At 48.6% G+C, this 137,029-nt stretch overlaps 9 protein-coding genes and 2 non-coding genes across 38 annotated transcripts in view; 5 read left to right on the forward strand and 6 right to left on the reverse strand.

Moving 5' to 3' along the window:
• Positions 1 to 6,912: 6,912 nt before the first annotated feature.
• Positions 6,913 to 10,358, forward strand: MRPL52 (mitochondrial ribosomal protein L52). Of its 9 annotated transcripts, none has more exons than XM_060619193.3 (5): positions 7,188 to 7,286; positions 7,391 to 7,451; positions 7,530 to 7,597; positions 9,373 to 9,437; positions 9,804 to 10,358. In XM_060619193.3, the coding sequence occupies exons 1-5, from the start codon at positions 7,259 to 7,261 to the stop codon at positions 9,951 to 9,953; spliced, it is 372 nt and encodes a 123-aa protein (XP_060475176.1). In that variant the 5' UTR covers positions 7,188 to 7,258; the 3' UTR covers positions 9,954 to 10,358. The 9 variants fall into 9 exon arrangements, with proteins under 9 accessions (XP_060475183.1, XP_060475176.1, XP_060475182.1 ...); XM_060619199.3 differs by having other exon boundaries at positions 7,232 to 7,286; positions 7,394 to 7,451; positions 9,373 to 9,444; XM_060619194.3 differs by having other exon boundaries at positions 7,232 to 7,286; positions 7,394 to 7,451.
• Positions 10,359 to 11,850: 1,492 nt separating this feature from the next.
• MMP14 (matrix metallopeptidase 14) lies at positions 11,851 to 22,495 on the forward strand. The gene is made up of 10 exons (XM_060619187.3): positions 11,851 to 12,245; positions 16,245 to 16,393; positions 16,773 to 16,895; positions 17,276 to 17,583; positions 18,080 to 18,241; positions 18,684 to 18,844; positions 19,022 to 19,160; positions 19,293 to 19,443; positions 19,920 to 20,035; positions 20,415 to 22,495. Exons 1-10 carry the CDS (start codon positions 12,141 to 12,143, stop codon positions 20,747 to 20,749), a joined length of 1,749 nt encoding a protein of 582 aa, XP_060475170.3. The 5' UTR covers positions 11,851 to 12,140; the 3' UTR covers positions 20,750 to 22,495.
• A 7,278-nt stretch (positions 22,496 to 29,773) lies between these two features.
• On the reverse strand, positions 29,774 to 29,879 carry LOC132670519 (U6 spliceosomal RNA). The gene has a single exon (XR_009606755.1). It is a non-coding gene; the product is annotated as a U6 spliceosomal RNA (small nuclear RNA).
• A 5,035-nt stretch (positions 29,880 to 34,914) lies between these two features.
• On the forward strand, positions 34,915 to 40,415 carry LRP10 (LDL receptor related protein 10). Its single transcript, XM_060619186.3, has 7 exons — positions 34,915 to 35,555; positions 35,951 to 35,995; positions 36,516 to 36,648; positions 37,382 to 37,572; positions 37,689 to 38,706; positions 39,040 to 39,169; positions 39,299 to 40,415. Exons 1-7 carry the CDS (start codon positions 35,522 to 35,524, stop codon positions 39,884 to 39,886), a joined length of 2,139 nt encoding a protein of 712 aa, XP_060475169.1. The 5' UTR covers positions 34,915 to 35,521; the 3' UTR covers positions 39,887 to 40,415.
• A 2,019-nt stretch (positions 40,416 to 42,434) lies between these two features.
• REM2 (RRAD and GEM like GTPase 2) lies at positions 42,435 to 49,116 on the forward strand. Of its 2 annotated transcripts, none has more exons than XM_060619202.3 (5): positions 42,435 to 44,870; positions 46,108 to 46,449; positions 46,688 to 46,764; positions 47,491 to 47,698; positions 48,057 to 49,116. In XM_060619202.3, the coding sequence occupies exons 1-5, from the start codon at positions 44,768 to 44,770 to the stop codon at positions 48,350 to 48,352; spliced, it is 1,026 nt and encodes a 341-aa protein (XP_060475185.1). In that variant the 5' UTR covers positions 42,435 to 44,767; the 3' UTR covers positions 48,353 to 49,116. The 2 variants fall into 2 exon arrangements, with proteins under 2 accessions (XP_060475185.1, XP_060475186.1); XM_060619203.3 differs by having other exon boundaries at positions 46,691 to 46,764.
• Positions 49,117 to 49,993: 877 nt separating this feature from the next.
• RBM23 (RNA binding motif protein 23) lies at positions 49,994 to 70,523 on the reverse strand. 5 transcript variants are annotated; one of them, XM_078448407.2, is made up of 14 exons: positions 70,301 to 70,516; positions 65,456 to 65,531; positions 64,768 to 64,883; positions 64,240 to 64,287; positions 63,934 to 64,107; positions 63,627 to 63,680; positions 63,357 to 63,474; positions 63,110 to 63,262; positions 62,887 to 63,024; positions 62,214 to 62,279; positions 60,497 to 60,692; positions 60,286 to 60,405; positions 60,106 to 60,190; positions 49,997 to 50,813 (listed from the first exon to the last, which is right to left on the reverse strand). In XM_078448407.2, exons 2-14 carry the CDS (start codon positions 65,519 to 65,521, stop codon positions 50,765 to 50,767), a joined length of 1,383 nt encoding a protein of 460 aa, XP_078304533.1. In that variant the 5' UTR covers positions 65,522 to 65,531; positions 70,301 to 70,516; the 3' UTR covers positions 49,997 to 50,764. The 5 variants fall into 5 exon arrangements, with proteins under 5 accessions (XP_078304534.1, XP_078304533.1, XP_060475189.2 ...); XM_060619206.3 differs by lacking the exon at positions 49,997 to 50,813 and adding an exon at positions 58,817 to 60,009 and having other exon boundaries at positions 70,301 to 70,510; XM_078448408.2 differs by lacking the exon at positions 64,240 to 64,287 and having other exon boundaries at positions 49,994 to 50,813; positions 70,301 to 70,523.
• Positions 70,524 to 71,753: 1,230 nt separating this feature from the next.
• PRMT5 (protein arginine methyltransferase 5) lies at positions 71,754 to 81,016 on the reverse strand. Of its 2 annotated transcripts, XM_060619204.3 has the most exons (17): positions 80,801 to 81,016; positions 80,010 to 80,128; positions 79,618 to 79,703; positions 79,311 to 79,445; positions 78,621 to 78,733; positions 78,426 to 78,475; positions 76,321 to 76,484; positions 75,675 to 75,836; positions 75,424 to 75,501; positions 75,273 to 75,331; positions 75,067 to 75,189; positions 74,805 to 74,980; positions 74,139 to 74,248; positions 73,801 to 73,894; positions 73,507 to 73,623; positions 73,234 to 73,298; positions 71,754 to 72,308 (listed from the first exon to the last, which is right to left on the reverse strand). In XM_060619204.3, the coding sequence occupies exons 1-17, from the start codon at positions 80,908 to 80,910 to the stop codon at positions 72,156 to 72,158; spliced, it is 1,914 nt and encodes a 637-aa protein (XP_060475187.1). In that variant the 5' UTR covers positions 80,911 to 81,016; the 3' UTR covers positions 71,754 to 72,155. The 2 variants fall into 2 exon arrangements, with proteins under 2 accessions (XP_060475187.1, XP_060475188.1); XM_060619205.2 differs by lacking the exon at positions 80,010 to 80,128 and having other exon boundaries at positions 80,801 to 80,915.
• A 249-nt stretch (positions 81,017 to 81,265) lies between these two features.
• On the forward strand, positions 81,266 to 81,338 carry TRNAR-ACG (transfer RNA arginine (anticodon ACG)). The gene has a single exon. It is a non-coding gene; the product is annotated as a tRNA-Arg (tRNA).
• Positions 81,339 to 85,014: 3,676 nt separating this feature from the next.
• Positions 85,015 to 104,702, reverse strand: HAUS4 (HAUS augmin like complex subunit 4). 8 transcript variants are annotated; one of them, XM_060619210.3, is made up of 12 exons: positions 104,487 to 104,701; positions 103,328 to 103,864; positions 102,880 to 103,010; positions 102,452 to 102,536; positions 100,183 to 100,325; positions 99,962 to 100,093; positions 99,364 to 99,498; positions 98,310 to 98,406; positions 97,259 to 97,404; positions 96,764 to 96,894; positions 96,351 to 96,419; positions 94,660 to 95,133 (listed from the first exon to the last, which is right to left on the reverse strand). In XM_060619210.3, exons 4-12 carry the CDS (start codon positions 102,504 to 102,506, stop codon positions 94,950 to 94,952), a joined length of 1,092 nt encoding a protein of 363 aa, XP_060475193.1. In that variant the 5' UTR covers positions 102,507 to 102,536; positions 102,880 to 103,010; positions 103,328 to 103,864; positions 104,487 to 104,701; the 3' UTR covers positions 94,660 to 94,949. The 8 variants fall into 8 exon arrangements, with proteins under 8 accessions (XP_078304530.1, XP_060475193.1, XP_060475197.1 ...); XM_078448404.2 differs by lacking the exon at positions 94,660 to 95,133 and adding an exon at positions 85,015 to 85,489 and having other exon boundaries at positions 102,880 to 103,864; positions 104,487 to 104,702; XM_060619214.3 differs by lacking the exon at positions 103,328 to 103,864 and having other exon boundaries at positions 104,495 to 104,701.
• A 9,119-nt stretch (positions 104,703 to 113,821) lies between these two features.
• On the reverse strand, positions 113,822 to 124,980 carry AJUBA (ajuba LIM protein). The gene is made up of 8 exons (XM_060619218.3): positions 123,177 to 124,980; positions 120,275 to 120,376; positions 118,530 to 118,597; positions 118,335 to 118,397; positions 117,455 to 117,585; positions 117,320 to 117,371; positions 116,494 to 116,562; positions 113,822 to 115,998 (listed from the first exon to the last, which is right to left on the reverse strand). The coding sequence occupies exons 1-8, from the start codon at positions 124,210 to 124,212 to the stop codon at positions 115,873 to 115,875; spliced, it is 1,647 nt and encodes a 548-aa protein (XP_060475201.2). The 5' UTR covers positions 124,213 to 124,980; the 3' UTR covers positions 113,822 to 115,872.
• A 3,011-nt stretch (positions 124,981 to 127,991) lies between these two features.
• The window catches only part of CB3H14orf93 (chromosome B3 C14orf93 homolog), a 22,751-nt gene continuing 13,713 nt past the window's right edge, over positions 127,992 to 137,029 (reverse strand). For 6 of the 7 annotated variants that reach the window (XM_060619221.3, XM_060619219.3, XM_078448401.2 and 3 more), the window contains 6 exons: positions 136,565 to 137,029; positions 134,055 to 134,375; positions 130,605 to 130,666; positions 130,276 to 130,379; positions 128,982 to 129,094; positions 127,992 to 128,730 (listed from right to left, as the gene is read on the reverse strand). The exon at positions 136,565 to 137,029 is cut by the window's right edge. In XM_060619221.3, coding sequence (XP_060475204.3) covers positions 128,311 to 128,730; positions 128,982 to 129,094; positions 130,276 to 130,379; positions 130,605 to 130,666; positions 134,055 to 134,375; positions 136,565 to 137,029 — 1,485 coding nt within the window. In that variant the 3' untranslated portion in view covers positions 127,992 to 128,310. The remainder of the gene's footprint in view (positions 128,731 to 128,981; positions 129,095 to 130,275; positions 130,380 to 130,604; positions 130,667 to 134,054; positions 134,376 to 136,564) is intronic. The other variant, XM_060619222.3, reaches the window with a different exon arrangement.

Below are 137,029 nucleotides of genomic sequence, written 5' to 3' on the forward strand. Positions count from 1 at the left end.
CCCTCACTAAAAGAAAGCACCACCGGGGCGTTCTTCACCCTGTATCCCCAGGGCAGAGCACATGTCGAGAATAATTGCTGGAAGAATACAGGAATGAATAAACAATGCTGTTCCTCCTAGACTGATTTCCCAGCAGCCTCGGCTCTGGGAACGTCCTTGAAATTGCCCTTCTGACCCACTTATATGCGTCTGTTGCTCTGGCTCCTAAACCAAGCAAGTCGTATCTGGAAGTATTTATTCCTTTTGACAGTAATGGGTTGAAGGAGTGGGAGGGTATCATTTTGTTTTACTGGGAGGCCTAGAATGGTTCGGATTGAACTTGTTTCATTAATGGGAAAACAAAAGGCCCCGCATCTAACGCGCTTCCCCGGATCCGAGAAGCTCTCGGCCGCTTGGTCCCACGTCCAGGCTCAGGTGACCGGTCTGCGCGCTGCGAGAGCAAGATGCGACGGCCGCTCAGCGACGACTAGGCAGAGGGAGGCGAGGCTCAGGTTCAGGAGAACGCAGGCGAGTTCAAGAGTGGAACCGCAAACCCCGTAGGGGACGCCCTCCCGCAGTTCTCCCCTCCCCCATGACCCTGGCCCCACACTCCTCCGCCCCCGCCCAGCCAGCAGGCCGACCTCACCTTTGCCCCTTTCTCCCACACTCCCCAACCCCCAGCCCCGCCTCGCCTTCCCCTGCCGGCTCCCTTTAGTACCCTCTTTCCCTTGGCCCCTGGGTGTTCCGTATCCGCAGCCCCGAGACCTCGCCTTCCCAAACCCCGACCCAGCCGCCGCCCACCCTCAATGCTCCTCTTAAACGCTTGGTCGCCCCCGATGTCCAGGTCTGGATACGGATGCCAAACCGGGGTCTGCCTTGAGGGACCAGCAACCCACCCCACCCGGCGTCCCCTTCCCTTCCTTCCCCCTGGCCAAGCAGCCCCCGCCCCTCCCCGGGCTTCAGGAAGCGCTGGAGGAGGGGAGCGTGGTGGGTGGAGGGAAGGGCGCCAGGGTGCGAGAGCCGAGGTGGCCTGCAACCCGCTCCCCTGCCCTCTCTTCGCTCAGGCACAGCTGCGCTACCCCGGGACAGGGAAGTGTCTGCGGATACCCTTAGGCGCGTCCTCCGCCCCAGGGACGCTCAGCTTCCTCTTCCCTCCCTCCCAATCCCGCTCGCCCTGGCTGCCCGACGGGGGTCGGGCCAGAGCCCCAAACCCTGGCAACCCCGCCTCCAGCCCCGAGATGCAAAGCTGAAACTCCGGAGGGACTCTGGACTGCAAAATCCCGTGGGGGAGGAGGAAGGGAGCGGCGCCCGCCGGGAGCCAGGGGAGGGGTCTCTCGGATGGGCGTCTCAACTCCCCGCCCCCTCGGGGAAGCTGTTGCATCAGCTTCGAGATCCCCAGTTAAAGAAAGTGGTCTCCACCAGAAGGGGAAGGTGTCGGGCAGTAGAGCTGCCGCCAGGAGGCAGCACTTAACCAAAAATATCCCGTTCTCGGGTGTCGGAGAGGCTGGAGTGCCCAAAGCATCTTTCATCTGAAGTCTTAATGGCCCCACCCATTTGTTGTGGGGTGGACCCAACAACAAAGGGTGTTGCTGAGCTGATTCAAGGAAAGGGATCTGGAAACGCCTAAAAGATGACTTGTAAATAATACGATTGTTTGTACACCTTTTGGACAGTCCAACTGTGGCATTTTTAAAGCCAGCATTGCCACTCTGCAGAAATTCACCAAGAGCTACCCACCTTCAAGACCAGTCTGGTGTGGGGCGCCTGGGTGGTTCAATCAGTTAAGCGTCAGACTTCGGCTACGGTCATGGCCTCACAGTTTGTGACTTCGAGCCCTGCATCAGGCTCTGTGACTTCTTTTTAAAAGACCACTCTGGTGAAATGACACACAGCTGAGAGATTTCCCAGCTGCAAGAAAAAAGAGTGTAGCCCAAGGTCATAATTTACCCATCTTGAACCTGGATGATTTAACACAGAATTTAGCCCGAATTGATTTAGCATCCATGGGGAAAGAAAAGGAATGTGTTACAATAAATTGTCTGTTAAGGAAATAATATGCAAAGCAATATATTGTGTAAGGGTGGCCTTTAGTTGCCACATTTCTTGCATGGGTTGACAGTGATCATTGTTGAGTGGTCCTAAGGAGGAAGATAATGAAGGAAGGTAAAATAAGATACTTCCCAAATAGTTTGCTCTTCAAACTTCAGTTTGGTCATAAGCGTGTAAAAAGGAGAACGAGTTACTAAATGAAATGGAATTGGTCACCCTGAGTCAGTTTCACTGATATTTTCTCCAACATCATCATTATTCATCTCAATGATTTAAGAAGCACCTAGCTTCCCAGGGGCACCTGGCTGGCTTAGTCAGTGACTCTTGATCTCGGGGTCCTGAGTTTGAGTCCCATGTTGGGCATAGAGATTACTTAATTCAAAAAAAAAATTGGGGGTGTCTGGGTGTCTCAGTCAGTTAAATGTCCGACTTTGGCTCAGGTCATAATCTCGTGGGGTTCATGGGTTCGAGCCCCACATAGGACTCCGTGCTGACAACTCAGAGCCTGCTTGGGATTCTTTCTCTCCTTCTCTCTCTACCCTTCCCTTGCTCAAGGTCACGAACTCTCTCAAAATAAATAAATAACCAAAAAAAATTTTTTAGTTTAATAAAAATAAAAAATAAAAAGCATGTGAGGCGCCTGGGTGGCTCAGTTGGTTAAGCATCCGACTTCTTCAGGTCATGATCTTGCAGTTCCTGGGTTCTAGCCTCACGTCGGGCTCTGTGCTGACGGTTCAGAGCCTGGAGCCTGCTTCGGATTCTGCGTCTCTTTCTCTCTCTGTCCCTCCCCCACTTGCATTGTGTGTGCGTCTCTCTCTCTCTCTCAAAAGTAAATAAACATTAAAAAAAATTTTTTTAATAAATAAAAAGCACCTAATTTCTTAGAACAGTGCATTTGTACAAAAGCTAATGTGTACGGAACACACAGAAGGATATTTGAATAAACATACTGGACAAAAACATGAGTGGGTGGCAAAATATTAAAACCAAAATACAGGCTGTATTCCTTGAGAAGCAAGGCGTTTAAGAGAGGAAAGACATGAAGCTCAGATTCCTGACGCTTCCCATTGCTCTTAATTCCAGCCTTTGCCAGATGAAGTCCAGAGGTTGAAGAACATCTAGTTTGGAATGACAAAGCCATTTTCCTGTGGTTCATGAGTCTAATGAAGTCATTAAGGAGAGCTGTCCAATTGCCAGACCCCTTCCCCTGCCACAGTGTTCTATGAGGTCCCTGAGAAGGCTGCTGATGTTAGCTGTCAGCACTAGTGTTCTTTCTCTCTCTCTCTCTCAAAATCCTAAACCATATTTCCTGCTATTTACAACCCACAGATTGTCCACAGCATACTAACCACGTCAAAAGCTGAACTCGTCTTCCTTCCAAAGACATTTCCCCTCCCACATTTCTCAGTTTTCCCAATTAAACTTCCCATCCTGTCCCCCAAAGTTCTCCAGCTCTGGCTCCTTGACTCCCATAGATATTCAAGTATTGCACGTGTTCATTTTTGCACACAGAATTTATATTGTTCACCTTCATGTGTGTGCCCTTTTTTATAATTTTGCAAATTCAGAGCACCTGGCTGACTCAGTCAGTAGAGTGTGTGACTCTTGAAGTCAGGGTTGTGAATTTGAGCCCCACGTTGGGGTAGAGATTACTTTAAAATAAAATCTTTAAGGGCGCCTGGGTGGCTCAGTCGGCTAAGCATCTGACTTCAGCTCAGGTCATGATCTCGAGGGTTTTTTTCTGGGGGGGGGGGGGGTTGTTGTTGTTTTGTTGGGGGTTTCTTTGTTTTTGTTTTATTTCTAGGTTCTTGACTTTAAGCCCCGCAATCAGCTGCTCACTGAGGTCAGTGCAAAGCCTGCTTTGGATCCTCTGTTCCCCTGTTTCTCTGCCCACACCCCACTCAATACGTGTTCTACCTCTTTCTCAAACATAAATAAACATTTGTAAATAAATAAATAAATAAATAAATAAATAAATAAATAAAATCTTTAAAATAATAATAATAATAATAATAATAATAATAATAATAATAATTTTGCAAACCGATGGTGTCCCCCAAGTGTGTGAGCTACTGAAAGAGAGGAATATTGCTGGTTCAACTATTTTATATAGTGATGGTGGTAGTCAGCTTGTCATCTTTCCTGTCAATCTTGACTGTTGACACGAAGGTTGTTTTTCCAGCCCCTGGCTTCTACTATTTGATTTGCCAACTGGGAACTATGTAATGGGATTCCAGTGCTGTCTACCTCAGCTGTCTATCTCAGAAACAGCCAAAGATATACAGAGCCAGGCTTGGGAAAGTGGCATTCAGTCACTATTGCAACTGTCAAACTATAAATCCACAGCCATGTTTTGATTCCATTTCCTGATCTCTGAAAACTACAAGCAATCTGTACGATTGCTTCCTGGACTGTCTTATCTACTTTACAGATGTATTATGAAAATCATGTGAAATCATTTATATAGAAGTGTTTTGATAGGTGAAAATGAAGTGTATGAATGCAAGATGGTAATAGTTCCTTACTGTCTTATTGCCCTTGCCTAGTATTTTGGGATCCATTTGTTGGCTTATAGTCAAGGGTCTTTTGTTCCCATCCTTTTTTTGGTTCAGCCCTAGCTATACCACTCTTATTGTTATTGAAACAGCTGCTTTTACTTCTTAAACCAGGATCCACCCTTCCCCTCTTTCAAAGCACAGCTCAGAGCCACCTCCTGTGGAAAAACTTCCCAGTCTTGCAGAAGGAAATGATAAACTTCCAGATAGGCCATTGCACCACTCCCTCAGTTTCCCCCAGTCAGCACGCATTAAGTGTCTAGCCTAGCACATGGTAATGGGCACTTTTGTAGGAGCTTCACCATTTATAAAGCATCTGTACTTACTTCAGTGTTTTAAGATGTGATATATTAAGGGTTTTTTTTTTTTTATTTTTTTAGTGTTTATTTATTTTTGAGAGAGAGAGAGATTGAGAGAAGGAGTAAGAGCAGGGGAGGGGCAGAGAGAGAGAGAGGGAGACACAGAATCCAAAGCAGGCTCCAGGCTCTGAGCTGTCAGCCCAGAGCCGACGTGGGGCTCGAACTCATGAACCATGAGATCATGATTTGAGTCAAGTTGGACACTTAAGTTGTTTTTTTTTTAAGGTTATTTAATTTTGGGAGGGGAAAGGGGGAGGGAGAGAGGGAATCCCAAGCAGGCTCTACGCCATCAGCATGGAGTCCAACTCAGGGCTCATACTCAGGAACCATGAGATCATGACCTGAGCCAAAACCAAGAGTCACACGCTCAACCAACTGAGCCACCCAGGTGCCCCTAAGCTTTTTATGAAAAAATTAAAGATAAATGAATTCCCCAAGACAAATAAATTATTCAAAAGAGGGAAGGAGCCACAGATCTGTGTTTTCTATGTACCGATACAGTAGTCCCACCTGATCCACAGGGGATACGTTCCAAGAACCCCAGTGGATACTTATAACCGTGGTAGTACCAAACCCTGTATATATTATGGGTTTTTTTTCCCATATAGACATACGTATGATAAAGTTTAATTTAAAATCAGGCACAGTAAGAGATTAATAACAATAAAAATCATAACAGTATATTGTAATAAAAGTTATGTGAATGTGATCTCTCTCAAAATGTCTTATTGTACCATATTCATCTTTCTTTTGTAGATGATAAGATAAAGTGAGGTGAAATATGGGCACTGTAACTTAGCGTTAGGCTACTATTGACCTCACAATTTGTCAGGAGTATCTGCTTCCATAGGGCAACTGAATGTGGATAACTGAAACTGCAGAAAGTGAAACCATGGTTAAGGGGGTACTTCTGCCTTGTTGCTGCAAGGATTATATTAGACAATATGTGGTGGTAGCCCTTGTAAAACTGAAATCGGATCTTAGCTCCAAAACCTATTCCCCAAGAAAGCCTTCAGCTCTCTCCAGATCAGCTTCCCATCATAGCTACAAATGGGTACTTGCCAACACTCATCTTGGAGAACTTCTGACTTCTGCTGCCTCCATTTTGACCTCAAACTTTTTTTTTTTTTTTTCATTTTTTAATGTTTATTCGTTTTTGAGAGGGAGAGAGACAGAGCAGGAGCAGGAAAGGAGCAGAGAAGGAAACACAGAATTCAAAGCAGGCTCCAGGCTCTGAGCTGTCAGCACAGAGCCCAACGTAGACCTCAAATCCACGAGCTGGGAGATCATGACCTAAACTGAAGGCAGATGCTTAACCGACTGAGCCACCCAGGCGCCCCTTTGGTTGGGTTCTTTCCAGCCAGTCTCTTGGCTCAGGTGGAAGACCCTGAGGGCATAGCAACCTCTGAGGAGAATGAAACAACCCAGTCAAGCAATAAGCACTGTCCCGAGACACAAAACACCACCCATGATTGACTCTAAGCAAAACACTGATAGATTTGACCTTCACTGCCCCCCTGCAGGTACTCGCCCACCTTTGCCCCTCAACTTTCCTTGTATAAACCTGGAAGTATTTTCAGCGCTTTCAGACACTTGACCTCTGTCTTCCTGGTGTTGGCCTCACTGAACTAAATCCCTTTCTGGTTTCACCACTGTTTGCCTTTGGATTTTTGTCAGTGGCAAGTGGCCAGAACCTGATCTGTTTGGGATCCCCAGAACCAGGTGCTCTTGCATCCCTGTGCACCTGCTACCATCTCAACGGTACTGTTATAGTAATGTGGGTGATCATCATTGTCTTCTCTCGCTAGACTGGGCACGCTATCAGAATAGTGATGACGTCTGTTTTGCAGAATCCCCAGCACTTAGTACAATGCTTGCCACATAAGCTCTTCAATTGTGTTGAATAAATAAGGACGGAGACCCAAATTTTCCGATTCATTCTAGATTTGACACCTAGGCTGAGGAAAAACATGTTACAGTGATGCAGAAGACAGAATAAGGGAACTCCTCTAAGATAATGACATAAATTTCAAAGGACTAGACACCGCTGCGCAGAGATCGCTGGAGCTGCTCAGAACGATTCAGTCTAGGACACGACTTCCACTGAGGATGTAACCAGTACTGACGATTCATACACAGACCAACCACTGTCGCCTAAATACTAGGGCCGCAGTTTTCTCCCGCTCTTCCGTACAATGGCCCAAGATGGCGGGGCCCGTGATTGAGAACCAGATTCAAGATGGCGGCTTCCGACTTCCCATGCGGCGTAGCGCGTGACACCGGGGTCACGCCCACTTCCGGCTCCGCGACTTCAGCATGGCTGCTTTAGGTACCCTGCTTTTGAGTAAGTGGGTGTGGAGTCGGTGGGCTCAGGGGCCCGCGGGGGCAGGGCTAGGACCCCTGAGTCGAGTGCACGGCGTCTCTCCCAACTCTGCCCTGTTTTCCCAGCAGGTGTCCGGAAGCTGCACAGTAGCGTGGCGGCTCGGGCGGGCAGTCAGTGGCGACTCCAGTGAGTTACTGGTTTAAGGGGGTCCTGGGGTGCCAGAAGGTGGGCTGAATCCTCACCGGAATGTTTTTCTCCACCCAGGCAGGGCCTGGCTGCTAACCCCTCTGGCTACGGGCCCCTTACGGAGCTCCCAGACTGGTCTTACGCGGGTGAGCGCTGATCTGACAGTTAACTGTCCCTAAGAGAGTTTCGCCGAGATGGAACGTCCCTGGACTGAGGGTGGGAGGGACAAGGGTAGGTTAAGGCGGGGATGTGTGTGAGTGAACATAGTATTGAACTTTATATTTGGAGTTGGGGAAAAGCAGCCTGAGTACTTTGTATTTTAAATTATGCCTATAGAAAGTGCAGCTAGACAGGATCTTGTGGGGTGAGAAGATAATTCTAACTTGGGGCGCCCCGGGGGAGGGAGTGACAAGATCTTTACGCTTCTCAGGGGCGACGATTTTTAAAAAGGTAGAAAGACCCACCATTCTACGTGGTGAGTACATTGTTGAGAATTTGCTACCAGATGCAGGGAGAACTCTTTGAAAGGCTGCCTAAATGAACATCTCAGAAGAGAGGGGTAGAAGGGTGAAGACTGAGGATGGCGGGCTCCCTTCAGAAAAATTTCTTCCCTTGAAAAAAAAGGAAGGAAGGAAGGAAGGAAAAGGAAAGAAAGAAGGAAAAAATAGATATTAAACCTAGAAGGGAGGGATGTTAGAAAAGTTGAAGCCATTCCCCATTCCCTATATGGGACTTCAGTTTACAGGTGGGAAAACTGAGGCCTCAGAGTTCCCGTGATCAAACAGCTAGGTAATAGCAAAGCTAGGACTAGAACTGAGCAGGAGCCAGGCACCGTTCAACAGCACAGAGACCTGAATACTGATACCCTATTGGATTCTATAGGAGTATGATCCTGAAGAGGATGGTGAAGGTTTTTCTGCTCGTTATTTACTGTAGGAAGCCTAGCACCTCCCAGAAGTAGTATGGAATATTGGAAAGACTCTGGAATTGAGTCTTAATTCAGGTTCTTTACTTGCTAACTTGTAGTCTTGGACATGTTACTTAATTGTATCTCTCAGTTTCCACAAAACTTTTGGGCAGACTTTTCACTGTTTGCTTCTTACTCTGTAGAAAGTAAGTGTCCTTTTTCTTCAGCTCCATTATTAACTACTTCAGGTCAGATATTGCATCTTTTCACCAAGTCAGCAGATATTTATAGAATTTTGATTATGTGGTTGTGTGCCTACCCTGCACTACAGTGAAATCTAGGGATGCAATCCATGAAAGTCTGGCTGGGAAAACGGCATGACATCTTTAAAAATTAATAATAGTTCAGTGCTCTACCCCTTTCCAAGAGGATCTGAAGTGCCACATAAGGCCAAAACAAAACACAACAACAACAAACAAACAAAAAAAGCAATAGTACAATAAATGTCCCAAGGCAAATAGATGAATAATAAATAACCAATATGCACTTCTTTCATAAAGAGATTTGACAGAGTTGAAAAGGTTAAAGAATGGTTTCTGGGACAGATAGGGCTTGGGGGGGGGGGCGCTAAGGATGAGAACTGGGCTGAAAGGAAAGGAAAAGAAGGTATTTCATTATGGAGTGAGATGGGATTCAGCAAAGATTCATGGAGAGTGGAACGGTGATCAGATTGCTTGAGTGGGGGGTTTCTAAAGCTAAAATGAGATTCAGCACTTCAAAGGACCTTGAATTCCAGGACAATGAGGGGTAAGTGAAATCGAGTAGGAGTGTGCCTCAGAGCTTATTCTTGGCATATCTTACCCTTGACACTGAGGGATGGGTTTTGGAGAACTAAGCCATCACGGGTGTGAAAGTGGAAGAGAGGAACTAGAGACTGGTTCTTCCCTTGTCCCTGTCACAGTGCCTTCACAAGGTGCTGTCAGCCATCTCTAATACTTGTCTTTTTTTCTGCAGATGGCCGCCCTGCGCCTCCAATGAAAGGCCAGCTTCAAAGAAAAGCCCAAAGGGAGAAGTTTGCAGTGAGTGGCTAGAGCCCAAGCCAGGGCAACTACTGGGAGGGAAAAAACTTTACATTTTAATTTGTTTTGAGCTGTACTGACACATAAGCTAACTCGTACCCCCTATACCGAGGTTTTAACAGCTCAAGGTTTTTACAGTGCTTTGAGGAGGGGGGAATGGAGTGAGCACTCCGAGGGTGGGAACCAGTGGTAGACATTCTGCTACACATTCTCCTTCCTACTTCCCAACCCAGGACCTGGTCCCCCTCCCCACTCAACAGTGTCATTTTCCAGCCGAAACTTTTGCCTTTGATCTGTGAGTGAAAGGATATATGTGCAGAGCCCAAGCCCCAGATGTTATCCACCCTGTTTTCCTGTCTGTTTCAGAGACGAGTTGTACTGCTGTCACAGGAAATGGATGCTGGCTTACAGGCATGGCAGCTCAGGCAGCAGAAGTTGCAGGAAGAAGAAAGGAAACAGAAAAACGCTCTTAAACCCAAAGGGGCTCTACTGCAGAACCCACTACCAAGTCAATAAAAAGCAATACTTGTCTCCCTTTCCCAGCCTCTCTCTGGCTTTCTTCTCTATCACCTACATGCCTCATCCCAGTCAGAAGAGAGCCTTCACGTTCCCCATCTGTCTTCCCGGCACAAGAGCTTGGACACCAGAAAGAACAGCCTGTAAGATCACTGCCTGGAAGAGTTGGCTTAGTGCCCTCATCACTGGTTCCGTTCCAGTTCAGTGGAACCTTGCTCTGGGATGCTTCCCTCCTTCACGAGCCATAGGACTGGCCCAACTATGAACAGTAGCTGCTCTGCGAACTGCTATGAAAAAGGGGCAGCAGTTTTCCTGGTGTTAGCTAGGCACTCAAGCCTTTGACAGCCCATACACAGCTCAGGCTGTGTGCAGTTACTCATTTAATAAATGTTTTGATGAAAAAGGTTTTCCGGCTGAGGTCCATTTCTTGGCAAGCAACTGGTGTCAGTTTTCCTAAGCTTCAGATACATGGCCCAAGAGGATACCCCCACTGGGAACACTGACATGGGAAGAACCAGACTTCGGTGTCGCATGTTCTGCTAAAGAGTTGGATTCTGAGGTTTCTTTGGTTCTGGCGAAGTTCCAGAGGTTGGTTAGAGAGAGGCCTGTACCTCCCAACCGCACTTTGTGTAGGGGAGCCCTGGAGGTAGGTGCTCAGCCCCCAAACAGTCACCATGGCATAGGTATCTAATACCCATCATATATCTCCCACAAACCTGTTAGCTGTCTGGGACCCAGGGAAAGCTTTCATTTAATTGATCACGGATTCTGGGGGAAAAGGACCTTTGCTCCAGTTACAATACAGAGCACTGGGCTTTTCTTCCGTTATCCTGCCACAAACTTGTTCCTGGATCTCTAGAATTTCTGGAGCTTCCTACCTGACCTAATTTCTGTCCAGCCTCCTTTATTCCTTGCTTTCTTTCCCTCCCTTCTTCCCCCCACAACCTCCTTCCTCTCTCGCTGACCAATGCAATTCTGGGATCTTAGATTTCGCTGATGGTCGAGTTTTCTGTCTCCCACACTTTTCCTGCTTCTGTTGTGCTGCTTTTCCAGATCTAACTCAACCTCTTATCTGTCTCTCTCCCCCACTATCCGCTTCAGCGTGCCCTCCCCTTCTCCCGCATCCCTCCACATTTTGTTATCAGTTTAGTCAGTCCCTGAAGACTTTAGTCTTCAGGGAACTGCCTTTTTCCAGTGTAGAGGGGGAGCTAAACCCCAAAGTCCTAATTCCCAATCTCTCTGGTCTAACAGTTTCCCTAAATTTGATTTGCCTTTCCCCACATTCCATGGCCTTGTACCTCTTTCCTCCCCAGCCTGCTCTAATTTAAGGAGCAGCCAGATTGCAAATGATGATAATTAAGGGAGTGCATTTGTCTTTCCATAAGAACCCCCAGACCCAATGTGGTTGTGCAATTTGTTGGTGGGTGGGTGGATTGTATTACCGTTGCATGTTTGCAGCAGGAGAGGGATGGAGGTGGTTGTCAAGATCCAGGGGCAAAAGTTTCAATTTGGTTGAGCCACAGGTCTCAGCGGACAAACCCCCAACCCAGGTGTGGTGGACATGGAAGACCTTCACCACCGTCATCCTAGACTCTGAACTCGTTTGCGCCAACCACTGGGCTTCCCAGTACTTCCCACTCTGAGGTGAGACAAATGCTGAATACCAGAGGACTCAAGCCACCCAAAATATGCTTAGGGGGAGAAAGTCTCCCACATCCCGTCCGCTGGGTTCCCCCCCCCCCCCAGACCCCCGTCCTTAGCTGTGGCCTCAACCCCTGCAGATGGCAGCCTCCACCACAGAAAGGCAACTTAGGGGTTTTTTTTACCCGGCTCTTGGCTGTAATTGGATTCAGGCTGAAACAACCACGTCCGCACCGGGAAAGGAGGGCATTGGGGCGGGGGCGGAGAGGCTGTGGGAGAAGGGAGGGACCAGAGGAGAGAGTGAGAGAGGGCTCGCGGATCCAGTTCGCAGACTAAGCAGAAGAAAGATCAAAAAACAGAAAAGAGGGGACGAGCAAACAGGCGCTTTCAAGAGCCATCCCCTCATCTCCAAGCGGACAACGGCCTAGGAATCCAAACTCAGCGCCCACCGAAGACAAAGGCGCCCTAAGGGAGTGGCGGCACGACCCCAGGGCTTGGGCCCTACCGCGGAGCCCGCACGGCTGGCGGCCGGGACAGTCGCGGACCATGTCTCCTGCCCCACGGCCCGCCGGCGGTCTGCTACTCCCCCTGCTCACGCTCGCCACCGCGCTCGCCTCCCTCAGCTCGGCCCAAAGCAGCTTCAGCCCCGAAGTAAGTGAGCTCCTCCAGTCCTGCCGGGAGTCGCGCCCGCCGGGGAGGCGAGCCGGGGGTCTCCCAGGTCTCCCCCGCTCGGAGAGCAGGGCGCCGGAGGTCTCTGGCCCTCCGACCCGCAGGAACCCCCTCCCTTCCTTTCCCTGCTCATCTCCAAACTTCCAAGTCGATCCAACTTCTGCTTCCCCCCAACCAACCCCCGACCCGCCGCCAACTTTCTTCCCCAGCCCTTTCCTGGGAAGAGCTTTACAGCGGGGCCCACCCCAACCCTCCCGGTTCTGCCGGGCTGTGAGTTCAGCTCCGGAACCAGGAGGGAGCCTGGTAAATACTTGAACTCGGTTCAGACCCAGCGCTGCCCTGGTTCCTTGTCATGTGCGCGAGATCGTTGTTTCTTCAACTTTCCAACCCTCCAGCGCTCTCCCGCCCGCGCCCGCCGGCGCTGGGGCTGCCAGGGAGGCTCGAGTGGACGGCGCCGCGGCTCCGGGCCCCCCACGCTGAGCGCCTCCCGGGCGGTCCCGGCCCTCCGTGGATGCAGGCGCCGCCAGTTGGGGTCAGGGCTGGACGGCCTGGCGGCCCCGGCCCCCGACCCACCCCGCCTCCCTGAGCGGACCCCTCTGTGTCCCCGGCCCGGAGCCCTGGCGTCGAGGGTCGCGGAGCTGGCGCCCTGGCCGCGTTTCCGTACACACAAAGCTCTCCTTGTGAGCCAGGGGCTCGGCCGGCCGAGCAGCCGCCTCCTGCCTCTACCCCCACTCACACCACCCGCCTCCAGCGAGGCCTTTAGGCTCTTTTTGTTGCTTTTGTTAATTGCTTTTCTGTGTTAATTGCAGGGAGACTGAGGGCAACGCACCGGGGAGTAGGGTGAGAGGGCCAGGCCCAGGGCACCCCGCAGGGTCTCTACCGCCTCCGGCGACGCCCCCCCCCCCCAACTCTTTCCCAGACTCTGGCCCACCGGCCCGGGAGGAAGCCGCGTGGGAGTTGTCTGGGGAGGTTTTTCCTCTTTCTTTCTCTCTCTCTCTCATTTTGGGGTGAAGGTGGGAGACGAATTTGATCAGCTTCTTATTTTGGGCCATCCCAACCCACTCAGCCCGGCAGGGCCTGGGTGCGGTCGGGAGGGGCCGGGAAGGGCCCCAGAAGGGGGAGGGGATCTGGACTTGGCTTCCTCCCTCCTGGTCCTGGCCCTGGACCCACCCCTGGAGGAAACATATCCAGAAAGAACACACTCTCTCTGTCCCGAAGGGATCCGAGGCTAAAAAGAAAAGCGTGGCCCTGGGGAGAGGGTGGCCAAGGAGAGTGCGAATCTGCTGTGGGGCCCAGCCTGACAGGGTCCTGCTGGAGGAGGCATCCTCTCTCCAGGCCTGGAGTCTTCATCAGAGGTCTGCAAGGAGAGCCCCTAACAAAAGGAGTCTGGACATCTAGGGGCTGTCCCCTGCCAACTTTGCCTGTCCTGCCTTCCCTCCCCTGCCCCACTAGGCCCCCCTAGGGGAGGGGCAGCAGCCCTGGCTCTGTTTTAAGTGGGTCATGGGCAGTCCCAGTGCCAGAACCACCATTTGCTTCTGGGCCACGGAGGGAGGAACAGGCCCAGAGGCTCTGATCCAGGGCCTTCCTGAGAGCCAGAGTTCCCCTCATCCACCCACCCACCTACCCACCTTCTGCAGGACTCCTAGGCCAGAGGTGGGAGGGGTTCTGTTGAGTTTTCCCCTAGGGGAATACTCAGACCACTCAGTTTTCGAGACAAAGCCAGCCAACTGAGTTTTTTGACCTAACGTAGTTGCTCCCTCTCCAGGCCAATCTAGAGGGCGAGCTCGGGTGGCGAGGCCTCAGCCAGCCGGGTCCCTCCCACCAGGCCTCCAGAGTCCTGCACCAGCTCCAGGACAGCCCTCTCCTCCTTGTGGCCTGTCTGGCACTTGGCCCTTCCCCCACCCAGCCGCAGACACAAGAGTCCTCTCTTCTGTGGTTCCAACCTCACCTCCTAGTCTTCTCTGTGGTTCTTGCTTTGCTCAGAGCCTAGGCCTGGGAGGAGAGGGATGGGGGCACTTCCTTTCCAGGCTTTGCAGCTCTCTTTGACTCCAGGGAAGTCCCTTTCTTGCCTAAGTCTCCATTTTTCTCTCTTGCGCATGGTTGGGGGGGGGGGGGACTTTGTGGGTGTGAATATTTAGACCTGCCTACTTTCTTGAAAGACTCACAGGGGAGAGGGATTGATCCCACCGCTCCTAGATGTGGATTCTCTCCACCTCTCTGCCACCCTCTATTCTGTCATTCTGCCCTAGCAGAATTCCCCTCAGCTTTGCTCCCTGAGGGTTGAGGGGGCCTGACTTCAGTCCTCCTGACTGCCAGCTCCAGGAGTAGGCCACTCCCAAGCTTCTCCAAAGCTGAAGAAGTGGCTCCCCCACCCGGGGTCATAAGCCTGGGGTGTGTGTACCCTACAGGTGAGGCCAAGGGCAAAGGGAGTTTCCTGCATACTTGGGCACAGGCCATTGCAACCTCCCACGGGCACTAGCTGTGGCATCAGCCAGCGCAGGTCAGGGCAAGCAAGCCTACAGCTTGTGGGGAGAGTAGCCGGGTTCTGGAGCACCCTGCTCTGCTCCCCTGTGGTAGAGCAGAGGTTAAACTTTGCTCCCTCCTCTACCCCTGAGGAGGGGCTCTCAGAGCCGGGTGGTGCTAAGGTTATTCAGGCCAGGCCTGTTGGCTGGGGAAAGGCTGGGTTGTTTACATCTTGGGCCCTAACTCCCATCAGCCTTGGGGGATCACTTCCCAGAACCCTGTTGCAATTCTTGCCCCTGCGGGCACATGTCTCCAGTCAGCTGCTCCTGAATCACCCCCAGCCCCAATGCAGGAGCACTGCTCCACTTCCCGGGCTGGGCCCAGAGGTGAAGGGCCACATGAAGATCCATCCTGACAACCTGGGATAAGGGATGTGGTGCCCAACAGCAGCCTCCACCCCTCTGCACTCCCAGATTCCATCCCAGGCAATGTGCAGGCCCCCTCTGGACTCCTTAAGAAGGCAAAGCTGGAACTGGGACCAGAGTAGTATCTCCCCTAGAGAATCCCAGCATTTTCATATTCCATATACACCTTGGCTTATTTTACTTTTCAGGCTTTAGGAAAATACTCCATTGTTCTTACAATAAAGGCTGACTTTCCACCCCCCCCCACCCCCACCCCACCCCCACCCCCGTCAGCAGGGCTTTGTAGTTTGCATACGTTTCAGTCAAACACCAAAAACCTAACTTTATTTTAAGGCAGCATGCCAGCCTTTATATTATGAACAATTCACAACATACCTTAAGTAAAATACAGTCACCGAGTCTCTACCACCTCCCCCATCTCCCACTGCCCGTACTGAGAACCTTAAATAAGGACCTTTAGGTCCCATGCCCTAGGTCAGATGCTCTGATGGGAACAGTGGCAGGATCCTGGCTCAGTGGCTGGATCACACCCCCAACACCTCCAAACGTCCCGGCTTCCCCCTCTCAGCAGCCAGCCTCAGCCCTAGCTCCTTTTCTGCTCACCTTTCCAAAAAGATCTCAGCTGTGAGGGTCCTGGAAGCATGGCATCCCTGTCCCAAGAGGGTCTCATGCCAGGACCAAAATAGAGCCCCCTCAGCCTCCCCACCTCCACCCATCAGGGGCACAACCCATCAGGTAGGACATGCTATATTTACAAGAACACTGACACGGAGGAGGAAAGTGCTGGAGGAATCTCAGCTCTGAGAAGACGAGCCATCTGGGTTCCCATTCTCAAGAGAGTTCACAGCCAAAGTCCAGAGCTGTGGCTCCCTACCCTGTTTGAGCCCACAGCCCCAAGAAGGCAAGTCCTACTGGGGCCTGGGCCAGAGTTCAGGTCCAGCCTGGGAATTCCTCCAGCCCCACTGCCAGAGCCAGGCTGGGAGCTCGTTGCCCTTTCCTCCTAAGCCAAGGGTGCATGCCAGACACCGTGAGGGGGTAGAGTCTCCCCTTGGGCCAAGTGGGGATGCTCTAAGCCACGTTTCTTTCCCTACAGGCCTGGCTGCAGCAGTATGGCTACCTGCCCCCGGGGGATCTGCGAACACACACACAGCGCTCACCCCAGTCCCTCTCAGCTGCTATCGCTGCCATGCAGAGGTTCTACGGTCTGCAAGTGACGGGCAAGGCTGATGCAGACACCATGAAGTAAGTGCTAGGCCCCGGCAGGAATTCTCCCCAGCACCCACAGAGCACAGAGAGGTTGCTACCTGACTCCTGCCCCCTACCTCAACCCCGCACGCTGACCCTGAGTAACATATGCCTACATGTGCTCCTTCTCTCCCCTGGTCTATGGCCCTTGCATCCCTTCTCCTCTCCCATGCCCTACAGTCTCCCTCCCATCCCCACCCGACCCTGCCTCCGCCCACCCTATACTCCCACTTTTTTTTTTTTTTTAGACCCTCTCTTATCCACCCTGACCTCATAACCTTGGCCCTTTCCCACACTGACCCTGAGGCCAGACACTCCCCCACTCTGAAGACCTTTCTCTTTCATACACTATCCTGACTACAATCTCACACCCCAGGGCCATGAGGCGCCCCCGCTGTGGTGTTCCCGATAAGTTTGGAGCGGAGATCAAGGCCAATGTTCGAAGGAAACGCTATGCCATCCAGGGCCTCAAATGGCAGCATAATGAGATCACTTTTTGGTGAGTCCAACAGGCAAGTTGCCTTTCTCCCTTCAGAGTTGCCCTTCCTGTCAACTGTACTTACAGACTGTGAGGACTCCTGTCCTACTCACCTCTGTTCCTGTGAAGCGTCCTCGGGAGTGGGGAGGAAAGGGGCTTTAATCCTGGAGAATGGTGCAGCCTGGGGGGCGGGGGTACATCCCAGGGCCAGAAAACCAAAGCCTGTGGGTCCCTTGAGCCCTCAGTTCTTGGGGCTGAAGCATCGTGAGGCAGCAGGAAGAGCCAGGTCAGCAGAGGTGGCTGGGCGGTTCAGGCAAACCTGGGAAAGTGCAAGGAGGGAGAATTTTATCCTTTGTTATCCTAACACACTCCCATCCTCTCCCCGTGCGGCTGGACCTCAGCATCCAGAATTACACCCCCAAGGTGGGAGAGCATGCCACATTCGAGGCCATTCGCAAGGCATTCCGCGTGTGGGAGAGTGCCACACCACTCCGTTTTCGAGAGGTACCCTATGCCTATATCCGAGAGGGCCATGAGAAGCAGGCCGACATCATGATCTTCTTCGCTGAGGGCTTCCATGGTGACAGCACACCTTTCGATGGCGAAGGTGGCTTCCTGGCACATGCTTATTTCCCAGGCCCCAACATTGGAGGGGACACCCACTTTGACTCTGCCGAGCCCTGGACTGTCAGGAATGAGGATCTGAATGGTGAGCGAGGTAGCCCTGGGACTCATTTATTCTGGGGAGAGTCAGTGATTGTTTTCATGGGGGGTCTCCTGCCTCCTCCCAAAACCTCAAACCCCACAGTCTCTGGGCTACAAACATCTCCTAGTCTGACTTCCAGTGAAAGCAGGGATCTTATTTTGAGCTATTTACATCTGGTCCCTTCTCTCACCCAATCATTGACTTCCCAGTCAAAGACTTCCCACTTTTCTAGGCAAATGGCACCTCCAACTCCTGGGAGAAACTGGGGCCCAGATAGGACCTCAGCTCCCCTTAATACACATCTTCCTGGTATTGGTATCTGGCCCCAGAGCACTCTCTCACCTCCAACCAGAACAGATCGCTGACTGGCTTGGTGGCTTTTTGGGTGGAAAACATAACAGGCCCAGCCTCGGGTATCAAAATGAAGCCTCTGGTGGGAAAGCAGAGAGTCTGAGGGAAGGGGCCCAGGCTGCCCTCATAATCATCCCCATCCCTCCAGGGAATGACATCTTTCTGGTGGCTGTGCACGAACTGGGCCACGCCCTGGGCCTTGAACATTCCAACGATCCCTCGGCCATCATGGCACCCTTTTACCAGTGGATGGACACAGAGAACTTCGTGCTGCCTGATGACGACCGCCGGGGCATCCAGCAACTGTATGGTGAGTAATGTATGCCTACATGTGCTCCTTCTCCCTCCTGTTTAAATTGTTTTCAGTGTCTATTTAGTTTTGAGAAAGACAGACAGAGCATGAGCAGGGGAGGGACAGAGAAAGAGGGAGACACAGAATCTGAAGCAGGCTCCAGGCTCCAAGCTGTCAGCACAGAGCCCGACACGGGGCTCGAACTCACAAACCACGAGATCAGGACCTGAGCGAAGTCAGCTGCTTAACCTACTGAGCCACCCAGGCACCCCTATTTCTTCTATATATTTTATTCCTCTCTCACCTTTGATCCCACCTTTTCTGTCCTGCCCCAGCTGATTGCTTCAGCCTCCTCTAAAGGTCCACCCACACCTTTGCAATGGTATCGTCTGCCCATATATCTGTTCTTTCCTCTCCCCTGTCACAAAGTCTAAAGTGCCTTTCATGTTCTCTACACCAGGAAGTGAGTCAGGGTTTCCCACCAAGATGCCCCCTCAACCCAGGACTACCTCCAGGCCCTCTGTCCCTGACAAGCCTAAAAACCCCACCTATGGGCCCAACATCTGTGACGGGAACTTTGACACCGTGGCCGTGCTCCGAGGGGAGATGTTTGTCTTCAAGGTGAGAGGAAGAAGTGGGCTGGTTTGGGAGGCAAGGGGGCTCTTTGCCCAGCAGGCTGGGTAGAAACAGCAGCAGGAAGGCTAAGAACTAGAGCTGAGGCAGTGGGAAGCTTTGGGGACTGAGCCAGAGGACTAGCTACAAGACATAACGCCCTGTCCCCACCTTGACGCCTTCCAGGAGCGCTGGTTCTGGAGGGTGAGGAATAATCAGGTGATGGATGGATACCCCATGCCCATCGGCCAGTTCTGGCGGGGCCTGCCTGCATCCATTAACACTGCCTACGAGAGGAAGGATGGCAAGTTTGTCTTCTTCAAAGGTAACCAGGCATTCTACCTTAGTGCTCTGGGTGTGGGGAGAGTCTCCCTGAAAGAGTGGATTCCACTCGACTTCTCCACAGCCGCAAGAGCCCAAGTGGAACCCTGATCGTGCTCTTCTCTCTCCTCCCCAGGAGACAAGCACTGGGTGTTTGACGAAGCTTCCCTGGAACCTGGCTACCCCAAGCACATCAAGGAGCTGGGCCGAGGACTGCCTACTGACAAAATTGACGCTGCTCTCTTCTGGATGCCCAATGGAAAGACCTACTTCTTCCGGGGAAACAAGTGAGACCCCATCCTCTTGACCCAAGGCCTCTCTCCTCAGATACCACCACCAGATTCTCTCAGTCCTACAGGAGGACCCACTTTACCCCTGGGATGTTTCCCTGGAGACGTTGCTGGCTGAGCCTCTGCTATTGCCTAGCAACAGACAGCCTCCATTAGGTGCTGAGTGAGTGGGAAGTGACCGGGTCACCATTTCAGACCTGGTCATTTGGCGCCTCCTGCCCCCAGCGCCGTGCCTCCACCCCAGCTGCCAGGCACTATCATTAAAGGCTACTGGTGGCTCCTTGCAGCCTGGGACCTCCCATCCACCCCCACCTTCCGCCACTTTCGGCCACAGGCCCTCATTACTCAAAACCCCTGTCCTGCACCCTGTCCATAGCCACCCTTTGCTCGCTGGTGAATTCAGTCCTGGGCCCTGCTACCCTCCAAGGACATGCCCAGGGCCCGACCGCTTCCCCTCCTCTCCTCTCCTCCAGGTACTACCGTTTCAACGAAGAGCTCAGGGCAGTGGACAGCGAGTACCCCAAAAACATCAAGGTCTGGGAAGGAATCCCTGAGTCTCCCAGAGGGTCATTCATGGGCAGCGATGAAGGTGAGCGGCAAGCGGGGGAGGGTGTCTGGGGGGGGGGGGGGGCGGTATGAAGACAGGGGGTTAAGGAAGAACAGGAGGAAAGATGGACAGTATCACGTAGAAAGCAGTGATGATGAGAACAGCAGAACCCTTGCTGTGTGCCAGGCTCTGAGCAAAGTGCTTTGTGCACATCGGATACCTAATCACCACCATTCTGCCAGCCTGCCACTAGAATTACCCCCTTTTACAGCTGAGGAACCCGATGTTCAGAAAGGGTTGGGGATTAGCTCAACCGGGTCACTCCACTCACAGATTTTCCTTCTGTTCTTCTCTCTGTGGGTCTTCTGGATGCTGCCCCCATCCCTTGTTCTCCTTGCCACCTTCTTGCTGACCCCTGCAGTCTTCACTTACTTCTACAAGGGGAACAAATACTGGAAATTCAACAACCAGAAGCTGAAGGTAGAGCCAGGCTACCCCAAGTCAGCCCTGCGGGACTGGATGGGCTGCCCCTCATCGGGGGGCCGGCCAGATGAAGGAACTGAGGAGGAGACAGAGGTGATCATCATCGAGGTGGACGAAGAGGGTGGCGGGGCAGTGAGCGCGGCCGCCGTGGTGCTGCCCGTGCTGCTGCTGCTCTTGGTGCTGGCTGTGGGCCTCGCCGTCTTCTTCTTCAGACGCCATGGGACCCCTAAACGACTGCTCTATTGCCAGCGTTCCCTGCTGGACAAGGTCTGACCCCCACTGCCGCCCGCCCACTCCTACCACGAGGACTTTGCCCCTGAAGGCCAGTGGCAGCAGGTGGTGGTGGGTGGGCTGCTCCCACCTGTCCCGAGCCCCCTCCCTACCCTGCCCCCCACTTCCCTTCTTTTCTGTCCCACGACTGCCTCTCTCAACCTCAACCCTGGCGTTGCTTCTTCCCTAGATGGGTCCCCTGGGGGCTGATCAGGGGCCGCCCCTTCCAGCCCCTGGCCCCCCCCCAGGGGGCCTCTGTAGCTTGGTGTGTGTCCAGCCCCATCTGAATGTCTTGGCTCTGCACTTGAAGGCAGAACCCTCGGACCTCGCTGGCAAAGGTCAAATGGGGTCATCTGCTCCTTTTCCATCCCCTGATGTACCTTCAACCTCTGAACTCTGACCTCATGAGGCTCTGGGCATTCCAGCCCCACGAGCCCCCAGGCGCAGCCCATTGGCAGCTTCCTACCACTCTTTCTGGCTAAAAGGAATATAATTTTGCTGTGGGGGGAGACCCTGAGAGAGTAGGAGTGGGTGGGGGCTGCACAGCTACCCTAAGACCTTGGGAGGAAAGCTCAGAGTCAGTCCTCTCTGCAAAGATCTGCCTCTGCTGCGCCTGGCCCCAAGAACTTCCCCAGAAGGAGCCTGAGCCATTAAGGGGCTGTAGAAACCCTTGACGGCCCTACCTCCACAAATGTTAGCTTCAGCCGGGGATGTCAAGGTTAGAGGAGCTGAGACCAGGGGGTGCAGCTACCGGGGTGGTGTGGGGCCAAGGACAGAGACTGTCTGGAGCCCTGGGGGTCAGCCTGAAGGCCACAGAGAAAGAATCTTGCTCAAATGCAGGCAGCTGGAGTAGGGACCAAGGAACAGAGCAGTCAGAGGGGACAAGACAGGACCAAAAGGCTAACAGGGAGGTGCAGTGGGAGTGGATGGCCAGGGGCCGGGCAGGCCAGGCCAGCAGGGACACGGCAAGGTGGACTGTGGTACCCAGGGAAGGGCATGTTTTATTGGAGCTCTCAGGAAGGGCCCGAGAGAGGCACACCTACTCACACCTCCTCCACTTTGGTGCCCTTCCTCCAACCAGAGTACACGTATGGGAAGGGTGGGGAGCCCAGAGAAAGCAGCAGAGACAACACACAACCAGGGACTGGCGACTTGGGACCTTAATGATGGCGGCCACCTAGTTAGGGAGGTGACTGACCAGGGGCTGGCAACGCTCAGCCAGCAGCCTCAGCTGGCCTCAGTCAGACGGCAGGTGCCTGGGTGAGTCTCAGTCAGGTTAGCCCCTCACTTCTTGATGCCCCTGCCCCTCAGCCCATCCTGCCGGTGTCCTGCCTCCTCTCCCCCACCCAGTCCACACATTTGAAGTCTCCTTTGGCCACTACAGGTGGTCATGGTACCGGGGACTTGGGAGAGTGAGACCCTGTGGGGGCAGTGAGAGGAGAGGGACGTCAGGGGTGGGAGGTTATGGGGGGTGGGGGGAGCATGGGATGAACGGTGCTGGCAGTTCGGCTAAATTTGTCTTGTTTGGGTTTTTTGTTTTGTTTAATGTATATTTTTATTATAATTATTATATATGAATTCTCTTCAAATCGTTCCTTTTTGTTAACAAGGGGCATGGGAAGGGTGGGGGTGGGGGGGCAGAGGCATCCGACCCCAGGAACCTGCAGGGCGGGGCTGGGTCAGTGCCCTCTAAGGACATTTTTGACCTTGTTCAACCTTTCCACAAAGAATAAATGGTGTTTCACATTCTTTGTGTGGCTGCGTTCTCTCAGAAAGAGAAATGAATGGAAAAGGCACTCGTAACTGGTGTTTTCTGTGAGGTGGGGTTTTAAAATTTTTCATAAAGGACTATGTTTATTCTTGGTGGACAACACGGACTCAGGGCCTAGCTGGGAAGTGGGACATACTCCACTGGGGCAGAGAAGTGGTCCACAGAGCCCAGCTGCTCTCTCCCAACCTAGCCAAGAGGTTACTTTAGAGGTCCAGAGCTGCAAAGGGCAAGAGGAAGTGGTCAAGCTGAGGCCACTCGGAAAATCTTCCTAAATTGCATTACCCTGTCACGTGATCTGGCCGCAGACCCTCCATTTCCCCAGACCTGTCTTTTTGCTGCTAGGGACTCCCAGGATCTTTGACATTCAGCCTCAGGCAGGCCCTTTACCCCAGCCCTCAGCATCTAAGCCTCTTCTAGGCCTGGGGCTCTGCCTCAGGAGCAGAAGGAACAGAGAGGCAACCCATGGCCTACTAGGAGCAGCCTATCTCTGGCAAAACAGGAGTTTCACCCCACTTGACCAGGAGAGGCAGGATGGTCAGGTTGGAAGGGAAGAATAACAAGGCTTTGTTTCTTCGAAACTGCTGCCCCAGACTGGGTTCCCAGGCTGTCCACCCACCCTTCCCTTCCTCCGAAACCAGCCTGGAGGGAGGAATAGCTCAGTTGCTGAGTCAGCTCAGCTGAAGGGGAGCAGCCCTCTTTCTTCCTCCCCTTCCTTTCCTGCCTTAGCCCGGCCCTCCCCGGGCTCCAGCCCAGGCCCCCTCCACAGCCTTCCTCCAAGAGCACTGGCCCCACCTAGACCAGCGGTTCCATCCAGCTGCTCTTCAGGGCTGGTTGGTGTGATTGCTTTGGCAGAAGGGGTACCCCACCTCTCTGCCAGCCAGGAACCCTGACCCTATGACTGGCCTCCTACACCTCTCCTGCCAACAGCTGTTTGGCACGGCCTGTGTGTCTCAGCGGATTTGGACACCACCACCCTGCCACCCTCACAGGAGGGGATGGGGACCCTGAGAAGCTGGCACGAGAAAGTCAGGGGTTCTCTGGGGGGTGGGGGGCCTGTGCATGTCGCAAGGAGCTCAAAGATGAGCTCATGGCCCCTTTGTGTTTTTGTGGCCCGCATCTGGAGGCAATTACAGATGTTATCCAGTGGGAGTTCTGCAAAACACAGCTGGAGCCAGTAGAGGAGCCTGGGGAGGGGGGACTGCCAGAGGGAAGAGGAGGGGGAGCCTAGGGCTGCCACGGCTGGAGTGCGGTTTCCCCATCACGAGGAAATTGTTTGGCCCTGATTCTGGAATCACAAGATGCTCTCTGAAGCCAAGGGGGAGAGATGGGAACGGAGGACCAGAGACAAAGGGGGAAGAGGTGGAAGAGGCTTCATAAGCAGGGAGAATTGTGGGGTGGAGGCCGGCAAGGTCCCGTGCTTCTGACGTGCCCCGGGCCTGAGGGATCCAGCCCATGAGGCCACCCAGAGACCCCGGGAGGGGCCTTGCTGATCACACAGGGTCAGGCAGGGTGAAGGGAGAGCAGAGGGCCCTGTGGCTCCTGAGAGACCTGACAACACTGCTTTCACTGGCCCTACCCCGCTTTGTCCGTTGGGCCTGACCCAGTTTCTAAGGTTCCAAGTTCCTTTATTCGAAAGCAGCACATGTGAGCTAGAGCAGCCAGGCGAGAGCCAAGGGGAATCTGTGAGGAGGTTTGGGCAGAACCCAGGGAAGCGGCCTCAGAGGAGACTGGACCGGGGGCAAGCGCTGAGGAGAGACAGCGCTCTGCCCACCACTGCACCCCCACACGTTTGAGGGGGGAGCCACAGACTCCCTTCTCCAGGGCTCCCACCACCAGCTGGGCCCACACCTCCAAGGCTGCCAGCCAGGCACTGGGTCACTGACATGAGAAGGGGAAGACCGAAGAGGAGCTGGGCCTTCTAGGGGAGAGAGGACTGAGTAGAGTGATGCCCCACACACAACCCTGGGTCAGCTCTGCTGGACCTTCACTGTCCCTCCCCTGGGGCCCCTTCTCCCCCTTCTGACAGACTTCCCCATCCTCTTTCCCCTCTGGACTCCTACTTCCCTTTCCAGCTAAAGGGAGGTGGTAAAACACCAATATTGCTGAGGTCCTCGTAACACCCAATGACACAGGCACTAATGTTGCCCCCATTTTATGGGTTTGGAAACTGAGGCCCGGAGAAGACTTCCTCAAGGTCACAGCTCATTAGTCCAAAGTTAAAACCCAGGTCTTTCTGATTCTTTTTTTTTTTTTTTTTTTTCTGTACAGGTAGATTCTGACCATTCTCTGGGTGTCCCTTCCAGGGTGGACCCCATGTGGCTGGGTGTCTGTGTGGTAGTGTGTGTTCTAGAGATCTGACAGCATGTGTGTGCGTGCCTATTCTTCTGGATGGCAGCATTGGCATGGGGAATAGGGCTGTTCCTCAGGAATCCACTTTGCCTGTAACCACCTCCCTCTTGGGGGACAGAAACAGGTACTCTGAGGGAAGGAAGGAAGAAGCAGGAAGGACTCAGAAGCCAGAGGGACTGAGCGGGATGCATGGCAGCAGCTAGGGGAGGGATGGTGGTGGTGAGCAGCCGTGGCAAGGGCTCCGGGAGGACAGTTCCCATTCCCCGAGTCCCCAGGGAAACCCCAGTCAAGGCTGCTCCATCGTCCTGCAGTCCCTGTACCCCTTTCTTACCCACCCCCCAAATCTGAATTCACCTCCTTTAGGAGACCAATTCCTGTACACCTAAACTGGGGGTTTCTGCTTCACTCCCTCAGACAGTTTTGGGAGACCAGAGAGACCCAGAGGCAGCCTTCAAGGGGGCTGGGCAATGGGGGCCTGGAAAGGAGGCAGGCCTGACTGGCCAGAAGCCACCTTCCAAATGAGCTCACACACATACTTTCCACCCTGGCCCACGGCCGAAGGCTGAGTGCCTTCCAGGCCAGCCTTCCCCAGCCAGACCCAGCCCCCTCTGTCTTCCTCTGTCCCTCACCAGTTGTGGACCCAGGGGCTCTACAGCAGGATCGGGCACCTGAGGGTAGAGCTGTCACCACATCCCAAGGGAGCAACTTCCACTGCCTCTATGCCGAAGCAGCTCCCCCCTTTCCCCAGAGTGCCTTATTTCTCCAATGTGCCCTTTGTGGCTTAGAGGAGGAGGAGGCCAGCTTCCTGCCCCCCAAAGACCCACACCTGGATGGGGAGGGGCAGTAGAGGGTACAGAAGAGGTGTCTACACTGCAGTGAATTGGCGGAAGGACTTCCTTTGAGTGCCTGAAGTAGCTCATTGACTCAGGGACCAGACCAGGTCTGGGAGCTGCCTCACCATTGGGTCACATCCTGCTCACACACTTCACTTCCCGATAGGGCCACTTCCCCGATTTAGGGCAGGATAGGCTCTGGGTGGGGCAAGGCCAGGATGACCACAAAGGAGGGGAAAAGACTGATGCCTCCGAAGGCCTAGCGGATTCACACACACGCGACAAGCTCCAGCTCATTTTGATCCAGCCTGTGGTCAAAGACGTCACCCTTTGCTCAGCTTCCAGAGACATGTAGCACCAGGCCAGAGAGCAAAACTAATTCCCAAAAATGCTCTCCTTGGCCACTCAGTGTCTGGCTCTGTGCTAGGAGTGTGGCCGCCCTGACCGTATATCCTGGATCCAATAATATCTTCCCAAAGTTCTGTGAGTTAGTATATTCAGACATGGCAGACAGTTCATCCCACTTTGGATTCCAAAAATATGGCCACTCCAAGTAGATCACACAGCCTGCCGTCGCCCTCCAAGACACTGATGGGATAGTTCGGTCAGGGAATGACTATGATTCATAATAATACCGACCCCATCACAGCCACCTGACAAACATGTTCGGTCCTCACTTCCTTACAAAGGAGTAGGAGGGTGCTAGGCACCCAGCACCCCCTAATAAAAGTTTGTTGGCTTAAATTGCCAACGAAAGTTGTGCCTATACACAAGTAAATGGCTCTAGCTGTGAATCTGTAAGCACTCTAGACACATCTATACAAGTATTATGTTACACAACTTACAAAGTCATTGAGCTGTAGGTTTGTTTGTTTGTTTTGTAGGTTTAAGTTTACTACATTTTATGAACTTTACCATATATTTCCCCTCATTCTTTGGAAAGTTAAAAAAAAAAAAAAAAAAAAAGAAAGAAAAATACATCAAGGTAATGGATTCACAACTCCAAAACAATTACTTTGTCTCTACGGATTCCTCATGAGTCCCTCACAGCCTGACTTCAATCTGGGGGTGGTCAGTATTGGGCTGGGTTAACCCAGCTCTTCTGGAAATAGAATTATTTTTTTTTCTTTTAATTTTATTTATTTAAGTAATCCCTACACCCAACATGAGGCTTGAATTCAAGACCCTAAGATCCAGAGTTGCATGCTTTTCCGACTGAGCCACCAGGAGCCCCTGGAAACACCAATTCCTGGGACTGTATCCTCAGTCCGGCCTGCATCGGGACCCTGACCTGAAGGGTCCACACAAAGTCTCTCTTCCCTACCGCTCTCTATTATCCATGCCAATTGTGCCCCAAAGTCTCTACCGGCCTGTGCTCCAGAGCCCACTACTACTTGCCTGCACAAAACTGCTTATAAATTCTGAGTGGAGGAAAGCTGGACAAGGGGCCCAGAAAAACACCCATCCCATTCTCCGGTTGGCCACACCCCCTCCACTGCAGAGACCTGCCAGGTAGGGTTTGTGGGGCGATAGCGCCCCCTTGTGCTGGGTGTTGGCACTGCAAACCACGCCTGAGACCCGCGGGGGCCTAGCTACCATCCCCCAGCCCCACACCCCCGACAAGGGCCAAGGATACTGCCAGCCCGTTCCTTCCCCCTTTCCACGTTTCCACCCAGGCCACCTGTACTTAAAGGGGTGGGACTATGGGTGCAACAGGATGACAGGCCTTAGTCTTGCAGCTGCAGAGAGGAAGAAGTCAGAGTTTCCCTCAGCTGTCCCTGTGCGAGGCGGGGGGGGGGGGGGCAGCCCTCAAATAACTCCGGGAAGGAAGAGGGGGTGGAGTGAAAGGGGTGCAGGAGGAAGTAAGGGGGCACTTCGGTGCCCTCTAGGAGCTACTCCGAGTTGGCACGCTGCCCTCCGTGGATGCCTCAAACACCGATGCCTGTCTCCCAGGCTCAAACCTCAGAATACTTTGACCCAACTCCTTTGGGCCAAGGCAAGCCGGCCTCTGTGATTCCTTTATCCAAGAGTGGGCATTTCTGTGTCACTTCTCTGGGCCCTTTGGTAATCATGCCCACACGCCTCTTGGGGTGCCTGTAACCTGCACCCATCCTCCTAACCTCATCCCAAGGTCAGGAGGAGCCTTTAATCCCAGTCTCACATTTATAAGGCTCTTCAATTTTGAACGTAAAAAATATGTCTTGGGGACACGTGGGTGGTTCAGTGGGTTAAGCTTCCGACTCTTGATTTCTGCTGAGGCCATGATCCCAGGGTTGATGAGATGCCTCCCCCACCCCCGCCCCCCCAGATGGGCTCTGCACTGACAGAGCAGAGCCTGCTTGGGATTCTTGCTTTCTCTCTCTCTGAATAACCAAATAACATTTTTTAATGCCTTAAATAAAATAAAATATAAATATATGAATGCCTGTAGGCATTTGGTGACTATCACTGTATTATTGCTTTGTTTGTGCTAAGAGTTTTCATTTGTTGGGGCACCTGGGTGGCTCAGTCGGTTAGGCGTCTGACATGACTCAGTTAGGCTCCATGCTGGCAGTACTGGGCCTGCTTGGGATTCTCTCTCTTTTCCTCTCTCTGTGCCCAGTTTGTGCTTTGTGTCTCTTACTCTCTCTCAAAGTAAATAAACTAAAAAAATAAATAAATAAAAAATTGTTAAATAGAAATATTTAAAATACATTAAATATTGGGGCAGCTGCCTAGCTCAGTCACTAGAGACTGGACTCTTGATCTGAGGGTTGTAAATTCAAGCCCCATGTTGAGTGTAGAGATTACTTAAAAAATAAAATCTTAATAAATAAATAAAATATACTAAGTATTTTCAAAACCATCTGTCTTTTTTTAACATTTATTTTTAAGAGAGTGCAAGTGAGGGAGAGGCAGAGAGAGGGGGACAGGGGATCCAAAGCAGGCTCTGTGCTGACAGGTTGACAGCAGTGAGCCTGATGTGGGGCTCAAATTCACCCGCGAGATTATGACCTGAGCTGAAGTCAGATGCTCAACCGACTGAGCTACCCAGGTACTCCTAAAACCATCTATCTTTTTTTTAAAACCATTTATCTTAGTATTTAATTTTGTAATATACCAGACATCCCCAAAATGGACATGATTGAGGTTCCTCTCAAACCTCTGAGATGTGTCTCCAAACTAGCATCTCATTCTTTCCAAAGCACAAGGAAACTTGCTCCTATAACCATATGGCAGGATCTTTAATCCCCACTCCCTTCAGACACAGAAGTTTCCACATCTTGAAAAGCTCTCTCCTGGATACTGCTGCAGTCTTGAATGATTTCCTTCATATCCCCCTTTTCTGTCAAGCCAAGGTTTTTCAACAGCTGTCTGCATTCCTTCACCAGTCTTTTTTTTTTTTTTTAGTTTTTTTTTTTTAAGTTTATATATTTATTTTGAGAGAGTGAGCATGGGGGAGGGGCAGAGAGAGAGAATCCCAAATCCCAAGCAGGCTCTGAAGTGTCAGTGTGGACTTGGGGCTCAAACTCATGAACCTTGAGATCATGACCTGAGCCAAAATAGAGAGTTGGACGCTTAACCGACTGAGCCACCTAGGCACCCCTTTTCAAAGTTTTTTTTTTTTTTTTTATGATTCATTTAAGTAATCTCTACCCAACATGGGGTTCGATCTCATGACCTCCAAGATCAAGAGTGGCATGTTCTTCTGACTGAGCCAGTCAGGCGCCTCACCTGTCATTTCTTTTTAACCCAACTGGGAAGGTGGCCTAACCCAGGCATTTAGTGCAACTTCTCCTTTAAAAGAAAAAAAAAAATTGAAGTTTAGGGGCGCCTGGGTAGCTTAGTCGGTTAAGCACCTGACTTCAGCTCAGGTCATGATCTCATGGTTCAGTTCATGAATTTGAGCCCTGTGTGGACACTGCAGAGCCTGCTTTGGATTCTCTCTCTCCCTCTCTCTGCCCCTCCCCTGCTTGCTCACACTCTCTCTCTCTTACTCTCAAAATAAAACAAACTTTAAAAAACAAAATGAGCATTAAAAAAAAATTGAAGTTTAATGAGCATACATTGTTCTATTAGTTTTATGTGTACAATAAAAATACAGAATGCTGCATGAATCCGTGTGTCATCTTTATACAGGAGCCATGTAATATTCTCTGTATGGTTCCAGTTGTAGCATATGTGCTGCTAAACTGAGTGCTGAAACTTCTCCTTAAAGGGCCCTCCTGACCTCTTTCTTCACAGCCCAGGCCTTTTCTGTGTTTTCACTGTCTTGGCTTCATGTTAGCATCGAACATAATTTGTTTCTAGAAGCTTCTTTGGCCTCGTTTTCTGGGAAGTTATGCCATCCTGAAATTCATGAATCACAGCATTGCCAAGGAACCCTGAAGTCCCAGGACATCTGTCCCTCAGCACCAACCCTACCTGTACCATCAGCTTCTGTACCTCAAAAGCAGGGAATACACTGACTTTATTTGCTCTGTTAATTCCTGCCTCTGCCCTTCCGACTGTTCAGAACAAACAAATTCTTGTTCCATGCTATAGCTCTTCACATATTTGGATCTAGTTCTCATATATTCAAACCCTCACTCAAGTTAAGCTTTCCTTTAGGCAAAAAGCCTTTCTAGTTCCTTAAACAGCTTATCATATGACATGGCTTAGAGACTCCTCATCATTCCTAACACCCTCCTATAGATTGATTCATTATATCAATCTTTCTCTTTTTTTTTTTAAGATTTTATTTTAAGGTAATGTCCACACTCAACGTGGGGCTTGAACTCACAACCTGGAGGTCAAGAGCTGCGTCCTCCACCTACTGAGCCAGCCAGCCACCCCCATTGTATTAGTCTTTTAAAACAGCTTCCAGCACATAGAGAGGCAGTAACAAGGGCTCTGGAGTTACACAACCCAAGTTTGAATCCAGTCTTCACAACTTACTAGTTGGGTGGCCCCAAGTGATGTAATGTTCTTGAGCTTCAATTTCCTCATCGTTAAAATGGGGCTAAAAAAGGGGCACCTGGGTGGCTCAGTGGGTTAAAAGCCAACTTCGGTTCAGGTCATAATCTCGCAGTTCAAGGGTTCGAGCCCCACATTGAGCTGTGTGCTGACAGCTCATAGCCTGGACCCTGCTTCTGATTCGGTGCTTCCCTCTCTCTGCCCCCACTCCGTTTGTGCACACTCCCTCTCTCTCTCTCTCAAAAATAAATAAAAACATTAAAAATTTTTTTAATGTGGCTAAAAAGTAAAAATAATAAAAATAAGGTAAAATGGGGCTAATAACTGTAAGGGTAGTTGAGCGAATTAAAAGACATCAACTATGTGATGCCTATGACTGGCAATCATCGATTTATTCATTCAGTAAACATTTATTGAATACCTACTTTGTGCCAGATATTATTTTTGGCACTGGGGATACACCAGGAGACAAATAGATCCCTGCCCATGGCACTTACATTCTTGTGGGAGGAACAGGCAATAAACATGATAAATGAGTAAGATATATAGAATATTAGATCGTGATAAGAATTTTCCAAATTTTTGGTTCTGCATCCTTTTTGATTAACAATACCACTTTTAGGGGTGCTTGGGTGGCTCAGCTGATTAAGAGTCCGACTTCAGCTCAGGTCATGATCTCACAATTCGTGGGTTTGAGCCCAGCATCAGGCTCTGTGCTGACAGTTCAGAGCCTGGAGCCTGCTTCAGAGTCGTCTCCCTCTCTCTCTGCCCCTCCCCCACTCATGCTTTGTGTCTCTCTGTCTCTCAAAAATGAATGTTTAAAATTAAAAACAAAACAAAACAAACCAATTCCACCTTTAAATAATTTCTCTCTGCTTGCATTTTACTATAAGTATTCAAGGGAAACCAGGCTGCTTCCTCAACACTTTGCATAGAAATTTCTTCAGCCAGCTGGGTCACCTGGCTGGCTCAGTCCGCAGAGCATGCGACTCTTGATCTTGGGGTTGTGAGCCTGAGCCCCACATTTGAGCCCCAAATATCCAATTTGAGCCCCAAATATCACTCTCAAGTTTTACTTTCCACCAACCACCAGGATACAAACACAATTCAGCCAAGCTCTGTGTCACTTTATATCAAGGATCTCTTTTTTCCTCCAGTTTCCAATTAACATGTCCCTCATCTCTGTCTGGGACCTAGTCAGGGTGACTTTTACCCTCCATATTTCTATCCATATTCTGTTCCTTACCACTTAGGTAATTTAAAGAGATTGAGATCTATACAGCTCTCTCCTGCTGAGCCTTCCCAAGAACCATCTTAACAGTCTGTTTGCAACAATGTTGCTTTTTCTAGCATGCATCTCTGGCCTCTGCCCCAGTTCTAAAGCCACTTCTACATTTTTAGGTATTTGTTTTAGCAGCACCCCAACTTCTCGGTGTCAACTCTCTGTCTTAGCCCATCTGCTACAAGAAAATACCACCAATTGGGCAGATTTACTGCTCATAGTTCTAGCAGCTGAGAAGCCCAAGATCAAGGTACCAGCATGGTCACCTTCTGGTGAGGGCCCTCTTTTTTGTTCACCACCACATTTTCTTACTGTGTCCTCTCATAGTAGACAGGGAGGGATCTCTCTGGGGCCTCTTTTATAAGGCACTAGTCCCATTGAGGGCGCCATCGCATGGGCTTAACATCGCCCAAAGGCCCACCTTTTAATATTATCATCTTTGGGGGTTATGAAATCAACATATGAATTTAGGGGACAGGGGACACAAACATTCATACCATAGCAACTTGGCTCCTGCATGTGCTAGCAGTTTCATCTTGAGCAAGTTATCTAACCTACCTATGACCCAGTTTCCTCAATTACAAAAGGAGGACAAAAATAACACCTACTTCCTAGAGGTGTGGTGAGGATTAAATGAGATAATACATGTGAAATGCTTAGAGCAGTGCCTCCTAGAGGTGAGTACTCTATAAAAGTTGGATATTACCATTTTGAAAACCAAACATCTGCCTGTTCTGCACTACTTCCACTACCTTTCATAATTCCTCAAAGATTTCCAAGAACATCATAGGCCCATTCCTAAATGTACTTAATGCTCTAGGATGTGATTTAAATTAAATTTTTTAAATTAATGTTTATTTATTTTTGAGAGAGAGAGAGAGACAGAGCATGAGCAGGGAAGGGGCAGAGAGAGAGAGGGAGACAGAATTGGAAGCAGGCTCCAGGCTCCGAGCTGTCAGCACAGAGCCCAACGCGAGGCTCGAGCTCATAAACCACGAGATCATGACCTGAGCCAAAGTCAGATGCTCAACTGACTGAGCCACCCAGGTGCCCCTAGGATGTGACTTATATGGACCTGGACACTTAAATTCACTGGACTAATTGGAGTATAAACTCATTTTTTTAATTTTTTTTTTTTTTTAATTTACATCCAAGTTAGCATGTAGTGCAACAATGATTTCAGGAGTAGATTCCCTAATGCCCCTTACCAATCCAGTAACCCTCTTTTTGTTCTCCACATTTAAGAGTCTCTTATGTTTTGCCTCCCTCCCTGTTTTTATATTATTTTTGCTTCCTTTCCCTTATATTCATCTGTTTTGTATCTTAAAGTGCTCATATGAGTGAAGTCATATGATATTTGTCTTTCTCTAATTTCACTTAGCATAATACCCTCTAATTCCATCCACGTAGTTGCAAATGGCAAGATTTCATTCTTTTTGATTGCCAAGTAATACTCCACTGTGTGTGTGTGTGTGTGTGTGTGTGTGTGTGTGTGTGTGTACACATACATGGATACTCCCCATGGCTGTCTGGATTCTTTCATTTGTGTATCTGACCTCTCTTTCCAAGTAGGCAGTATGCTCCTTGAAGTTCAAGGCATCTACCAAGCATAGAAAACAAAGCCAGCAATTAACTAAAACCTCCAAGATCACTTTTAGAACTTAAATATTTTTAATTTTTCCCACCTCTTTGCCTTCCTTTCCTTTGCTCAACATCCTTTTTTCACACTCAGGCTTCTATTTCACTCCTCATTAATCCCAAAGGCTGCACACAGAGGGAGTACAGCAGAGGGCACAGCAGAGAGACCAAGGGACCAAGGTCCAAGTGGAAGAAGGGCCTTTTTATGGCCAAGCCTGCTGTGGCTCCAGTTTTGAAAATATCAAAACTGATGCCAACAACAAATGTCATGGACAGAAAACTGTTTCGTACCATTTGTAGAGAGCAGAGAGTAGTAAGGATCCAAATGTACACTCTCTCCAGAGCCAAATTGCCTAGGCTCAAGGCCTTGTTTCATCATTTACTAGATCCGTGATCTCAGGCAAAATACTTAACCTGTGCTTGAGTTTCCTTATCTGTAAAATGGGAGTAATCATAGTTTCTACTTCCCAAGATTGTGAGGATTAAAAGAGCAAATACATGAAAAGTGCTTAGATCTGTGCCTGAAGTGTGAAAAAAGCTCAAAAAGTATTTGCTATTGTTGTTGTTTATTAATATTACCTATCAGTGCCACAGGAATAACAGCCCACATAAATAAGAAATATCTTCTGTGACTAATCATAATTGTTCTGAACTACAGAGCACTTCCTAGATGCTCATTGTGCATTAACGCCCTAAATGTTCATGACAACCTTAAAAGGGAGTTGCACTATTAACTCTGCTTCACAAATGAGAAGCAGAGAGGTTAAGTGATTTTCTCAAGGTCACAGAGCCAGCAAGTGGCGAAGGCACATTTATTCGTTTATTTACCATATATTGGGTTCTTACTGTGTCTTAGTAGGAGAGAAACCCCGTGGGTGCAAAGGTAAACATTCTAGGCCCCAACCTACAGGAAGTTTCAGTTTCTAGAGAAGGGGCGGGGCGGGGCAGGGGCGGGGCGGGGCGGGGGCGGGAAAGAGGAGTAAACAAATAGTTATAACACCGTGTGGTAATTGCTATAATAGAGGCTCACGACAAAAAGTGCTGCCTGATCTCAGACACTGGGACAAGAAAAGTACTGAGAGTTTAAGGGTCCAAAGGAAAGACAAGAAAAGTACTGAGAGTTTAAGGGTCCAAAGGAAAGACAAGACAGTTACGGAATAAGCAGTTGTCCTCTGGCCAACGAGTCCTGTTAACAAACGTGTCACGGAAGAGACCGAACAAAGCCGAATTCAAAGTGGAGGCGGACAGCCTAGCCGAGGGCGGGTCTGACGGGTCCCGGCAGGGCCGGAAAGGGGTTAAGGAGAGAGGGTGGGCGGGGCGAGAGCGCTGATTGGCAGGGGTGGGGCCAGGCTCGTCACCCGCCCTCTCCCTCCGCCCGGCTCTTCCAACCCCTGGGCTGGCCGGGGTACCGCCCGGGCGAGGGCCGGGGAGCTGGGCCGAGCCTCCTATCCCCCTCCCCCGCTCCCCCGCCGCGTCCCGCCGGCTGGACGCGCAGGAGAAGTTGAGCCGCGCCCGGGCCGGCCCTGGGGGCTGACCGTCGGCAAAGTTTGGCTCGAAGAGGAAGTGGCTTCAAGCCCCGGCAGGTGGCGGCCGGGCCTGCACAGGGGCTCTCGCGGCCTGCGGACGGGCTCTAGGCGAGGGCGCGCTCCAGCGCCGGGCCTCGAACCGATTCCTGGGGCTTCGAAGCCGGCCTCGGGATAGAGCGCGGCAGAGAGCGCGGCGGCGGCGGCGGCGGCGGGGAGGAAAACAACTCCGAAGTTGGCGAGAGGCACCGCCCCTGCTCCCGGACGGCCGCCGCCTCCCCGCCCCCAGCCCTGGCATCCAGAGCACCCGTGGGGGAGCCCGGGCCATGCAGCCCCCTCGGGGAAGCGGCAGTGGGGAGCCTGGACGCTCGGAGCGGCGCCGCCTTCCCACTGGATAGACGACTGAAGCTCCGGGACTCTTCCTGCACCCCCGGACGACTCAGGATGCTGCCCACCACTCTCCTCCTCCTCCTCCTAGGTGAGAAACCGAAACAAGACTACTAACCCGGCACCCCGCCCCTGGGGCTGTCAGAGTCCGCGCGCTCTCTTTTGCCGTCCCCCACCTCCCCTGCCTGGCGGTGCCCCCCAGCGCCTGCCGCCGCATCCGAAGCTCCCTCCCCAACCTCCGGGAAGCTTCGAGCCACTCCCCTCAGCCCTCATCCTCCTTCAGGCTTCCCTAGATCGGCGTGCCTACCCCATCGGCCGTGCTGCTGTGGCTTCCTTCGAGGTCACACACCGCATCCTCCCCTGCTCCACTGCCCCTTTCCCATAAACTACCCGGAAATCCCAGATGGCTCCTTTCCTCCTTGAGTTACTCAGGTGAAGAAAACTAAGGGCGATTAACTCTCCTGTCCTTTCCTGCTCTTCCTCTAGGAGGCGCTGTGGCCTATCCAGACCGGATCATTTTCCCAAATCCTGGTGCGTAAAGGATGCCCCTGGGGCCCCAAGGGTTTGGTAGTGAGAGAAGACCCTTGAGAAGGATTCTCTCTTCCCTAAATTCCTCTGGCACCTACGGTAGTTTTAGAGTGGAGATCATCCACCCTTATTTTACAAACGGGGAAACATCCAGTGTGAGCTCTCACCTGGTAGTTACGTACTATTTTGTTTTTCCAAATATCCATGCTTGGTCTCCCTAGCTGCAATGTAGTCTCCCTGATAGTAGAGACAGTATTTCCTGCTCCTCTTGGTCCAGTGGCTGGCACAAAGCCAACCTCAGATTGTTTCTGGTGTTGATACTTAAGGTGAAGCTATAACGAGTGTGGGAAGGAAGGGGGCCAGCTGAAGACTGATTTTAAAGTGTGTGTATGTGTGGTTGGAGAAGGGCAGTTTCTCTGCTCCTTCTTGAAGAGCTCAGACCCTTAGAAGCCTCAAGCCTGGGGGCAGGGGCTGTGACAGTAATGGGCTCTCAACCAGTGTCCCTACCTTCCTCACTCTCCAGCCTGTGAGGACCCCCCGGCAGTGCTCTTGGAAGTGCAGGGTACCTTACAGAGGCCCCTGCGGGACAGCCGCAGCTCACCTGCCAACTGCACGTGGCTCATCCTGGGCAGCAAGGAGCAGACTGTGACAGTCAGGTGAGAAACGGGACAAGACCCTATTACCCTCCCTCCCCTAACCCTCTCCACCATGGGAAAGCCTTCAGGAATAACTTCTTCATGGAATTTCCATTCCTGTCAACAGAGGAAAGAGTAGGATTTGATTTGGCCTGGTCTTCCCTAAAAACCTGGCTTATTCTGGGCCACAGTAAATTGGAGGTGAGCTGGGGCAGACATCTAGCTTGGATTCTAGTCATCTCTGAAGGACAGCAGTCACTCTAGAAACAGTCCTTGGGCTCCAATATGGCTGCCCTGAGGAGTCCTTCAGTCCACTGCACATCCTTGCCTGGGCTTCAAAAGCTATTCCTAATTAGCTTAGAACCTTCCTCAGCCTCCCGAGATGTTTTAAACGGTACAGGTCTCTCCTCAGTCTCCTCTGACCTTGAGCCATAAGATTGGGACCCATGTTAAGTACCTGGCTACTTGCTTCACAGAGTTCACTCTCCATGAATTTCTCCTGAAAGGAGTAGGTGAAGGGAGAGGGCAGTCTGGGGAGAGCCTGAGGGATCAGAATGCCATGCTTCCACGAGCCTCTGTTAGGACTACTGCCATTGACTACAAAGGAATTTGGCTGAGTTCATTTGGCTGTTTGGATTGTGGATGAGCAGGGGTTTATGCTTCTTGGGGTACAGGGGGCCTGACGGCACTGGGAGAGGAAGAAACCAGTGGTGGTCACGAATATCTCACATCCTGCCTTCTTCTACCCATCTAGGTTCCAAAAACTGCGCCTGGCCTGTGGCTCAGAGCGCTTAATCCTGCGCTCCCCTCTCCAGCCACAGATCTCCCTGTGTGAGGCACCAGCCAGCCCTCTGCAGCTGCCTGGGGGCAATGTCACCATCACCTACAGCTATGCTGGGGCCAGAGCACCCGTGGGCCAGGGCTTCCTGCTCTCCTACAGCCAAGGTATGCTGTATGCTGTCCATGGGACTAGAAGAACAGATAATAGAAGCCCCAGGGAGGAGAGGAGGATCCTACCAACTCTGGTGCTTCATGGTGTCTTCTCCATGATGTCTCTGCAGATTGGCTGATGTGCCTGGAGGAGGAGTTCCAGTGCCTGAACCACCGCTGTGTGCCCTTGGCCCAGCGCTGCGACAGGATCGATGCCTGTGGCGATGGCTCTGATGAGGCAGGTTGCAGCTCAGACCCTTTCCCTGACCTGACCCCAGCCCCTGTCCCCACCCCACCCTGCAATCATACCTTGGAAGACTTTTACGGGGTCTTCTCTTCCCCTGGATACTCACACCTGGCCTCAGGCTCCCACCCCCAGTCCTGCCTCTGGCTGTTGGACCCCCATGATGGCCGGCGCCTGGCGGTGCGCTTCACGGCCCTGGACCTGGGCTATGGAGATGCAGTACATGTGTATGATGGCCCTGGGCCTCCCAAGACCCCTCGGCTACTGCGCAGCCTCACCCACTTCAGCAATGGCAAGTCTGTCACCGTGGAGACGCTGTCTGGCCAGGCCATCGTGGCCTACCACACAGTTGCTTGGAGCCATGGTCGGGGCTTCAACGCCACCTACCATGTGCGAGGCTACTGCTTGCCTTGGGATCGGCCCTGTGGCTTAGGCACTGGCCTGGGGGCTAGTGAGGGCCTCGGTGAGCGCTGCTACAGTGAGGCCCAGCGCTGTGATGGCTCATGGGACTGTGCCGACGGCACGGACGAGGAAAACTGCCCCGGCTGCCCACCTGGACACTTCCCCTGTGGGCCTGCCGGCACAACCAGCACCACAGCCTGCTACCTGCCTGCTGACCGCTGCAACTACCAGACTTTCTGTGCTGATGGAGCAGACGAGAGACGCTGCCGGCACTGCCAGCCTGGCAACTTCCGCTGCCGGGATGAGAAGTGCGTGTATGAGACATGGGTGTGCGACGGGCAGCCAGACTGTGCCGACGGCAGCGATGAGTGGGACTGTTCCTATGCCCTGCCACGCAAGGTCATTACAGCTGCAGTCATTGGCAGCCTGGTGTGCGGCTTGCTACTGGTCATTGCCCTGGGCTGCACCTGCAAACTCTATGCCATTCGCACCCAGGAGTACAGGTCAGTGAGGGTGCAGCCAGCTGCAGGGGCGGGGGGCTGAGGGGAAGACCCTGAGGGTGCCCACACTGGGGACAGGCTCTGGTGACCTGCTTCTGGGTTGGCTCCTGGAGTTGTCCAGCTTGGGGATGGGGGTGCTCCTCTGAGGAAAGGACAGGTCTAGATCCTGAAGGCAATCTCCAAGAAGGAGGGGAACCTCGCATGGCTCTTGGGAAAGCCAGGGCATACATAGCTCAGTGGTCTTGGCCTGGGTGTGGAGGGAAAAGACGTGTCCAGGCTAGGACAGGCTGCTCTGGCCGGCACCACCTGTGACTGAGCTGCCCTCATTCCTTCCAGCATCTTCGCGCCCCTGTCCCGGATGGAGGCTGAGATTGTGCAGCAGCAGGCCCCACCCTCCTATGGGCAGCTCATTGCCCAGGGTGCCATCCCACCAGTAGAGGACTTCCCTACGGAGAACCCTAATGATGTAAGTGACCTCCCGGCCCAGTACTTCCCGCTTCCCAGCCTCCGTGGCCCTGCGCCTGTACCATTCTTCTTTGAGGCTCCTGGCCCTCCCCACCTCCCTGACTCTGATGTCTACCTCCTCTCCTTGCAGAACTCAGTGCTGGGCAACCTGCGTTCTCTGCTACAGATCTTGCGCCAGGATATGACTCCAGGGGGTGCCTCAGGTGCCCGCCGCCGCCAGAGGGGCCGCTCTATGCGCCGCCTGGTGCGCCGTCTACGCCGCTGGGGCCTGCTTCCTCGAACCAACCCCCCAGCCCGGAACCCAGAGACCAGATCCCAGGTCACACCCTCTGCTGCTCCCCTTGAGTCCCTAGATGGCAACACAGGTCCGGCCCGTGAGGGTGGGGCGGAAGGTGGGCAGGATGGGGAACAGGCACCCCCACTGCCCGTCAAGGCTCCCCTCCCATCTACCAGCACATCTCCAGCCCTCCCTACCATCTCTGAGGCCCCAGGGCCACCGCCCTCCATGTCCCCAGAGTCATCACTGCTGTCGGGAGTGGTGCAGGCCCTGCGAGGCCGCCTTCTGCCCAGCCTTCGGCCCCCAGGACCAACCCGGACCCCACCTGAACCCCACACAACAGTCCTGTCCCCAGAGGATGAGGACGATGTGCTTCTGGTGCCACTGGCTGAGCCAGGGGTCTGGGTAGTCGAAGCAGAGGATGAGCCACTGCTTGCCTGAGGTGACCTAGCTCCCTTGGGGGCTTTGGTCACAGTGACAACCCTTTAGAGGGCAACTCAGCTTCCCTTTCGCTACTTCCCTCCCTGACCCTCTGTCTGAGGGGTCTTGGCAGGCCTCCTGTGACCCTGTGTAGCTGCTGTAAAATTAGGTATCCCTCAGGAAGGGAGAGGGCTCACACAGAGCTCCCTCTGCACATGCCCAGAGACCACCGTTTCTCTACCACCACTGTCTTCCCACACCACCACTCAGGTGGCTGTTTTTAAAAAGTAAATTTCTTAAAGGGTCACAGGCCCGGACACTCCATCCTTACCAAACCCCTACCCCAAAGTGGCCTTTCAGCACCAGAATGTCAATTGGCTGGAGATCTCCAGCACCCAAGGGAAGGATTTGGGCAGGGCCTGAGGTTTTGCCGACTGTGATCCTTCCTGCAGGGCCTGGCTCATAAAAAGAGCACAAAAACTGCTTTTGTCCCATAGCTAGGTCATTGCCCAGCAAGTCAAGGTTGAAAATAAAAGAACCAGAAATTTAAGATTTTTGTAAATGAGCTATAACCTGAGCCCTGTCTCTACCCATCTCAGCTTACGCTTCCCTCGCCTTGCCCCTCCCTGTGAAGGTCTCTGCTCTGCCCTCGGAACCCTGCCCTCTTCCTACTTGTTCTAACCACATACGCTTGGTTTTTACACCACTCTAGGAACCCTAAGGACTGACCCTCTCCACCACTTGCACCTACTACCTGGGGCTCAGCCCTACGGTGACTGACACCAGGGGTCAGCACCAAGCCTCTTTACTCACCACCAGTCCAGAAGTCTAGTGAGCCAGCTGGGCGCTGTAGTGGGAATGTTCCCATTCATGGAGTACTCCCAGAGCACAGATCATAGAAGCAGAATGTCCCTAGGGGAACGCAGGAGCCTTAACTCCTGGCCTCTACCTCTACCTCTACCTCTACCCTCCTGGCCTCTTAACTCCTGGCCTCTACCCTCCACCCCCACCAAGCAGTTACAGTCTGTCCTGCGCAAGATAGGTGAACTCTTGGCCAGGATGCCTCAAAGCAGGCAAAAATAAGTTGAAAGAAAAAAATCATAAACATCTGGGGTGTGAAGATGCTGGCATCACTTTGACCAAATCCAAAAAGGTCTGCCTAGAAGAGGGCCAAAACTAGACTCTAAAGAATGTGGTCCATAGGTGGAATAGAGTTATGGATTCTAGGAACAGTGAGAATCCACAGGATAAAACTAAGCAGATGTGAGGGCTAGGGCTGCAGGCTGAACCCCAGACCTCCTAAGAAAAGAGGCAGGAGTGTAAGCAGTGGCCAGAGCTGAAGAGCTAGAGTGGGTGATGGAGGAGGGAATAACCTGGAGAAATTTTGGAGCCCAGCCTCTGGTAAGTGAGGTGACAGAAGCCGTCCCAGAGTTTGAAACGAAAACTGGGACAAGGGATACAGAAGGCGTCTATGGGGGTGGCATGGAGCTGAGGCATTCCCGAACAGAAGCAGACTCTCCTCAGGCTCGCCCTCACCCTTCCTGGCCGGCCTGGTCTAGCCCCAGCCTCTGGCGGAAGGGCCCTGGTAATTACAGCCTGTCTGTGTCTGTGCCCACATCCGCACACCCAGCACCAACCGCATGTTTCCTCCTCTCAGTGAGCAAGAGCCTAGGGAAGTGGCAGAGAGTGAATATGGTATAGTCCTGGATTGAGGGATCTTGGGAAAGACCCAGATTCCTTTGACTCCAGACCCTCTCCAGAGATTGGGGAAGGGACTTCAGAGATCCCCATCCTTGCATACCCTTCTCCCTTTGGGTCTTCCTTCCCTAGTGCTAACAGTCCCTGGGTTCCCCTAGTGAAAGGCCCAGGGAAGCAGGGAATGCTGATTTTCCTTCCACACCTCTCCATCTCCTGGTCTGCACCCTCTCCCTTGCTCCTCTCCTTCAGCTGACAGCCTCATCACTTGTCCTGCTCCAGACCTTTGACCTCCTGGTGTTATTTGTAATTTGTGCCTGCTCCAGACCTTTGACCTCCTGGTGTTATTTGTAATTTGTGGACAAAGACATGGTAAAAGAATGCTCCTCAGGGTGGAATGCTTCAGGAAGCCAGAGGGAAGACCTGAGGGTAGAGTTCACTGGGAAGGGCTGTGTGTCCTGAGCCTGAAATAAGTTTCTCTAGGTGCTGGGTGTATGCTCTAGAAGGTGCAAAGGGTAATGCTACTTTTGTCAGCCACAGAGAAGCCTCAGGTTGGTGGGAAGAGGGGACTTAGCCTTGTACAGGCAACATGGGAAACTCAGAAGGTCCCACCCAGGAGAGGTGGGGAGAGGGTGGGGAACTGGGGAGCAGTCACTCAAGTTTATTTGCACCAAGCCCTATGGAAAAAGAAACAAAGCCACCTCACATCCTATCAGGACAGAGACAACACTATCCAAAGTGCCCAGTACTGGGGCGTGGGACTCCTGTCAAAGCTCTCAGTGCAGAGGAGGGAGGTGTCTCAGCATGAGATGGAGATCAGGCTGGGAATCTGAAATAACAGCACATACTAGCATTGAGTCCTTAAGAATCTGGGACTGAACCAAGCTCCAGACCCTGCTGGAAGGGGAGAGGGACCCCTAGCCACACTGCCTGAGGTTGTGGGAGCACCAGATAGTTGGGCAACCTGCTGAGTGCCAGATCCTTTTTCATGTGTAGTGAGCCCTCAAAACAAGGCTGTGCCATGGGCATCATAATCCCAATTCACAGGTTTGGAAGCAGTTTCACAGGAATTAGGAGACTAGCCCAGTCTCTACACAGAGGCAGATTTAAACCTGGCTTGGTTCAGTTCCAAATTTCACCCTTGCCCCACTATTCCACAGACTCTCCCGTGGAGGAGAGCCAACATTTCTCAGGTTATTCCCTCCTCCACTTCTTACTAGTGGGACAAGAGAGATAGTGGTTCAAGGTGAAACCCAGCTGGCTCCTGTGACCCAAAGCACAGTCAATGGTAATGGTCAATAATCCTTCCTGGGGTCTGCAGCCCCCGTCTCACTCATATGGTATCATAGAAATTAATCCAACCACCTAAGTGGGTTTTCCAGATATATGAAGCTCACCCCTTTACAATATAAAACTTTTAAAACTCATTTTGTAAGGAAATCATTCTAAACCGTCTTCAGCACATCTGCAATAGAACACACATTTTTCCAGATGGCTGAGGATCATTCATAGAAACCAATGGCTTCTCTATAACAATGTTTTCAGAAGCTGTAACAGTGTCAGGGAAGCTGTTCGCCTTTTTGCCAAAATGCTCTTAGACGACTTTTTAAATGCTTATGACACCTTTAAAGTGTTTTGTGGTGTTGTTGCCCTTGCTACTGGGTGATCAGGGGTCACTTGCTACTCTAATGTTCTGTAATTTCCTGTAATGAGTATAGGAACACATAGACACATACTGAAATTGTAAATAAGGACAAGGGAAGCTGTGATTGAAGCCTGGAGAGTCTATCCAATGAGTAAAGTATGTAAGTACTGTAGTTGCTCAGGGGTCCCTTCTGATCCCCCTAGACCCCAAACGTTGCCCCGTAGTAGATCTCCGGTCAGTTAAGTGTTACTGCACATTAGTCCATGATTACTATTTGTCTCTTCCATTGGAGGAGTCCCCTGAAGATTACAATACAGACTGTTCCAAATAATAGAAGACAGTTGGAATATTTAAGACAAAGAAGGCAGCAAGGCAGATGAAAAACAGTCTTTGGCATTGGAAGAACCAGGGTGGGAATCCTGGTGTCCCCATTTTCCAGCTGATGATTGATTTGGGGACAGGCTACCCCCCTACCACTCTAAGCCTTCAGGTCATGAGAATGACAGGAGATAATGCAGGAAGCTGCTTCACACAGCACCTGGCAAACATGGGGTGAGGAGGAGCCAGAAAATCAGAAGGTATGTTTGGGTGCTTGCAGCGTCGGGAAGAAAGATAAGAACTGATCTGAAGGGAAAGGGCCTTTCCACACGAAAAAGGATCTGGCACTCAGGGAAAAGGAAGCTGGCAGAAAAGGAGCAGTAAAGGAGAGGTGCCATGCTGGCTTCCCACAAAGACGCAGACATCATCGTGTAGTCCAGGAGGCCTGGTGGTGCCCTGGAGAGTGTGGAGAGGGGGCTGACACTTGGGACTGGGAACTTCTAGAGGGCTAAGCTCTGTGTACTAACACCAGGTTGGTGGGCCTGGCAGGGAGGGAGAGAAGGGGAGCCCACATGGTTTGCATCCACCTAAACGTAGTGACAGAATGAAGCTGCCCAAACAAGGCAGCCATCTCCCCTTCCTTAGCGCCCCCATCTGCCTAGGGGCCCAGCTGGGAAGTGGCTACTCTGGTGTGTCTTAACCCAGAAGGGGTGGTATGGGAAAGGAGAGGGTGATGGGGAAGCTTGGTGCCAGGGTGACCGGTGTCTCTTGGTTTCTGCCTCCAGACCCTCCATTTAGCCACTGAGCAGCCACTCTGACCTGGACACTGGGCTGGGAGGCTGAGAGTACACAAATGACGCACAGTCCTGGTTCCTGGACTCCCAGTCCCTGGGTCCTTGCCTCCGGCCATCCTCCACTCCCTTACCCACTGACCCCTCAGCCCACTTCTCTGAATGCCTGTCTCTTTTGCTCCTCTGACTCCAGTCTGTTCAGGTCTTAGCCAGACTCCGCAGTGTGTGTGCTCCCAGAGGGAAGCCACACAAAGGAAGGGGGGGGGGGGGCGGCAGAAAGGAGGGAATCCCGCTGACATCACTGCTCATTAGCATGTGTGACCTCATCAGGGGGCGGGACAACTTCCCCAGGTGTTGGGGGGGGGAATGGGGGTGGTATTTAAGGGAAAAGCTGACAGTGCTGCTGAGTGAGGGAGCGGGGACTGCAAGCGGCTGGGCTGCACACGCACGCGGATGCACACGGACCTCGACACGGACATGGACACAGACACAGAAACCACAGCACTCTGCCCCTCCGGCAGCCACCAGGCCTCCCCCCCCGGGACGCCCATACCAGGTGAGGGCTGAGCTGGGCAGGTTTCCAGCAGAAACCACGGGGGGTGGGAGCTGAAGCTCTGGTGGGGAGGTCAGAACTGGCGGCCGACGGAGCTTGAACCCAAACAGCAACTCGGGAAGTGGAGAAGCCTCCCGCTCACACCAGGACTGAGGCTGGGCTGGGCTGGGGGCTGCGGAGTGCTGCCTAAACACCCCCACCCCCCATCACTCCGGGGCTTCGCTGGGGAAACTGGTGCTTAGCCCCTAGGTCAGCCTCATTCCCATGAGGCTGGGATGGGCAGGAGGGATGGGGGAAAGGAAAGGGGCAGCCCACAAGCCTGGGAATCACAGGCTGGGGGCTACCCTGGGGACCTGTTGTAAGGGTTTCACTGGCTCGAGGAGGCCCTGGCTGCCAGCCAAGTATTGATCCTGGGCTATTTCCAGCCTCTCTCCATCCCCCTTTGTTGTGTCTGTCGTTCTTCCTCCAGTTACCCTGACCCATGCATTGTCACTCTCCCTCTCGCTCATGCTCCCGCTCTCTCCCTCTCTCCCTCCCTCCCTCTACCTCACCATGAACACAAGATTCTCTGGAACTCACGAGAAGGTCAGAGATGCAGAAGGGTTCTCACACACAGCCATGCACCAGGAGTGCTCACTTAGAGGGCCATTTGAAGAAGCAAAGAGGCGGCAATTCTCACACACCGTGGAGGGGGACCCAATGCACACATCGTAATGAGCAAAGGCCCTTCCCTCGGCATAGGCTCCCCACAAAGTTTTTGACTCTACCAGTACCCACCCCCCAGAACCTGGGCAGCAGCTTCAGCCTCTCATCCCCTGTGCCCCTCCCCAGTGTGGGGACAACCAGTGCGGAAGCAGTGGAAGGCAGGGCCTCTTGGTGGAAACAGGGGCAGCCCTCAGGGCCAGAGGCCTAGTCTGGGGGTGTGCCTGTGTGTCAGTGTGAAGAGGGAGTGGGTGTGCGAGCCTGCGCACAGGTGCCTCCCCTGCATGGGGCATGTTTTAAACAGGTTGTGGCTGGAACCACACTGGCTAAGCCTTCAGCTTAGCTCCTCAGAGCCCCACCAGTTCAGGCTTCTGAGGGAATTCAGTGTAAGAAGTCAGACCAAAGATTCTCAGCTCCTTCTGGGGCATGGTCATCAGCTGGGCCTCTGAAGCCAGAGCAGCCAGGATTGAGCCCTCTGCAGATGGCCAGGCATACCTTCACTCATAGCTTCCTTCTCTTTGCCTACCCCCCGCCTCAGAAACAGATGCCACACTGCTGAAGAAGCCAGAGAAGCTGTTGGCAGGGTTGGACCGGGGTGGGCCACCACCGGCCCCAGGGGCACCCAGACGAAGAGGCAGTATGCCTGTTCCCTACAAGCACCAGCTGCGGCGTGCCCAAGCTATAGATGAACTTGACTGGCCACCTCAAGCCTCATCCTCTGGCTCCTCTGACTCCTTGGGCTCGGGGGAGGCAGCCCCCACCGAACAAGATGGCATCTTCAAGGTCATGCTGGTAGGGGAGAGCGGCGTGGGCAAGAGCACCCTAGCAGGCACTTTCGGCGGTCTCCAGGGAGATAGTGCTCATGAGCCAGAGAACCCAGGTATTTGGAGGGGAAACCCTGAAAGGGTCAAAGGCACCTGCAGACCCCTAGTCAGGGATGCAAGAGGCATGAGCAGCCCCCAGAGGCCAAAACCTAAGAGAAGTTACTTCAATGCTTTCTGTGGCAACCTCCCTGGAGGGGGTCCCTGGTGCTGGGATCTGAGGCTTCCCTGGTTACCAGGTCTCATGAGTGCTGGGGAGCCTCCTGATGGGCTCTATTCCCTGTCCTTATTTCCCAGCAGAGGATACCTATGAAAGACGCATCATGGTGGATAAGGAGGAAGTGACTCTAATTGTTTATGACATCTGGGAACAGGTAAGAACTAAGACACGGCTGTAAGCAGGCAATGAAACCTAGGAGAGCTGGGGAGGGGCAAAGTCTGGCTGAAGGCGGGTGGCTCTGTAGGCCCTGGTTTTAATATGTACTGGACGTATGACCTTTCATATGTGTCATCCAGAGAGCAAAGGCCCACATCAATGTGCATACCATGGCACTGAGAGCCGCTGTCTTTCCAGGATCTTCTGACCCTGAGGAAAGTTAGGATCTGAATTTGACAAACCCTGAAGCTGCAAGCCAGGCTACACACCCTGAAATTGACCCCATCCATATGTGTTTCAGCCTGGAAGAGTCTTACCTGACAGGACAAGAGCTCAGGGCTCTGGAATATCAGGGAAGGGAAATAAGTGAGGATTTATGAATATTTGGACAAAAATGGTTACCACATAGAAATGAGAGGCCAGATTACATACAGCTGAAGAGCATTCATTTTTAAGTTAAGAGCTTAAGCATATGAAAGTAGGATGGGCTACCCTAGCCTACGACCCTATCTCCCCAATTCTCCCATGCGGGGCTCACATTACAAATTACTTTCTCCTCCACAACACACTCTAGGGATGGAGATTATGCCATTAACTAACTCTGCTGTCCTAAGCAGGTGGCTTCTCCCTCACATCCAGATTCCTCATCCTTGAGATGTAGGTGGGGAACAGGTTCTCCCATGCCTCCAGCCCTGACATCCCACCACTCTCTGCCCACATGCAGGGGGACGCAGGGGGGTGGCTGCGGGACCACTGCCTTCAGACCGGGGATGCCTTTCTCATCGTCTTCTCAGTCACCGACCGACGAAGCTTCTCCAAAGTTCCAGAGACCCTACTTCGGCTCCGGGCTGAGAGGCCCCACCACGACCTCCCTGTCATCCTCGTTGGAAACAAGAGCGACCTAGCCCGCTCGCGGGAGGTCTCACTGGAGGGTGAGTATCCTGGACCTAATTAACACTTGCAATCTCAGGGGAGATTCCAAGTGACCTCTTCTCCACAAGGCCCTTCTACCCTTCCAGGACAGGCTAAGGGCAGACTCCCAATACCCATGTCTAGAGCCGGAGAACCCCTTCTCTTCACTCCTCACCTCTTCGCCAAGGCCCCTTTATCTCCTTCCCTCGGCACCACCAAGACCCTCCACCTGATCCCTGCCTGTTCTCAGTTGCAAGAGATTCACCTGCTAGGACCCCTTTGTACTGCACAGCGGGCATCTCCCCAGGCCCACCCTTGCCTGGCCCCGCCCCGGGCCCAGTGTAGCCCGCGGGCTCCTCAACCTGTCCCTTCCTGCAGAGGGCCGCCACCTGGCAGGGACACTGAGCTGCAAGCACATCGAGACGTCGGCGGCGCTGCACCACAACACGCGGGAGCTCTTCGAGGGCGCGGTGCGCCAGATCCGGCTGCGGCGGGGCCGGAGCCGTGCCGGGGGCCCGCGGCCCGAGTGGTGCAGCCCCGACGGCCCCGCGCCGCCCGCGCGCCGCGAGAGCCTCACCAAGAAGGCCAAGCGCTTCCTTGCCAACCTGGTGCCGCGCAACGCCAAGTTCTTCAAGCAGCGCTCCAGGTCGTGTCACGACCTCTCCGTGCTCTGAGCCGCGGTCGTCATGGCCACCGCGGTCGTCATGGTCACCGCGCCCTCAGCCCACCCCTTCACCCCGCCCCGCCCCCGTCCGGCTTCCTTTGTGAAGACCGTCTAGGAAACCAAAAAGTCCGAGGGCGCGCGGGTGTGGCCGCGGGGGGCGGGCCCCCTGCCCCCAGCCCCTGGTGGGCGTCGCCCCCAGCCCTGCCACCACGCGCGTGCCCTGGCTACCTCCCCGCCCAAGAGCGCCTAGAAGGCGAGGACGCAGACCTGCGGGCGGGCACGCTGCGGTCGGCGAGCGAGGCGGCTTCTGGCGGGCAGGAGGGGATATAGTTCCGTGAGCTACTTTGACTTTTATTAAGTCGCGCTTGACCACCTCTCCTGTAAAGAGACCCTAAAAGTGAGAACTGGAAAAGTGCTTGGTAGACCCCTTTACAGTTCTCTGCGCGAACACGCCTCATCTTTAAGACATCCTTAAAGGTAAAAACACTGGAGACGCTTCGTTGAGACTTTTCCCAAAACGTGCTGGCTCTTATCTGCTGCACTTGTCCACTTTGCCTTTAAGAAGTTCTTAAAGGCAAAGGCCTGGAAGTGCCATTTTTCAGAATCGATTCTGTGATTTACCACTACATCATGGCACTTCCCTTTTAAGGTAAGGTTTGGACAGACTCTTGCCTTCAGATGCCATTGTTAAGAGCTGAGCAGGCAGCACCCTGGGCCCAGGAGGCCCCAGCAAAAGAGCCACCCTTCCCTTTTCAATAAAGAACTTTTCTACTACATTTGCTCATTTTGACTCTGTTCTCAAAAGCCCTGCAGAAGGGATAGATGTAGATGGAAACTGTTAGAGACAAAACTTAGGCCCAGAGGAGCAAAGAACCTAAACCTACCTCTACAGAGGCTTCAGAACTGACTCAGTCTTGGTTGTAGTCTGTAACAAGGAGCCACAGGCCCTTAGAGATCGCTGGGTCCAACTTGTCGCTTTGTAAATGAGCAGACAACCCTGGAGAGGAGCAAGGAAATACTAGAAGTAATTTAGTGACTTAATGAAACAATGGGACCAGGTCCATAGACTCTAGACCTCATCTCCTTACACCACCTTATTCTGCAGAGTAAGCTGGAGGCTACATTTAGCACCTAGAGCTATACAGAGCTTTGTCCTGGGCTGGTTTAAGGTGGGGCTCACATCCACCAGAGAGGCCCATCAGCTGGGGCATGATGGGGACGGCCTGCACCTCCCCTGGCAGGCCTCCACCCTCCCAACTGTCACCTGCAGAGCCCGTGTGAGAACTGAAGCTGTCAGTGTCTCCCCCTGGGGACGCCCACGTCTTCTGCTGCCTGAGCCACGAGTTTGAACAAAGAGAGCAGAGGCAGCAGCTCCCCTCACCCCAGACATGCAGTATAGCTCCCTGAGTACCTGAGGGCCAGGCCTCCACTCCACCCCACTCAGGTTCCCAGAGCTTGATGGAGGAGGGATGAGATGTCTCCCGAGTCCTTGTAGCTGGTGGGAAGGAGCCAAGGGGACCAGTTCAGCATCAGTGGTTATGAGATGGTAATATGAATAATGACATTATCCTAAGGACTGTATTAATTTTTCTCTGTTAATTCTTTAAGGACCATATAAGGTATTACTACTTCTTATACTGTAGAAGAAACAGTTTAAGTAACTTGCCTGAGGTTAGTAAGCAACAGAGCAGGGATCCCACTCATGTCTGCTTGATACTTAATTTTATCCAGCTTTGTATCGGAGGTTCCCGCTCCAGTAAGGATGAGGGGAAGAAGAAGAAGGTCACTAGAAGAAATGTAAGCAACACGATGGCCGGGGCCATGGGCAGTGGCTGTGGTGAAAAGGCCAGAGAAGTTACATGGCTATGGGGGAATAGGCCAGGAAACTCTAGGGACCGTGAACAGAGCCACTTCAAAATGTAAAATGCATAAAAACACACTGGGTCCATTAAAAGACAGATGGCTGGGTTGAAACCTTAGGGACATTAAGGGGAGGGGGTAAGAGATGAGCACAGAGTAGAAGGTTTGGAACCCTACTTTTAAGTACCTTAAATAGCAGGCAAAGGAGTTTGTGCCCAAGCCTGCAGGCAGTGAGTCACCACAGGTCTTTGGGTATGGAAGTGACATGAGCAGGATGGTCCTTGGGCAGAGGAGGCTGGGAGAGGTGCATGGACTGGGGCAGCAAAGATAAGGCCTGAGAAGCTGAGTTTAGCGGGCAATCAACTTTACATATTGGAAGGTAATGAAGTGCCAACCATAGGGAAAAGGCAGTGGGAAAGGAGAGGCACTACAGGTATGAGTCAGGACTGCGATGACTGGGTATAGGCGGGAGTCTTAGGTGGTGGGTGAGGAACTGGGAGTTAGAGGGCAGAGGAGGACATGGGTAAATGGATCCATTTTGGAGACTCTTGAGTTTGCGATGCTAGAAGAATATCCATATGGGGTTTCGGCAGCTCTCCAAAGATCTGGGTCTGAAATTCAGAACAAGTTAGGGCAAAAGATAAAAAAATGAGAATAATTCCCATAAAGATGGTAGTAGAGGGGCGCCTGGGTGGCTCGGTTGGTTAAGTGTCCCACTTCCTTCCACTCAGGTCATGATCTTGTGGTTCACTGCTTCCAGCCCCGCGTCGGGCTCTGTGCTGACAGCTTAGAGCCTGGAACCTGCTTCAGATTCTGTGTCTTCCTCTGTCTCTCTGCCCTTCCCCTGCTCATGCTCTCTCTCTCTCTCTCTCAAAAATAAATAACATAAATACATTATTTAAAAATTTTTAAAAACGTTTTATTAAAAAAAAGATGGCAGCAGAGGAGCCAGAGGAAAGGGTGAGCAGCAGTCACACGGCACCCCGTGCTCAGTAGAATGTGTTGCTATTGCGGCCTTGAAAATCTTTGAGCGAGGAGCCCTGCATTTTAATTTTGCCCCAGGCCCCACAAATCATGCTAAGGGAGGTACAAAGGGAGAGGATACAATACTGGCTGGGATCCTTGCCTCAAATCACACATGGGCTTTAGGGGCTGTGATTCTTGTGAAGTGGGACAATTCATGTGCCCATGCAGTCATGCACTTGAGAATAGTGTGCATAGATTTCATAGATTGCCAAAGGGGTCTGTGACCCAACAAATGACAAACCAGGATGTTACTGATTGCTGCCGGGGAGGGCAGTTGGGTGGGGGCAAGACAGGTGTAGGAAGTGTACTTTTCATCGTGTGCCCTTTTTGTTCCTTTTGAGTGTTTAACTATGGCGTATATCACCTGTTCAAAAACTAAATAAAATAATGTAAAACAAAACACAGCCTTGATGTTCTAGAGAAAGAAGAAGGTGGAGATGTAACCACCACAGAGGCAGGCCGTGGAAGGACTAGAATTGTGCAGATAGTGGCCAGTGCCAAGGAAGGAGGCCTTTTTTTTTTTTTTTTAAAGTAAACTCTATGCCTAGCGTCGGGGGGTCAGACTCACAACCCTGAGAGCAACAGTAGCATACTTTACCAACTGAGCCAGCCAGGCACCCCAAGAGGAGATTTTTGGTTTTTTTTAAACATTTCTTTATTTTTGAGAGACAGAGCAAGACAGAGCAAGACAGAGTGTGAACAGGGAAGAGGCAGAGGAGGGCGGGTACACAGAATCTGAAGCAGGCTCCAGGCTCTAAGCTGTCAGCAGAGCCTGAGCAGGGCTCAAACTCACTCACGAGACTGATAGATCATGACCCAAGTCAAAGTCAGACACTTAACCCACTGAACCACCCAGGTGCCCTAGGAGGAGGGCTTTTAAAGTGGAAGACTACCACCAGTGGTCAAATGTGGCCAAAGGGGCGGATGGGGAAAAAGGTCCAGTGCCTTTCACGTGGCTGAAGCTGAAAATATGCATACTGAAGATGATGGTGGTGGCGGCAGGGCCTCCCCCAGGAGGGGGACTGCACACACCACAGGCTTCCCTCCCCCTAACTCAGCCAGTCCCATCAGCCCAACCCATCTGTGTGTTCCCTCCAGACGCCTACAGGGACGAGCTCAGAACAGACGGAAGCTGAAGCCACGCTCCCGTCAGACTTGGAAAGTGGGGTCTTCTGCGAGAGCCAGGCCATTCTTCTACCTCCCTCTGATCAAGGCATAGTGCCAGGCTGCTGGTCTGGGCCGCTGTGAGAAACCAGCAAAGGACCCTGGGGCTTGAGCTGCTTGTGCCAGGTAAGGTCTTCTCTGCCCTTATTCTCCTCTTAACCACTGCAATCTTGTCTCTGCTCCTTTACCAGCTGGCCCCTGTGACCCCCATGATTTCTGGCCCACAAGGCCTCCTCACTGGCTGAGAGCATGAGCTGTGTGTGCTCTGCTCTGAGGGGCCAGAGATGAGGCCTGCCATGCATCTTGGAAAGCATCTCTCTGCTCTGGGCCTCTGCTCAGAGCTGGGCCTTTGTGCCCTGCTGCATCTAACCCTCTCTAGAGAGACTGGGCAGGGTCTCTCCTCTCCTAAACTGTTTTTTAATGTTTTATTTATTTTTGAGACAGAGACATAGCATGAGCAGGGAGGGGCAGAGAGAGAAGGAGACACAGAATCTGAAACAGGCTCTAGACTCCAAGCTGTGAACACAGAGCCTGACATGGGGTCGAACCCACGAACCACGAGATCATGACCTGAGCCGAAGTCAGACGCTTAACTGACCAAGCCACCCAGGCGCCCCTTTCGTCTTCTAAAAGGCTGCCAGTTGTGGAAGAGCGTTTCACAAGTCTTCTGGGTTAAACCCTCATTCCCAGAAAGTTCACCCATACATATACATCTTTTTATTAATGTAGCATAATTCTATCCACATCAGTCTAAGTCAATTTTTCCTAGACTTTCATCCACAAATACTTGTTGTTCCCCTCAAGTACTGCCATAGGCCAGTCACTGTGCTGGGCCTTATGGGAAAAACAAATACAGGTGACACTATCCCTGCCCTCAGGGAGCTTACAAATGAGCTGGAGAGATGGGACAAGGTGGTAATAGCACTACCAGGGCCAACAACAGCAAACTGTACCACATTTTGACTATCTGAGGGCTATGTCCTGAGCTCTAAGAATTCTGAATGGAAGAAACAGAATTTAAAGACAGATTTTAGGAGCTGGGCCTTAACAGATATATGTAAGCTGTGGATAGATGGGGGAAAGAAGAAAAAACTCCCTGTGGTGAAACTACATGAGCAAATGCACAGGAGACAGACATGGTGGGCAGCCCGCCATGTGAGGTAAATACCCTTCCTGTAAGAAGGCAGCCAAATTTGGGTGGATGGTACAGCCAAGTTGTCAAGGGACCCCAAAACCAATAAGCAGCATCTTGCTGCTTAGTACTTTATCTTTTTTTTTTTTTTTTTTTTTTTTTTTTTTAGGTAATCTCTACCTCTAATGTGGGGCTAGAACTCATAACCCCGAGATTAAGGGTCGCACACTCCACCAGCCCAACCCATCTTTGGGCCAGCCAGGTGCCCCTCATCTGTATGTAGCTTGATGCCATGCTCCATGGCTCGGTCGCCTTGTAGACTCAAGATGCAAATACAGACTCAATGTGGGCCTTGCAAACATTTTAATTAGCACTTAGTCCCACGATTTTCTGGATGGAGGACACCACTCTCAACGTCTTTGCCTTTCTGAACCTCAGCTCTCCCAACTGTAAAATGAAGATAACATTACCTACCTTGTAGGATAGTCATAAGGACTAAATACAAATCCAAGTATCTTTGTAATTTGTCAAACATTATACAAATGAGCTGTGGAAGTAATGCTTTTTACAACCTGTGTCCAGGTCCCTTATTCAGGCATCCAGACAGCTTGCTAACCTCTCAAGCAGAGCAGCACCCTGGAGATACAAATTTAAGGTGTGCCTGGCTGGCTCGGTCAGTGGAACGTGCGACTCTTGATCTTGAGGTTGTGGGTTTGAGTCCCACCCTGGGTGTAGAGATTGCTTAAAAAGATAAATAAAAAAGTATTTAAGTTGCAGTCCACAAAGTCCAACTTGCCTCCCATAGGACTCACAGGTAATCCCCTGTGAGTTGTGTTGTTTTGAAGAGGATGGGGAAGGAGGGGGGTGATTGGCAACCAAAGCCTCAGTGATGGTATTATACTGCCTAGTGTTCCATTGTTTGTTCAGGTTATAATGTCTTTAGGCAGAGTACCTGTGCTGATTTAAAACATTTATCTGAAAGGAAATTGTCAGAGTTCTGGAGACCAGTGATGGCAGGTGCTACAGGAGCACCTGCGGAAGGTCAGGAGGGAGGTTAAGCAAAGGGCTGTAGCAGACACCACTAGGATTTTCCCCGGCCAGACAAAGCAAAGGGCACTAGGTACCCTGAAGGTACCTGAGGGGGTGGGGAGGGAGAGAATCACATTGATTTTTCAAAGCCATCTCGCTCTGATTTATAGTTTCAGGCATAAAAAGAGATTGAGCCAGTGGGACTGGTTTTTCTGAAAACTAAGCTGCTTGTGACCCAGGACCTAGGGAGCTTGGGACTTTAGTCCAGGAACAATTGAGACTTACTTTCACCATTGCCTCACCTTCACTTCTCTCCCTGCATATATTAAGCATTCTTTGAGGTTGGAAGATGAGGTCAGGTAGAGAGTCATGTGTGTAGGCATCCAGAGGAATGGGGATAGTGATGGCAGTAGCTATGACAAGTAGTAATGACAAGCTATCAAGTTCTAAGCCCTCAGCACAATCATTTCATTGCATCCTCACAATGTCCCTGAGACAGGTACTATTGTCATCATTTCCCTTTTACAGAAGGAGAGTCGAGGTTAGAGAAGTGATGAACATCCAAGTTTATTCAGCTGGTTTGTGACAGAAGAGCTATCTGAACCATGTGGTATTGCCCCAGAGGGTGACCATTCTGCTACAGGGTGGAGGTCTCCTGACTTGGTTGGGCCCAACCCAGTTCAGAAAAGGCTAATTTTCAGCACCACCCATTCTAAACAAGTAGGCTTCATGATGCCTGAAAGCTGACTGAAGCTCCCTTCCTTTCTGGGACATTGGCTAGAGTTTGACAAGTCTCTGATTTCCAAGGTCATTGCTTCTCCTTTCTGCAATCTAGCATTGACTGGCTCCTTTCCAGTCTTCAGGGCCCTCATCCATCTACCATTGCCCTAAAAAATAACTGCTTAATGGCTCTCCAGTAACTGCAGCCAACTCCTTAAGGGCTCTTGAGAGGAGATCATCTGGGAAAGCTAACAGAACTCATCCAACTTTTTTTTTTTTTTTTTTTTAATTTTAACGTTTTTATATTTATTTTTGAGACAGAGAGAGACAGAGCATGAACGGGGGAGGGTCAGAGAGAGGGAGACACAGAATCTGAAACAGGCTCCAGGCTCTGAGCTGTCAGCGCGGAGCCCGACGCGGGGCTCTAACTCACGGACCACGAGATCATGACCTGAGCTGAAGTCGGCCGCTTAACCGACTGAGCCACCCAGGCGCCCCCTCATCCAACTTTTAAAAGTGAGCTATGATCAGCTCTTTCCTTGCCTCCACCTTCCTGTATGATCTAAACTGGTTGGTCTGCTTCACCTCTCAGAGCTCTCTCAACCAAGAGCACACTGAGCACATCAGTTCTGGATATAAATGTAAGAGTTGGGAGAGAAGAGAAGGAATGTTTGAAGCCAGAAGGTTCAGACACAGTTCTGAGACCAGAATTTCTTTCCTGGATCCAGCTCATGACTATTGACTTCACCTGGTTGCCATGGAAACATCCGTCTCTGTTGGATGGGAAGCAGCATTTTTGACAAAGCATCACAGGTAACACCAAAAAGAGGAAAGCTGCTTTCTCTCTTGGAGGGTGAGGAATGAATGGAGGAGGAGGCCAGGATGGACATTGGAAAGCTTAGCTCTGACTTGAACAGAGGGGAAATTAATTCAAGACATCTAATATGTGCGAAGGAAAGCAATAGTGAAAAAGACATGTTGATGCCTTGTCTCATTGGGCTATCACCATCTACTAGTAGAGGTTACTGTAGAGAACTGTAGTTGAGAACTGTAAATAAAGACAGAATGAGACTTCTAATGGGACAAAGAATACTGAAAAGGGAAACCAACTAGCAAAGCTTCAGAGTCTTAATGGACAGGATTTTAACCAGCAGGAGAGGAGCAAAAAGAGAACAAGATGAGCAGACGTGGAAGAGGAAAAGTTCAGGACATACTGAGAACTCTGGGTACAGAGACAGGAAAAGTGACTCCAAGGCCTTGGCTTCCACAAGAGGCAGGCTGAGATTAGGATCCAGGAATGTGAAGCTAGACTGCCTGGATTGGAATCCCAAACTCACTTGTGTAATCGCAGGGCAGGTTACTTACACTTTGGGTAGCCTCTTCCTTGTTCACAAAGATGATAAGAGTCTGCCTCAGAGGTCACTGTGAGGTTGAAGCAACTCTATACATACGAAGTGATTAGAACAATGCCTAACCCACAACGACGGGACCACCCTGTACCGATGTTAACAGTCATCATTATACCCCCTCCTACTTTCCGAAGCCAGGACAGCCTTTTCTCCCTGTCTAAATATTACTTCCGGATTCTCACCAGACCCCTTCCTTAACAGAGAAAGGAGAGGCTGCGGCTGACCATCTCCTTAAACTTATTTTCCTTCTGCATAAGGTGTAAACTTATTTTCCTTCTGCATAAGCACCAGGACTAAAGGTTCAAAGGGTAAACACCTGCTTCCTCTGGTAGCTCACATCAGGGGTTGTTGGAACCTAAGAAGGAAGTAGGCAGAAACTCAATTTTAAGAACAAAGAAGTTTAGAGAACAGGGAGGAAAACACCACTGCCTTAGAAAAGGCAGAAGCATGGGCTAGAAGCCAAATGTCAGTTGAACATCTGTTTAGAACTGAGGACAGTTGGGAAATTCTATGCTAGTAGAGGATCCGGGTCAGTCTCTCCTCTACCTTCGCCCCAGGTGCCATGCCCAGACAAGAGAGGTTGAAGGTTTCTTTTACCTTAGGCTGGGCACAGAGGCTGTTTGCTGCCCCCTCCTCTCTACTCCAACCACCTCCAATACAGGCATGAGTAACAAGAAGGCACTGAGTCACATGCAGTGACTCCAGCTGTCACCCACTAGATGCTGTCACCTTATATGGATTAAGACTAGAGTAACTGTCTTAGATGTTTCCTCACTTCCACCACGCTCTCTCTCCCAACAAGAGGCTGTATGAGGAACTAAGAAGGGTGACAGGAACCGAAGTGCAGGAAGACCAAAGGAGGCAAGGATGGGAATATAAGGAAACCAAGCAAAGATAGACACCCATCTGAGGAGGGCAGGGAGGCAAAGCCTGTGGGTATTTATGGTTTGGAAGAGTTCAAAACTGCCATGAGACGGCCCAGTCCATTGCCTCAGGATGACTAACAAAAATGGTCCACACTGTACTTTTCAGGATGCATTAGCAGCCAAATCAATAACTACAGGGGGACTGGGCCACAGCCAGCTGCTACCTAAAAACAATGTATCCTCTGTCCTATCCCCCGGGCCAAGAGAGCAAATTAGAACAGGAAAGGGTGGAGGTGGTGGCAAAGGCAACCGTAGCAGCAAATGAGGCTGCACCAGCCTATACAGCCATACCACCGTGAACACACCCCATCTTGGCTGATCTCAGCAGGTAAGCAGGGTCGGGCCTGGTCAGTACTTGGGATAGGAGGAATCAAGACCTAGTCCTGGGTCCCAGTGGCCTTTTATACCACAAGCAGGCACCAAGTACTTAATACTTCTGTGTGAAAAGCAACCCCAGAAGCTAATATCACCAAAAACTGTTCACTCTGGTTAGAAGTCTAAGAGCTGACAAATTAAAACCTAATAGCAATTATCCATATTTTTAGCATGACAATACAGTCTTAACATTCTGTTGCCATAGAGACCAGAAGAGAATGGGGGAATCCCACAGAGCTCTGCCCCTGAACCTCAGACCTTCTTCTCTAGGCTGGTCCCTAACTGGTGAGCCAGGTTCTGGCAGGCCCCTTGTCACAGATCTTACAAAGCCGGCAGAGAAAAGAGATGTGCATCCCCTTCCTCAGGGCGATTCCTGGGATACTCAGCTTTCTGGAATTCACTGGTCCTAGCCTGTGTTATCTCAAGCAGAGCCATATATGGAAAACAAGACTTGAGGGGACTGACCAAGGAATAGCAGATTTAAGGCCTGGGGAGCCCTGATATAAGACCCCCAAGCCCCTTTGGATACCAGACTGGGATTTCCATTACAAAGAGGGCCAAAAGCGGGCACAGAGGCTAATGGTAAAACTGGTGAGCTTAGGCTTCCCTGGTACTTAAGCTGCTCAAGATCTCGAACACCTCTAGCCACTTGAGGAGCAGAATGTGCTACTGTCACACTGCCATCTGGTGGAAAGACAAGATCTGTCCCTTAGACGCAGAGACAGCCTTGGGAAGTGTGTCCAGTGGGCAAGGTAGGTTTGGAAATAGTTAAGATGAAGACAAACGGAGGAGACAATGGGGCTAAAGGTGTAATGCAGATACAGACTGGGAACTCCATCCAGGTGTGTGCCTTTCGTCCATTTTAATTTCTAAAGAACGTTAGATAAAACAAAATCAAAGGGAAAAAACAGAAAGGCATTACAAATGTTTTAAATCCTAGAACCATTCACGGTTTTGGCTCATGAAAAGTTATTAACATCAGACAGATACACCAACTGACTGAGACCACACACACATGGGCAGCAGCCGCCACAACAGTGGAGCTTGCCTTTTATACAAAGTTTATACGTATGTGTATGTGTATGTGTATACGTGTACACATACACACACACAGACACACACACACAAATTTTATGTACACAGACACAAGGGTATAAAATCCAGTGAGAAGGGCTCACATGTGCCCAGGTAGGGGACAGGAGCAGCTTTAACAGCTGGGGTTGAGCCCATGGTAGAGGCACATGGGAAGTGGTAGAGAATAGCAGCCTCCTCTCCATCCTCCCACCCTGGGCCACAGGAAAGACCTGGGAGGAAGGAAAACTATACAGAGGAAGATGGAACCTACTAGAGAAGTACCCCACCTTTCACTCAACTCCTGGATGCCCCTAAGACATCCAAAATGCCTGGCAGGACAGATTACTCTCATACTTCTCAGTAAGAGGCTGAGCCCACAGTAGCAGTTCTGGCCTCAAGCTGAGACCCAAGGAAGGCTTCACAATGTTCATGTCCATGCCATCTTCCAGGGCCTGTGCAGCAGCAAGCCAGCACTTTCAAGGTTCATCTTCCAAACTGCAAAGTCCTCTTGGACTAGAGGTCTTCAAGGGTTTTCCTCAACAGATTGTAGGGTAAAAGTACAGGAAAAGGAGAGAGGTTAGTTCCCTCAGTTAATGCCCTACGGCCTTCCCAACGGGGGAGGAATCGAGGAATCACTAAGAGTTGGTCGGAGAGAGCAATGAAGGTCATCCCAGGAGATGACACACACGGAAAAACAGGTGTTCAATATAGGTGCAGATTCTGTCCTCTTCAACTACTGGCTTTGCTCAGCAGAGTCCATTCCCGATGGGGCCCTGGGCAGGAGCTCTTCTTGGGAGTCTAAAGGTGGCCCCAATTCCCACAGAGTCAACATCCACGCCCTCAGGATAGCTTGGTCCACAAAATGGAGAGAAGGGGCCATGGAAGGGTAGACGTGGAAAAGGGAGTGGCACCCAGAGGCACAGGGAGGCAGTGTACTGAGCCACTGATTTACCTATGGCAAGGAGAAGAGGTAAATGGGAAACCAAAGGAAAGAAAATAACCAAAGACATGGCACTTGCCACCATGAATACCAGACCCTGAGACTCACATGGTCTGAGGGGTAAAGAGGCTGGAAAGCTGGAAGCACTGGGAGGCGATTGCTTGGGAGGCGAGGTTCAGGGCTGGACTCAGAGCTGCAAAAAGAGAGGCACAATGAGTTGGTGAGCACATAGTATTCCTTCTTTCCAGGCCCCAACCCAATTCCTCCCTTTCCCAAGTTTAAGTCTACCAGTCAGAGCCGCAGGGTTCAGGGCCCCCAAGGGAACTGTCCCATTCAGTTGCAAGGCAGCAGCAGCCTGGGCAGCAGCAGCAGCAGCAGCTGTGGTAGTAGGCAGCTGCATTCCAGAGCCTAAAAGGGAAAGAAAAGGTGGGGTTAAGTCCCAACCTCCGATCTAAAATTCAACCCCATGTTCTTCACTCTGCAGAGAAACTCTCTCCACCTTCTGCCAATTTGGCCATGAGCTGCAAACGTCCACCTGCTGATCCCAGATCCAGCTCCTGGTCCCCATCCGGAAAAGTGATGTCTGTGCCACCATCCAGTCGCTCGGTCACATGACCAACTCTCATAGGTCGACCAGCAAGCTCAAAGCCATTCAGCTGTTCCAGGGCTCGCCGAGCACACTCGGAGTCTGAGAACTACAAGAAACCCAGGCCGTATCAGTCACTTCCCGGACACAGACATGCTCTCAAAACCCCACTACTATTCCCTAGTCTCGCCATCCCAGGAAAACTGCATGCTCACCATGGCACAAACTTTTCTGTCACAGGGAATGTGACCTAAAGTCCCCATCCTCCCAAAATGGGGTAAAAAGGACCTTTTCCAACTGACTAAATGGCAATCACTTCAATCTTCCAGCTACACTAAAAACCTAACAATACAAAAAAAAAAAAAAAAAAAAAAATCTTTACCCATAGAGTGCCTACCCTGACAGACTGTTTCACAAATGACCAGATAAAATGGAAGTAAGACAGGCTAAGGGGCCCAAACTCCTGGACTTTTATTTTATCTCAGCCCTTTGGACTAGTCAGTTTCAGTTCTCACTCAAGAAAAAGGAATCTGGAACTCCAGAGTTCAGTCGCAGGGGGGAGCACACCCTGGCGTGGAGAGCAAGACTGCACCCCACCCCTACGCCTACACCAGTGCTGTCGATCAGAGGGCTCCACTCCCCAGTCCCTTTCATCAGCGTCACCAGAGCTGCCTAGTGTAGAAAAGATTCCAGTCTGCTATTTAAGTGTCATGGGTGTTGATCAAAAAGGCAGCAGCGCAAGGGCAAAAAGGCCTCACCAACATTTTTCTGCAACTGAGTCACACAAGGTGTTAGAAGAGGTACTTGCCACCATGAATACCAGAGCTGGCTTTGTTTATTCTGGTGGCACCTGCCCTAGGGCCTGGCACGTTGGTACTGACAATTCCTAGGCAGGTGGTGTAGGTGGCTTGCCTTTACTGGATACTTCTGAGGTGAGCAATACCTCACCTGTGCAGAACACAACCTAACTCTCCTCTGCCCTGCAGGCAACTGTGGGGGGTGTACGCTTCCTGGACTAAACCCAGGAAATATCAGCTTCTGTGAGACTCTGTGGCTGGCAGCCAGTCTTCAGCCTGGAGTCACACAGGGCTGGAAGAACCAGTTATGGGAACTGGAAGTAATTTTGTGACAGTGTCAGGAAAAGGTAAGACACAGCCCCACTATTCTCACTATAGCTGTCTTTAAACATAAAGATATTTCTCAGTGGAGAAACTCCTTCAAATGGGATAGTGCCAGAAAAAAATATAAATCTCTATTCCCACTATCATGAAAACACCAATTCCATGAAGCATGTCTACAAAAGCCCACATCTAACCTCCCTCATGCCCCCAACCTTTTAGCTGCTGCCTGAAATCATTACTATTACCCAAAAAGCAAGTTGCAGCACCAGGGAAGCTGGTTGAACTCCTGGACACCCCCATGCCAGGGCCACTGACAGAGTGTGGGAGCAAAGCCAAGATCTCAAGCAATGCACTCATCTCAAGGGGAGGAAGGCTAGTCCAAGCTTCAGGCACCAGGGCTTATGAGTCATTTAGACAGTTCCTAAAGGAGGAGGAGGAGGCTGAGCTGCAGAATCAGACAAGTGGACAAACCCACGCTGAAATTCAAAACTTCAAGACCAGAAACTTACCGTAATGAAACCATAACCTTTAGAACGGCCTGTATCTGAATCCTTCATCAGGACAATATTATCAATCTGTAGAAGAGGCGGAAATTATTAACAATCTTTGGGCTAACCCCCACCTTTGAGCTTTCCTACCTGACTGTTCACACTACCTCTAACCTTCCAGCCAATCGATTTCAACTCTCCCAAATCTTTTCTTTTTTTGAAGCTTATTTATTTTGAGAGAGAGTGCATGCATACACTCAAGCGGGGAAAAGGTAGACAAAGAGGGGGAGAGAATCCCAAGCAGGCTCACTGATAGCACAGAGCCCAACGACACAGGGCTCAATCTCATGAACTGTGAGTTCATGATCTGAGCAGAGATCGAGTCAGACTCTTAACCGACTGAGCCACACAGGGGCCCCCAAATTTTTAAAGAAGAGACAAATGCCATCTCTTTCCAAACCACCTCTCCTGACCAACCTTACTTAATCTGCACCCCATTATTTGATTTCACGGTGCCTGACTGACCTGTTTACTGAGCACTATGAAGACACAGATGGAGCCTAACTTTCCCAGTGTGGACCTACATGCCCGTTTGATGGATGCAGTGCCTTAATCGTGGTCAGAATAAAGAGGTACACTCACCCTCCCCACTTTTTCCAATTCCCTTCAGAGGTTTCCATCACTTTCTACTCACTTTGCCAAAGGGCTCAAAGATGCCCCGGAGCATGTCTTCAGTGATATTGAAGTGCAGGGAGCCCACATAGAGGCGCATTGGTCCACCACTGCCCTTCTGCAGGTTGTTGGCCATGGCTGCCAGTCGGTTTTTCTCAGCCTAGTCAAGGAGGAAATGACGGGTCACATCCCATACCTCCCACCTTCAACCCCATCTTCTTGTGTCAGGTTTTCAGCCTGCTCACCTGTGAGGCCTGGACAATGATGGGCACTCCAAGCAGCCGCTGCCCAGTCAGCCCAATGGCCAGTGGCACAGACTGGATCTCACAGAATTCTACGTAGGCGATGCCCTTAGAACGACGGGAATTCCGATCTGAGATGATCCGGACGTCACGAACCTATCCGGGGCAAGAAGGAAATCCTGAGTTGGGCATAAGGGAGGATGGACAGAAAATAGGCCACATGGACGAAAACTAAGGGAGGGAAGGTTACCTTGCCGACAGCAGAGAAAAAGTCCTCCAGGTCTCGAGGCCGAATGCGGGCAGCTAACTGCATACAGAAAACCGTGCGGGCATCACGCTCCTCGGGACTCAGATTATCAATTGGTTCCCTAAAGAACAAGTACAATTTATTGAGACACCCGCTCTGATACACAGTCCTTGTTTTCTAGCTACACTCAAGCACTACAAGTTCCTGTATTCCAGCTCAAACGGCTTTTTATTCACACCTCACAATCCCTGGGAAAGCTCCTTATCCACTCACCTGACTGGGCTCTTCTCTCTGAAATGAGGACTCTTACTGTGCGCATACCTACGCCTATGGAACAGAGAACAACAAACGGAAAATCGTGTCATTCAATGTCATTCGCGCTAGTCCAATGCTCAGTCTTCTAACACGAGAAAACCAGATTCCAGCACTTCACCTCACGGGAATTCTCAACACCACCCCTCCAATAACAAGGTCTCCTGCCCATCACATCAGGTTGTAAGCATCCCCAGGCAGGAAGCACAGCACACTGGTTTTACCCAGACTACAACACAAAGGCCATTAGATTGGTGAGAGGCGTTACCCAGTGGCAAGTGGCGGGCTCCTGTAATGCACACGATCCTCACGCCGCCGGTCCCGACTGCGTGACTCACTACTGTGCCGACGGTCCCAGCTCCGGCTGCGGTGGCGACGCTGCCACTCTCGACTTCGGCTCCGAGTGCTTCTCCGCCTGTGCCGGTCCCGATCTCGACTGCGACTATAGGTGGAAGGCACTACTGAGTTTGTTGAAGGACAAACCAACCTCTTCTGGCCTTTGATGGAGAGCTTTCCCTGGTATCTTTCCACTTATAGCAATCCTCAAAATCCAAAAGTCCCCACAATTACTTACCTGCGCTTTCTATCCCTGCTTTTACTAGGGCTCCGACTCCTCTTTTTCCTGGGAAAGAGGGGATAACTTATTGAGAACGTTTTATTCTCTCCCCCCAAGGAAAAGAAACAAAAGAAAGGCCAGGGTGGAACGGCAGTAAAAGACCAAAGTGCCCAAGATGACGTGGCAGGAGTTCACAGTAACCGCGCAACACGAGCTTGCACACAGCCCTGGATGTTGTCAGGCATCTGGAGTGGCCGTTTCCCCCCCAAAGCCAGGCCAAAGCTGCTGTCTCCAAATCAGGGGTCCTCTTGCTGTTTTATTTAATTAAAATATACTGATGCTAGAACAAATCCACAAATCTAGGCAGGAATGTGAAGACTAGAAGAACATCAAACCAAGTCACCGTTATTCCCAGGACCCAGTGGAGCCATCACTAAAAGTCAGCAGTCTTCTAAGCAACCATCTCCCTGTTCTGGCTGTTTCTCTCATGGACATGGTTGCTTCCTTTCCCCCAGCTGCCAGCCCATTTCTCCACACCACACTCACTTGCTTGCCTCCGCACTGGCACTGCTCCCACTGGTACCACTGCCACTGTTGCCGTTGCTGCTGGCGTTGGTGTTGCTGGGGCCATCTTTTTGAACTTCTTTCCTTTGCTGATCATCCTAAAGGGTTAGCCAGGAAAAACGTCACAAGGCACAAGGTGGCAACACACACATTCCACTGGGCAACAAAAGAACAAAAGTGGACAGAGATTTGATTAAAGCTCACAATTATCTAGTCAGTTTCTGGGCACCCGATCTCCTAACAAAAGGAATAAAATAGGAAGAGAGAAAATCAAAAAGAGATCAGAGTGACAGATTTTGTCAAAACTTTAGCTACCCAACATTGGTTCCACTGACATCTATTTCCCAGGAGAGTGAGAAATTATTTAGGTTTGAGATACATTGACTTTCTAGTGTGTCACTGAGAGCTTTGAGCAAAGTACTAATTCCTAGCACATTATGCCCTGCCCAAACCTCTCCCCCACACCCCCAGCTTTGGGAGCCTCTCTGCCAGCATGTCTTTGAATATGAGAGCTGGAGAGCGGGGTGCGCTAAAAGACTATGACTTTTACGAATAGCCACAACACATAATAAACAAGCAGGAAAAAAGGATTCACAAAATGCTGAAACTGATGACCTAGAACTGCTGCTTCTTACTAACCCAATTCTAGGAGTGAAGTGGGGAGTATTACCTCTTCTTTTTTATAGGGAGCCTCCAGCATGGCTTCAATCACTATATCAAAGTCATCGGACGCCATCGTAGCAGATCTGAGGAGAAGACACGGATATGTGAGAAACTCGTATTTTTCCTCCCCTTCTGGCACCCCACATTCCCTTCCTTCTCCAAGAAACAGACTTCAGAATATACAGTTCTGTTTCTTGAATTCCAAAGGGATCTTCCTGGCTGTTGCTTACTCTAGGTTTATTTTTGTACATTATAAACCTTAACTAGTTCAGCTCTGTGGCTCAGAAAAGCTCAAGGGTTGAGAAGGAAACTGAATAGGTAGGAAGAAACTACAATACGGACCCTGTCCTGTGAAAACAAAGCGTTGGTATTCAAAATTACTATTCATTTTACAGTAGACGCTAGGCCTCCATTCTACAGTTCCAAAATTCTGTATATATAACTGGTTTACACGTCAATCACAGAAACAGACACACGTTTCCAATAAAAAGGTAAAAGTGAAAGAGTACAAATCAGGAACAAGACAAAACAACACCAGAATGCAGATCTGCCTTAAGCTCTTTCCACCACATACCCTACTCAAATATCAATAATTAGGCAACTCATCAGTAAGCATCTTGCGTACAACAGCAACTAGAATTCAGGTAACTCAGAAAGATTATGATTAAGACAGGCTTAACCAATTCCACTTTGAAGCCTGTCTAGGTAGGCAGGGTAAGACTTCCTGCCTCCCCCGAGCTTTCACACCTAGCAATCATCCTTCCCAAGACTGTCCACCACAGGCCTGTCAAATTAAAAAACAAACAAACAAAAACCAGAAGATATCAAATAAAATCAGTAGGCTAAATTATTAAAAAAAAAAAAATACTGGTCTGGAATTATCAATATATAGAACATGGATGAATTTCAAAATAATTATGCTGAGTGAAAGAAATAAGACCAGATAAAGTATATACCATATGCTTCCATTTATATAAAATTCTAGGAAATGCAAACTAACTTGTACTGGCAGAAAGCAGATGAGTGGTTGCCTAGGGATGGACGAGGTGGGCAGGGGAAAGGAAGAAAGAATTATAAAAGGGCAGAGGAAACTTTTGGGGGTGTTGGTTTCATGGGTGTTTAAACATCAAATTGTACATTTTAATGTGTACAGTTTTATTTTAGATCAATTATATCTCAGTAAATCTGACAAAAAAAAAAAAAAAAAACACAACCCTCCAACTAATCTGAAGAATTTCTGTACAAGGAAGCTAATCATAACCAGACTTTCCATATCCCCAAGAGCTTTGCCCTCTTTAAGGGAGCTAATGCATTATCCAATGATGCTGTCCTTGTTGCCCTCAAAGCCCACAGCCTATTTTGATGAGTTAACAATGAGTATAAACATACTAATATAAACTAAGTGATGCAAAAATAAAATTAATCGTTCCATTTGTCATTTACAGTACCTGATATTGCTAGGCACTGAACTAAGCTTGTTTCAGAAACAAGATTCTTGGAAAGAGCAAAACAATAAAATAAAAATTACTTGGAGCCATGGGCACCTGGGTGGCTCAGTCTGTTAAGCATATGACTCTTGGTTTCAACTCAGGTCATGATCTCGAGGTTTGTGAGTTCAAGACCCACATCAGGCTCTGTGCCAAGAGTGCAGAGTCTGCTTGGGATTCTCTCTCTCTCCCTCTCTCTCAAAAATAAATAAACTTTGGGGTACCTGGGTGGCTCAGTCGGATGAGCATCTGACTTCAACCTAGGTCATAATCTCATGATTCATGAATTCGAGCCCTGCGACTAGCTCTGTGCTGACAGCTCGGAGCCTGGAGCGTGTTTTGGATTCTGTGTCTCCCTCTCTGCCCCTTCCCTTCTTATGCCCTGTTTCTCTCTGTCTCTCAATAATAAATAAACATTAAAAAAATTTTTTTAAATAAACTTAAAAAAAAGTTAAGAAAAGAAAAAAATTACTTGGAGACAAATTTAAGACTTAAAATGGAATTCAAATCAAGATTAAATAGCTGTGTCTAAAAACCGGTGAACTCAACTGCTTATTATAAGTAACATCATACGTTTGTTTAACAACCAAAGGTAATGTATGTCACAGGCAGCTGTCAGACCCAATGCACAATGAAAAAAACTGAGGTTTTATGAACTGCCCAGAGCCACAAAGCTCAAATGGAAGAGCTGACTCTTGATTAAGGTCCCCTGACTCTAAGTCTAATGTCTCATCAAGTCGATCAAATTACCTCTCTCTCCTGTACTTTACAACTTAACTTTAAAGATTTTTCTAATTTTATTTTTTATTTTTTAAAATTTATATCCAAATGAGCATTTAGTGCAACAATGATTTCAGGAGTAGATTCCTTAGTGCCCCTTACCCATTTAGCCCATCCCCCCTCCCACAACCCCTCCAGTAACCCTCAGTTTGTTCTCCATACTTCTGAGTCTCTTCTGTTTTGTCCCCCTCCCTGTTTTTATATTATTTTTGTTTCCCTTCCTTTATGTTCATCTGTTTTGTCTCTTAAAGTCCTCATATGAGTGAAGTCATATGATTTTTGTCTTTCTCTAATTTCACTTTGCACAATACCCTCCAGTTCCAGCCACGCAGTTGCAAATGGCAAGATTTCATTCTTTTTGATTGCCAAGTAATACTCCATTGTATATATATATACCACATTTTCTTTACCCATTCATCCATCGATGGACATTTGGGCTCTTTCCATACTTTGGCTACTGTTGATAGTGTGCTATAAACATGGGGGTGCATGTGTCCCTTCAAAAGATCACACCTGTATCCCGTGGATAAATGCCTAGTAGTGCAATTGCTGGGTCATTGGGTAGTTCTATTTTTAGTTTTTTGAGGAACCTCCATGCTGTTTTCCAGAACTTTAAAGATTTTAAAAAGAAGAGTACACAGCATACTGATATGTCTAGTTTTATTTACTTATTTATTCATTTATTTATGATTTTGGGGGTTTTTAAAAATTTTTTAATATTTATTTCTGAGAGAGAGAGAAAGAGACAATATGAGCCAGGGAGGGGCAGAGAGAGAGGAGACACAGAATCTAAAGCAGGCTCCAGGCTCTGAGCTGTTAGCACAGAGTCTGATGTGGGGCTCCAACTCACAAGCTGTGAGATCATGACTTGAGTCGAAGTCAGATGCTTAACTGACTGAGCCACCTAGATGTCCCTAAGATTTCATTTTTAAGTAATCCCTATGTCTAACATGGTGCTCAAACTTACAACCCTGAGTTCAAGAGTCACACTCTACAGACTGAGCCAGCCAGGCACCCCAAGATGTCTAGTTTTAAATACATACTCATCTGAATAATGATTGTTCTGATAGGTTTATCAAAAGAATTACTCCCCTCAGTCACACCTTATTATGTGTCTTCTAGGTATGAGGCAGCATATACTTCAAAATATTAGGAACCTGGCTAATTTTAATACATACTATTTGGCCTATTGTGGAAAAATGGTTCTTTAAAGGTTTTGATGTTCTGTTTCTTCCAGTCATTTTCGCTGCCAGGTCTATACAAGTTCTCTAGGTGTCATACAGCTCCTCTTTATATTTTTACAATCTTTTTCCTCCCCAAATGAAATGCTTCGGATTTCAGTGATTGCTCTCTGTTGACTGCTAGTACAGAGTAGGAATTACTTAAACGCACAAAAACTTTCACTTAAGTCCACAAACGAACCACCACCTATCAAGTAAAGTTTTCACTCAGGTACTCAGAAATGAATGAATCCCTTTAAACAAAGATACACAAAACACCAGCACATTTTGAAATGAAATCTCACTAGGTTTGGTGCATCTTTTCAGATATCCTAGAAGCAGTAAAGTCCCAAACACCATGCATTTTCACACTGGGAGTTTTCAAACTCTTCCCATGTCCCAAATCATGGGTCAAAGTCCATTCAATCCCATCCATTAAGACACTGTAAGAGCCTTAGTCCATCCCAGCTCCAAAAACTGCATTAAGGGCGGGCCCACAATCACGCAAATCTCGGGGCTCTATCAACGCACAGTCAAGACCCAAACAAGCACTTAACTTAGGCCCCACTGCTTAAGGGACAAAAGAGAGTGAAAAACCACTGTCAGCTCAGTTCAGGCAAAATTCACCACATGCTGAGTCCCAAAGGGTGATCACCTCCTGGGTCCACAGTCACAGAGCTGGACACAAACACCTCCAAACTGAAGACAGCTTAATTAAGAACAGGAGCAGTAAGATAAAAAACATTCCCCATGCTGCGTAACAAGCCAAGGCTACACTTCAAAAAATGGTCCTTACTATAAGCAACCGACTGGCATGGTCTCTGCGAGGGCCAGTGTCCCATGCTAAAAACCTCTTATGAAGCCTCACTATCCTCCGGTACAGCCACGGAATGTGTGGTTAAAAAAAGAGGGAAAGCCCCGAGGCGACAGAGTGAACACGAGTCTTCCAGAGACTGAAGACTGAGGAAGAAATCTCAGTTCCCTAGCCTCTCTCGGAGTGGTAGCACTAAGAGCTGAAACCCGAACCTGCGAGCTCTGTCAGACCGCCCCGGTATGGACGACCCTAAACGTCAGGGCAGAGGGGGACCTGGAAAGATATCAGTCACTGGGATCCTTAAGACAGCACCTTCACCATTAAGAGATATACCCACGAGGGTGCCGATCCCTAAATCCATGCCAGCGGGCTACATTTAGGTAGCGAACACTTCCAAATCAAAGTAAACAATTTTTCTTTGTTTGTTTTTAAAAGTTTGCCTGACTCTACGCTTGACGCCATTTTCTGCCTGTGACGTCAGGGGGAGGCGCCGTGCGCCGACGTCACGCATAGGTGACGTCGCGGAGGGACCAGGTTTCGGGGTTTCTCACCAGTTCCGGGTCCCCGCAGGGGGCCCCGGTTTCCTCCGTTCCTTTGGGTGTGTTGGGGGCGCGAAGCAGGGCTATTTTCCAGAGTCTCAGCAGTAAAAGCAGCACTGCAGTCGGAGCTTCTCCTCTTCCCGCAAAATGGCGGCACCTCCACTGTCTTCCAGAACTTTCCCCAATCTGCGCAGGCGCCGAAACATTTAGGCGGTGGAACTAATCTCACTGGTTTCGCGGCAACAGTCCAAAGTCTAAATTTTCATTGGCCAAAACCCTAAGCATGGGTGGAGCCAAACTCAAATGTTTCTTAGCAACCATCAAGTTCCCATTGATTGGCTAACCTCTCCCAGACACGCGAAAGTGGAAGCGTCCTACGGCGGCCCGCCCGTAGCTCTCTCATTGGTTAGGCGACTTGAAGAAGGCGGAGAATGCGGGCAAACAACCAGCGGGAATGACTTCCTACCCAGCTCCCGAGCTCCAGGCCAACGCCGGCAGGCAGAGCTGGCAAAGAGGTACAATTGACCTCTTTGCTAGTCCCTCCCTACTCTGATTTGCCGAGGGTTGCGTCGGACTTACCTGTGACAGCTTTGGGGACACTGCGGCACACGTCAGGAGGGATGCCGAACTCCACATCCCCATTCTGAGCTGGCTGTCTACACAACCCTCCCAACCATCTCCTCTTGCCCTTAGTGCTTTGGCCCCGGGAAACACAAGTCTTGTAACAGATTTGTCTTCTTTCACATTCTGCCATATCGTCATTACCTGGTCCCACAGCTCACATGCCTCCCACTGCAAGAGTAAACTTGGAAGATTCTCCTGGGACTCCGTGGGTGCAATACTCAGCCCTCTCTAACCAGAAAGAGAAGGAACTAAGGTCCATTCTCACATTCCAAGGGCTTCCATAATCCCCACACTTCCCTTGCCCCATACGTGCTGCCACAAACATAGCTGGTTATAACATCAAGAGAGCCAGAGTCAGAGGATCTGTGTTCCAGTCTTGAATACTAACTTCGTATCTATCAGTTTGATTCCTCCTCTGTAAAATGGAGAATTGGACTCAGGACTTCAAACTCTCACCTTGTGATTTTATTCAAACAAAATAGGTGCCTTCTTGCTGGAGATGCCTGGATGGCTTCCAGCTTCCCTTCCAAGAGGTAGCAAAGGAGCTGGTGGTGCAGCAGCTCAGAAAAGTGGAAGGGAAGCTGGCTTCACTCACTACTACATCTTTCTCCATAGTGGCAAAATTTCATCCCCAGAGAAAAGCCTAATCACAGGACCTAATGTACAAGACCTCTTTGCAGCTGGCCGAAAAGGCCTACGGCCAGGAGTCCAAGAGTGACCATTAAGCTTCCTGAATAGGGAACAAAGTTTTAGGGCGCTTTGAATCTTGCATAAGGGCACAGATCTGAATATGCCTAGGTTTAAGTAAAGTGTGGGAAAGCAGAGGCAGGGGGCAACAGGGTTGGAGCAGGAAAAGGCTATAACTTCACTTTATTTGTATTTCCTCCCACACAAAACCATCAAAACAGGAACAGAGATGGGCAGGGAAAAGGGCTGAAAATTTGTTCAATCCACATGTTCTCAGGGCTATTCCAGGGAGCGCTTGAGGCCGAATGCCTGTTGGAGTAGCTTCAGATCCAGCACTAATTCCTCCCACCCTGGCCTGAAGTCTTCACAGATTGGTGGCTCGAGCCCTGCAATTAATTCTCATCCTTTGCCCACCTTGATGTAAGGCAGGAAAGCAGACTGAAATGCTCCACTCTGATGGGCAAGGGGAATCACAGCCCACAGATGTACTGTACTTTCTGTGCTACAGGAGCAGAACTTGAAGCTGCTTCCAAGGTCTCAACACTTGTAGGCAGGGCTAGAGGCCGATGGTGTATGAGCGGCCTGTGGGGTTATGAATAGCAGAACAGACTGGTGCTGTCACAGCCCACTCATACCACACCTTCTTGGAATTGCTGCACCGCCAGAAACGGACACAGATGGTCTGGCCTTCGCGTACCGTAATGGGCTGCTGTAAGAAGAAAGACAGGGAGGTTCAGGGTGGAGCTAATGAATTGTATGTGGCAATGTACTACTGAGCTAAGTGTGCCGAGAAAAGGATAAAACATGACATTCCAACCCTCATGAAGTTTATTTGAAGTCTTTCAGAATGAATTATCTGAACAATCAGACACTAAACAAATCATCAGAAGTGTGATGAGTGCTATGAACATGCAGAGAACATTGGGCTACAAGAGCACCTAGGAGGCAAGGCGAACCTAGTTCAGGCAGTCAAAGTTATCTGACAAGTGGAATGTTTAAGGGGACCTGGAATATAAGTCAGCTGAGTGAAGAGATGAACAAAGAACTTTCCAGGCAAAGGAGGTGTGAAAGCCTGAGGCAGGAAACAAGACAGGATATTAGAGAAACCAAAAGAAGGTCCACAGAATCATGATGAGCATTGAGTAATGTACAGAATTGTTGATTATGTTGCACACCTGAAACTAATATAACACTGCTTTGTTAATTATACTTCAATTAAAAAAAAAAAAAAGGTGGTCCATAGGGCTGATGCAATGTAACTAAGGGAACAGTAGCTGAAAAGACAAGCTAAAACTAGATCACACCACGTCTTACAAGGTTAAACCTTTCCCCTGATGGCAGTGGGAGGTCAATGAACGGTATTAAGCAGGACAGAGATATGACAAGATCTGGGCTTTTAAAAGATGACTCTTGCTCAAGGTAGAGACTAGACAGAAGAGGAGCCTGAGGAGATGTGGGGAAGCTAAGGAGACAGGCACCGCAGACATCTCAACATCTACGACAGGGATCCAAGAACATGTGGGAGCAGCAGAACATGGGTCATACTCAAGCATCCTCCTGAGAGCAGGGAAAGGGCAGAACACCAATGGCAAAAGTTACTCCTTAACCCATGGAGTATTAAAGGTGATTCCTACCTTAATAGGGAAGAGGATGGGAAACCATGAGAACATCCCAGGAGAGTGAGTTTCTGGACGGATACCTGTTTGAAAAAATAGTGAAAACATTGAGGTCTCTGTGACTCTGCTTTTTGCCTGGGTTGAGGGGCGTGTCTTCTGTGAACAGAGAAACAAGTAATCAAAGATCCCCATTCATTGATTCTTGGGCTCCCTGTGCATCTAAATGAAACATTAACAAAACTGCCCAGGTAACGTACTCATGCCCTGCCATCCACTGCCCCAGACACTCACTCAGGGTGATGTCCTGATAAAGCACAGTTTCAAAGTAGCCTGCAAAGCCATGTAGCACTGTGTTCACCTCCACAGGAAACTCCAAGGTGCAATAGCGGTTGTTGTCAATCATAGGATCTGTCAGGGAAGAGTTATGTGGATGACAAGGGGCCAAAAGCTCTAGACAACTTGGTAAAGCAAGAGCAAAAAACAGGATGGGAAGCCTAGACAGAGCAGACCTAGGATAGCAAGAGAAGAAACCAGAAAGGTAAGCTCTCACCCATCCAGTCAGAGGAGAGTCATACGGGAACCCACCTCTGTTGGGATGGCTGAAGGTAAAACAGGGCTGGGGCGCCGACAGCTGGTGGAAGTTGTGCAGCCGTACCACGTAAGGCATCTCAAACTGGGCCTGTCCCGAGAGACCAAGCAAGAGCTGGAGCAGACAGGCAAGACACACCTACTTCCCCGGGAAAAGAAGCCTGAGCCTCAGGGACACAGAAAAGGGTAACATTTTCATTTCAACTTTCGCTTTCCCACATCCCCAGCTTCTCCATCACTTCATCGTCTCCAGTGCAAGAAAACAGTTGATGCTAACGTAGAAAAAGAAGATGACTAAAGAGAAAAGAGCTCTCCAGAAGACAGTGGCTCTTTACCTCAGGGTCACGGTCCTTTTCCCGACAGGCGCGGACCTCATTATACAGCTTGGAGGAGGAGATGGGAGCCAGAAAGGAGGTATACTCCCCAGGGATGCTCACACCATCATCTGGAGAGTAGGAGGGTCATATTAGTTCCCAAGGGATGAAAATGGTGCGTCTAACTGAAGGTTTAAACCTCCTACATCAAAACATACCACATGTGACAACATGGAGCGGTCTAGGTCTGTTTTGTCTAGGTCCTTTCATGAGAAATTCTACTTTGAGGTTAACTTACAGAGACACAGGTTAAAACTGGAAAGAACCTAAGATATTCTAATCTAGTGGTTCTTAACTTCTGTAGGGTCATAAAGAACCTTGATATCTGGATGAAAGCTAAGCCCAAGGTACATATTACATCAGCTCAGGGAATCCACAGACCTCAGACTTAAGAAGGATCTGCTCTAGTCCACTGCTCTCATTTTACAGATGTGAACAGTGAGGTTCAGAGAAGTTACTTCATTTGCTAGGGCACTGACCCAAGTCCAACCCACGTTCCTTTAAACCTTGTCACCTCCTCCTAGGCTGCTGCTGCCTCACTCAACCCGCCCCTGCCCCCCAAACTGCCACAGCCTTCCAAGCTGAGAATCCATTCCCCTTACTCAGCACACCCCAGCCTAGAGGCACCTTTTAAGAAGTGTTGGGCTCCATCCAGGCACTCAGGTGACAGTTCATTGTCAGCAAAGGAGCCCAAAAGCTCACTGACGATGATGTCTGCTTTCTCTGGAGCCACCCATTCCCGCATGTCCGATGAGACTACGGTCACCTGGCTTCCCCATTCTTCAAATTGCCAGTTCTCTAGCCTAAAATAAAGATACTGCAAGTGAGGACACTGGTAAGAAAAACTGGCACTGGAGACAAACTTCCCAGCAAGGAGGTTGCTACTCACGTCACCACGGCATTTGGGTTCTTCTCCACGGCATACAGCTTTATCCTCCGGTCAGCCTGCTTGGCTGCCCTCAGAGAAGCATTTACCAGGGGACCCCGGCCTGCTCCCAACACCATTAGCACCCTAAGAAAGAGGAAGGGTCAAGCTGACTTAGCAGATAGAGAAGAGGTATGCAAATCTCTGGGATTGTGGGCAAGAGCACTCACTGGACATTGGTATCCTTCTCTTCGTCAGGCACTCGATCTAACAGACATTTATAGATGGCCTGGTGGAGGAAGGAGAAAAGACCTCATGGCTATGATCCCATCTTCACCCAGGACATCCCGGCCCTGTACTTGACCCAGACCCACACTATACCTGCTGATATTGAGAGTATTTGATGGGGTCCTTTTCAAACACTTCATATGTCTGAGATTCCAGATTGTCCATCAGTGGCTGACGAATGAGAGGAAAAAGGGAAAATAAGTTAGCCAGTTTCTGGCAAGGGCAACACACCAGAATACCAAAAAATTTCCCACTGCTTCCTGAGCTCTGGTAGGATTTTAGGGCACCTATGGTCAGAGACTCTTCTCCCACACCTCCCTCCTCTCAGAATACTCCAGACCCACCTGGAGTGGGGACTGCAGATAGTCTTCATAGCCCTTGGCAAAGAGTTCGTAAGCATTGGGTGGAGGACGGTTCTGGCTCAAGTATTCCAGGTACTGGAGGTAAGAACAGAACTCCTTCTCTGAGTGGTGGTTGGTGCCTGTGATGATGAACTGCACTTCCAGCTGTGAGAGAAGTCAGACCATCAGGTACAGTCCTCGAACCAAGATTCCGGGATATTGTTATGGCGTATGGCCAAAGAACCATGGCGTAAAATAAGGCCCAAACGATCAGTCTTCCAGTTCAGCAGATATCTCCAAGTATCAACACAACAGCATGAAGCTTCAATAAACTTATAAAGCCCTCTAATGCCATATAAGCATCATCCTGACTCAAACAGCCCCATCGATCCTCACTGTAACATCTTAAATGAAACCTTCTGCAAAGTTCTCATGAGATTTGGTTCCTTTTGAAATGTTCTGGGGCTCCTAATCCCATTTGCCTCTTTGTTCTCAAGAGCTCCAATTTTGATGAAATCGCTCCCCAGAAACCAGAAAGGAAAAGAATCAGCCTCACAGAAAAAAAAAAAAAAAAAAAAAAAGCACCACACATATGTGAATAAGGCAAGAGGATTAGCTGGAGTATCTTTGGAAACCTTCTACCACCCACCTTGAGGAGCCGGAAGATCAGCCTCTGATGCATCTTAGAAAGAACAGGAAATCCCTTCTTATTGGTCAGGAAAATGCTGGTGGGGAGAATGGCTGCTTTGATGGGCTCCCCAAGCCAACGATCAATGACATGGTTAGATGGGAGGTCGGCCCCAATTTCAAGAGCTACACGAGGGAAAAGAAAGTTAACTACTACTATATAAGAAGGCTTTCCTTGCTTTTTTGTGCAACATCTGTTTACTCCTTAAGAGCAAGGCCTACTGAGACATAAAGTAGCAAAACTGCCCAGCAGCCAAGTATACATGAAACTCCTTTTTTTTTTTTTAATTTTTTTTTTTTTTTTTATTTGAGACAGGGAAAGACAGAGCATGAACAGGGGAGGGTCAGAGAGAGGGAGACACAGAATCTGAAACAGGCTCCAGGCTCTGAGCTGTCAGCACAGAGCCCGACGCGGGGCTCAAACTCACAGACTGCGAGATCATGACCTGAGCCGAAGTTGGCTGCTTAACCGACTGAGCCACCCAGGCGCCCCTGAAACTCCTGATTCTTTTTTTTTTTTTTTAACTGTATCCAGCTTTATTAAAGATACTTTTCATAAACAATCATGGTATTTCAGGCAGAACATGGGCAGACAATGTTAACAGTATACAGCAACTTTCAAACTCCTTTCTTTAATGGACTACCAAAGTCAGAAAGCCATTTCATAAAACCCAATGAAGTCTTCATTTGATGCTCTGAACAGGGAAAAGTTTAAAGAAATTTTAATATTTATTTTTGAGAGACAGAGACAGCACAAGTGGGGGGAGGGGCAGAGAGAGAGGGAGACACAGAACTCAAAGGGGTCTCCAGGCTCTGAGCTGTCAGCACAGAGCCCAAAGTAGGTCCCAAACCCATGAACCGTGAGGTCATGACCTAAGTTGAAGCCAGACGCTTAACCGACTGAGCCACCCAAGTGCCTGAACAAGGAAAAGTTTAGAGTAAGGGTTGACATTTCACATTTAGCATGTTGTTAAACAACTTTTCACAAGCCAACCCTGACTTTGAAATGAAAATGGCAGAATTATCAATCTGATGCTCCACAAGCTAAAAGAGGAACTCTTTTGAGGGATGCCATCTCCATGGTGACCCTGCGAAGTCCAGATTGCCTGACATACTGGGAACCATTTTGACACTCGGGTCAGGTTCCAACAGGTCTCTGGGTTTAAGGAAGTCAAATCTATGTTGAAGGCAGAGAAGGAGAAGAGGACATAAAAAATGAATTTTAGTTTTTCCACACCATAAGGTGTCTGTGCCAAGGTGGCTAATGTGTATCATCATCAAGGAATCTCCTCCTGGGAACCAAAGAGGAAGTTTCTCAGAACTAGAAGGGAAAGGTATTTTCTCCCCCTTATCAATCTAGCTTCAGAGATATTCAATTAGTGACATTTGTATTCCCCCTAAATAACAATGAAGTGTTCTGTGTACTAACAACATAGCTTAAAAGAAAAAAAAAAAAAAAAAAAAAGTAAACCAGGGATGCCTGTGTGGCTCAGTCAGTTAAGCGTCTCTTAATTTCAGATCAGGTCATGATCTCATGGTTCATGAGACTGAGCCCTGCATTGGGCTCTGTACTAACAGCAAGGAGCCTGCTTAGGATTCTCTCTCTCCCTCTGCCCCTCCCCTGCTTGCTCTCTCTCTCTCTCTCAAATAAATAAATAAACATTAAAAAAAGTAAAAAAATCTTCATTTTAACAAAACTTGATAAAAAAGTATTTCAAGCTGTAAAGTCACCAGAAGTACATAGTTATCAAAAATGCACACATTTCACTTGGCATCTCCAAAAACTCCTAATTCTTTTTTTTTTAATATTTATTTAGTTTTGAGAGAGATATATATAAGAGAGAGGGAGAGTGTGTGCAGGGGAAAAGCAGAGAGAGAGGGAGACAGAGGATCTGAAGTGAGCTCTGTGCTGACAGCAGAGCCCAGTCTCACAAACTATGAGATCATGACCTGAGCCGAAGTCGGATGCTTAACCAACTGAGCCACCCAGGTGCCCCCAAAACTCCTAATTCTTACTTGCAGGAGGTCAGAGAAGGGATACCTATCCCAGTACCCTTGTGGACTTACCCACCGCAATCCTCTTGCTATAGTCACACAAGGTCCGGAAGTTGTGCCACCTGTCGGGGTCAAATACAGAAAAATACAGTCAAATATATATAGCTCACCAATTACCACAGCTCGAGGAGACCTCCCTACAGGCTCCACCCTGTACCTCCCCTTATCCTCCCCTTTGCCCTGGCACAGCAGCAAAAGGAGACATACCACATCCATGTCTTCTCCTCTCCACTGTACTCCTCTGTGTGTGTACTTGGTGCATTCTCAATTATATCATCTCTCAGGTCCTCTGGGGCCACCAAGGGTACCCGCATCCAGAACTGCACATGAACAAGTACTCTATTTAGAACTCTTTGGAACTCACTAGGTCCAGAAAGCTTCCTTCAATTAAAAATATCTTGATCCACAGGGCACCTGGGTGGCTCAGTTAAGCATCCCACTCTTGATTTCGGCTCACAGTTGTGAGATTGAGCTCCGTGTCAGGCTCTGTGTTGACAGTACAGAGCCTGCTTCAGATTCTCTCTCCCTCTCTCTCTGCCCCTTCCCCACTCATGCTTGCTCTCTCAAAATAAACTTCAAAAAAAGAAAAATCTTGATCCAGCTCACAAGTTAATCCTTTTATGTTTTTCCCAACTTGTGGTTATATGCACATGTACACTTACCTTGTGTATATCCTTATGTAAATACCTGCCTTGTCCTTTATTGCAACTGTAAGTTTCTAGAAATAACTATACATTCTATATATTTTATAACAGTCTGCTTACCACTTTTAGATGCTGGTAGGCAGTACTGACATGTCAGTTCTCCCAAATGCACTCTTTACTCAATGGCTAGGAACAAGAAAATACCTAGCAGACTATCATAACATGCAGCAGAAAGGGAGGCCCTTAGCCATACCATGGAGGAGTGGTGGCCAGTGTGGATGTGGTTGGTCAAAACCCTGGCCAAGTTTGTGTTATCTTCCTGATTTAGGGGCAGCAGGAAAGCTGGAAGACCCAAATATGCCCCAAAATTCAGCTCCTGTAACATGGCCTGGAATGGAGATCAAGAGGAAAAGGTTAAGAGCTAGGAATCCAATTAGCTTTAATTGAATTGTATTAGATTTACTAAGTTATGGGAGAAAAAAAAAAACTGCTCTTTGCACCCAGCGTGGTTATGAACCTGACCTCTAGACAAATCCATTGGATTGGTGAAACAGTCTTACCGCCTCGGAGTTCCTGCGGATCTTCTCCACTTTTGAGTCTGGACGAATCCATGGAGAAAGCTTTCCCACAATTAGCGTATTCCAGTCTGCACTCCCCCCATCCAAGAAAGACAAAGACTAAATGAGGGTCAGCACTTTACTTGTTCAATTTCTAGTTCTTAACAGGGAATAAAGAGTAGAGATGAGAGATAAAAGACTTTCTATCACAGATATGGGATAGCCTGATGCAGAATAGACTACAGCTTTTAGCAGGTAAGCAAGAAAACAAGAGTTATCTGTGTCCCAGGACTAACCAATATATCCAAGTCAGGAAAGGAGGAGAATGAGGGCACTGTTAAAGCAGAAGTTGTTACTGCCTCTAATAATTAAGGGGCATATGGGATGGTCCCTACCCCTTCCTGACAGCAGTAGGTCTGATCGTGTCTGGGGGCCCGGCCGATTCTTAGCAGGTTCCTGAGTGAACTCCCTCTTGAAACGCGGGTGGAAGACAGGCATGCAGAGGAAATCAAACCTACAACCGCGACAGACCCAGAATCGTCATGTAAAGAGAGCAGCAGTGCCCAGAAATCCAAGCAACTGGATTAGGCTATCTCAATTCTGCACAACCCTCTCAGCTGCCATCAGTCACCCGACGGGACTGCTGAGTTCAGCCCACCTTGGGGCAGATCACTTCCGCTGCACTGTGCCTCAATTTCTCCCCAAAACACAGGCATGGAAAAGACAAGGAGAGAAGATAAAAATCCACCCCAAGTGGATTTCTACTCTGCTGTCACCGGTTTTCCAGGATCGTCACATCCAGATTTGCCCCAGTATCGCCCATGCCTTCCCCCTTAAGATTTACCTCTTCTCTCTCTAGCCCCCTAACTCTCCCTCCTACTCTCAGACTGTAATCCCGCTCTCCAGGGCCTTGGAGATCTGTATGTCCCCTTTTCGAGTTTACCTGACAACTCCCCCGACTTTGGGGCTCAGTGACCACACACCTCCAATAAGTTTTTTTTTTTTTTTTTTTTTCCTTACGCCCCAGAGCCTAAGGCTCTCCACCCACCCGCAAGGAGTAATGGTTTCTCCCGCCCTAATCTTACTCCGACCCCCTCACCCCTGCTTCTCGGGGATGACTAGTCTGTCCCCCTTTCGTCCCCGAGTTCGGAGCCCGCATTCCGCTTGCAGAGGTCTGGGCCCTCACCCCTGCTTGGCCACAGCCCCCAAAGTGTCAGCTATTTCGGGGACGCAATTCAGGTCCCTGCCGCTGGACACGCGGCTCCCACCGGCACCTCCGACCGCCATCGCCGCCATCTTTTCCCTCGCGCTGTCCACGCCGGGATTCCTTGATATTAGCAGCCAATCAAAAAGCCAGAAAAAAGCCCCCGGAAGGCGGGATGAGTCGCCCTAACAACCAGAGCGTCTTCCACGGCTTCAGAGCGAGAGGCGGAGGGGTGGGGAGTGGCTCCTCCCGCCAATCCGCGGGCTGCACAGTGGCTTACGGCGTGGCTCCGGAAGATCCACCAATCTCAGGGTCTGGTTCTCGACGAATTTCTATCTCCCAGAATGCTTCGTGCATTCATAGAACTCCGTCAAGGGACTACACGTCCCATGAAACCCTGCAATATAAGCTTGAAGTGTCATCATTGAGGCGAGTGTAATTGTCTCAGGGCCAGTGGCGCAATGGATAACGCGTCTGACTACGGATCAGAAGATTCCAGGTTCGACTCCTGGCTGGCTCGGCGGGACTGAGACTCTTTATTGCATCGCATGCGACACGGCCTCAAGCAAAATATTTTAAATCTCTCTTCCTTTCCTTACACTCTTAAAAGTTTCCTCTTTTATCTTTTAGCACCTTCGTTTTATAGGTCTTAATTTGACTGAGTTCTGCAGCCATCTTATGTCAGCTTTTTCCGTTACCTAATTCAGAAATGACTCTTGTGTCACTACTTGCTTAGGTCCATCTAAGCAAGAGAATTGAGTTAATGGCTGGTGCTCTTAAAATGGGCTTTGTATGGGCCTTCGTATATTTACAAATAGATTGTGGAAACTCAGCCACTAATTCCTTGTGATTTTATATCTCAACACAAAAGGTAAACACACACACTCACACATTCGTGGTGAGGGATTACAGCGAAGAGGAGTCATGAAGTGCCTGGAGGAGGCCTGGGAAAATATATACACTCTTGTTAGAGGGATGGAAAGAAGCAGAGGAATGAAGCAAGGGAAGACACGGGGAGGAGAAAGGGAATACCTGAAGGCGGGGAGCCCAGAGGTGTTGAGGGCCTGGGAGCAGGGATGGAAAAGAGAACACAGTGCAAAAAGCCCGAAGAAGGAGGCGTTGACAGAACTTAAGGACTGCTTCGCAGGGCGCCAGGAAAGAGGAGTCTGGGTTCTGGCCTCTGTGAGTGAAACAAGAAAGGAGAGAAGCGGGTTTAGGGAGAATCAAAGTTCGGGTTTGGAAGTGCTGAGTTGATTGGGCGCCTAGGGGGCGCTGTGTAATAGAGAGTTGGATGAACAGTGAGTGATCTGATCTGAACTAGAGATTTGGAAATGCCAGAAGAGAGGTAGTGATGAAAGCCACGAGACTGAATGAGATCATCCTGGACCGTTGCGGACAAAGTCCTTGGAAACATGGAAAGGGTGTGGATAGGATAAGCTCTAAAGAGCTCTGGGTGCAATGATAAATGCTCCAGAAGGACGAAAGTCAAAAAGCCAAACAACTAAGAAAAGGCATACAAAAAGCCTCAAGTGGTTGGAAGTGCTTTTGTCCCATCATTACTAGTACACCTACTACAAACTACTACTAGTAGACTTTATTTCTTTGCTTAAGTTTATTTATCTATTTTGAGAAAGAGAGCACAAGCAGGGAAGGGGCGGGGGGGGGGGGGGGGGGGAGAGAATCCCAAGCAGGCTCCACACCATCAATACAGAGCCCCATTTGGGGCTCTGACTCACCAATCATGAGATCATGACCTGGGTAGAGATCAAGATTCGGACCCTTAACCGACTGAGCCACCCAGGCACCCCTAGCACTTTATTTGCTAAAACAGTTTTAGATTTACAGAATGATTGAGCAGATAGTACAGTGAGTTCCCATGTGCCTCCCCAGAGCTCTCTTTGTTATTAAGATCTTCACATGTATGGTATATTTATTATAGTTCAGGGACCAATATTGATAAATTATTATTATCAAAGTCCATAGTTTAATCAGATTTCCTTAGTGTTTACCTAATGTCCTCTTTCTGTTACAAGATCCAATCCAGAATACTGTGTTACATATAGTTGTCATGTCTCCTTAGGCTCCTCTGGGCTGTGACAAGTTTCTCAGTTGTTCCTTGTTTTTGATGGCCTTGATAGTTTTGAGAAGTACTGGTCAGGCATACTATAGGATGCCCCTCTGTTGGAATTTAGTTTGTCTGATTGTTTTCTCATGATTAGACTGGGATTATGGGTTTGGGGAGGAAGATCACAGAGGTGAAGTATCATTTTCATAATATATCAATAGTACATACTATCAACATAATTTATGACTGTTGATGTTGACCTTTATCACCTGGCAAGAGTAGTATTTATCAGGTTCCTCCACTGTAAAATTACACTCTCCCCACCCCCTCCCATCCTGTGCTCTTTGGGAGGAAGTTACCATGTGCATCCCACACTTAAGGAGTAGAGAGTTCCGCTGACCCTCCTTTAGGGTGGAGTGTCAACAATATTTATTTGGAATTCTTCCCTGCAGGTCTTATGAGTAGGTGGTTGTCCACAGGAAGTGGGTGAGTGCTCTACCAACATTTTAAGAAGTAAAGAAGAGTTTTCAGGATGCCTGCTTGTTCTCTGCCCCAGCTGTGCCCAACCAAACTCTACATTCAGAGAAGACTTATGAGATATGGTTTCTTCTTTGGAAGCTAATTATCTGGGTTGTGGACCATCTGTGCTCCTGGCATCTTCCTCCTGATGTCAAGCTGGTGGCTGCTCTTGGCTGTTGGTTGTTAACTAACCCATCCATGAGTAAGAGAGAGAGAGAGAGAGGAAAATCTATAAAACAGTAATGTCAGTTTTGCCATCATTAAAATAATTTTCAAAAGAATATGTGTAAAAAGGGCTTGGAATTTGTTTGGCCTTAAAATAAATTCACATGGGCTGCATTTCATTTCTCTGTAATGTCTTTGGTTTTTCATTCAAGATGGCCTCAGCTCTAAGGCAAGCATGATGCTGAACAGCTCACAATAATTCCATACCATGTTGTTCCCAGTCTTTCCTACAGCACTTACCTGTGACTTAAAAAAAAATACAGCAAATACTATGGGTCTATCTATATGAACCAGAGAGAAGCAGAAGGCAAGGAGTGAAAAAGAAACAGAGAACTTTGTCAAGGACTTGGCCCTAAGCATAAAGTCAGAGATGGCAAAGTCTGTCTTCTGTTCTGACTCCCTCTTCCCTGCCCTCCATGCTGAACTCTTGTGCTCAGAAACATGTAAGTCACTGATAGAAGGCCTCCAGATCCAAGCCTTTGCTGAGATGAGGGTAGGGAGATGGTAGGACAGTGGGGCAGATACAATATTATTTTCTCCCAACAGGAGCCAGTGACCAACAGGCAAAGCACTGGAAACTCCTCTGGAAAGGAAACAGTATCCTCTCCCAGATAATTCTCTCCTTACCTCCCACCGCCCCCCCCCCCCCCCACCCTTCCACACCATCCCTAACCCTGCCTGGCATTCCTCACCTTCAGGCCCAGTTCTTCTACTTGATCCTGTTTTTGTGACCTTGTTTAAACACCTCCAGCCCATTGTAAATGCTCCTTTCATCTCTGGTGCTCAGCTCCTCTCTCAGCACTTGCCTCCCTCCCCAGGACCCCTTCACTCACCTCTGTGCCTGCCCAGCCAGCTACACTCTTCAACACCAAAATAATGGACCGTTTGACCCTCCTACTGCTCCAAATTGCGCCTGTACAATCAAGGCTGTCCTGCAGCTACAAAAGTGGCGGAGTTACTGAGGCAAAATAATCTGTGCCGATTTGCATTCTCTTCCTTGTCATCTCTATTATACAGTGTTTATCTGTCAAAATGAATAGAAAGTAGAAACTGTTCTGGAACATAGAAAAAGATGGAAAACTACCCAATTTGTTTATGAAGCCAGAATATACCTAATATCAAAACCTGTCAGAAATAGCACCCCCTCAAAAAAACCCTATAGACAAATCTCACTTATGCTGCACATAAATGTAAAAATAAAAAATATTTAAGATTAATACATAAAGGTCAACAGTATATTAATATAATAATTATATACCACAACCAATTAGAGCTTAATCTCAGGATTTAAGACAAGATTAGGCATTAGGAAATTTATTTATATAAAAGGTCAAAATAAACCAAACAAAAAAAATTTGATCATTTTTAATAGTCACCAAAGAGAACGTGGCAAATAAATTCCATTTTCTGTAAACACTCCTAATAGTGTTAATATTCTTCATATATAAACACATGTATTTATATATATGAAGTCAACAGTTTATGTAAAAAAAAGAATGTCTACTTTCATCACTGTGTTATTTAATATTATTCTGAAAAATCAAATAAAATAGGCTGGAAATTTGAAAAAGGGGTTATAGCTTTTGGAAAGAGAGAAGCAAATTTATCACTGTTTGCAGATGATATAATTGTATACATAGGAAATCCATAAGAATCTATTTTAAAATGATGAGAACTGGAAAAAAAAGGGGAGGGGGCACCTGGGTGGCTCAGTTGGTTAAGTGTCTGACTTCAGCTCAGGTCATGATCTTGCGGTTGCGGTCTGTGAGTTCAAGTCCGGCGTCTGGCTTTGTGCTGACAGCTCAGAGACTGGAGCCTGCTTTGGATTCCGTGTCTCCCTCCCTCCTGTAGCCTTTTAAATGCTGAGAATAACCAGTTAGAAGACACAATTAATAAAAATATCCCAAAAACATGATAGTTAAGATTATGGACTGTGAAGAGGTGCCTGGCTGGCTCAGTCAGTGGAGCATATGACTTTTGTAGGATTGTGGGTTCAAGACCCACCGTGGTTACAGAGATTACTTAAAAATAAAATTTTGGGAGTACCTAGGTGGCTCAGTTAGTGAAGCATCTGACTTTAGCGGTCATGATCTCACAGTTCATGGGTTGAAGCCCTGCGTCAGGCTCTATGCTGACAGCTGAGAGCCTGGAGCCTGCTTTTGATTCTGTGTTTCCCTCTTTGCACCCCACCCCCCCACTTGTGCTTCTTCTCTCTCTCTCTCTCAAAACTAAATAAGCATTAAAATTAAAAAAAAATAATAAAATCTTTATATATATAAAAAAAGACAGGACTATGGAGTCAGATGGAAAGAGATTAAAGTTCTGTTCTTCCATTTACTAGCCACGTGAGCATAAACATCTCTGGCCTCAGTTTCCTCATCCATAAGATGGGAATGTAAATAACAATTTTTATCTATTGAGAATTAGTTAAGTTTAAATGTTTATTTATTCTGAGACAGAGCAAGCAGGGGAGGGGCAGAGAGAGAGAGAGAGGGAGAGAGAAATCCTAAGCAAGGCTCTGTGCTGACAAAGCCCAATGACTCAGGGCTCCAACTCAAGAACCATGAGATCATGACCTGAGCCGAAATCAAGAGTCAGTGCTCAACTGACTGAGCCACCCAGGCACCCTGATGATTCGTTCAGTTTAAATTAATTAAAATAGCAACACACTTTCCTGCACATAGTAAGCCTTCAATATCGTGATTGGGGGCACCTGGGTGGCTCAGTCGGTTAAGCGTCCGACTTTGGCTCAGGTCATGATCTCGTGGTCCGTGGGTTTGAGCCCCACGTTGGGCTCTGTGCTGACAGCCCAGAGCCTGGAGCCTGTTTTGGATTCTGTGTCTCCCTCTTTCTCTGACCCTCCCCTGTTCATGCTCTCTCTCTGTCTCAAAAATAAATAAATGTTAAAAAAATTTAAAAAAAAATCGTGATTAGTATTTTCCCCATTCACAGTGGTAACAATAACACTGCTATAAAATACTTAGTTGTAACCTTACTGAAAAATGTGAGGAACTTATATAAAGAAAACAATAGGGGCACCTGAGTGGCTCAGTTGGTTAAGCATCCAACTCTTGATTTCAGTTCAGGTTCATGAGATCAAGCCCCACGTCAGGCTCTGCACTGACAGCGTGGAGCCTGCTTGGAATTCTCTCTCCTCTCTCTGCCCCTCCCCTGCTTGCACACACTCTCTCTCTCAAAATAAATAAATAAACATTAAAAAAAGAAGAAAACTACAAAGTTTTGCTGATACAATGAAAGAGAAAAAAAAGGAGACAGCCGTGTTCTTACAAAAAATGAATCTCATAAAGATGTCAATTCTTACAAAATTAATTTCTCACTTTTACAACATTCAATCACAATTCTAATGGAATATTTTGTTACTTGACAAAATGATTCCACTGTTCATCTGTATAAAAATCAGACAAGAAAAGCAAAGAAAATTTTAAAAAAGAGGAGAGTGAAGAAAGAATTTATTCTATAGTTTTAGCCCTTTACCTTAAACCCCTTTATGAAATAAGCAATATATAAATAAATAAAGAGACACAACGTGCAGTTGGTATAAGAATAGAGAGAATAAAAGAGCTAAACCAATAGTCCAGAAACAGACCACTTGTATGTGTGTACATGTTTGTGATTAAAAATGATTTTATTGGTAATAATAAAAACAGCTAACAATTACTGAGCCCTTCTTTTGTGTCAGGTTCTATGAAAAGCATTCCACATTTATAAGAACGTTGTGAGGTAGGAAATATTATTTTTTCAGTCTTAGAAAGATTAAGTGAGCTGCCCCTCTAAGAAAGAGTTTAGATGGGGTACAAACTCAGGTCAACAGACTCTAGAGCCTTCGATCTTAACCTTAAGATATATCATCTATAATTTTCCTTCTAGAAAGCTATCCTACTATCCTAGACAATCTTTCCAAACTAGGACAAAGATTAATTAAGAGAAATGCTTAGTGTAGCATTTTTTTTTATGATTACAAAGAATGTAAAACAACAACTTGGATATCCTATAGGGGTATGGTTAAATAAATCATCCATGCAATGAAATCTTAAGCAGCCATTAAAATCAATGTTGCCAGAGAAAATTTAATAGCATGGAGGACCACTCAATGATATGCTATTCTGTGACACAGATTACAAACTGTATACACAGAATGACTTTGATATGTGGGGAAAAAAATGGTATTTTCCAAATTTCCTGTAATAAATGTGTTTATATTATATGGAAGACATTTTTAAAGTTTATTTATTTATTGAGAGAGAATGAGTAGAGGAGGGCAGAGAGAAAGGGGGACAGAAGATCCAAAGTGGGCTCTGTGATGACGGCAGAGAGGCCAATGTGGGGCTCAAACTCATGAACTGTGAGATCATGACCTAAGCTGAAGTCGGACACTTAACCAACTGAGCAACGCAGGTGCTCCTGGAAGACTTTTCTTTAAATTTTATTTATTTTAACAGAGAGAGAGAGAGAGAGAGAGAGAGAGAGAGAGAGAGAGAGAATCTCAAGCAGGCTCTAAGTGCAGCACAGAGCCTGATGTGGGACTCAATCCCACAATCCTGGGATCATGACCTGAGCTGAAACCAAGAGTTGTATGCTCAACTGACTGAGCCAACCAGGCACCCCAGTTTAAGGCCTTTAGAGCAAAAACTGAGGTTTCCCGCTGAAGAAGAAATTCTGCCTCAAGACAGGAGCATCACTTCTGCCAGAGTCTCCTGCCTACAGCCTGCACTATAAATTTCAGAATTGCCAGCCCCACAATTACATGAGCCAATTCCTTAAAATAAATCTTTTTATCTAATTAATATAATATAATAAATATAATAATATAACATACATAATAATATAATATAATCATATAATCATAGGTTCTGTTACTTGGGAGAGCCCTGACCTTGCTCTTTGGATAACCCTTTTCTAAACTCTGGGCTAATTGTTTACTTTTCATTATACATTCTTTCTTCAGCCAGGCTTGGTACATTTAAGTGTCTCTAAATTTCACTGTATTTTTCTGAGACTAGGAAAGCCACTTAGGCTAGACCTCAGCCACTCAAATACATACCATTTTTACTTTTTTTTTTTTTTAAGTTTATTTATTTATTTGGGGGGGGGGGGGAGACAGACAGAGGGAGAATCCCAAGCAGGCTGTCAGCACTTAGCCCAATGAGGGGTTCAAACTCGCAAATCGTGAGATCATGATCTGAGCCGAAATCAAGAGTCTAAGGCTTAACCAACTGAGTCACCCAGATACCCCATCGACGACATACCACTTTTTTTGGTAAATTATTTCTACAGATTGCTAATCTTGTCCATTATCATTTGCCTCTTACATTTTCACTGTCTTAAGATATGAAAAGACCTATCAATTCCTTTTTTTAGTAACATATAATTTTTTTTTAACATTTATTTGAGAGAGAGAGAGACAGAGCACAAGTGGGAGATAGGCAGAGACAGGGAGACACAGAATCCAAGGCTCCAGGCTCTGAGCTGTCAGCACAGAGCCCCAGGCAGGGCTCAAACTCTCAAACTTGTGAGATCATAACCTGAGCTGAAGTCGGATGCTCAACTGACAGAGCCACCCAGGCACCCTGACCTACCAGTTCCTTTAACAAAACCTAGTTCAGGTCCTTCAAGATGGGTAATGCGGAGGGACTGTTCACAGGGTGAGGGGCCCCACAGAGGGGGGTGGATGTCAGGGATTCCTTTCTCCTTTGGGGATCATCAGACTGGGCTCTAAGGGGGCACTGTATTTCCTCTTTGTGGTGGCTGTGGGAAAATGCAGGGTGGCTGCCCCAGAGACCTGGATAGTCACCCTTCATAGAGAACCTTGAGGGAACAGGTTTAGTTTGTCCAAGAGCCCCAGAGTTTCCTTAAGGAGAACAATCCTAGGGGCGCCTGGGTGGCTCAGTCGATTAAGCATCCGACTTCCGATCAGGTCATGATCTTGTGGTCCGTGAGTTCAAGCCCTGCATTCAGCTCTGTGCTGACAGTTGAGAGCCTGAAACCTGCTTCGGATTCTGTGTCTCCCTTTCTGTCTACCCACCCCCGACTTGTGCGTTCTCATTCTCTCTCTCTCTCAAAAATAAATAATTATTAAACGAAAAAAAAAAGAACAATCCTATCCTGAGCTCTGGAGGTGATATACTTTGTTTCTTATTATTGAGGAAGAATCAGCAAGACTTAGTTCTTGATCAGATGTAGTAAAAGACAAGTGAAGAAAGATATGCCTGCAAAGGAATGAAGGAAAGGCAGTAAATGTAAATCTTTTCTGAAATGCGTGAGGGGCAGCGAGGGCAACTGAAGTCCAAGATGTTAACCTTCAGCTCTCACTGTCACCCACCCCCTCTGCTGGCCCTCCTCCAATCCCCTTCCCACCTAGTCCACACTAGCCAACGGCTCATCCTGCGAACCTGCTATCTCCACTCACTGCGAAGAATGAGGACCAAGACAAACTGCTGTAGTGTCCCCTTTGGGCAGCACCGAACACCCTTTATGTCCCTTCTCCCACCTCCATGGAACAGTCTGGAGATACTTTTTCTACCAAACTATATTCATAAGCTCAGTAATTAGTTTATTTTTTCATGAAATTACTAGAATTAATATATTGATTTTCTATACCAAAAATGCTTTAAAGGCACTTGAGCAAGAAACAAATGCAATGATAGTCAATTAAGCATTGTGTAATAGGGCAAACTGGGAACAATCTGAATATCTATCATAAAGGGAATGGTGAAATCATGATACAGCCATACTCCCAACGATATGAGCTAATATTTCTGTGCATACATTTGCAAATGTTTAGAAAAAGCTCTGCTCTGGCATTATATTCACCAAATCAGTCTAGTTATTCTGGGGTAGTGAATTGGCATAATGGGCCGTGTGTGTATGTACACGCATGTGCACATGTTAAACCTTTTACTTTTATATATTTCTGCTTGAATTTTTTTACAAAGCACATTTGTTTTGCTTTTAAGCCAATGTTTTTTATATAGTTGGGCAGCACTGTTGCTAGCAAATGTTCAGTTTTATTTAGGTTTTGGGAAACACGAGGAACAACTAGCTGTCCAGCTCCCTGTCATTTAGGGAACCAGGGCTGGGAACCACAGCCTTGGAAGCCATTTTGTTTTCTCAGGTAGTCACTTCTCAAACCTCAGCTCTCCAGAAACTTGACTGATGCCAGGGGATATTCTTTTCAAATTTTGGTCATTTAAGATGAAAGCTTTCCTTGGTGTGCGATTTACTCATTTCTCACCCTGTGCTTTCACTTACCGTCGCTTCCCCTTTCTCTGTCTTTGTCACTTTTTGCACAATGCCATCCCAGACTCACCTCTACAAATCCTGAACCAAATCTGTTTTCCCTACTAAGGCTCTACCTTATAATCCCTGATTCACTTCTCTTGGTTTTTCAACCATACTCATTTGCACTTCCTGTTACTTTATATTCTTAGAGTGTCTTTTAAATTCATTTTTTAACGTTTATTCATTTTTGAGCGGGGGGGGGGGAGGGGCAGAGAGAGAGGGAGACACAGAATCTGAAGCAGGCTCCAGGCCCTGAGCTGTCAGCACAGAGCCTGATGCGGGGCTTAAGCCCACAAACTGGGAGATCATGACCTGAGCTGAAGTTGGATGCTTAACTGACTGAACTACCCAGCCGCCCCATATTCTTAGACAGTTTTTATGTGTCCACTATTGTCTATAAGTTGTAGACACTAAGACAGAGTCCATTTTTTTTTATCATTATTTCAAATACCAAAACCTAGTATGGTTTAAGATGAGTACCTAACTAAGGAAATGCTAAATGCCATAATAAATATCAGGAAAAACTATTTTGAGACTTTTGATGTCATCTCCAGATGCTACTAATTACAAAGGGAAAATGTACTTCTATATTTTAGAGACATCAGCAGTTACCACCTTAACCAAGCAATCCAACTCAGCATAATTTAAATCTTTAAAAAAGAAATTTTTTTTTAATGTTTATTTTTGAGAGAGAGGGAAAGAGACAGAATGTGAGGGGGTGAGGGGCAGAGAGAGAGGGAGACAGAATCTGAAGCAGGCTCCAGGCTCTGAGCTGTCAGCACAGAGCCCCAGGCAGGGCTCAAACTCTCGAACTTGTGAGATCATGACCTGAGCCGAAGTCGGATGCTTAACCGACTGAGCCACCCAGGCATCCCCAACCCAGGATAATTAATAGTGACACACTCTAACCTGATATGGCTCCAGGGTGATATAATGTGAAGTACATTATGTCATCTATTAAGTATTCTTTTTTTTTTTTTTTAATTTTTTTTTTTTTTAACGTTTATTTATTTTTGAGACAGAGAGAGACAGAGCACGAACAGGGGAGGAGCAGAGAGAGAGGGAGACACAGAATCGAAAGCAGGCTCCAGGCTCTGAGCCGTCAGCCCAGAGCCCGACGCGGGGCTCGAACTCGCGGACCGCGAGATCGTGACCTGAGCTGAAGTCGGACGCTTAACCGACTGAGCCACCCAGGCGCCCCATGTATTCTTTGCAAAAATGTTTACCCTGAATCTAAAAAAGGCTGTAGACCTACTTCCAGTTTACAGGAAATATAGGCTTATAGCACTGTCCAATAGAACTTTTTTCTAAACAGCATTTGTATTTTTTGTTAATGTTTATTTATTTTGAGAGAGAGAACAAATGGGGAGTGGGGGAGGGGCAGAGAGAGGGGGAAAGGAAATCCCAAGCCAGCTCCACAATCAGTGCAGAGCCCAACACAGGGCTCTATTTCACACCATGAGATCATGACCTGGGCAGAAATCAAGAGTCGAACACTTAACCGACTGAGCCACCTCGGCACCCCAATAGCTTCTTTATATTTTTAAAAACTTTTATTTATTGGGACTGGGGTGGCTCAGTAGTTGGGTGTCTAACTTCAGTTCAGGTCACAATCTCAGTTTGAGTTCGAGCTCCACATTTAAAAAATTAAAAAAAAATTTAAACATTTATTAAGTAATCTATACTCCCAACATGGGTCTAGCGTTGGTAGCATAGTGGTGAGCATAGCTGCCTTCCAACGTGGGTCTTGAACTCACAATCCAAGATCAAGAGTCCCACTGACTGTTCCACTGACTGAACAAGTCTGGTGCCCCTAAAACTTCCTAGAATGATAGAAATGTTGTATATTTGTACCGTCCAATACAGTAACCACCAACCTACTGAAATTTTATGTCATCCTAATTAACTTAAATTTGAATTTAAATACCTGTATGTGGCTAGTGGCTACTATATTGGACAGAACAGGCAAGGTGCAAGTTAACTACTGCAGGAAATAGACAACGGGACATTCTACAAAGTAACCAGCCAGGATTTTTCAAAAAATTAATTTCTACTTAAAAAGAAAAAAAAAAAAGGTAGGAGAAATGGTTTATTTTAAAAGAGATTAAAGGGGCGCCTGGGTGGTTCAGTTGGTTAATGAGGTTGAGCCCCACATCGGGCTCTGCAGTAAGTGTGGAGCCTGCTTGGGATTCTCTTTCTCCCTCTCTCTGCCCCTCCCCTGCTTGCACTCTCTCTCTGTCTCTTGCTCTCAAAAATAAGTAAACATTAAAAAAAAAAGAGAGAGAGAGAGAGAGAGAGAGAGAGAGAGAGAGATTAAAGAAACCTAATATCCAAATGTAATGCCTGGGCCTTTATTGGACCCTAGACCAGGAAAACATATTAGGGAAATTTTAATATGACCTGGATAAGAGTTATTACAAAGTTACTAACTTTTAGGTATAATAATTTTATTAGTTATACAGAGGAGTGCCCCTATTTTTAGGAGTTACCTGCTTAAGTATTTAAGAAATGAAATATCACATCTGTAATTTACTATAAAATGGTTCTAGAAAAAAAAAGTCCATATAACCAAATATTTATCAATCTATTTAGAGAGAGAGGGAGGAAGGAGAGAAAAGAAACAGAGGAAATCAAAATGTCAGCAGTTGTTGAATCTAGGTTGTTAAGATTATACTGGTGCTTATTGTATTATTCTTTTATATTTTTCTGTAAGTTTGAAACTTTACCCCAAAAATGTTGGGGAAAAGAACACTATAGAACTAAGCAATATTGATTATTTCTGACTTTTTCCATTAATTGGTTTGTGATTTGTTAATTTTCCTTATAGATAAATGGCAATAAGTACCATTTACAGAAAAAAGCTAAAAAAAAAAAAAGTTAAAATTATGTCAGGGCACCTGGGTGGCTCAGTCAGTTGAGCATCCAGCTCTTGATTTTGGTTCAGGTCATGATATCAGGGCTTGTGGGTTCCAGCCCCAGCTCTACATTGACAGTGTAGATTCTCTCTCTCTCTGGCTCTCTGGGATTTTCTCTCCCTCTGTCTGGCCCTCCCCCACTCACACTCTCTCTCTCAAAATAAATAAACTTAAAAAAAAATAAAATTATGTCAAAGACCTTAGTCTTTCCTATAAAGCAATCCAAGACCATCGTTATTCATTGTAGCAGAATGCCTCAAGACAGCCTCCCTTGAAAGAAGTTTGAGAAGCTAGGTAGGCTCTTCTAAATAAGGGTGGAGGTCTTCTGCTTCTGTTCTCAGTCCCCGACTGTGATGCCAATCAGGGCCCTGCCTTGCTCTAAAATAAGTGGACTGTGAAACTTGGTCCCTCAGGGTGATCTCTTCCCACTCTCTGCTTTCAGAGGAAAAGGTAACGCTCAAACCACACCAGAGGGAACCAGGAATCCAAGGGGCTGGTGTCCCTTCCAGTAACAGAGCTGGGTGCCCTGCTGCTTTATCAGGACTGCCCCACTGAGAGCTTTGGTGACGGAATAGTTCCCCCTCCCCCCCCACCCCGCCTTGGCATCGAGCACTCCTCTGGATATTACAGTTCTTCAAGAGCAAGGCCAGATGTAATCCATGTCTGCTCTCCAAGAATGAAGCCTCTAAGGCTCCAGGTGGGCAGGCTGCACTCCTGCCTCCCACTGCTGGCAGAGGCATTATCCATCGGTCTGTCTGGATCCACTCAGTTCTCCTCCTTACCCACCTTTCATATTCTTTTTTCATCCTTGCCCAAAGGAAGCATCATCACTTTATTCAGGAGGTAATCAAATATCCTATAGGGCTGACACTGACAAATAGTTGCACATAAAATTATATAAATCTGTTACATTTCCCAGAAGAGACTCAGTCACTGTAAACAAGGAAGAAAAACCAGGACGGTGCCTAAACCATTGCAGGGCTTCAAGCAAGTGTCCCCACACTCCCGGAGTGAAGGTGGGCCTCAGGTGGAGGTGGTCCTTTTGGCAGGAGGAGGGGGAGGCAGCACCAGAGCAGAAGTCCACCTCCAGACCCCCACCAGCCAGCGCTCAGCGGCAGGCCTTGTTAAACTCTTGGAGGGCCCAGCGCTTGTTCTCAGTTGCCTGCTTGAGTTGAGTGTACTCTTTTACCAGCCTGTCAAACTCCTCCCCAAGGACCTCATAGGTGCTCAGGACCTGTCGGGACTTCTCCATGTCCTGCTCTTGTAGGCAGATGGCCCCCTCCAAACGGTCCCTACACACCCGGGGAACAGAAGATACAATATAAGGATCTGGCTCCTCAGAAAGTAGACAAGATTATCCAAAAGATAAAAAAATCCTGATTGAAACAGGTACATGCACCCCAATGTTTACAGCAGCGCTATCAACAATAGCCAAAGTATGGAAAGAGCCCAAATGTCCATCGACAGATGAATGGATAAAGAAGATGTGGTGTGTGTATATATATATATATAGTGTAATTTTTAAAAAAATTTTTAATGTTTATTTATTTTTGATAGAACACAAGGGGGGTAGGAGAAGAGAGAGAGGGAGACCCAGAATCTGAAGCAGGCTCCAGGCCCTGAGCTGTCAGCACAGAGCCTGACATGGGGCTCGAGCCCATGGACCATGGAGATGACGACCTAAGCTGAAGTTGGTCACCCAACCAACTGAGCCACCCAGGCGCCCCTATATACAGTGTAATATTACTCAGCAATCAAAAAGAATGAAATCTTGCCATCTGCAACAAAGTGAATGGAATTAGAGTGTATTATGCTAAGCAAAATAAGTCAGAGAAAGACAAATGTCATATGATTTCACTCATATGTGCAATTTAAGAAACAAAACAGATGAACATAGGGGAAAAGAAGGAAAAATAAGAAAAACAGAAGGGAGGCAAACCATAAGAGACTCTTAAATATAGAGAACAAACTGAGGGTTGCTGGAGGGGAGGTGGGTGGGGGGATGGGCTAAATGGGGGATGGGCATTAAGGAGGGCACTTACTGGGATGAGCACTGGGTGTTGTATGTAAGTCATGAATCAGTGGATTCTACTCCTGAAACCAATACTACACTGTATGTTAACTAACTTGAATATAAATTAATAAATTTTTTAAAAAAAGAAAGAAAGTAGACAAGAATGTGACCACGTTAAAATGAATAGGTGTGGAGAACACAGGACTAGCTCTGAGTAACTGCACCCTGTCCTCACGAGTTCTTACCTTTTTTTTTTCAAAAATTTTTTTAATGTTTATTTTATTTTTGAGAGAGAGAGAGAGAGAGAGAGAGAGAGACAGAGTGTCAGCAGGGGAAGGGCAGAGAGGGAGACAGAATCCGAAGCAGGCTCCAGGCTCTGAGCTGTCAGCACAGAGCCCGACGTGGGGCTCGAACTCAGGAACCATGAGATCATGACCTGAGCGGAAGTCGGATGCTTAACCGACTGAGCCACCCAGGAACCCCGGGAGTTCTTACCTAATGAGACGATGAACTTCCACTTTCTCAGTAGTGTAAGTGTCAGACAAGATCTTTAGCTCCTCCATCCTGACAAAGGGAAGAAAGAAATATCAGCCTGATGATCCCTGACAACAGCAAAGTTATGAACACAACAGAGAGTACCTGCCTATGGTCAAGGTGTGGGCTAAGCAGTGACAGGACAAGCAAGGTCACTCTGAGTTCCTGAGCAATGTATCTCATCTCACAGGAAAGCACCTATTTCAGAAGGCTTTAAAAATAAGACTCAGGAATGGTGAATGCTTATGGGTAATCCAAAGGCTAATACCCACAAGGTGCTAGGCATGGTGGAGAGGAAAGACAGATGAGGGTGACGATTGAAGGGGGTGGTGTGTGAGACAGAGTTCCTTGGACCCACAGGGGTCAAAGCTCACCTCAGCTTAAGGATCATGGCACTGCACTTGATCTCTAGATACTGAGCATTGATGCGGTCCAGCTCAGACTGAGTCTTAAGCCGGTGCTCTTGAAGAAGCCTCTGCAGCAAGGCTAGGCAGCGGAGAAGCACCTGAGCCCCCAGGAGGCAGGAAGAAGAGGGCAAAATCAAAGTCAGTAGTAAAGAAGGCAGATCAGAAATCCTTGTCTTCCTCAGGGCACCCGGGTGGCTCAGTCGGCTAAGCATCAACGTTGGCTCAGGTCATGATCTCACAGTTCATGAGTTCGAGCCCCACCATCAGGCTCTGTGCTGGCAGCTTGGAGCCTGGAGCCTGCTTTGGATTCTGTCTTTTTCTCTCTCTGCCCCGCCCCTGCTCACGCTTTGTCTCTCTCTCAAAAATAAATAAACATTAGAAAAAAAAAATTCTTGGCTTCCCCCAAAGTGCCCCTGGGGCCAGGATAAAAGGGGGAGTGGCTATCCCACTGCCCTGACAAACCTGGGAGTAGGTGGCACTCTTCTTCTCCAGCAGCACCATCTGCTCCTGCTGCTGGCTCTTGGCATCCTGGCATTGCTGCTTCTCACCCACCAGGATCTCTGCCAGTTTCCACACCTTTGCCGCCTTCAAGGTTTCACTGTCTGAATCTGGGCAAAGAAACAGAGGACTAGACAGGAAAACCCTAACTGCTACTGCCCTTCTGAGGCCATTTTTCAGTGCCTTATCCCTTATCTAGCTCTACAAATTCTCTCTTCAGGTTTTCTTCTGACGTCCTGTTAAAATGGCCCACTTCTCATAATTAAGTTCTCTTTCCTCTTACCTTTATTTTTTATTTTAAAATTTTATTTATTTAAGTAATCTCTACACCCAACGTGGGGCTTGGCCTCACAACCTAGAGATCAAGAGTCACATGCTCTTCCATCTGAGCCAGCCATGTGCCCCTCGCTCTTACCTTTAATTCCAGATTTGGCCCTTAATTCTTTTTTTTTATTTTTTTTATTTTTATTTTTTTATTTATTTATTTTTTTTTTTAATTTTTTTTTTTTTCAACTTTTTTTTTTATTTATTTTTGGGACAGAGAGAGACAGAGCATGAACCGGGGAGGGGCAGAGAGAGAGGGAGACACAGAATCAGAAACAGGCTCCAGGCTCCGAGCCATCAGCCCAGAGCCTGACGCGGGGCTCGAACTCACGGACCGCGAGATCGTGACCTGGCTGAAGTCGGACGCTTAACCGACTGCGCCACCCAGGCGCCCCTGGCCCTTAATTCTTAAGTCAAATAAATAAGATAAGGAGAACACCTATTAGCTTGAACTTTCCTCCCTATTCCATTCCGATTCTCCTGAGAATGAATTCATCCTTCCCTGTAGCAAGAGGACACTCCCACTTGGTTTTCACACAATTCCTTGCTTGTATTCTACCAGCAAGGAAAGAAGCCTCTCCAGTGCTTCCTAGCTTCTGTCGCAAATCTATAATTCAACAAGTTATTCTCGGAAGAGCAGACCAAGAGACTGGAAGGTCAGCTGTGGACAGAACAGAGTGCCAGCACTCACCTGAATTGGGGTCATGGTAGCACAGCAGGGTGAAACATTTCTTCTTGAGCTGCTCCTCTACTTCCAGCGGGAGCCGAGCTCTCATCCACACAAAATCCTACATCCGCAGGAATGAGAAAGGAAATGCAAATAGACCGTTAGAACTAGGAAGATCCAGCCGATGAGCACAGGATGATAAGTATCTCAGTGATAACCAGAGAAAATGCCTCAAGAGACATCAAGGAGATTCACTTTTAGCCTACCAAATTTGCAAAGGATAAAATGATGGTTAAGAGCCCATGCTGATGAAAAAGTGGGGAGCTGGCAATATGCACCAATGTTTAATGTGTATATCCTCTTGACCCATTGATCCCACCTCAAGTACTAATACTCCGGGAAATAATCATACAAAGGCAAACACACCTATGAACTAGCATGTTCCTATCAGTGTGGTTTCTAACAGCAAAATGTAGAAACAACCGTATCGATCACTAACGTTGAGCAAACTGTGCTACATTCATACAATGGAATCCTTTTGGTTTTTTTTAGGTTTTTTAGTGTAATCTCCACCCCCCCCATCCTAGGGCTCAAACTCACCACCCGGAGATCAAGAGTCATGTGCTCTACCAACTGAGCCTGCCAGGTGCCCCCACACAATGGAATCCTACCAGTGATTTAAATTGATGATATACTAAGAACACTGAGCACAAACTACGTGCCTGGCACTGTGCTTGGAGTGCTTTAGGAACTATCGGTTTATTTATTGACTCGAAAAAAAGTCCAAAATATATTCAGTGAAAACTGATTATATTCACTATACAAGCATGGAGGCTATAATACCGTTTATGTCAAGTTATATATAAAACACTGTATTTATTTCTAGATGTAGTATTTCAGCTTTTACTCTCTTCTGTGTAACATATCTATCTCTTATTTATTAGAGTTTGGCCCCCCCCATGAAATTAACGCGTATCATTTTTGAAAAAACAATAAAGTGTAACGAGACCACGTTTAAGTATATGGGAGAAATTAAACCATTTCACTTCTTTGGTCCCCGTATCTGCACACTCCCAACCTCTGAGGAGGGCATGAGCTCCAGAAGGTCGGCTTTCTCCAGCCCTAGCAGCGGAGGCATTTCCTTCTCCCGGCTGGGCCCTAACAGCCCCGTCAGTTCAGTCACGAGTAGCCGCTGTTCAAGGGTCTCGTGAAACTGAAAGAGAATAAAAAACAAAAAGAGGTTACTATAAAATTTCTCCCACTCCACCTCCTCCATCCTCATATACCAGTTCTTCACACATTTTTAAAGTCCTCAAACACGTTATCCCCTTCAGCTGCCAGCGCTTTCTCCTGTCAGTCTTCCTTTTCAAAACCCTAACAACACACCCACCTCTTCCCCCATAACTACGGTCCATTTCTTTCTTTCCTTTTTTTTGTTAAGGTTTTATTTTTAAGTAATCTCTACACCCAACATGGGGCTCAAACTCACAACCCTGAGATCAAGAGAGGCATGCTCTACCCCCCAAGCCAGCCAGGTGTCCCCTGTCCAGTTCTTTTTTGATAACCATTACTCAAAGCTCCTATTTCCCCTAGATCATACAATCAGGCGAAGCCATAGTTGGCCTAGTCATTCCTGCAGGTGGTAACCAATGCCTACTGTGTCTCTCCTGCTTCACCTTTTTGTCCTCAGAAGTTAAATTTGTGTCTTGTGTCTTCACATAGTAGTCCACAAGCAGCTCTTGAATGACTCTCTGTAAAATCTCAGACCTCAACCATGTTGTTTTATGCAGTCGAACTTCCTTCCATGCCTAGAAAACCAAAAAAATCCCAGGTAGGAACTTCTCTGTCTTGGAAGATTTTCCCTTCCTCATATCATCCCTCCCCCAAGAGCTCTTACCTGAGCCTGCTCCTTTGCCAGGGTGAGGCTTAAGCCACTCTCGTCTACGTATTGTGCGAGACTCAGCAGCAGCTTGCTGAAGTGTGGGTTTTGTAACAGGTCCTTTTCACTCAGGTTACAAGGAGGAAGCTGTTTGCTGCACACTTCGTGGGATGTCCCCATAGAGACAAAAAAAAAGCAAGGATGGTATTATATATAATTGAGAATAACTCTTAGCTTAACACTTTCAAAAAGGTTTTTGGTAGGGGAGTTTTCTAAATCTAATGAAATGTTTATTTATTTTTATTTATTTTAAAAAATGTTAATGTTTATTTATTTTTGAGAGAGAGAGAGACAGAATGCAAGGGGTGGGGCAGAGAGAGAGGGAGACACAGAATCCAAAGCAGGCTCCAGCTGTCAATGCAGAGCCCGCCCGATACAGGGCTTGAACTCACAGGCCGTGTGATCATGACCTGAGCCGAAGCTGGCCACTTAACTTAACCCAGGCGCCCCTAATGAAATGTTTAAAAAAAAAACAAACAAAAAAACCCCACAAATAAACTAGAGGCAACACTCAAAGTAACAAGTATTTATAACATATACAAAGATATTGATCAAAGATTAGGGAATGAGTCTCTAATAAAACTAAGAGATTTGGGGTGCCTGGGTGGCTCAGTCAGTTAAGTGACCGATTTTGGCTCAGGTCATGATCTCACAGTTTGTGAGTTTGAATCCTGCATAGGGCTCTGTGCTGACTATGCGGAGTCTGCTTGGGATTCTCTCTCTCTCTCCTCCTCTTTCTCTGCCCCTTCCCTGAGTGCATTCTCTCTCTCTCTCTCTCAAAACAAATAAACTTAAAAAAATAATAATGAGATAATAAAACTAAGAGCTTAGAAAATGGAAGTACAGTTGGAAAATATTACACAAATAGAGTCAGGAATAAGGGACCTCTTAGTAGGGATCACCACAGTACCCCAAATACCTCATTCACACTGAATAACTAGAATTCTTGAGGAAGGGGAAAAAAAAAACATGTAAAGTTCCTTTGGATGTGATCTCTAGTCACATAAGCAAGACTGAGAAAAGGTATATTCTTAGGGATAAGTGAAAAACTTAATGGAATTCTTATTGTAAACAGAGTTGAGTAACCCACGTGGATTCAGAGCAGCACACGTATGAGAAAAAGTGCAGGAAACTGGGATCCTCTGGTTATTCCATAGGTTCAAGGGGCTTTCTTTAAAAATTTACATTTATTGGGGCTCCTGGGTGGTTCAGTTGGTTAAGCGACCAACTGCGGCTCCGGTCATGATCTCGCAGTTTGTGAGTTCGAGCCCCGTGTCGGGCTCTGTGCTGACAGCTCAGAGCCTAGAGCCTGCTTCAGATTCTGTGTCTCCCCCTCTCTCTACCCCTCCCCATGCTCTGTGTCTCTCCATCTCTCAATAATAAATAAACGTTAAAAAAAATTAAAAATTTATGTTTATTTAGTTTTTGAAAGAGACAGAGCACAAGTGGCAGAGGGGCAGAGAGAGAGGGAGACACAGAATCCAAAGCAGGCTCCAGGCTCTGAGTGGTCAGCACAGAGCTCGACGCGGGGCTCGGGCTCACAGACCACAAGATCATGCCTGAGCTGAAGTCAGACGCTCAACCGACTGAACCACCCAGGCACCCCATTGGCCTTTCTATCTCTTTTCTCACACATTTTCTGCTGGGGTCTTCTGTTTTACTCCTACTTACCAAACAATCAAACTTTCATTCTTTGGACCCTTAGAAAGTCCTTTTGAAGAATAAGAAATCTCCTTTTTCTCCCCTCAGGCACTGAAGGATCAACATGGAAATGGTCAAAATGTAGAAGATTCAAGTTCTTGAAGGATTCAAGATATAGAAAAGGTGTGATATGGAAAGAATTCAAGATACGAGACGATATGGAAGCATCTGAGATTTTAAAGTACAAGATATGAGAAAATTCAAGATGCAGGTAGGAAGGAAGCCTTCACAGAGTTTCTTGGCCAGCCTTACATTCAGGTTATGCCTGCTAACACAGCATCAGAGCAGCATGAGTTTTTAGTCCACTGCAGGAGCAGAAACTTGATAGGAGCCAGTGTAATATGTTTTCCAATAAGAGAATATTTAAGAATCTTCATTTATTCTCTAGTTTCCCCCAGAAACTTAGGCTTTTATGTGAGAAACCATACTGGTGAACTTTATAAATCCTTTTTATTATAGAAAGCAAGAACCTGGATAAGATCTCTCTGGAGAAGTCATCAAACCTCCTTCAAATGGCAGCCCTTACCTTGTTGGAGTATTTCCATTCCTTCTCCAGGTGAGCAGAAATCCCCGGATGCCATCTGATTTTCTTGAAATTCTTATCTGTGGAACTGAGTGAAAGAAAACACAAAGTGAATAAACTGGGTTGCTGCTCCAGAGAAAACTACCATGGGTTCAAGTTTCTGTTGTCTACGAGCTGGGGAGGAACTTCAGGGATGCCTCTTACAGGGAGGGACTATATTGCACATCATGGGTCCCAAGCTCTTGCAAGTTTTATAGACAGACTTCTAAGTGGCAAAACAATTTGCATTCTAAGCACATAAATGTTTCCACTTGTTCCAAGCCTTCTAAAAAGGAGCCTTCTTTGGAAAGAAAATTTTCCAATTCACTGAACAGGACGATGCTCCCCTCCCCTCACCATTATGTCTAAGTTAAAACGGAGTTGCTACTTGCCAGTGATGAGTGAGTTGGGGGAAGGGAGGGTGGGGAGTCAATGTCTGCTTTTTTTCCCTAGTCAAATAACTCCACTTTCAAATTCCACAATAGTTCCTTGTACTTCTTTAACTTGTCCTTTCATCTAAGATCTGTTGGTAATTTTTGATCATTAACTTTAGAATCATCCTTCAGGAATGACAAATCATTCCATATTGAACAACCACCATTGGTTTTCACATAGCTGCGTTAGTAAAGAGCACCTGGAGGAAAGAGCATGACAAGAAGACTGACAGGGAGGTCGGCGCCAAAAGAGCAATGCAAAGGTGTAGTTAATACAGCTAAGGCTGGGCTGTGGGCTGTGGAGTGTTTTGCCAGAACATGGAGTACACTGAAAAGGATGACATCAACACAAAGGGGCAGCAAAGGTGGGCACAGTTTGGACTCAAGACAAAATTTTTCCCTTGACCTTATCTTCCATTTTTTTGCTCCACCCCGTCCTCTCTGTAAGGTATTAAACTCCAAAGGGCAGCTGAGCCTCCCAAAGAAGACATTGAAGGTTATTAGGATTTAACATTTGATGTTCACAGAACATTTGGTTTACTCCCTTGTTTTATGAGTAGCATCAAAGTAACTACTCATTTATTATTAAGTTTACTTATTTATTTTGAGAGAGAGAGAGAGAGAGAGAGTGATGGAACAAGAGCAGGGAAGGGCAGAGAGAGGAGAGAAGGAATCCCAAGCAGGCTCCATGCTGTCACCGCAGAGCCCTTGGTGGGGCAGTGGCTCCATCCCACCACCCACGAGATCATGACCTGAGCCAAGATCAAGAGTTGGATGCTTAATGACTGAGCCACCCAGGCGCACCTACTACTCATTTATTTTGTAACATGGTCTAGAGAGGAACACAGATGAGGAGTCCAGATGCTAGGACTTCATTTGCAGCTTAGCCGTCGCTGCTGTGTGAAGTTAAGGGAAACGCTTTTTGGTGCCAAACTTTCTTCGCCTGCAAAAGAGATAATAAATCCTGCCTTGGATGAGACATCAAGAACTAATAACACAACTCGTTAACAAAAGCCACTAGTTAAACTCAGTGTTTTAACAATTCTGTTGATCTAAGTTCTGCAGGCAAATTTCGCAGACGGAAATGAGGACCAATCCAAATTTCAAAAAAGTCAGCTGTTCTTCCCTCCCTAGGGGAACTGCCCACTGGGATTTTCTTAGGGTGCTTTTCTTTACCCTTTTAAAATGTTACAGGGCGTGAACGAAGGCGACAATCAGACTCGATTCTCCACCCTCTGCACTCAGACGTGTTAAAACGCTGCTACAGGGACCCAAGCATTTAAATGTTCTGACTCAGGCGTCTTTTAAATTCTTAGAGCTGTCTTTACACGCTGCACTGAACGTTAAATTGATTTTACAGGTATTTTCACAAGATGTGACCCTTACAGGGCCCGAGATGAATCAAAATGCGGAGAGGGCTCTCCGGCGCCTACTTCCCTTCCGTCTGGGCAGCCAAGGATTCCCAAGGGCGAGGGCGGCCGAGCCGGAGGCCGGGGGCTGGCCGGACTGACCCTCCCAGCACTCCTCCTCCCCGCCGCGCCGCCCTCGGACCCTCAGAGGCAAACCTGCACACCATGGGGCAGCTGAAGCTCCCGAGGCAGTGCGGAGCAGCCTAGGGCGGGATGGCCCGCAGCGTCCACGCCGGAATCCCGCCCGCACCTGGGCTCCGGAACCTCTCACTCGGGCCTGCACTGGGGTTGGGGGAAGCTAGGCCCGGGTGGACTGAGCAGGAACTTCGGGGGAGAGGGGGAAAAGGCCGATAGTGCACAGCGGCCCCGTGGGAGGGAGGAGGGGCGGTGCCCCGCCTGAAGCGGGAACTGCAGGCCCCGCCCCTCGTCGAGCGCGCGCCCTCAGTCCTCAACCATCTGCGAGCCCGGCTTTTTGGCTTTTGGAGTGCGGGATGGGAAGGCCTCTTTGCCCCTTTTTCTGAGGGCGTCCCCTTTGTTGAGGGCAAATGTAGAGAAAATGGTAATGATTGCTAACATTTATCGAGGGCCTACAATGAGTCAAGAACTATGTCAATAGGCTTTACTTGCCTTGCGGGTTCCTCATTTAGTTCTTACGTCAGTTCTTAGGGCATTCTACGAGAGAGGCACTATCATACCCATTTTACAGAGGGGAAAACTAAGGCGCCGAGGAGTTAAGTGACTTGTTCATGGTCGCAGCTCACAGAGTCTAAATCGGACCCAATGGCCCTCTGAACCTTACACCTGCCGCCCACACTAAGCCTGCCAGTCTCTTCACTCTGGCGCTGCCCCCTGGGTCAGCTTCCAATCTAATTTCCTCCCCCAGTCTCCTCTAACTTCATTATCTCTCATCCTTCATTCACCTCGCTCTCTCAGGCTAGCTCTCTCCCTCTCCCCCCTCCCTCCCTTTCACCTTCTCTCCTTCTTTTTTAAACTATAGGGACTTGTATAGTTTGCTTAATAATAAGTCTGGAGCTGGAGATCCCAAGGCTTCTTAGTAACTCTGTTGGTCATGTTTTTTTGCATTTTCCTTATGGTTACAGGGTAGCTGCAGAAATCCAAGAAGTACATCCAATTCAACAGCAACCCAAGCAGGCAGGAAGGGGAGGAGCCTTCTTCCTGCAACAGTCAGGGAAGAAAATCTTTCCCAAAGTACACAGCAGACTTTCCCATATGTCTCATTGACCAGACTGGGTCACGGGCCCATCTCTAGACCAATGAGCTAGATATCTTCCATTTGCCCCCCAGATACACATTCTGCTTTTTGACACCTATATAGACCAGTAAGGACTGCCTGTAAATACTTCAGGGTTTCCATATGCCCTACTTTCAGCCAATGAGGGGTCCCAGCAGGAGGCTGGATGGGAGGGAGGGGACGACTGACTTTCTCACTGGGCTTGACCTGAGGCTGCCTACAGACTTTAACCCAAGATCATTACTTCTGTCAAGGGGGTTCCCCTACCTCTCTCTGTCTTAAACACCACTCACTCCCACCCTCTTTTCAAAGTTGACTGGAACGTAATCATTAAGTGAATTATTTCTAAAATAATATTTGATGCTAAGTAAATTACACCAAGTTTCTCAAATCTCTTGCATCAGAGAAGCTGGTAGTCTGGGATGGTGGGGCAGGAATCTTGGTTAGGTGTGCAGGGTGGTAGAGAGTTTCATATTTTCCTTTAGTACCAACCAGAGAGTTCTACTGGCAATACATAGAGGAATAGTGTGATCCAGTGCAGAAATTTTATATCCCTGGTCATCTTGTCAGCTGCCACCTTTCGTGCTTAATATTAAAGTGCTGTCATTTTCTACGGCTTTTAAAAATCATTTATGCTTCCTCAGCTCTGTGGTGCAGCATCATTAAATATCAGGCATAATGTCCCTAACAAACGACACTTGGAACAAAATAGCAAGCATGCTTTGGTGACTCAGAGCTGATCAGAAATCTACTGAAATTTCATGTCTCGTATTTGTCAAGTTTTATAATCTGGTACTACAAAGCTTTGGCTAAACAGCTCTAAAGGACTTGGGGAATGCAAAGGTGAAGGGTGAAGAGGCCTGTCTTCAGATAGCGTAGAGGGGAACGAGGGGGAGAGCCATGGGAAACCTTGAATTGGCTCAAACCTTCATATGTAATTATCTGTTCCAGCTCTCTCTCTCTCTCTCTCTCTCTCTCTCTCTCTCTGACCTTGGGCTTCAGGTTCCTTATTTGTCACAAGGAGGAAATAACATATTTCTAGCTCCTCCAATCTCGTAGTGTTGATGTAATGATCAAATGAGATAATGGCTGAAAAGTGCTTTGGAAAGACTATCAAAGTGAGGTATTTTAAAATTGACACTTATTGAGCACATATTAAGTGTCTTGAGAGAGACCCATAGATAAATATGACCCAGTCCCTGCCCTGAAATTCATAATCTAGTTGAGAAGATAAGACATGCACACGAAAAGCAAATAATAAATACTAGAAGCAAATAAATACTAAAAGCAAATTATAAATACTAGAGGGGCACCTAGCTGGCTCAGTCAGTAGAGTATGTGACTCTTGATCTCAGGGTTCTAAGTTTGAGTTGGGTGTAGAGATTACTTAAAAATAAAAAATCTTAGGGTTGCCTGGGTGGCTCAGTCAGCTCAGTGTCCAACTCTTGATTTCGGCTCAGGTCATGATCTTAGTTTGTGAGATCGAGCCCCATGTCGGGCTCTGTGCTGATAGCATGGAGCCTGCTTGGGATTCTCTCTCTCCCTCCTTCTCTGCTCATGTGAGTACACACTCTCTCAATATAAATAAACTTAAAAAAATGTTTAAAGGTTATAAATACTAGAGAAACTTAAAAGAAGGTACAGAACTCTTTCTGCAGGAATGGATAGTAAGGACTATGAAATCAATCTTATCTTAACTGGGCCTAAAAGGAGAGAAAATTCAGATCATTTAGAATGGAGGAATATCCCAGCAAGCATAGGAAGAGACAGGGAGTCCAAGCTGCTTTCTGGGTTCAAGAGGACACTGGCCCAGCTGAAGTGAAGGACTGTATAGGCAAGTTCTACATAAGACTACAACATTTAGCCCATAGACCATCTTGGCAATCAAAACTGCAGCAAGGTACTGAAAAAAGATATTACAATTGCACACTGTCTGATGTCCTTGAGCAAGTAAGATTTGCAAGAGAGTCCCTAGAATTCATTGTCTTTCTCTCTCCCTCTCCCTCCCTCCCTCCTTTTTTACTCCCAAATTAAAACAAACAAACAAAAAACCACTCACACAGGGGCATCTAGCTGGCTCAGTCAGAAGAGCACGGGACTCTCGATCTCAGGGTTGTGAGTGAGTTTGAGCCCCATGTTGAGTGCAGAGATTACTAAATAAATAAATAAATGAATAAGAACTAAAAACAGGGGCTCCTAGGTGGCTCAGTCGATTGAGCATCCAACTCTTGATTTCTGCTCAGGTCATGATCCCAGGGTCATGAGATTGAGTCCTGCGTTGGGCTCCTCCCTGAGTGTGGAGCCTGCTTGAGATTCTCCCTCTGCTCCTCATCCCTGCTCATGTGTGCTCTTTTCTCTCTGTCTCTCTCTGTCTCTCTCAAAAATAAAAATAAAAAACAACAACAACAAAAATACACACAAAAACAGTTTTATTTATGGGGCCTTGGGTGGCTCAGCCAGTTAACCATCCAAGTCTTGGTTTCAGCTCAGGTCATGATCACAGGGTTTTGTGGGTTCGAGCCCCATGTCAGGCTCCACAATGACAGTGCAGAGCCTGCTTGGGATTCTCTGCCTCCTTCTCTCTCTCTGTCCCTCCTCCACTTGCGCTCTCTCTCTCTCAAAAATAAATAAACTTTAAAAAAAGTTTTATTTAGGTATTTTGACATACAATATTTAACATGTACAATTCATTACGTTTCAACCTTAACTATACATATGTGCTATCACCATAATCAATCAAGAGAGTGAACATATGCATCACCCTCTAAATGTTTACTTGTGCCCCTTTGTAATTCTTTCTGGCCCCTCCCAACCACTGATCTGCTGTCACTATAGATTAGTTTGCACTTTCTAGAATTTTATATAAATGGCATAAAATAAAGATGTACTTTTTGTCTGGCTTCTTTCACTCAGCATAATTTTGCAATTCATAAATGTACTAGTATCAATAGTCCATTTTTTTAGTCTGTGTCTATTGTTGAGAAGTGGCATGAAATCCACTTTAAAACCTTCATTTGTTTGGGTTTGTATTTAAGGAGGTGCTTCCTCCATGATCCTAAGGTACCTATCTCAGTGCTTGGCATATGGAGCGCTTATTTGTTGAAAGAATGAATTTTCACCACCCCACAATGTTAATTCCTTATATAGTTTTGTTTGTTCCATGGAACGCTTGACCTTTATAGGCATGTCTCTTCATCAGTGTTGTTCATCTCACATTCTGCTATGCCATATGCAAAATACAATCACTCACTTCTTAAATGTTCTTTAATGATAAAGCCAAGAACATGCTCAAGTATTCCTGAGCTAGATTCTTGCAAGGAATGGGAGGGGGGGGGGGAGCGTGTAGAAAGATAAATTAGGCATAACTCCTGCCCACAATCTAGCTCTACTTTCTTGGAGACATTGCTCTTGATCTAGTATTCAAAAAATATTAATGTGTATGTTTTGAACTTGATGTTAAATGTAAATGGGAGCCTGAGAAAAAGTTTACTTAACCTTTCAGACTTGGACATTCCTTGGCTGCATTGTTTAGAATTACAGAGAAGAATGGAGATTTGCTGAGAACATTGTAAGAACTCTGCCTCCCACACTCTAGCCAGGAAACAAAATGGCACTGCAAAGATAGAGTATTTAGTACACATTCTATTTATCAAACCAATGGAAACTTTTGAGTAGAATACGTTTTCACATGGAAAATTTGGGCTTCAATAATCAGATTTCAAAGCTAGGATATTAAAATCGCCATTGGAGTGTGGAACTACACTTAACTGAGCAATTGTTTAGAAAAATTAAAAAAAAATGAACCATACTACTTTGAAAGTATCTGAATATGAGTAGCAAGAATATATTTGTATTATGGACCCAGAAACCAGTTTCAGGAATAAAATTTACAGGCAGTCAAGAGGTTTTCAAATTATTTTCAAGGGTGTTCACTGGAAAATGAAGGTATTCAGAGACACAACTATTGATGATTAAGCTAGGAAATTCCATGCCCATTGTGAGTACATGATTTAAGGAGAAAACAAGTGGATAAAGAAAATACGTAATCAACCTATGACATCGAATGGCAATTTTGGAACAAATGTTCATAATGTGCCATTTTTCAATTGCTTAACCATTCCAAGGGGGATTTCAAACCCAGCTCCCTTGTGGCTTCAAGGGTTGCCTGTCTGTTCATGGAAACGTTTGTTATACAAACTGAAATGAGCCTGGTCTTACTGAGACACCATTGTGAACTAGTATATAAATAAGGCCTGATAGGACATTTTGGATCTCAAAGAAAAGCTGAGAAATTTGGCTCAAAAATGGGACAGATTGAAACAATTTTTACCAAAGGAATATGAGACAGTAAAGGAAATTGATTCAGAAGAAGACCAGTATCATTTTGAAAAGCTAGACATGAGGCACAACGTGTGCAGTTCTTGTTATAAGGATTGAGTGTGCTGCTGTAATGAGAAAACATGTGCCAGGCTGATAAAAGTATTTCCCTGGATTTTAAACTGATGATGACACTGTCTTACACTGAGTTGCATATGAAAGAGATTTTCTCCTTTAAAAACTGTATCAGAACAGTGGGAGAAACAGACCAACCAAAGGGCATTTGGAGTTTCATGGTTGGGAAGACCATACATTGTAAATTTTGAAATGCCCCCTAAGATTAAGGTGTAATGGCAAAAAAAAGCAAAACCTTGAGGAAGTTAGCAATTTAGTATACTTTCCAAATTCCATTTGCCAAAGAGAAATTTTGCTAAACTAATTTACAGTATGCAACCATGGTAGCTAAGTAGATTAATTATTACATCATTACATCTGGGTTTCACATGACTGGGTTGCCTTATAAAAAAACAAAAACAAACACAAACAAACAAACAAACCAGGCACAGGTAATTCTGGAACAGATGCTTTTCTCGGGCAGCATTTCAAAACTAATTTGTTGATACCTTCAACAATTAATAATGGGAGGGTCTATGGATGGGGAGGAGCCCATCAGGATCACCCAGCTAGAGGGTTACTGACTCAAATAGAGGGTCTACAGGAGCCAGGCAGTAAGCAGTGTGAAGCACACAGAGTGGTAAGAACTGTGACAAATGAAGGAGAGAATATACCCTATAAAGGAGCAGCTATCACTCGGTTCCAACTAATTGTTGCCTTGTGAGACTGGAAGGCCAGGGGTGACAGATCTTCTGATTATTCAGAAAAACCTTAGAAACCCCTCTCTTCACATACAATCTACGGATTTTTATGTGAAATCTCCTTAATTATAAAAGTTGGCAACTAGTTATTTTATTCATAACAGCTTTTTACTACTACAGAGGCAGTACAAGTGCACTGTATAAAAATAGAAAACATAGGCCAACAACACAAAAACATACTCTCACCACTCAGAGATCACCACTGTCAACACCTTCATGCATATCCTTTCAGATCTTTTTTTTTTTTAAACATATAGACACTTTGAAAACAAAATATGAATACCCTGTACTGGTTTTGTGACTGGCATTTTTGTTAATGATTTTGACCTTTCCGGCTCAGTAAATTTTCACCTCATCTAATCCCCTGTCCATATAAAAAATTTCCCAGTTGACTCCAAATATCTTTTATAGCAATTTGCTTAAACCAATAGTGAATCCAGGACCATGCGTTGTATTGTTATGAGATAGCTTAAGTCCCTCTAATCTAGCAGTTTTGAAGTTAAAAAAAAAAAATCATGTGGACTTGCTCAAGAGCGCTGACCCATTGCCCTGCAGATTACCTCACCTCCTAGGTTTGTGGGGTTGCTTCCTCCTGGCATCCTTTACTTTCTCACAGAACTTCCTGCAAACCTCAAGCTACATGTCCTACTTCTCCGGTGGGTGGGGAGCAGCTGGACTCTACACTAGGCTGGGTTATGTATTTGCCTCACACCAGAACCGGTCAACTGGCTGGTGATACTAAGACCCATTCCAGGAAATGAGTGATGACAAGACCATAAGCTGGTAGGTTACTTGGCACTATATCATATATATATATATATATAATGTCCAGTTGCCCACTTATAGCTTTCACTCTAATTAATAATTTGGCCCGAATCAATTATTTTATTCGGGTTCACAAAATGCTGTTTTTCCAATTCTATCATTCTTTCTACATTTACTAGCTGGCATTTTCCTCTCCTCAATGAAGGTTCAAAATAATATAAAAAATAACTCCCACTCCCAGTGGCCAAAGAATGCATTTGGGGACAGGATTTGTCTATGGGCCACCACATTCTGATCTACAATCGAAGTCCAACAAAGTCTCCCCCCGGTCATCTGTACCCTGCAGCATTAGGTCTTTTGTTTGTAACACTCAATTACTTTGCACTTGGTGACATGTTGCTTGTAATCTTCTCAAGGCATTTTATGTGTGTATTTGTCTCCCTGGCTAGACTGTGACCTCCTCAAGGGCAGGGACTCTCCTGCAGTGTATTTCTTTTGCTTCTTCTAATGTGCTTTTAAAGATACTTTGGCTACTGCTAGTTCAAGTTAGCCAAAAAACCAACCAACCAACCAAAAAACAAAAACATTAGTAAGAACCACAAGTTTTCATTATTGTCTCTTATATTCCCTGGCTTTCCCACTAAAACTTTCCCTAATTATCCATCATAATGAAGGGCTGATCTAATTTACAGTTTACTTGTGCTGTGGGAGTCCCTGCAATGGGGATGAAGGTTCGGGTGGGAGGGAAAAGGGGAAATAAACTCTTTATTAGTCTTCAAAAGTTGGAACCTCATTTTCCAGCTGCATGACCTTAGGTAAGTGCCGTTATCCCTCCATTTCTATTTCTTCATTTGGTAAAACGAGGTCACAGAGTTCCAAAATCACACCCTGCTTGGCTCTAACCCTCCCTCTAGGATACAAGCCTAACCTACACCTTTCAGCAGATGTTCCTGGTAACCTGTGTCTCCCTGCTTGGATTGCTCCTTGGCTCCCTTCACAAGGGGCAGTGCTAGCCTTTCTAAGCATAGGTGGACAGAATCTGCCTCTAACTACTCTCCGAACACGTTAGACTGCTCTAATCCATATGTCCCAGTGACAGTTTGCTCTTGTTTCCAAGGTCAAACCTCAGTCCTTCACAACCAGGGCCAAGTGTGGATATTCCAAGGTCTCTACACCAGTAACGGGCAGCAAGGCAGAGGCCGTCTTAGGTTCTCCTTTGCTGTGAGGGAGAATGGAGAGGACGGAGATTGTCTTTGTTGTGGAACCCTCTAACATTAGGGCTCCAAATGACCTGGCTCGGGTCTGGATTCTTCTAAAACAACAAAATGCTTTTGCTCACTGGTTTTTCCAATCCTTTTGTCTCAATCCTATCAGTCTCCTTTCTCTCTCATTATCCCTCTTGTTATATGTACAATCTCAAGGACCTTATCCAGCTGGCTTTATGTGCCTAGAAATAGCTTTCTCTACTTCCTCAACTGAGGACAGTCTCCGGCCTGATTGCAAATGGAATCTTACCAATTCCCTGGCCTAGGAAAGGGGGAAGGGAGAAACAGGTCTTGAAGGAGTGAGGCAGAGGGAGAACCACCACCAGCCATATTCTTCATAAACCAAACCACATTCAGGCCTGTAGTGAACGGAGCTTACCAGAGCAAACAGCCAGTCTGCTGTGAAAGCCTGACCCCCGTACTGTGACTCTCATCTAGAGACACCAAAAAGATCCAAGACTCTCCCATTTCCCCCTTGCCCATCTCAGGCCTAGTGGCTATTGATGAAAACCAGGCAGTAAGCTGGCCAAACAAGGTCTACCTGTTCCTGGGTCCTTTGCAGCACCCACGAATCTATTAGCTGTAAATATTAAATAGAATGGGTCAGGTAGAGCTGTCTCCTGGGAAACAGGAAGAAGGGGTCTTGCAATGCAGTGAACACTTGGGAGCCTGCCAGTGACAACGTGAGGTGGCTGGGGCTGATCTTCTGCCACAGCCTGCCTTCCCTGGGCCTGTCCTCATCAGCTGTTAGCACTTGTCTTTTCTCAGGATGGAGGAAGGGAGTAGCCCCAGTGGCAAGAACAGAGTCCTGGGGAGCCTTGGGGCTGGCACAGAGGAGCACAGACCCAGAAAGGAATCAGCCAGTAAGATGGAGGCTGAAATCAGAGTAAGAAACCAAAGGTCAGAGTGGACACGACCTCCAAGAGTCAAAGAAGGGATGGGTGTAAAGGTATACATGCTTGTCTGGATTTCCCAGGCCTGGAGCAGCCTGGTGAGAAAATTGCCCAGTCAGCGTCATTGTATTCACTTATTTAATAATAATAATTCAGAAGAAGCAATCCCAGCTGTAGATCAAGTAACCTATCAGAACATTTATCCCTCCAAAAAAAGTGCATCCCCTCTGCAGTCAGGGGTATGAATGTGAGCTCTTACTCCCCCTCACACCCTCATGCACAGGCCTCTCCTCTGCAACCCCAGCTTGGCTGGCATGGTCACCTTAGAATAACCCCTAAACGCGGAACTTCTGTTCTTAGGAGTAACCATTTCTAGTATGAAACTCTAAGTGACAGGGAATGAAGACTAAGGATTAAAGATTATCAGATTAATTTGCCGAAAACCAATTCACCTACAGACAATTAGTCTAAAATAAATATTTATCAAATCTGCAGCATTTCAAAAGGATTTAGCAGATTTACCCTTTCACTTTTTATTGTTGTTGTCCACATAACCTTTAATTGTTAGTCAACTGAACATGCCACATGCCTGCTCATTTGTTTAGAATATATTGGCATTTTTAACAGCAGGAATGTAGAAGTTAGGCCAAAGCATCAAAATCATATTGAGCTCTATTACATTTTCCAAGGCATCTAATTTGTAAAGGAATATTGAATTAAGAAACACAAAAAAATGATACACAAAATGTCCATACCAATTATATTTATTGCTAGAAACTTTAAACTTTTTAGAAAAGTGTTTGAAAAGTAGATAACATAGGAAAATGTCCATAAAGGTAGGAAGCAATCTCAACATTACAAAGTGCTGCAAATTTGATAAATTTGTTGTTGACAATAATTCAGAAGTACTGTTGGATGAATAGATGTAAATCTTGAAAACACCCAAAACATAACAACGAAACACCTAAATGGCTATAAAAATACCCCAAAGGGACTGAGCTTTTGGCAAACTGGTCATTAAGTAAACTTTGGCAGCTCTTTCTGCCCATGGGTCCTATTCCCGTGCTTTCAATAAAACCACCTTTTTTGCACCCTCCCCGCCCCCCCCAAAACAAGTAAACTTTAAGCATACAAGTCTCCCACGAATTGGCTTTAAGGGAATCTACCTTAGGTAAACCGATTTCAGCCAAACGACTAGAACCAGATCAAAGTGTGTTGCCCCTCTGGCTCCCCAGAACCTCAGAGTTTGGGAGTTGTAGTGGTTATAATCCTAGATTCCTCTGAGAGGTGGCAGGTCTGGAGTGGTGAGTGACTATGAGGGAACTGGATAAGAGTGACCTGAGAAGAAGGGAGTGAGACAGTGTGTCTATGAATGTGCCTATGTGTGTCTACATTGGGCTGGAGGTCTCAGTGCACCTATACCTGGGCATGTGCACGGAGCGCGGTTGGCCTGACACTTCTTACATGTCTCACCTGGCACCTCCACCCCCAAGGACCCACTCATTACTTCCCCAACTGAGGAGAAGAGGAACCAAGTATGGGCACCCACCTAGCCTTCCCAGGCCCACGTGAGTCCCTGAGAAATAGGCAATACAGGCAACAGGCCCACTGAGAGCTGTCCCCCTTCCCAGCAGAGGGGTGAGCAGTGCTCCTAGTCTATAGGGAGAAAGTGGCCAAGAAAAAAACTCATTAATAAGGTCTAGTGTCCATCTCTTCATCCAGATACAAAGACACTGTGGTAAGAACCTGCTGACCCCATACTTGACCCACATGAGGGGTACAAAAGAGTGAGGAGTGCTCATGATGTCCTCTCTTCCTATAATCCAAAGCTGGAACATCACTTGACTTATGCATAATCATAGACTGGAGATACAGACCAGAATCAGACCTTTAGAAAGTACTGGAACTCGCCTGCAGTGTGTGCCTGAGTACACGCTACAGCACAGGCTACACACATGGAAAGAAAGCCAGTCACCCCACCATGGCAATTGGAAGGTTCCTTCTCCACAATCCATTTGGAATGTCATATCTTTGGGTCTCTGGCCCTTGGGGCCTTCCCCAGAGGGCTCTTCTTCCCGGCCTGGGAGTGCGTTCCTTGCCTCGGCTGGCCTCAGAGGGGCCCTCTGGCCAGAGGAATTTGTCAATGGTGGCGAAGGCAGCAGTAGCGACTGCAGTTCAGATATAGTTGGCAGGGGGCTGTCGGGCATTAAGCCGCTGCATGTGACAGCCGTGGCAGAGCAAGTGCCCATCCAGAGGGAAGCAGCAGCAGCCTTCCTCATCACTCAGCTGCATCCGGCAGTCCTAGGGAAGAAGGACATCTAGTTTACCTCAGCCTAGGCACCTCAGACATCTTGGGAGTCTGCCTTGCTCCACACCAGACTCCTAATGACTGGAAGAAAGGAGGTGGGGTTGGAAGGGATAGACTCCCAGAGAAGAAACCTGAGAAAATACCTCAGCGGGACAGCAGGTGTCGCTGCTACAGCAGAAATAATGAGTCAGACTCCCATTTCCAGCAGTTACCAGGAGTCCCTAGTTTAGTCTTGCCTCTGGGGAAGCCAGATTCAGAAAGGACTAAACAACCAAGACCAGAGAGGGTGGCTGGAGGATGAGAGAGAGAGACAGAGAGAGACAGACACACACACACACACACACACACACACACACACACTGGAGATAGGCCAGAGCACCTTCCTGGTTTCCATGCCTTAGACCTCTCCTGCAGGCAGTTTAGGGACATGCCTCACCCCCCAGCCCCATTCCCATTCTCCTCCAGAAGCCCTGGCTCCCAACACTCACCTCACAGTGGTAGCACTCAAAGTGATAATCCCGGTCCATGGATATCACCCTCACAATGTCCTCACAGCCCTGAAATGATGCAGACCCCCATGGGATAAGCTTGGGATGAGCACAGCATGACAACCCCAACTTTACCTTCCCTACTATGGGCCCCTCCCACACCAATGGGAAGATCATACAAAGGCCTCCAGACAGAGCTCTCTGCAGTCATCTGCGGCTTTGAGATGGTTTTTGCAGATCCTACCAGAACTTTCCCCCCACCCTTTCTTAGGGTTGCCTCCAGGAGGCATGTCCTCTCATTGTCTTCCCTCTGTCCAGCAGCTCTGGCCTTACCTACTTCTCCCAGCTTTGAGGGAAGCAGAGGGAGGGAAAGGGGGCAGGCAGCATAAGTAAAGTAAACTAAGCTGGGGACAAGGAGATCCAACAGGATCTGATATCTCATTGGCTTTTGGCTTCTCTCCCCAGGCAAATGCTTCGCACACACAGCATAAATCATTGCTGACATCTTCCTACCAGCCCTAAGGATTCTTCCCACCTTTTTTCCAGCCCCTACCTCTGGAATCTGGTGACCCTGACCTCGAAGAAAGTCTCCTCCTCTGGACTGGGAGAGACCAGATGAAGCCTGGGCCCAGTGAGGCTGTCAGACATGTCCAGGCCCGGATGTTAGGGTCAGGGTGGTGACCCTGAGAGCAGAGTCACACGGGAATCTTCGCAGAGTACATTCCTCAGCGCCACCGCCTCCCGCGGGAAGCCAGGCCCTATGTCCCATCCCCTTCCCAGGGGCAGCGGCACTGGCTGCCCCGCAGGAGAACCCAAACATACTGACCTCTGAGGGGAGGATGGGTTGGCCGCAGGCCGCACACTTAGGAGCATAATTTCTGAAAAAGAGAGACAGAGATGAATTAAGGTTGGAGAATCCCTGAGCCCAGTTCCACACCATACCCCAAGGGGGTAGACTCACTTGTGGTAGTCAGTGACGCAGTACACCTGGTTGGAGAAGTCCACTGTGAAGGGGATGCCATCCAGGCACTTGTTGCAAACGATGCATCTGAAGCAGCCTGGGTGATAGGACTTTCCCATGGCCTGTAGGATCTGGCTCATGGAGTGGGAGGAAAATCAGTCTCCCTCCGATCTTGGCTCTCCCGTTACCCAGCTACCCATGGCCCTTCCTGCTGCCCCCCAACCCCATCCAACCCCCTGCTATCCTCCCAGAACAATGCTACGTAATCTGAGGGAAGCCAGGACTCTTAAAACAGAGGCAGAAACCTTGAACAAGTTCTTAGCATCCAGGCCAGTGGTTCTCATCCGGGGCTACATATTAGGATCACCCAGGGAGCTTAAAATACCCATCAATGCCTGGGTCCTATCCCAAAAGTATCCATCTCAGTCTCTGATGAAGACCCAGGCACTGGTATTTTCTTTACTTCTTCCCAGGTGATCTGCTAGGCTGCTAGAGTTGAGGACCTCTGATCTAATCCTATCCCTCCTTCCTAAATTAAAAAAGAACAACTCAGTTCTAACTGATCCCAGTCAGTAGCAGGAAGGACATTAAGACCCAGCATCCCACACCCCTTGCTCAGGTGGAGGGCCTGGCTGTGCCTGCAGAATTAGGTAAAGACTAGGTTACAGAAGCCTGGGGTGGCAGGATTAGGGGTCCAGACTTGACCCCACAGGCAGAGGGACACCACTGTAAACAGTTGCTCTGGGGAAGAATGAGATGAAAGTGATTCATGTGGTGATACGGTTCCTCCCTCCACCTTTCTCAGTACCACCTATCCCCTGGCTCTACCCCTCGGCCCCTCAGGCTCATAGAGAGTCTCAGATGAAGACACTTTGCTTACCTTCTCCAAAATCAAGTGACCACAGACACAGCACTTCTCAGCTGCCTCCTGAAACCCTGAAAACTACAGAGAAAGAAAAGACCAAGGGAGGGTGTTACAAGTAGAGAATGACCTGATGGTTGGAACCCCAGTGGACCACCAAGAAGGGAATCCACTGTGGGAGCCAAGTCCAGGCCCAGGGGACCCCTCACTCACCAGATAATCTTCCTCACAGTACACGGAGCCATTGACGCTATAGAAAGCTTTGCAGCGCAAAGTTCGCCCTGGAAGCAGAAGACAAAGGACTGGAGGCCATCCCGGGGTCCAGGTACAGGGTTTCCCTGCCCCAGGGTCACTCCTCTCCAATGTCACATTATGTGTTTAAGTCTGGACTTTAGTGCCTATGCTCCTAACTGCTGTTTGTCCTCCCTCCCTACACAAAAGTCCCATCTGATGCAATTCCAATTTGCTTTGGTCTCATTCCTGCCAGCTTCCCCTCTCCTCTGCTCACTGCTTCTCCACTTCCTGCCTCCTCAACAGTTTTCTAGTTTCCTGGCCTCCCTAAACAAGTACATTCCCCACCAGTGCACGTGGAGCCACCAGGGAAAGCAAAGCCAACCACAGGCTGGGGCACAAGGTAAAGGAACTCTGAACAAGGTGCTGGACGATGCCCACAGAGGTGGTCACACTGTCACAGGCCTCGCCTTCTGAGACTTTTCAACCTAGAGGCCTCTTTGTGGACAGCCATCTTGCTCTCCCAGCCCTGTCTGTCTTTTTCCAGGGACAGGCTCGGCAGGTCAGGACATACTGGCGTTACTGCTGGGGACAAAGTGCTTTGCTTGGGAGCAAAGTCAGTTCCCTTTCCCGCTGTACTGAACTGCTACCCCAAGCTTAGAGGAACCCAGGGAATCCAGGATCTGTGAGCAGACAAAACATGTGATCAATACTTAGGAACTGCTCCAGGGTGTCTAACTTGTCAGAGAGGGGGTAGGAGTGAGACCTAGGATGGAGAATGGGCAAGTTGGCCACTTCCTCTGCCCTCTTTTGATCACAATCTCCACTTCCACCTCTGTCCAGTGGTTTAGAAAAGCTGACTTAGAAACTCATGAGACACAGCAGGGGTAGAAAGAAGGAAAGAGACATACCCAGGAAAGGCCCTACAAACAGGACAGACAGATAGATGAACCTAAGAGAACCAGGCAGAGGTGGGGGGGGGGGAGGATTGGGGTGGAAGGAGAGAAAAGCTGAGTGCTGGAGTCAGACAGGCAGAGATAGGAGATTAAAGGTTTAGCAAAGGAATCAAGAGTGGGCAAGCAGTGGGGAGGGGTAATGAGGGAGGTGAGGGAAGGGCCGGGGAGTTAAGGCCACTGGGAGCACCCCCCCCCTCCCAGGCGGGCCTCCTGAGCTAACAGCAGCGGGCATTCCTGGAGCGTGATGTCATCAGCTTGGCATGGCCCTGTGGCCTGCACTCCAGCGAGGTGGCTGAACTCTGACCAGCCAAGAGAAAACCCCTCTCTCCGCCCCCCATGGCTCCCAACTTCCCCAGCCCACCCCCACCCTTCCCACATTCCAGTCTTTCACTGTCGCCCCAGGCAACTCAGACTGCCCAGGACCAAACCCCACCAAGGAGAGGCTGAGGCCGGGCTGGAGTCCAGGCTGGGCAAGCAAGGAGGCAGAAGAAAGAGGGAGGAACACAGGGGAGGAAAGAGGCTGAATGGAGGAAGGGAGGACTCACTCCAGAAAGGAGACCCAATATGGGGACTAGAGAGTCAGGTAAAGCACAGAGAAGGAAAGGCGGGGCAGCAATGGACACCCAGACATATGGTGGGCACCTGACAGCTGCTGTGTGAGCAAGTGAAGAGGCAAAAGCTCTGCTTTCCCTAGGCACTTGTGAGTGTGGATGCATGTGGGGAGTGCTTGAGGCCCCAGCCCCTGCGGGAAGGCCTAGGGGACACACTCACCACAGGAGCAGCAGACAAAGCACTGGGTGTGGTAGAGGCTGTCCAGGGCCTGGCAGGCGTTGCTCTGCCCATAGATGCCTTTGTTGCACTTGATACAGGTGCCTGAGGGGAGAGAAGAGGTTGTTAGCATCACACCCTATGCCCTCAGCTCAAAACCAGAGAGATTCGGGATCTTTCCTCACTATTCTTTCCTAATTGTGCCAGAGGACCAGTGGTCTCAGCCTCCCTTTGATGGGCTCCCTCCTGGGAAGAGAGGATAACGAGAAATGGGATGCAAAAAGGTCTTGGCTGAGCAGACCCATTCTTGTTTACGTGATTAATCAACAGATATTTTCTGAGCATCTAGTTTGTGCCTACGAAAAACATCATGTCCAAAACTGTGGAAGATTGGAAAAGGTCAAAGATATGGTCCTTGGCCTTCAAATAAATGCTTACGTTCTGTCAGGAAGAAAAGACTAATAGGCTAGGATATGACCCCTGTTGCACTGTGTGGGACAAGGAGTCAGATATGCCAGTCCATAATGTCTCAGCAGTGGACTCCTAGAAAAAGTAGGCCAGGTCCAGAAAGCCTCTCTGGGACCTCAGTTTCCCCATCTGTAAAATGAGCTGCTATTCAGCTACAGAATGACTTCTTACTGCTCCACACCTCCAGGCTTTCAAGGATGAAAAGAAGGATATGGCTCAGCAGAGGGCCCTGTGCAGAGGGGACCATGTGAGCATGACTCCTGTGGGGAGGTGGCTGCTAAGAATGTAGGGTGTGTTCCAGGGACTGGAAGTTGCATAGGAAGGTGGGGGAAGGGTGACAGAGTCCCTAATGTCTCCCAGACATCGATCTTGGGAGGAATAGAGCTAAACTGCTCTTCTCTGACACCCCTCCCCCTAAAACACATACACCTGGCTCTGGCACCCACCTTTCCTGGGTGTGTTCTTCCCTCCCTCCACTCCCCAATTCCAGGCCCATGAGTGAGGGCTAGGGCCTGTCTTTGGGGAGCAGATCCCAACGGGCCCGCCTCACCCCGCCCCACCTCTCCCTCTCGGCACACTGCCATACTCCTTGCCTGTTGGGGCCCATCCCAGTCTTTGCCCAGGGGCTTGGGAGCCCGTGCAGCAGCTGCAGCGATTGATGGGCCCAGGCCTGTCCTGCTCCCACCCTCTGGCAGCTGGGCAAGGCTGTAGCCAAGGAAGAGGGCCCCTAACTAGGGGCCAGAGTAGGAGGGTACAGTCAGGCTGGGGATTCTGTCAGAGGAGGCAACCTGACTCTCAGGAAGAAGAGGCCCCTACCTCTAGGGTCGAAATGCCCATAAGAGTGAACATCTGCTCCAAGATTGCCATGCCAGGGGGGCCCGTCAGAACCATTTCTTTGGGAAGCCTTGAACATTATGGGAAGACTGGCACAAACTGCTCAGGCATGTCCGCCTCACCTCCTCCAACCCAGTATATCCACACTTAGGTTCTTCCTGCCATTTTATTGCACTCTGTCCAAGCTCCTTTCTTCCTTTTAACTCTGATGGCTTAGCCAAAGAGACTTCTTTCCACTCAACAGCCACTTCTCACAGGCCCCCAAAGGAAACTGCTAAAAGGATCCTGTCGCTTTGTCTCCGTTGACCAAACCATTGTCTACTCTACAGCTTTCCTCTCTCAGGATGGGAACACTGAGGGTTGAACCAGGCAGGGCCCTTCCAGACTGCAGCCCTGCTACCTCAACCTCCTCCTCAACCTTCCCTCCTTGGCTGGGTTCCTCTCCCCAGCCGCATTTCTTTCTAACCATAGAGATCTAGAGATCTAGAGCATGGGGTCCAGCGCAGGAACATGGATGGTGAGAAAGGTGAGAAAAGGCCCACAGCCCTCCATTTCTGCTCTTCCTACCATATCAGCATTTCTTCCTGCAGCGAAGTGGTGGTTGTGGGTCTTAGCTAAAAAGATCCTTTAAGACCCCAATATCCCCCGGTAGCTGTGACTTATAATCAATTAAAACTTCTTAAAGGTGACCGCGTGGGGGAGAGAAACAGCGACCAGGTTTCCTTAACAGCAGCAGGAAAGAACGTGCTACTTCCAGCCTGAATTCTGAGGAGGTTGTGCCCCAAACTGAAGGCCAGGTTATTTCTGGCAGTTAACACAGGGTCGTTAACCAGCTAGGGATGCTGGTGTACGGGTGGTCATGGCTTTTGCCCTGACTTCCGGAAGATAGGGAAAATAGAAGCGGACACCACCAGATCTCCGCTTAAATGCCCACGCACGCAGGCAAGCCAGCAGGACTGGGACGAGCCAGTAGCAGGGTCCCCGCTTTTCCGTCCCGGAACGCCTCACACTCTCTCCGGGTTCCATTTGCCCGACCGCGGCCACGGCTGCGCGCGTGTTAGCAAGCAGCACCCCCGCCCCCCACCGCACTCCACCCTCTGCCCAGCGCCGCGCCGTGCCGCGCGGCCGGCCCCGCCCGCGGGCACCTGGAGCGCCCGGGCAGGAGCCGGCACGCACGCGGCCCGCCCGCCCCGCCCCCCACCCGCGCATTCCCCGAATTCCTGCGGGCGGAGCTTGGGCCGGGGTGGGGGCGCGGCGCGCGGAAGCCTGCAGGGGCACCGCCGCCTAGGGGGGAGCAAGATGGGGGATGCTCTCACTCCCCACTTGGTCCCCTCCCCACGAGGCCTCCTACAGCGAAAAACCGAGGCTCTAAAGCTTGAAGAACTGGAACTCACGAGATCATAATCAGGGGGGTGAATGTAGCATGAATAAGGAGCCCCTGGTCCATTTGAGACCTGGTGGAAAGGGGAAGTCCCTCTTGCCTCTTCTAGCTCCGCGTCTCCGCCTCCGACTTCCCGGCGCCGGCAACTGGGGCCGTCGGGGCAGTGGGGAACCGAATGCTGTGACGGGTCCCGTCCCATCCCTAACCACTTGTCTCACTCACCGAAGTAGTCTTCTCTGGCCTCTGGTTCCCGCATCCGGGCCCGGGAGGCCTCTGGAACGAACGGACCCGGCGGCTCCTCGAGACCCGACGGCTCAATCCCCGAGGGTTCCCCGCGGGTGCCAGCTTCTCGCCCACCCGTGCCCACCGTCAGGCGCAGCAATGCTGTTAGCTCATCCTGGTATCGGGCGCCCGCGGCGCAGTCCCCGTATCCGGTCACCGAGTGTCGTCCGGGTTGCGCCCCGCGTCTCTCCAACGGCCCTGCCGCTCCCACTCCGGCTCCGGCTAGAGCCCCGGGGCTGCCTAGGGCCGGGGGATACGAGTGGCGGCTTTCCTGGCAGCCGAATCCCGACGGCCGGTGAGCGCACAGTCGGTCCAGGGCAGCGTGGAGCTCCGGGTAGGCGGACGGCACCCCTCCAGGGGAATAGCCCGCCGGAGCCCCAGCCAGGGGTGGGCCAAACAGGCATGGCCCGGCGGGCAGGGGGCTGCCGTGGCGCTGGTCGTAGCCCATGCTGATGCCGCTGGTACGATTGCTGCAGGGTCGGCTACCTCCGGCTCCACCGGCCCCCGCCCCGTCCAACAGCAGGCTGCCCCGGGGACTGGACGGCTTGCTGGCATCGCTGGCTGAGCTACTGGCGAAACTGGAGCGGGGGCTTAGAGCTGGGGCCGTGGTCTCCAGCCGAAAGTCGGGGGGCAATGACTGAGGTAGAGGCAAGGCCCGGGTGGGAGGCGGCCCCCCAGAAAAGGAGCCTTCGTAGCGCTGCGCCTCAAAGGAGCCGCGCGGGTTCCGCTCAGCGTCCAGGGGGCCCTGCTCCCGGGCTGGCTCCAACGGCTCATCCCCAGGTCCCCCAGTAGCTCCACGGGGCCCTGATTTCCTAGGTCCCCCCAACCCACTCAGACGCCCCTTGCCCGCCCCGGGGGTCCCATCAGATCCAGACCGGCTAGATTCACCCTTTCTGCGGCCGAACTTGGCGCTGCCGGAGTCCGAGAGTCTTAACTTCTCCAGCAGGCGACTGGCTTTCTCCCCTAACCGCTCCATGCCCTCGGGCCTGGGGCCTCCAGCCCCCTCCCCGCCCGGCACCCTGCAGCGTCTCTGCGGCCGCTTCTCTTTCCCAGCGGCCGGACTCCGGTTCCCCGGGGGCACGGGGTAGGCACACGGGTTTAACGGGCGGCCCGGATGCCCGGCACCGGGAATCCCGCAGCATCCCCCAGCGAGAGGGGCTGCTTCCCCCCGCGCATCAGGGCTTAAGCGGGGCTAGAAGGGCCTACGGCCGCAGCTGTCCCGTCCGCAGGTCTGTCTGTTCACGCGTCCACTCGCCCTGCCGCCCCACTCTCCTCGGCCCCCGCCCCCCTCACTCTCACACTCAGCACAGACCGAACTTCTCTCCCAAACTTTTGTCTGCCTGGCCGGATCTACTTTCCGGGAGGGGCGGAGCGCTGTGTGCAGGAGGAACGGGGGTGTCTGCGCAGGGATCTCTGGTGCGCTGGAGGGGGAGGGTGGTGCTGGTGGTAACTGGCCCGGAGGTGGAGACCTGCCGACTGGAGGCGAGAGGCGGCCGTGGGGCAGTTTGGGCAGCGCCGCTACATCTCTCAGGAATTGGGACGGGGAAAAGTGGAGGAGGGGGAGGGGAACTCTTTGTTTGCAGTTGGAATGCGCGGAGGGGCACGGTGGAATGTGACGGTCCCGAACGGGGCGACGCGAGGCATGTTCTGCGCAAACATCGTGACTTTGTTCCTACTGTGGGGACTGTGGGAGAGACGGAGAGAGACTGGCACAGAAGTAGTGAGACAGGGAGAGTTCCATAAAGAGGGGGACAGGGAGAAAGAAAGGTGGATACACAAAGAGGCTCAGAGACGCGTATGTGAAGAACCCAGAAGGGCGATGAAACCCATGTAGAGAGGTGGAAGACAGGTAGCGAAAGAAAGGGCGAACCGGAGCAAAGGGGATCGTGGGTGGTACGGAGACCGAAAGATGAACAGACTAAGAAAAAGAAAAATCTATGCATGTCCGGACAGAATGAGAGACCTACGATAATCTGCAATAAAAAGACACCACTTTCTGAACCCAAAGCTCTGCGACGGTAGGGAGAGAAGGAGCTTTAGGGGCTACGTAAAAGGAGTGGGGAAAAGGGTTGGGACTAATCTCTACCTTCAGGGTGGGACAGATACAGGAATAGAGACACCCCCTGGTGTTGGGAAATGAGATTTTTAGCAACTATTTCAGGTGACTGTGGGGATAGAAGGACTGGTTTTAGGGCTAGCGAATGCCTCCCCCTTGGTTGGCCCACAGGAGATTGGTGATAAAGAGTAAGTATTAACTTAGGAAGAAGAAGAGAAATGTCCTTTAGACGAGCTAGCAAGTGAAAATGATCAGGGTGGAAAAGGGAAAGAGGCTTCTAATATGGGCCACACTGGAAGGATCAAGAACAAGGAAAGAAGGAAAGGGAGGGGGGGCTGAAACTGAACATACCTAATTAAATACCAGTCAACTGATTTTGCCCTGACTAGCACATCAGGCGCAAGGGGTGGAGGAGGTAGAATGGAGAAGGAAAATGATTCTTTTGTATTTAGATAGTAGATGAGTATGAAAATTATATGCAAACAAATCATGCATATTATTTTCATTTCAACATTTTGAACACCTTTCATAATCTTAGTGTAGCCTTAGGGAATGGTGAAGCAAAGGAGGTTAATATCTTTGGGGAAATTAATTTGGCACAAACTATTTGGCTTCTTTGTCCTAGCTGCATTGTCTCCCTGACCTCATCTCTCAGGAGAATCAGCCTCTCTGTTTCCCTATCAGGCCTACAGCTCTTCTCTGATCCAGAGGAGAGTTCACTATCAGACCAGAAGCAGGGAACACTGAAAGCGTTAGTAACAGAGGGGAGCTATCAGGTTGCATCCAGAACCTGCTGTGAGCAACATCTTCAGAATTAACCATAAGGCTCTTCCTCCTTTCCTGTCTCCATATGGAGAAGGAAAACCTGGATTCTTCCTTCCTATTACTTACAACCAGAATATCCACAGAGCCTCTCATATTTGGAAGCTTTCCCCGTTTATAGTGAGGATGGGAGACTGAATCTCTTATGAAAAGTTGAGGAGCCTTTTGTGGTGGCAGCAGTGGGCACAGTTGGGATCAAGCACCTGTATTTTCAGGGGATAACAGGAAACAGAGACAAGTGAAGGGGGAGAGGGATGCACTGAGGGCATACTCCGGTAGTGCTCATGACCTCAGGGTAATCACTCTTTTGGAGCCAGGAGCTCCACCAGCCCTGTTCTCCCTTCTCAAGACTTTAATTATGAACTATGTACACAGATGGCTCCTAAATCCGTATCTGTAGCCCAGACATTTTTTTTTTAAGGTAAGCTCTACGCCCAACATGGTGCTCGAACTCATGACTCTGAGATCAAGAATCCCATGCTCCACTGATTAAGTCAGCCAGGTGCCCCTTAGCCCAGACTATCTTAGACTTAAAAACTCAGCTGACTACTATCATCTCCACATGGTTGTCTCAAAGGCATACAACACCCTCAACTGACTTCACCTTCTCTGCCTCCTGAAATTGGCCCCTCCAGCATCCCAAGTAAATGGCACCATTAACCACTTAGATGCTTACGCCAGAAACCTGAACGTCAACCTTATGTCCTCCTCCCTCAGCCTTAAGTCCAAGCCCTGTCAATCACCAAGTCCTTTCAGTTCGGCTTCCTAAATCTCTTTCAAATCCCCTCACCATCACTTTCTGTCTAGCCACCATCTCTTCTCTCTTGAACCACTGCAGGACATCCCCCCCTGCCCCCGCCCCGCAAGGCTTTCTCCCTGCAATCCATCTTATCCCCAGGGCAAGTGATTCTTATCAAACACAGAACTGACCATCTCATTTCCCTGCTTACCACCTTTGAAGGATTTCTCATGGCCTTTGAACTAAAGTCTATACTCTTTAAGATACTTGACAAGGTCTCTGGGTCTCTCCAGCTTTCCTCTGCACCAACTCCTCCCCATCTTTCAGGTATTACTTTAAACACCACTCTCTGAGAAGCGTTTCCCCACCACCAGAGTAGGTGAGCCAACCCTCCTGTCTGCTGCCGCTACACCTTCTGCTCCCCCATCACCACCCTTATCACAGTTCATTTCACTGTCTACTTAACTACCTGGCTTCCTGATTAGATAATAAAACCTAATCGGCATCTAACCTGATCCACAGTGTAACCACAGCACCCAACACAGTACCTGACACCTAGTAAGCAATCAGTATTTGTTACATACTGACTGAACAGAAAGCCATTTTTACTTCACAATCCATTCGTAATGCACAAAGTTTGGGTGTGGGTGTGTGTGGGTGCACGTGTGGGTGTGCGCGTGCGCGCGCACACACGCACACATGCACACACACACACACACACACACACACACCCCTTCCTCAAAATACAGTTTGGTTGACAGGACTAATAGCTACAAAGCCTCATATACTGCTTGGTCACACAGTGGGAGAGCAGCTGCTAGTGACACATGGGAACTCTTTAAGCTTTAATTTCTTCATGTGTAAGATGGGAATAATAAAATCTGCCTTACATAATTCAATAAACAATAGCTATTATATCTGTATCCCAATTCCCAAATAGAGACACAGCCGTGTTCTGCTCAGAAGCATCAAGCCCATAGCTGAGACTGCCCACCAGGTGGCAGTATTATCCTGGACTGGTTCTGTGCGGCTTCCACTGCAGAGCCAGACCAGCAGTCATGGGGAAGAAGGTACAACCAGGGCTGCTTCCCCAGAGCTTTGAGTGAAACCAGAAAAAAAACCAACTCAGAGACTGGGGCAGATGTCAAGAAGGCCTCATGTTTCTTAGACCCATCCTTCTTTTTTTCAGCTCAGGCTCCCCGAGGCACTATTTATGCTTAGAAATAAGCATTTTCTGGCTTGCCATTCACAGTGGGGGCAGTTTTCCCCCTTCTAGAAAAGTCTTTATCCCAGCACAGCTGCTGGCTTCCACTTCCATTGGGGACTGTGTTAAGAAGAGAGACAGATTTGCTTTCTCAGGCTGCAGAGGACATCTTGTTATTCTGGGAAGCCCCGTGGCCATCCATTTCTGGGACATGGAGAGTGGCAGAAGCCAGAGTTATTCTTGGTTATAGATTTCATTCATCCTTTTCCACTTTGATTTCAATGAAGGAGTTCAAGTCAGGACAACAGGTTTTGTGGGGTTGGTCAAAAGATGGGGAGACAGGTCCATTCTCATCACCTCCCTCATCTTCCTCTTCTTGGAAATTAGGATTATAAAGTTCTGGTGGAAGGAGCTGGGCCTCAGCAGAAGGTAATCGGTCTGAGGGAGGTCCATACACACGGTTGGCTTTCGTGCCATGCTTAGAGTTGGCATCCAGGTGGTAGCAGAGTTCCGTGAGGCGCTGGGCCCGGAAACGGGGAGGCCGGGCCACCCAGACACCTGGCTCATTAAGACTGTCCTCTTCGTCTGACATCAGCTCTTCTGTCACATCCTTCCATAGGCGTTGGTCCTCAGGTCCAAAATGCCTCATGATGCTGGATCGGTTGGCAAAAAGCTAAGGTAGGAGCCCAGGATAGAGATTAGGAAGAGAGAGAGACTAAGGATTAGATTTGGGGAGAGGGGTTCGGGTAGGAAAGCTGTGTAAAATCTGTGCCTGAGAGAACCTAGCCCCCCTCCCTCCTCCTCTACCTGCTAACATTCCTGGCTCTCAACCCTATTCTCAGATGCCAGGTCCTCTGGCCCTTCCCACTGCAGCTTAGTAGGGTTTAGCATTTAGCATCTTGAAAGGAAGGCCTAGAAACCTACCCGGTATCTGCGACTTCGAAGCTTCTTCTCCTCTTTTTCCTTCAGGCCTTTAAAGGGGTTCAGGGAATTGCGGTACTCACGCCTCTTAGTAAGGAAGTAGGCTACACAGGCTCCTGGGAGGAGGGAGAAGGGAGGGGGCAGAGAACAAGGTCCTCTGGACCAGGTCCTCAGCCCTTTTTTCTGCCCTAACACTGTTGGCTGGGAAGGTGAGGGTCCCTCTAGATGGTGGGCTTTCTCACAGACCCATCAGCAGCTATTTACTCCTCTTTGGTTTAGCTCTCTCTGCTCACCTCCATGTCCAGCACTGACTCCACCCATATCTCCCCCTGGGAACACAAGTCCAAGCTTCTGTAACTCCCTCCCTGGCCCTTGGCTCAATTAAACCCACTCCCATTCTACTCTGCTGGTAGTAGATTCAAGTGCTTTTTCAACAGCAGCTTTCTAAATGCTTCAGGGTTAGCTACAAGCAAATAACAGAAGAGCAAGGAAAGTAGAAAACCCAGGACATAATATTTAGGGACAAAAGGGCAGGCCTGGGGTGCCTGGGTGGCTTAGTCGGTTGAGCGTCAGACTCTTGATCTCAGCTCAGGTCATGATCTCAAGGTTCTGTCGGTGAGTTCAAGTCCTTTGTTGGGCTCTGCACTGACGTGTGGAGCCTGCTTGGGATTCTCTCTCTCCCTCTCTCTCTCTGCCTCTCCCTCACTTGAGTGAACGTGTACATCTTAAACTAAATAAATAAACTTAAAAAAACAGAAAGGGCAGGCCTGGATTCTGACTTCCTTTTCTTTTTTTTTTTTTTTAATTTTTTTTTTTAACGTTTATTTATTTTTGAGACAGAGAGAGACAGAGCATGAATGGGGGAGGGTCAAAGAGAGGGAGACACAGAATCTGAAACAGGCTCCAGACTCTGAGCTGTCAGCACAGAGCCCGACGCGGGGCTCGAACTCATGGACCGCAAGATCATGACCTGAGCCAAAGTCGGCTGCCTAACCGACTGAGCCACCCAGGCGCCCCCTGACTTCCTTTTCATAACACCCTAGATTCAGGCCCTGCAGAAACATCATGCACGCTGGTGTCAGCCCTTTCCTTTTCCCATTTTCAGTTCAAGCGGGGCAGGGGAATAAAAAAGCAATTAGAAACAATTCTGTGAAGAAGATGTGAGAATAGCCCAAAAATTTTATTTTAAGTCCACTCTTCTGAAAACCACCCAAATCATCTCCATTATGCCTCTACTCTGAATGAGAACAGTGAGTAGAAAAAGGATGAGATGGGAGTTAATTCAGTTTTTTCTCACCTTTCAGCTCCTTATCAGTGTAATTGTGGGGACTGGTCACCAGCTCCTGCTTGAGCTTTTCCAGAAGGAACTTCACTACTGAAATATTCCAAGAGGACTTGATGCTGCCACAAAGATCATGAACAAGGCAGTCAGCATTTTGAAAGCCAGAAAAACAGAGATTCCTGGCATGAATCAACTGTGTGGTAAATGCCCTCACGGCCAAGGGCAGGATGTAAGGGGCAATGGTGAGAGCAAAGCCTTAGCCTCATTGTTATACTGGAACAGCCCTCTAGTTCCCTCTCCTTGGCAGAGTACCTTATGATTGTTTTCCCTCAAGGGGATCGTACCTTTCAGACCCATTGAATCTCTTGTCGTTGGTGATGTGGTTATGCACATTGTGGACCAATTTCTAGGCGAAAAAACAAACACAGATTCAAGCTGAGAGTGTATATGATGGAACCCTCCTCTGTTCCCTAGGCATTGTCTCTATGGGGTTCTCTGCCCGAATCCTTCCCATAGTCTGGGCACCATTTCTGATGATACTCTTTCTTAGCCAGAGAGCCTATCCAAGTCAGTACTTCTAATGTCCCCCCTTTTTTGGTCCTTTTCATTTAATTTGTATGGAGGCTCTAGGATCATCCCTGGTCTTACTTTTCTGTTCCTGGGGAATATGATCAGTAGAGCAAAAGGTCTCAGACATTTTCACAAACATACTCCTTACAAATAGCCAGGAGAGAGCAAATATACACCAAGACTACTGCAAGTGGACATTTCTTGAGGCCCCCTATTCTTGCAAATTTTAAAGTTTTCTTTACAATATATCTGTATTTTTTTTAATCTAAAAATGGCTTCCAATCTTTTAGTACAATTGATGACCCAGGAAAATGCCCTAGGTGTATATATCCTTTTGCACATTACCACAAGTCCCAGGGGTATACACACCATGGTCTGAAAAACACAAACCTAAAATAACAGAAATGTGAAACGCAAAGGACCTTGGAGACTCTATCACCCAACCTCCCTTTCACATCATCGAACAGGCTTTCAGCTTTGCTTACACACCTTTAATAATGGGTTCTCACTAGTTTTTTGGGCCAGCTTATTTTACTGTTGAACATCTCTAATTGTTAAAAAGTTTTGCCTTAGACTCCAAAATCTGACCAGTTTTGCCTATAACGGCACCTAACATCTTTGAAGACAGGTCTCATGTACTCCCCAAATCTTCTCCTATTCAGTCTAAATATCCTTCATATTTAGAAGTCCTTCAGCCATTCCTCATGACAGTTTCCAAACCGTCAGGCTCTCTGGCTTGCCAGTGTCCCTTGGACAACATGGCACTGGGAACTGAATCTAATCCATCAGCTGGGACCTGGCCAAAGGGAGCATTACTTCCCTGAATGGAACTCTACATTTCTAGGAATGAAACCCAAGATGGTGTTACCTTTCTTAGCAACCCCACCCCTATTCCCAATGTCACAGGGTTCATTCCCTGTGAGCTGTCAACTCAAGTCTACTTTTCACATGGATTCCTATCTCTGCCATTCTACAACTGCTTTGCTTTTTTAACTTTGATGCAGAATTTTACATTTCTTCCTATTAAATTTAGTTTTGCTGTTTCTGATTATATTTTTTATCTCAACCTCCCTCAGTCAGTGGAAATTCCCAGTCCCAAACCGATGGACCCATATACTGATCTCAAGACTTCAGTTTCAATTAAGAAATCCCCATTTACCCTTCTGCTTCTATGACTGACTGACCATATCAATTTAGGAAAGTGCAGGCAACTTTTTATGGTTAGGGTCTCTACTCTATAAAAAAGGCCTGTAATTAAACTAGCTTCTCATATTTTACATATTTTACCTCTTAGAAGTCCCAACTTAAGGAATCACAAGAGGTGGGCAAATGCTTCAAAAAAATTTGAAAGTGTTGCAAAAAAAGGAAAAAAGGGGAGTTGCACAGCTTCCAATTCAAGTGGCTTGGAAGAGATCAGCTGATAAAAATCAAACCAGGCTTGAAGTGGAAAGGGAAAATACTCTGAGACAATAATAAGTGTTAAGACTGTAAAGGCAGCTGGCTCACCTACCTCCTGAGTGAGCTAAAAATAAATATATTCCCCAATGGGTAGCTGGGATTTGCAGCATTCCAAGAAGTCAGTGGTTCCGGTTTGGTCCTTTTGGATCCCTAGCAGTGACCCACAGCAGCCTGAGTGGATTGGAGAGATGCCTCCTTGATTCCTTCCCAGAGCCAAAGGCTGGAAGACTGAAGGCCTGCGGCTAGCCCTCTCCCTCTAAACCACATTTTAAACCTTCCTCTGTGATGGGCAGCAAAATTCCCTGACCGGTCCTCCAGGGCCTTTTCAAGTACTGTAACAGAGAGCATGGGGAGTGAGCGTACTCTCCTCCTCCAAGGTCCTCAGTTTCACCAGGCTCTCCAAAGGGCAGGTGGGAGCCAGCCCTCCACACCGACCTCTCGCTGGAGGCAGTAGGCTGGAGAGGAATGGAAGTGGTCAGAAACCCTAATTTTATGCAAATTGTAATCATCATACATTTATTCATGATTTAAACACTATGCTTGAAATGCATTTCTAGGTATATATGCCTCCATTTCTATCACTGGAAGCAAGAGATTCATGACAGAAAAACTAAACCCTATTCGTGATAAGTGAGATATCCCTGAACATAACCAAAATTTTAAATGAAGTCTGGAAAAAAAGATAATAAAATAAAACAAAGGTTAGAAACCAGTTGATTCGGATTATGAACGGTGTCTTCCTTCCCAGGGATGAAAAGAATCCCTCGGTGTAAAAACAAATCAAGTGAAAGGGAGAGTAAGAGTCAGGAGCCCTTAGGAAAGGGAAAAAGAAGAAAGAAGTAATGCAGATGAAGAAGGTGTGCGCGTAACCGGCTGTCTTCAACCTTTACTAAGACTGTGACAGGAGGAAAGGGGCTATGCTGTGAGATTTCTTCGGATGGGTGTGAATGATGAGCTCCCCTCCTAATCAGAACTCTCCAGTTACTCTATCAGCCATAAGCCAGAGAAAGGAAATGGCTTATAGTCCATATGAACACGATCTAGCTAAGGAACACCCCCGTGGTTATCAGAAAGATGTTCTGGGGCACAGAGTTGATCCACAGGACAATGGTTACCTTAGAACAGGGTTTCTCAACCTTGGCACTATGGACATTTTAGGTCGAATAATTTTCGGGGACTGCCCTGTGCACTGTAGGATGCTTAGTGATGTTCCTAAGGCTCCAAGCCACTCCAAGTTTCAGGCAAAACTGGTTCAACCCGGTACCTTCCCTGCCAAGATCCCCTTGGATCACTAGACTGTCCAAACCTTCATAACTGAGCTGAGTGTCTAGTGGTCCTCTGCATCCTTGGGGTTTGGGACCACCTCAGGATACCTTGGCCTTTCTGCCAATGGGTCCCTTGCTGCTTACCCTGAACACTGGTAAATGGCAGGCTGTTTCTAGTGCTACCATTCAGTGGTTGGTCTGCTCAATCCCGTAAAGATCTTCCCACCAGGATTATTAGATCATTGGGAGGAGGTGTGATATAATTCCCTTCTCTTTAAACAGAAGATTTCAATCTATTTGGCAAAGCCTTAAAAAAATTCCATGATTAGCAGGGGGACTGCCTGTCCCTAGGGCTATGGACCAGTCTGTCTCCTTCTTGCCCCTCCCTCTCCAGTATGATACAGGACACCACTCAATCAATATGGGAAGTTTAAAATCAACCCACACTTCATTCTTATCTCTCCAGACTGAAGAAAAATTTATAGAATTGAGCTCACTCACGGAGAGTACAAGATCCCGCTTGCGCCTGGAGTTCTTCTGCCCACTCCCTCTGGTCCTGCATGGGGAAGCAGTAAACCCTAGAGAGTGTCTCAGCTCCCCTGTTCCCCCAGGGCCTGACTCTTCCAAGGCACCGTCCAGCGCAGCTGCAGCACTGAGCATGTCCTCAGGGCGGGGCGGTGGCAGCTTGGTTCCATTTTCTGGCCCTGTCTCTGAGGTTGCCCGCTGGATAGCCAGTTGTGTGGCTGGTGAGAGTTGCTTGGCATAAGCAGGGACCAGCACCCGCTGTACTGCACCCTCAGAGGCCACATAATCATCCACCAGCTAAGAACATAAAAAAGAATAGCCTATTAGCCATCCAGGCTTAGGGGAACCCGGTCACCCATCATTCTTTGGCCAAGGATAATGAACAGAGAGTGGAAAGCAGGGGGAATCCAGGACAGTCTTTAATGGCCAATAGCTTGTTTCTCTGGTACTCCTATGGGGGTGTTGGCAAATATTTCTGGGGTACCCAGGGCTTCTCATGTTGAATCGTTACCATAGGACTGATTACAAGGACAAGGCTTGTTTCTGACACTCTATTTGTGAGGAATCCTCTCTGATTTGCTCTTGGGTATAAGAACCGTAGCCAGGCAAGTATTTTGTCTAAAAGGCACTGGGGGAGGAAGTGATGACAAGAAAGGAACACGGAGCAAGAAAAGAAACAAGAAAATAAAATGGTAACAACAAAAGGGAGAAATAGGAGAAAATGGGAGCAAAGACGGGAGCTATAAAGTCAGAAATTTCTAGAGAGGCTGGCACCAACTGTCCCCCACCTCCCACCCCATTCCCTTTGCACCACCTGTCTGTGCCCTCACTTGATCCTGCCCTGGCCGCATCCAACCGTCGCTGTCCTGACATCTACTTGCTGCCTGTGCCCTCACTCAAGGACACACAGGGCAGGGAAAGGAAGGAGGGAGGAAGACGACTGAGGGAAGAAAGGAGGGGGGATTTCTACAGCCAAGAAAACAAAACAGTGAAAGTGGGGGGGGGGGGAGAAACACAGAAAGAAGCGGGGGAGGAGGCTGAGATTTATAGACCTGTGAGCTGCTTTCTGCGCTGTGAAATCTAATTCCGTCCTGTCGGCTTGGAAGCCTTCCCTGCCTGACAGAACCACAGCTCAGGGCATCGCCTGGCCTGATACCTGGTGCCTCCTGCCTCCTCCCACCTCCCTGCAGCCCCAAACCCCCCTTGAGTTCTGGCTGGGCAGAGGGAGGCATGAGGCAGTGACCACCACCCGCCCACATGGCTAAGCCTTCAGGGAGCAGTGACCAGCTGTAGCGTGACACTGGAGGGGGACATGGGGCTTCTACATTCATTTCTCAGATCCAGCAGATGGGCTGGGAGTTCCCTCCCTCCCATCTCCCCTGTGTGCTCTGATCCTTTTCTCTTTCCTGGGTGTCAGGGCCTTGTCACGTGCTGGAGGAGGAAAGAGAGGGCAGGGCGGGAGCATGGGGGAGGAGGGTTGCCAGACCTCCCACTGTCTCTCAAGTGGTGACACATCTGTTACTTTCCCATCTCTATGATCTCTGTAGTTGCTCCATCTCCTTTTCATACTTCCGTGTGCCACACTCCGCAGTTTTTACTCTACTCAGCCAGGGTTTGCCTGCTCAGATGGCCCTGAGCAGTAAAGAAACTGAAATAGCACAAGGTGCTTCTGTGTCTTTTCCTGCGCACGAAATAGGTGCGCTTGCTCCCCTCGTTCTCCCTACATGCCATTCTCTTCCGAGGAGCTCTCGATGACTGTCTGTCCGCTTTTTGTCCTCCTGTTACTCCCTCCCCTCTGCCTCCCTCCCACCTTTCCTCACATTCTGTGGCACGCATATATTCTCTTTCCATTTAGATACACCTTTCCTCTCCGCTCGGTTCACTTTTTCTCCTTCCTCAACCCTTCATTTCCACCTGCCTCCTTCCCTCCCTACACCTGTCTTGTGTCCTTTGTCCTCTCTGTCTCTCCTTCCTTCCCTCTCCTCCCTCTCTGTGCCCCTCTGTCCCTCTCCTCTCCAGCTCTCCCTTCCTCTCCACCTCTGCATCTCTCCCCTCCACATTCCCATCTCTCTCTGTACTGAATTCCTCTTGGCAAGCAGAGGGCCCATGATAAAATATGAATGAGCCGTCTGTGCACGGCAGGCCTTCTTGCCAGGAGAGGCAGAGCCCCTGGAGCAGCTGAGCCAGCTGTGGAGGAGAAGGTGGCACACAGAGCTCCTGAGAGGAAGGGAAGGGCACGGCCATCACCACGCACACCAGCAATGACCTGCCGAAGAGGATGAGGTTCAGAAGAACACAGATGAGTGCCGACTATCCCTGCCGGCTAAGGAGACTTGGTGCTGTCCTGTTTTAGCACAAGTAAAACCAAAAGAAAGGCTTACGGCTGGAAAGAAACTAGAGGGAGGGGGAAGGAGGAGAGAAAGGCCAGGAGAAGCAGTCAGGAGCTACCACACGACACTGGCGTCCTGCTCTGAGGCCATACTCACGGGATTGAGCATCGAGGCCGCCTCGCTGGCAGCCAGGGTGCATCCGGGGAGCCGCGTGTCTCTCTGGCCTGCAGGGAAGCCCAAAGGCCCGGGACCCACAGCCGACGCAGCTCCCACCTGCCACAGCTCCTCAATCACCACCTGCATGCCGCTGCCCACGCTGTCACACTCCTCCTCTGCGGCAGATGCGGCCTTGCAGGCTTCCCCGGGGCTCTCTTTGAGAGGTCCAGCCTCCTCGGATGGGGAGCCCTGGGCCCTGCCGTCCCCATCTTCCTCAGGGGCAGAGGCTTTCCCCTGCCTCAGCTCACCCACCTCCTCCTGGAGACATTTTAGTAATTCGTTGTTGGCCCTGGCGAGCCCCAGAGCAGCCTCAGCCAGGCCCACTGCCTTCTCCACGCGCTGGTAGATAATATGAAGGAGCTGCTCTGAACTCTGAACCGCCAGGCCATGTCCGGTCACTGTGAT

The sequence above is a fragment of the Panthera onca genome, chromosome B3 (assembly GCF_046562875.1).
Source record: "Panthera onca isolate mPanOnc1 chromosome B3, mPanOnc1 haplotype 2, whole genome shotgun sequence".
Taxonomy (NCBI): Eukaryota; Metazoa; Chordata; class Mammalia; order Carnivora; family Felidae; genus Panthera; species Panthera onca.

Excerpts from the sequence above, each read along its gene's own strand:
- MRPL52 (XM_060619193.3), top strand. The coding sequence starts at position 7,259 with ATGGCTGCTTTAGGTACCCTGCTTTTGA. Across the intron at positions 7,598-9,372 it reads CCCAGACTGGTCTTACGCGG|ATGGCCGCCCTGCGCCTCCA; the intron begins GTGAGCGCTGAT and ends TTTTTTCTGCAG. Across the intron at positions 9,438-9,803 it reads CCCAAAGGGAGAAGTTTGCA|AGACGAGTTGTACTGCTGTC; the intron begins GTGAGTGGCTAG and ends TGTCTGTTTCAG.
- MMP14 (XM_060619187.3), top strand. The coding sequence starts at position 12,141 with ATGTCTCCTGCCCCACGGCCCGCCGGCGGTCTGCTACTCCCCCTGCTC. Across the intron at positions 18,242-18,683 it reads GGGCATCCAGCAACTGTATG|GAAGTGAGTCAGGGTTTCCC; the intron begins GTGAGTAATGTA and ends TCTCTACACCAG. Across the intron at positions 19,161-19,292 it reads CAAGTTTGTCTTCTTCAAAG|GAGACAAGCACTGGGTGTTT; the intron begins GTAACCAGGCAT and ends TCTCCTCCCCAG.
- LRP10 (XM_060619186.3), top strand. The coding sequence starts at position 35,522 with ATGCTGCCCACCACTCTCCTCCTCCTCCTCCTAG. Across the intron at positions 35,996-36,515 it reads GATCATTTTCCCAAATCCTG|CCTGTGAGGACCCCCCGGCA; the intron begins GTGCGTAAAGGA and ends CTCACTCTCCAG. Across the intron at positions 38,707-39,039 it reads ATTCGCACCCAGGAGTACAG|CATCTTCGCGCCCCTGTCCC; the intron begins GTCAGTGAGGGT and ends CATTCCTTCCAG.
- REM2 (XM_060619202.3), top strand. The coding sequence starts at position 44,768 with ATGCACACGGACCTCGACACGGACATGGACACAGACACAGAAACCACA. Across the intron at positions 44,871-46,107 it reads CCCCGGGACGCCCATACCAG|AAACAGATGCCACACTGCTG; the intron begins GTGAGGGCTGAG and ends CCCCCGCCTCAG. Across the intron at positions 47,699-48,056 it reads GCGGGAGGTCTCACTGGAGG|AGGGCCGCCACCTGGCAGGG; the intron begins GTGAGTATCCTG and ends CCCTTCCTGCAG.
- RBM23 (XM_078448407.2), bottom strand. The coding sequence starts at position 65,521 with ATGGCGTCCGATGACTTTGATATAGTGATTGAAGCCATGCTGGAGGCT. Across the intron at positions 63,475-63,626 it reads AGAGAGAAGAGCCCAGTCAG|GGAACCAATTGATAATCTGA; the intron begins GTGAGTGGATAA and ends CTTGTTCTTTAG. Across the intron at positions 63,025-63,109 it reads TCATTGTCCAGGCCTCACAG|GCTGAGAAAAACCGACTGGC; the intron begins GTGAGCAGGCTG and ends CTCCTTGACTAG.
- PRMT5 (XM_060619204.3), bottom strand. The coding sequence starts at position 80,910 with ATGGCGGCGATGGCGGTCGGAGGTGCCGGTGGGAGCCGCGTGTCCAGC. Across the intron at positions 80,129-80,800 it reads GGGGCTGTGGCCAAGCAGGG|GTTTGATTTCCTCTGCATGC; the intron begins GTGAGGGCCCAG and ends TCGCGGTTGTAG. Across the intron at positions 78,476-78,620 it reads GAGGAGAAGACATGGATGTG|GTGGCACAACTTCCGGACCT; the intron begins GTATGTCTCCTT and ends TGACCCCGACAG.
- HAUS4 (XM_060619216.3), bottom strand. The coding sequence starts at position 102,506 with ATGGCATCCGGGGATTTCTGCTCACCTGGAGAAGGAATGGAAATACTC. Across the intron at positions 99,499-99,961 it reads TAACTTCTGAGGACAAAAAG|TTTCACGAGACCCTTGAACA; the intron begins GTGAAGCAGGAG and ends ATTCTCTTTCAG. Across the intron at positions 96,895-97,258 it reads AGAGTGCCACCTACTCCCAG|GTGCTTCTCCGCTGCCTAGC; the intron begins GTTTGTCAGGGC and ends CTGGGGGCTCAG.
- AJUBA (XM_060619218.3), bottom strand. The coding sequence starts at position 124,212 with ATGGAGCGGTTAGGGGAGAAAGCCAGTCGCCTGCTGGAGAAGTTAAGA. Across the intron at positions 117,586-118,334 it reads GTCACTTGATTTTGGAGAAG|ATCCTACAGGCCATGGGAAA; the intron begins GTAAGCAAAGTG and ends TCCATGAGCCAG. Across the intron at positions 116,563-117,319 it reads AACCCATCCTCCCCTCAGAG|GGCTGTGAGGACATTGTGAG; the intron begins GTCAGTATGTTT and ends GCATCATTTCAG.